Source organism: Gorilla gorilla, chromosome X, assembly GCF_029281585.2.
Source record: "Gorilla gorilla gorilla isolate KB3781 chromosome X, NHGRI_mGorGor1-v2.1_pri, whole genome shotgun sequence".
NCBI classification, from domain to species: domain Eukaryota; kingdom Metazoa; phylum Chordata; class Mammalia; order Primates; family Hominidae; genus Gorilla; species Gorilla gorilla.
Window position 1 is genome coordinate 55499574 of NC_073247.2, and position 144179 is coordinate 55643752.

A 144179-nucleotide genomic window follows, 5' to 3' on the forward strand; every position below is an offset into this window, starting at 1 on the left:
CCTATCACTAGTAAAATATAGCAATCTATATTAGCATTCACAAGTCACTGCTAATTAATGATAGTATTTCATTTTGTAATAACAGCACCTTGCATTTGTACCTCCATTTTCTGACACATTTGACACATACTCTCATTTAATCATATTGTTCTTTGTATGAATTTTCCAGGAAGCATTAGTGAAGAAGCATAGAGAATGCTGTAAATCAAGATTATATATATATATGGCTAAAGAGAGCTTATTCTATCTAGTGAAATGCCCTGCTGATTGCATTAATCACATACTCTTTCAGATTTAGAGTATGTTATCCTCTTAGAAACAGTTTGAAGGTTGAAAGCATGGAGATAATTTTTTTGATTAGTTAATTTGGTAAATATTGGCTATCTACTAGAAGTAATCATCTCATTTATAATTTAAGGAAAAAATGTCAAATCTATTTTAATTATGGAGCAAGAATGCTTGTCTAAATGCTATTCAGGACATTTAATCACTAATATTTTTAAGTGGTTTTCTTGTAAAATCTCCTATCCAAAGGTTATTGAGAACTCAAGACAAACATTTTTGCAAACAAAAATTGCAAGCCAACCATCAACCATCAAGAAGCAAAGATTATAAGAATGCTGAAGCACTACCTAAATGTTTCTTAACCTGTTCTAGTTTATCTTACTGGCACAATGTCTTATTTTCTATGATTTTAAGATAGTTTATTGCCAAGATTAATTTATCTGACATTTAAGAGAATAAGTTATCTGGCATTTAGATAAATTATCTGACATTTAAGAGAAATTTAGTATAATTCATATTTGGATTCTATGTCAAGAATAATAATTATTCAGGAACCCAGTCTTTGAATGGGTAGAGGATAGGGAGTAGAAATCAAAGACATCAACATTACTCTGAAATATAATTAGATAATTGAAATCCTATGTAAACTGCTTTTTTTTGTCTTCAGTTGAACATCCTTTATAATTGCATTTTTAAGGTTTTAGAAGACATAGAATAATTTTTTTTTCTTTTTACTATTTGTATAGGCAAGTCCCATTAAGGCACACTCTATCTAGGTGCCTTAATAATGAAACAAGTTTACATCCTAACACACACATTTTTAGAGAAAAAAGCTAATCACACAGTGCATAGAAAAAGTAGATGTGATCCAGAAAACGGGAGCTAAATCATACTCTTTTCCCATTGCCACCAGTTAAATAGGAACTCAAGAACTTAACCATCAGTATAGCAATTGAACTTAATAATCAGTGTAGCAATTGAACTTAATATGTTAAACCAGTTTAAAACGTTTGGCTTTTGTATTTTGTCTTTTGTCGGGGGAGGGGAGAGGGGAGAGGGTTGGGCAGGGTCTCCCCCAGGCTGGAGTGCACTGGCACAAACACAGCTCACTGCAGCCTCGACCTCCTTGGCTCAAGCCATTCTCCCACCTCAGCCTCCAGAGTAGCTGGGACCACAGATACACGCCGCCACACCTGGCTAATTTTTGTATTTTTTGTAGTGGTGGGGTTTCGTTATGTTGCCCAATCTGGTCTTGAACTCCTGAGCTCAAGTGTTCCTCTCGACCTCCCAAAGCGCTGGGATTACAGAGGCTTTTGTATTTTGAAATAAGGTCTAAGTAACTTTCCCAAAGTAGTAAATTGACAGGTTCTTCAAAATACTAGTAATTGGTCAAGTGAAATTTAAGGTCATATAATATTACGAGTTTAACTCAAATGAAGTGTCTGCTTCTCAAAGAGAACCTGGTTATGAATTTTAAGTTGTTGTATGGATTTATATATATAAATAGAGAGTCTCACTCTGTCACCAGGCTGGAGTGCAGTGGCGCAATCTCGGCTCACTGCAACCTCCACCTCCCAGGTTTAAGTAATTATCCTGCCCCAGCCTCCTGAGTAGCTGGGGCTACAGGCGCATGCCACCATGCTCAGCTAATTTTTGTATTTTTAGTAGAGATGGGGTTTCACCATGTTGCCCAGGATGGTCTCAATCTCTTGACCTCCTGATCTGCCCGCCTCGGCCTCCCAAAGTCCTAGGATTACAGGCATGAACCACCGTGCCTGGCCGTATGGATTTTTATTTAGCCAATATTAATTTAGCATCCCCTGGAAACCAAATATGAATAAGATATTATCCCTGCCTTCTCTCCGTACACACATCTAAGATGGAAGATTTATCTAAGTATGTTATGCAGAACCTGGAAGAGGTAAAAGATGGGTATTTTGGGGGTTTGCATTGCAGCAGGGGTTACATCATCACACCTTACAGAGCAAGATCTGGGAACTTCTAGTAGTTTGGCCCAAAGGGTGGTGTGTTAAAAGAAACTGGAAAGGTAGGAAGGACCCAAAGTTGGAAAGTTTCCTTGGCTGAGAGATGTTTAGACTTTACCCTGTAGTTAATATGGAACCAGCCACTGGATTTAAGCAAAAGAAGACCATTGAATTTGCAGTAGTCTTCCTACCTGTTTTAACAAGATTCCATCTATCCTCTACATTGCTACCAGGATAGTTCTAAAGCATAGAAATTCAGGGGAACAGATGATTTAGGCTTGAACTTCGGATATGGTGAAGATTAAGAGCACAAATTTGAAAGAAGTAAAGTCCACAAACTCATTAGATGTCTTTCACGTGTGAGGGTGCTTCTAACTGGAATAGGAAATAGAGAAGTGGAGTTCTGGAGGCAGAAGATAATGAACTTCCTGTAGGACATCTAATTTGCTTAGAGATTAGCAGTTGGATATGCTAGCCTGGAATTGGGATTGGCCTGGACCGGAAGTATGTATCTGGCTGTTCGTTGAGGTAGTGCTTAAAGCCAGTAAGATCATACAGGATCAAGTGAGGAGAAAAGTGAACCAAATACCTGCTAAGAAACAGCACATAGAGGGCAGACAGACTGCAAAGAAGGAAGCTTAAACGAGCCATGGTGGTGGTAGACAAGCTAGATCTTTTGAAAAAATAACCACAGCATGCTGCAATGAGGATTAAAGGGATTCCATTGAGTTTCCAACAGTTGGTGACATTTGCCAGAGTTCCTTCAGTGGAGCGACAACCTGATTGTCATGGATGGGAAAAGGTATTGAATTTGAGAGTGATGGGTCAATTTGGTCTTCCCAGGAGCCCAAGATATGAAATTATGTTGGCCTTTGGTGATCTCACCCATTTTAAACATTGTGTAGCATTATCCTAAAATGCTTTACAGAGTAATAGCTTTCTAAATACACCTTGAAGCAACCCATGTGATGTTTTACTTATGGTTGAACAGGAAAATGAAAATGAGAATGGCATTTTTTAGTGTGGCCTAAAGATACCTACCATTTACTGACAATTTGTGCAAAGCACAGTGCTAAGTATTTTATTACATTCTATTTAATCCTTACAATGTCTTAAGTACTGTTTTATTCCCATCATTACAGATTAAGTAAATTGAGGCGAAGAGAGATTGTGTAAATTGCTCAAGGTTTCATGGTTATTAAGTGGTGAAGCCAGGATTCTAACTCCAGCAATCCAACTCCAGAGCAAGTACTATTCTACCTCTGTAGAGGAATAGGAATTTCTGAGTGCTTACTCCACAGTCATGTTTGGAAGAACCTTTTCATTTTGAGTCTTTCTTTAGCAAAATTAAGATAATCTTTAAACTTGTATAATTAAGCTGACCATATCTTTTAGAGTCCAAACCAGGACCCCTTTGAGATTGAAAGGAGGCATTATTATTAATTGGCCTGGGCAACAGCTATAAAATGGGGCTGTCCTGGGCACATCATATGTGTAGCATAGTGTTTAAGTTATCTTCAGAAGCAGTATTTTGGGAGTCACATTTACCTCCTCCCAACATCATTATCCTAGATTTTTGCACTCTTTGAATGGAAAGGACACATGAGTTGACGTGCATTAGGACCCACAATAGTGGTTGAAACAGGTGGTCAATTATCAAGGTAAAGCTGTATACAATGAATTAGAAAATGGAAATGATAGAGAAGGGGAAATTTCTGTTTTTAAGTCTCAGTGATGTTTCTTGAGTTTTTCCCACCCTAAAATAAGTAATGGCAGGTGAAAAAAATTGTAACAAAAAAGTGAGCAAGAACAGGATATTCTCAGTGTAAAGATTTTATTAATATGCATTTTTCTAAACTCTTGGTCCAACGGCAATATACCAATCTAAGATGGGAATCTGATTTAACATATGCAAAATAAGATTTTTAAATGTGTCAATTTGAAAAAAATGTAGTCACTGTTTTCTCAGGATTTTAAAACCTTTCAGTGCCATGTAGTTTACTTCCAAGTGATTAAACGTGTTTTAATATGAACAAACAAAGATTTCTAATGAACATAAGGACTATGCTAATGGATTTAAATTATAACTGTGTGTGAGAGAAAGATGACTTCAAATAGATTCAAGGTATGATTAACACAAAGCAATACTCTGAACCACACCCTCTTTCAAAAATGCACAGATACAACATGAACTAAAGAGAATGGAGAAAAGAGGAATAAGTGAATACGCTGATTTTTGGAGGCTTATATAGTTTATTGTAGTTAAGCATTAACTTCAGCTCACTACTTTGTGGTAGAATAATACATTTGGCAGGGTGAAACTAGATAAGAATGTTATCTTTAGAAAACTAGATACAAGTGATTCAAATGCCATTATCCTATGAAATGTGGTCGTTGGATGCAACTTTTGAGATGACTGCACGTAGAGAGGAATCTGTTTAATAAATGGGAATCAGTACCCAAATCTATGATCAGCAAGATTTTCTGTGCTAAGGTACTTAAAACATTTGGGTGGGGGAGGGCAAGTTCAAAACTACATGAGATGCTGATGCATCAAATGTTTCAGGAAAAAAACTACCAAAGATTTGAAAATACAACTGCTGTGTACAAAACCTGTATAGTGTAAAAATATTGGTCAACCTGCAAGTTATATAGCATTCTAGATCAGATGGAGTTTGTAGTCCATGCGTTAGAATTTCTCTAAAACTGTCTCCATCTCCTTCAGAAAAGATCAGTCTGCTGAAAGTCTCATGAATAAGAGCCCATGGAAGAGCTGTGTGTCTAACAGTAGGTAATCTAGCTAACCTGGAAAGGCCACAAGATGCTAGCATTCTGAAACTTGCCTTTTAGGCTTACTTCCACTTCTCTCTGGCTCCCTTCTTCTCACTACTTTCATCTTCCCTTTTTATCCCCTCTTCCCTCCCAACTCAACTCTCCAGTTATTCCTATTAAATAATCATGACAATATTTAAATTTTTATTTGAGCTTTTTATCTTAATTTTTATAAACTATTGAAATATGACATGCATAAAGTGCACAAATCATAAGAGTACAGCTTGAGTTATTGCAAAGCCAACACCCATGTAACCAGCCATATAAAGAAATAGAACATTACCAGTGCCCCACGGGCCCCCTTATTTAACCTTCCTGTTACTATGCCTTCTACAAAGGTAATGCCAGCTTGGCTTCTAACACCATAAATTATTTTCACTGTTTTTGAACTTTACATACGATACGTATTCATTTGTTTCTGGCTTCTTTTATATTTGCTTTATCTTCACATTTTATAGATAAACACATTTTTATTATTATTTTTGCTTAACAATTTAAAAATTGGTTGCAGACTTCATGTTGCTTGCCCCTAAATATTCAACATGCATTTTGTAAAAACGCAGAAGCTAAAAATGTAATTACATATACAAGAGTAATTCCAATGTCAAATATTCAGTTCAAATGAAAAAAATCTCAATTGTCCCCAAAAATGTCTTTCTGTTTGGCTTTTTTGTTTATTTAGAGCTAAGATCCAATCAAGATAGATGCATTGTATTTTGTTTTTATTTCTGCTTAGTCTCTCTTAATCCACTGACCCTTTTTTTTTTTTTTTAAGACATTGACTTAAAAGTCCAGGACGTTGTCTTTTAGAGATTGTCCTGCATTCTGTATTTGTCTTATTGTTCCTCATGGTATCATTTAACTTAGGTGAGGGTTCATATAGATGATGTTGTATACCTGATATTTATGTCCCATCAGGAGGCACATTATGTCAGATTGTCTTACTCTTTGTGATGCTGTTTGATCATTTGGTTAAGGTACTGACTGCCAGGTATTTCCACCATACAGGTACATTTTTCATTTTCTGAATAGGTAATTATGAGGGTGATACTTTGGCACCAGGCAAATATCCTGTCCTCAACAAGATTTTACTTAGTATTTTAACCCATTAATCATTTTTGGCTGAATTGGGGATTGAAAATGCTTATTTTCTAATTACATTGTTCTAGCTATGTTAGCTAGTACTCTTCTCTAAAGAAGAGTATTATTTTTCTTCTCTGACTTATTCTCTATTACCATAAACTCATTGATTTTTCAAAGTTTTACCATCAATTACAGTCATTACACTTTTTTTGATGCTCAAATTGTCTCAAGCTGGTTTCTGTGTCAACAATTCTGACATACCCCTCATAAGTCTATCAGCTAGTTTTGCTGGAAAGCAAAACAAGGTGTCCCAGGCTTTCTCACCTTTTATTTTCCCTGCCTCAGCCCTGGGATCATTTTTCAAAGAATCTTGATTTGGTTTCTTTTTTTTTTCTTTTTCTTTTTTTTTCAGTGTAAAAAGATATTTAGAAACCAAGGTCTGGGTTCATCATTGTTTCTAATCCTTTTTTTTTTTCTAGACAGCTTTTATTTTTAAAAATTGAGGCTGGGCACAGTGGCTCATGCCTGTAATCCCAGCACTTTGGGAAGCCTAGGCAGACGGATCGCTTGAGCCCAGGAGTTCAAGACCAGCCTGAGAAACATGGTGAAACCTCATCTTTACAAAAAATTTAAAAAATAGAAAATTAGCTGGGCGTGGTGGTATGTGCCTGTAGTCCCAGCTACTCAGGGGGCTGAGGCAGGGGGATTGCTTGAGCCCAGGAGGCAGAGGTTGCAGTGAGCCGAAATGGTGTCACTGCACTCCAGCCTGGGTGACAGAGTGAGACCCTATCTCAAAAAAATAAAAAATAAAATTAATCGAGTTTATGTTGGTATTTTAAATTCACATTTAATATTACAGGATTTTTCTTTTGTATTTTTCCCTCTTATGTGCAAACTTATTCTATAATAAATATAAATTTTGAAATTACAATGCCTAATATTATTACCAACCATAAACCTACTGATACTTGAGATTTCTCTACAATTGTTTGGTTGTTAGAATATATACCACTAAGGATGAAACACTGTGTTCAAAAGTTACTTATAATTTTCTTTCGTCTATGTGGTTATGTTACTAATTTGATACAAAATTAGGTTTTAAATTTTTTTCTACCTTATGTTTTGCTTTTTTCTTTTAACTTTATTTTCAAAATGTGTAACATTTGCATGGTTCAAAATGCAAAACTATATTTAAAAGTACTTTTAGAGAAGACTTGCCCTTTCACCTTCAAATTGCCTCCACCTCCCATCTAGAGGTAACCATTTCCAACTCATTAGGAAAATTCCTTTCCATTTTCTTTTCCAAAAGTAAATTTGTACATATAATCTTATTTCTCCTTTTTTTACATAAGACGTAGCATGCTATATATGTTGACACCTTGATTTTTTTCATTGACTTTATCCTAAAAAGCCACATGACAATTCATTGGTGCTTCTTTGTTGTGTGCATGTACCATTTCCTAATGATGGACATTTGAGGTGTTTGCAATCTTTTGCTATTTCAAATAATGTTGCAATGACCGTATACCTACATTGTTTTGTATTTGTGGAGCTATATCTTCCAGGTAGAGTCCTAGAAGTTTGATTGGTAGGCCAAAAGGTAAGTGCAGATATAGTTTAGCTCAATATTGCCTTTCGTAGATGTATGATGTTGCACTCACTGCAGCAATGTGTGAACATGACTATTTTTCCCACAGCCTTGACAACAGACTGTATTATGAAACATCTGGATTTTTGCAAATGTGATAGGTGAAAATGGAATCTTAGGATAGTTTTAATTTGCATTTCTCTTATTACTAAGGTTGAACATCTTTCCATATATTTAAAGATCTGTTTTTTAAACTTCATCTTTTTTTAATGAGGTGTGGTGGTTACATACAGTAAACTGAACAGATCTTTTTTCTTTTTCTTTTTCTTTTTCTTTTTCTTTTTTTTTTTTTTTTTTGAGACGGAGTCTCGCTCTGTCGCCCTGGCTGGAGTGCAGTGGCGCGATCTCGGCTCACTGCAAGCTCCGCCTCCCTGGTTCACGCCATTCTCCTGCCTCAGCTTCCCGAGTAGCTGGTGTAGACTACAGGCGCCCGACACCACGCCTGGCTAACTTTTGTGGTATTTTTTAGTAGATACGGGGTTTCACCATGTTGGTCTGGCTGATCTGGATCTCCTGACCTTGTGATCTGCCCGCCTCGGCCTCCCAAAGTGCTGGGATTACAGGCGTGAGCCACCGTGCCCGGCAACTGAACAGATCTTAAGTGTACAGTTTGATGAGTTTTGACAAATGAATACATTTGTGTAATCTATATCCCAATCAAAAACAATGCATTGCCATCACCCTAGAAAATTCCCTTGTGTCTTTTTTATTCTGTCTCCTTCCTCCCCTGCCCCTGGAGGAAATCGCATTTTGATTTCTATACCTATGGATTAATTTTGCTATTCTTAAAGCATTAAAATGGCAGCATGGAAAATGTACTTTTTTGTGTTTGACTTCTTTCACCAAGCATAATGTTTTTGAAATTCATCATCTATGATGATGTGTGCCTATTGAGTTAATCTTTTCTTGCACATGCCGCCTGCCACAAATTTGGATATGATATCTTTTCATCTTCATTTATTTCATAATACTTTGTAATTTCTTCTTTGATTTCTTTTTTTACACATAAATTATTTAAAAGTGTGTTTTTTAGCTTACAAATGTTTAAGGACTTTCAAGATATTTTTCTTACTAGTTTCTAATTTAATTCGATTGTAGTCAGAGAATATATTTTGTGTCTTGAATCCTGTCTTTGATTTCACTAAACTCTGCTTCTACAGTGTCTAATTTGCTCTTAATCCTATTTTTTATATCTCAAGCGCCATAATTTTTATCTCTGTATGTTTGATTTGAATCATTTTAATACCTTCCATGTCTCCTCCTTTCCTCTCCTTTCTTGAACATATGCAATATAAGTTAATAACACTTTCAAAGTCCTTGTATACTCATTCTATCATCAGAATCATTTCTAGGCTTTTTTGAATGATTTTTCTTCTCATTATAGGTCGAATTTTCCTGTTTCTTTACATGCCTGATAACTTAATGACAAACAGTGCAAATTTTATCTTGTTCGGTTCTGGATATTGTTTTATTTCCATAAACATCCTTGGGCTTTTTTGTAGGATGCAGTTAAGTTTCTTGGAAACAGTGAACCTTACAGGTCTTGCTTTTAAGCTTTGTGAGGTAAGACCAGAGCAGTATTTAATCAAGTTCTAATTTTGTCCCACTACTGGAGTAGAATCATTCAGAGTACTCCACCAGATACCATGTGATTTATGAGGTTTTGCCAATTCAGTTGGGGGGAAGAGCAAATATTATTGGCTAAGTTAGCTCCAGGTATTCATCCCTCTAATTTTGTTGAGTGGCTCCCCTCTCCCTTACCCATCCTGGCCCCAAGTAATTTCTTCAAACCCATACTAATCCTTTTAGTTGAAGACTTGAAAGGAATCCTAGGCAAATCTCAAGAGCTACTGTTCTGTGTACCTCTATTTAGTACCCTGCCCTGTGAATTTGTAGCTGTCTTGTCCCCCTTGAGTTTTCAGGTCTGTCTCTTAAACTCAAGGGAACCACAGGGCTCTATTTAGGTTCTCTCTCCCTGGCTGCAGCCTAGAAACTCTATACGAACAATAACCTGGGGCTTACTTCATTCTTTTCCCATTTCTCAGTGATCACAGTCTTGTGATACCTGCTTTCCAATGTCTGAAAACCATTGCTTTATATATTTTGTCCAGTTTTTTACTTGTTTAAGGCAAGAAAGTAAGTCCTGCTACTCCATGTTTGCTGGAAGCAGAAGTCTGTTTTTAAATATGGAACTATCTGCCTCGATCTTTTTAAGTTTGTTGGATATTATTTTGTTTGTATAATTTAGTACCTCCATACAGTGCTAAATATTCACACTCTCATATTTCAAACATACTGTTAACAACTAACCTGAGCTTGCATCAGCTAGGTTTATTTTTTAGACTTCAGACTGATGTTTCCTTAGAGGGCAGTCATGGGGAGATGTTGCACAAAAGGTACAAAGTTTCAGTTAGGTAGGATGAATAAGTTCTGCAGGTCTAGTGTACAGCATGGTAACTATATTGTATATTCGAAATTTGCTAATAGTAGATCTTAAATGTTCTCATCTCCCTTTCACTCACACACACACAATGTGAGGTTGTAGATATGTTAATTAGCTTGATAGTGATAATCATTTCACGATGTACACATATATCAAAACATCTTCACAATAGCCAAGATTTGGAATCAGCCTTCTATTCTCTATCTCCAAGAGTTCAATTGTTTTGATTTTTAGATCCCACAAATAAGTGAGAACATGCAATGTTTGTCTTTCTGTGCCTGGCTTATTTCACTTAACATAATAACCTCCAGTTCCATCCATGTTGTTGCAAATGACAGGATCTGATTCTTTTTATGGCTGAATAGTACTTCAGGGTGTATATGTTCCAAATTTTCTTTATCCATTCATCTGTTGACAGATACTTAGGTTGCTTCCAAATCTTAGCTATTGTAAACAGTGCTGCAATAAACATGGGAATGCAGATATCTCTTTGATATACTGATTTCCTTTCTTTTGAGTATATACCAAGCAGTGGAATTGCTGGATCATGTGGTAGCTCTATTTTTAGCTTTTTGAGGAACCTCCAAACTGTTCTCCATAGTGGTTGTACAAGTTTACATTCCCACCTACAGTGTACAAGGGTTCATCTTTCTGCACATCCTCACCAGCATTTGTTATTGCTTGTCTTTTGGATATAAGCCATTTTAACTGAGGTGAGATGATACCTCCTTCTACTTTTGATTTGCTTTTCTCTGATGATCAGTGATGTTGAGCACCTTTTTACATACCTGTTTTCCATTTGTATGTCTTCTTTTGAGAAATGTCTGTTCAGATCTTTTGCCTGCTTTTTAATCTGATTATTATACTTTTTTGTATAGAGTTGTTTGAGCTCCTTATGTATTCCGGTTATTAATCCCTTGTCAGATGGATAGTTTACAAACATTTTCTCCCATTCTGTGAGTTGTCTCTTCACCTCGTTGATTATATCCTTTGCTATGCAGAAGTTTTTTTAATACAGATAGGGTCTTGCTATGTTGCCCAGGCTTGTCTTGAAATCCTGGCCTCGAGCGATCCCTCCATCTCAGCCTCCCAAAGTGCTGGAATTACAGGCGTGAGCCACCATGCCTAGCCCCAGTATGCAGAAGCTTTTTAATTTCATGTGATCCCATTTGTCCATTTCTGCTTTGATTGTCTGTGCTTGTGGGGTATTATGCAAGAAATCTTTGCTCAGTCTAATGTCCTGGAGAGTTTCTCCAATGTTTTCTTGTAATAGTTCCAGAGTTTGAGGTCTTAGATTTCAGACTTTAATCCATTTTGATTTGTTTTTTGCATATAGCAAGAGGCAGGGGTCTAGTTTCATTCTTCTGCATATGGATATCCTGTTTTCCCACCACCATTTATTAAATCCTTTTCCCAATATATATTCTTGGAACCTTTGTCAAAAAATGAGTTCACTGTAGATGTATGATTGATTTCTGTGTTCTCTATTCTGTTTCATTAGTCTGTGTGACTGTTTTTATGCCAATATCATGCTGTTTTGGTTGCTATAGCTCTGTAGTAAAATTTGAAGTCAGATAATGTGATTCCTTCAGTTTTGTTCTTTTTCCTTAGAATAGCTTTGGCTGTTCTGGGTCTTTTGTGGTTCTATATAAATTTAAGGATTTTTTTTTCTACTTCTGTGAAGAATACTACTGGTATTTTGATAGGGATTACAATGAATCTGTAGATTGGTTTAGGTAGTATGAACATTTTAACAATCTTGATTCTTCTAATCCATGAATACGGAATATCTTTTCATTTTTTGGTGTCCTCTTCAATTTCTTTCATCAGTGTTTTATAGTTTTCATTTTAGAGATCTTCGACTTCTTTGATTAATTTCTGGGTATTTTGTTTTATTTGTAGCTATTGTAAATGGGATTACTTTTTCAGATTGTCCACTGTCAGCATATAAAAATGCTACAGATTTTTCATTCTGCTATAAAGACACGTGCACACGTAGGTTTATTGCAGCACTGCTCACAGTAGCGAAGTCTTGGAACCAACCCAAATGTCCATCAATGATAGACTGGATAAAGAAAATGTGGCACATATACACCATGGAATACTATGCAGCCATAAAACAGGATGAGTTCATGTCCTTTGCAGAGACATGGATGAAACTGGAAACCATCATTCTCAGCAAAGTAACACAAGAAGAGAAAACCAAACACCACATGTTCTCACTCAAAAGTGGGAGTTGAACAATGAGAACACATGGACACAGGGAGGGGAACATCACACACTGGGGCCTGTCGGGGGGTGGGGGGCTGGGGGAGGGATAGCATTAGGAGAAATACCTAATGTAAATGATGAGTTGATGGGTGCAGTAAACCAACATGGCACATGTATACCTATGTAACAAAGCTGCATGTTGTGCACATGTACCCCAGAACTTAAAGTATAATTAAAAAAATGCTACTGATTTTTGTACGTTGATTTTTGTATTCTGCAACTTTACTGAATTTATCAGTTCTAATAGTTTTTTGGTGGAGTGTTTAGGTTTTCATAAATATAATATCATATCATCTGTAAACAAGGATAATTTGACTCTTTCCTTTCCAATTTGGATGCCCTTTACTTCTTTCTCTTGTCTGATTGTTCCAGTTAGGGCTTCCAGTAATGTGTTGAATTACAGTGGTGAAAGTGGGCAACCTTGTTGTGTTTCAGATCTTAGAGGAAAAGCTTTCAGTTTTTCTCCATTCAATATGATACTGGCTGTGGGTCTGTCATATGTGGCTTTTATTATGTTGAGGTATGTTCTTTCTATACCCAGTTTTTGAGAGTTTTTATCATGAACAGATGTTGAATTTTATCAAATGCTTTTTCAGCCTCAATTGAAATGATCATGTGGTTTTTGACTTTCATTCTGTTGATATGATGTATCTCATTGACAAATTTGCTTATCTTGAACCATCTTTGCATCACTGGGCTAAATCCCACTTGGCCATGATGAATGATCTTTCTAATGTGTTGTTGAATTTGGTTTGCTGGTATTTTCTTGAGGATTTTTGTATCAATATTCATCAGTGATATTGGCCTGTAGTTTTCTTTTGTTTGATGTGTCTTTGTCTGGTTTTGGTATCAGGGTGACACTGGCCTTGTACAATGAATTTGGAAGTATTCCCTCCTCCTCTATTTGTCAGAACAGTTTGAGTAGGATTGGTATTAGTTCTTTTTTAGATATTTGGTAGAATTCAGCAGTTAGGCCATTGGGTCTGAGCTTTTCCTTGCTGGAAGGCTTTTTATTATGGCTTCAATCTTATTACTTGCTATTGGTCTCTTCAAGTTTTGGATTTCTTCATGGTTCAATTTTGGTAGGTTGTATGGTCTATGAAATTTATCCAATTATTCTAGATTTTTCAATTTATTGTCATATAGTTGCTCATAGTATCCACTAATGATCCTTTAAATTTCTGTGGTATCAGTTGTAATGTCTCCTTTTCCATCTTTAATTTTATTTATTTGGGTCATCTCTTTTTGTTGTCTTAGTTAGCCTGGCTAAATTTTGTCACTTTTATTTTTTTCAAAAAAACAACTTTTTGTTTCATTGATCTTTTGTATTGTCTTCTTCATTTTAATTTATTTCTGCTCTGATCTTTATTATTTCTTACCTTCTACTCATTTTGGGTTTGCTTTGCTCTTGCCTTTCTAGTTTTTTAAGATTCAGTATTAGGTTGCTTATTTGAAGTTTTTTTTCTTTTTGATGTAGGCACTTATAGCTCTACTAATATTGCTTTTGCTGTATCCCTTAGGCTTTAGTATGTTGTGTTTGTATTATTATTTGTCTCAAAAAATTTTGCAATTTCCTTTTTAATTTCTTTGTTGACTCACTGGTCATTCAGTAGCATATTGTTTAATTTCTATGTGTTTGTATAATTTCCAAATTTCTACTCATTATTGTTTTCTAGTTTTACTTCACTGTGATAAGAGAAGATGCTTGATATTACTTCAAGTTTTTTGAAAGAACACCTGGGAAATTCATCACAAAAAGATCATCACCTAGGCACATCGTCATCAGGTTATCCAAAGTTAAGATGAAGGAAACAATCTTCAGAGCTGTGAGACAGAAGCACCAGGTAAACTATAAAGGAAAACCTATTATATTAACAGCAGATTTCTCAGCAGAAACCCTACATGCCAGAAGGGATTGGAGCCCTATCTTCAGCCTCCGTAAACAAAACAATTATCAGCCAAGAATTTTGTATCCAGCAAAACTAAACATCATATATGGTGCTTAGCTATTTATTTTGTTATCTATTGTTGTTGCTCAAACTGTTCAAGCTTTGGCCATTGGGAACTCTTTCACATTGGCTCTTGTGTACTTTTGGCATGCCCTCATCCACTTTGTTTGGAGCACTTCCTCTTTCTGGCACCACAGGATGCTCCAGGCTCATCTTGTGTTTTCTTCTCTGCATTGGCCCTAGACTTAGTCATTTCTCCTAGGAGCCCTGGTTCTTTTTTTTTTTTTTTTTTTTTTGATGAATGGCCTTAGAAACCAAGATCTTGGTGATGGGTGTCCTCATTGCTACTGTGATGACACTGCTTCTACACATTCTAAATGAACAGAACTAGGAAATATATGTATGTGTACTACCACATGTATATACATATCCATAATTATGTTCCTATATGCATATATATTAAACTAAACATTAGTTCACTGACATTAAAAATGTATGAGGATATTGATGTAAAAAATTAAAATCATGCCTTATCTTCCCAATCTTCCATAATTGTTTTATTTATAGCAAAAACAAATGTAATGTCATTATTAAAAAACAAAATAAATATAAGTTCATACTAATATTTCTAACTTGAATCCAGAACTGTAGAATTTATTCTAGCCTTCTGCCTCACCACTTTGCTTATTTGTAACTACTTACTCTGGTACCATGACTCTTATAATCTACAATTTATTTACTTATTTGTTCAATCCTAGAATACATGTAAAATAATTTCAGAATTGCTATCCTGTAGCTCCGTAAGAAAGAAAAACTTTACAAATTATAGTATTAATTCATGATTCTTTTTGTCTTTCGTCTTGGAATAGCTAATTAAAACACTGTTTTTCCAAATTACTTTGGTCAGCTCCTTTTTTCCTCACCCTCTTGAATGAAGTTATGTCATACATTTGTAATACAGTTAGATTCATTTGTCACAGTCTGCATTCCATTCTGGGATCTCCTGACACCTTTATTGATTTTTTAAAATGTACACAAAGTGTACTCTGTATGGGTAGAGTCATGTATCCACCATCCTAGTACCATATAGGACAGTTCAATCACCCTAAAAATTTCCCTTTGTCCCACCCCAAGGGCTATTTTTTTTTTCAAGATGGAGTTTCACTCTTGTTGCCAGGCTGGAGTGCAGTGGTGTGATCTTGACTCACTGCAACCTCTGCCTCCTGGGTTCAAGCGATTCTCCTGCCTCAGCCTCCCGAGTAGCTGGGATTACAGGCATGTGACACCACGCCTGGCTAATTTTTTTTGTATTTTTAGTTGAGATAGGGTTTCACCACATTGGCCAGGCTGAACTTGAACTCCTGACCTCAGGTGATCTGCCTGCCTCGGCCTCCCAAAGTACTGGGATTACAGGCATGAGCCACCAGGCTTGGCCCCAAGGGCCATTTTGAAAGACTGGTTTACAAGTATGTAGAAACCATAACCCTGACCTACTGAAACTGCTGAGATCAGAGACAGCTGGGAAACAACACAATAGAAGAATGTAATTTCTTCTTTCTGGCTGCTTTCTAGAGGCTGAATGAGAAACCTGCAATGATTTCCTGAAGAAGCAGAAGAGACAGTGAATCTAGGAGACCTGGGTAGTCTCTCAAATCTTCAGCTGGACGCTTATCTTTGTTATATACTGTATTTCACTTGTTTAAGTGGCAAATGGTTGGGATTGTACGTCTTCCTTCTGGGAAACCATAAAGATGAAAAGGCTATTCATATAGTCTGGTGGGGAAGAAATCTCTCAATATTAAGAACATGACCTCATGACCTAATCTTGAAGCAGCCCTGTGGGAGACCAGTGAGGAGACCTATGCCTATGAATAGAGACCTTGCAATTGGCAATTAATGAAGTATGTGAAGCATTTTTTCTTATATGACACTAAATTCAACCGAAAACATTTCATTTGGTATTTTTGCATCTCTAAGCTATTAGTGAGATTGGTTTATAGGTTTCTTTCTTTTTTTGCTATTATTGGCAGACTTTGGTATAACGATGTTGCTCCTTTTGAAAAATGCATTAACCAGGCGTGGTGGCTCACGTCTGAAATTTCAGCACTTTGGGAGGCCGAGGCGGGTGGATCACCTGAGGTCAGGAGTTTGAGACCTGCCTGGCCAACATGGCAAAGCCCCGTCTCTACTAAAAATACAAAAATTAGCTGGGCGTGGTGGCACGTGCCTGAAATCCCAGCTACTCGGAAGGCTGAGGTAGGAGAATTGCTTGAACCTGGGAGGCAGAAGTTGCAGTGAGCAGAGATTGCACCATTGCACTCCAGCCTGGGCAACAAGAATGAAACTCCATATCAGAAGAAGAAGGAAAAAAAAATGCATTAGTTAGAATTCTGTAAAGATGACAAACTGGATATGAGTAGCAATTAAAATCTGATCCACTTCTGGGACTGATAGTTGGGGGCAAATGAGGCTTTGACTTTCTTGGGAATCCTAGCAGGGAGAACTTGGGTGGAGCTTTCTCATGGATAGACTGGACAAACCTTGGAAACCAGAGTTAGAGAACCCCAGGGAGAGAATTAGAATGAGATAGATACTGAAAAAAGCTCAGGCTACCAAGACATGAATCTTAAGTGAGAGAGAGGTGAATGACATTAGATCCCTTCAGGTGGGTTTGATTGTCTGGGCTTCCAAGAGGCAAAAGGGAGCTGAAAGGGTGGACTGTGTCCTCTCTGTATATACCTTATACCTCTGGGTATAAGGAACTGTGAGGAGAGCGGGCGGCAGGACATTTTCTCCTGAGGCCTTAGTGGGGTACTGGTATCCTGCCTGCTGCTATGGTGAGCTCATGACGGGTGAGGCCACCATGTCTTCCACCACTTTGGGGCCTACTTCCCCCGTTCTTTAATAACTGGACCTCAGTAGTCCCAAGTAGAACTGACTCATCTAATGGGTCCCAGAAGCTAGAGAAAGAAGGTCAATCGAAACAAGTATAACACGTGTCCAATAAAGCTTGTTCAAGATAAGCACTTGAGTAAAAAGATATGAACACTTAGAAATATGTACTAGGGTACAAAATATTTTCTGAGTCAGCATAATCTTCCAACTATCCAATGCAGTAGCTGGTTAGAAGAAAAACGTGGTCATTACTAGGACAGAACTTGGTGGCCTGCAAACTCATATGAAAGAAATACTTTAAAGCATAAGCTTTAAAGTATTTAAAAGAGCAAAAAGACAAAGATGAAAACCATGAGGAGCGTGTACAAAGTATTGGGGTAAATGTATGTATGAGTTTCTGTAGTGTATACCCAAGAGTAGAACTACTGGGTCTTAGGGTGTGTGTGTCTTCAACTTTGCCTAATATCCTAAACCATTCTCCAGAGAGATGGTGCCAGTTTGCACACCCATCAGCAGTGTACAAGAGTTACCTTTGCTACACAACATCTCCAACATTGGGCATTATCAGTCTTTTAAGTATTTGCCAATATGATACGTGTCTAGTGGTATACCATGGCATTAATTTGTATTCCTTCTTTAACAATGAGGTTGAACAGTTTTTCATATGTTTATTACCTACTTAGATTTCCTTGTTTTTTTGAAATGCATATTTTAGTGTTTTGCCTGTTTTTCTATTGAGTTATCTTTACCTACATATCAATATGAGGGTAATTCTTTATATATTCTGGATATGAGTACTTGGTCAATAAGTGTGTGGCAAATATATTCTCTCTGTGACATGTCTGTCTTTTTCTTAATTTTTATTTTATTTTTAAATTTTTAAATTAAAAAAATTTTGTTGAGATGCGGTCTCACTCTGCTGCTCAGGCTGGATTGCAGTAGTGTGATCATGGCTCACTACAGTGTGGTGTGTCTCTTGATGAATGAGTCTTTTGATGAATAAAATTTCTTAATTTTAATGTAGTCAAAGGTATCAATCTTTTGCTTTATAGTTACTACTTTTTGTGTCATGAGAAAACTCTTCCTGGTCCCACATCATGAAGATACTTTTCTCTATTGTATTCTAAAAAGCTTTAAAGTGTTGCCCACATTTAGTTTTATAACCCACCAGAGTGTTTATGTAAGGTGTGAGGTAGGGATCAGGTTGTTAGCCTCTTTCAAGCAGACAAATCTCACATAAGCAGTGATCTTTTATTATTTCCCCTTACATCTAATCAAGGACCTCAACTGAGCACTCTCTTGCACTTCTCCCCACTTCTATATTCTCATTAAATCAACATAGTTCAGATCTTATCTTTTTCTCACTTGGGATGGAGATTTCTCTGCCTCACTCAAACACCCATCATACATAATACCTACACATAATATAATACTCATCACTTTCTAAAATTCAGAATTCATTGTATTATCCCTCTTGCCAACCTTACCTATGTTTCCCATGGCCTTAAGGATAGAATTTTAGCATACTAGTTTGTCATCAACTTCTAGGAAGGCTGTGGTCTTTCCACATTTCTTGCCTTATATTCTCCTCTGTCCCTTTATAAACACAGTGCTCTGGCCTTTCTATTTTATCCAATGGCTTTGATCTTTCTTCTCTCATATTTATTTTTGAAGTATTGGTGCTTAGCATTGAGTAGGCATTCAATATATTTCTGTTAAAATAACAATTGAGTCCAACCTACACAAAGCATATGTTCTGGTTAGTGGCACATCATAAATGCTTAATAAATGTTTGCTTGTTGAATGAATGAATGACCATCTCTGCACTTAGTATCTATATCACTTATTTTGCTTACTAACATACCAAAATAAAGTGTCCTTTCCTATAATTTACATATGTATTTGTGAGATCAAGTCCTTGGGGCAATGAAACAATAAGTTACCGACAGTCATAGATAACACAGCAAAATGTTTTGTAGAGACAGCAAGCAAGATAGCAAACATGGGGCTGATTGTATAATATGAATAGTAAATATACGAAGTGCTTAAAAAGAGAGAGTACTGAGAGGTAGTGGCTATAGAAAAGGACTCCAAAAGGAGGTAGGTTTCAGCTGAATTTTGAAGGATGATGAGGCCTAAGGAATCCTGAACAGGGAAAAGAGCAAATGTAGAAGTGGGCTTTGGCATGGGATCTGGTGGGACATTCAGGTTGGTGGCCATGGCCCCTGCAATCTGACCTTGTGGCTTGGCACAAGAAGATTTTCTGGGCTGTTCTGGGATGGAGCCAATCCTGGGAGTTGATGGTGTGACATGAGCATGAACAAAGGTCCTGATATCATTAAAGCAGTATAGCATGGTGGTTAGGCACATGGACTCTAGAGTCAGACCTAAGCTCAAATTCCAGGTCTACTGCTGCCTAGCTATGTGTCCACAGGCAAGTTACTTACTGCTATGGACTAAATCGTGTCACCCCAAAATTCATATGTTGAGGCCCTATCCCCTAATGTGATGATATTTGGAGATGGGGCCTTTGGGAGGCAATTAAGTTTGGATGAAGTCACAAGTGTGGGGCCCTCATAATTGAGATTAGTGCGCATATGTGAAGAGACACCAGAGATCTTGCTTCCTTTCTCTCTGTCTTTTCCATGTAAGGACACAGTGAGAAGGCAGCCCTCTGCAACCCAGGGAGATGGCCCTCACCAGAACCCAACCATGTTGGTATCCTGATCTTGGACTTCCAGTCTCCAGGTCTATGAGAAAATAAATTTCTGTTGTGTAAGTCAGCCAGTCTATGATATTTTGTTATAGCAGCCTGAGCAGACTAAGATATATACCTTCTCTAAGCCTCAGTTTCCTCACCCATGAAAAAAATATAATATTTACCTTCAAGGGCTTATGTGGGGAGTAAATACAGGCAAAAAACAAACAAGCAAATAAACAAAAGTCAGAATGGTTCCTGGCACACAGTAAATACTCAACAAATCTGCTATGAGAGGTTAGGTGAAATTACTGTTAGGGACTAGAAATAGGGGGCAGGGTGGATATCCAGGAATTATAGTGAATGCAGGGTACCCTCTTTAGCATCAGAAATTCTGCAAAGGAGACTAAATCAATCTCCTCGGTCTCCATGGCATGGGGAGTAATCGGTAGTTTTTATTCCATACCCATCATTAATGATCCCTTCTTGAGTGCCATAGGACAGCTAAGAGACAAATGGATAAGACAGGGTCATCCATGAAGACGTTCTGTCTTAGTCCCTTTGTGTTGTTATAAAGGAATGCCTGAGGCTGGGTAATTTATAAAGGAAAGAGGTCTATTTGGCTCACAGTTCCGTAGGCTGTACAAGAAGCATGGCACCAGCATCTGTATCTGGTGAGGGCCTCAGGAAGCTTCCACTCATGGTGGAAGGTGAAGGGGAACGAGAATCACATGGCAAAAGAGAGGGAGGAAGAAATGAGAGAAGAAGGGAGGAGGTGCCAGGCTCTTTTTAACAACCAGCTCTTATGAGAACTAATAGAGTGAGAATTCATTCATTACCACAAGGATGGTACCAAGGCTTTCCTGAGGGATCCACCCCTGTGACCCAAACACCTCCCACCAGGCCCTACCCCTAACACTAGTAATCAAATTTCAAGATTTGGAGGGGAAAAATATCCAAACTATATTAGGTTGGTTGAAACTCCACCCATGGTGTCCAAGTCATTGACACTAGACTTGTCAGGCTACAGGCTGAAGAAACTCAGCCAAGCACAAAATTTTAATTAAAAATTAAAAATTTGAGCCCAATCACAGCTCCCATTGCCATCGCGTTTTACTGCCACCAGACTCAGATGCCTTTCGACTGTTAGAAGAACTGGACAGCTTACTTGATTGGGACAAATCAGGACAGCTTCTTTGACGCTCTAAATTTATCTATGAGCTGGACCTCTGGACATGAGACCATGCCCCCAGTGTTCTGTTGCTCTTGATGGACTCAGACTTAACTGCCATGGTTTTCCCCCTGGAGAAATGGATTCTTCAGTAAAACAGCGGTGTGCATAAGTCACACAAAGACCTTTACAAGAACATTTGTAACAGCTCATTTTTTAAATTCTTTAAACAATTTTTTATTTTTAATTTTCATGGGTAGATGTATATATTTGTGGAGTTCATGAGATATTTTGATACAGGCATACAATGCATAATAATCACATCAGGGTAAATGGGGTACCCATCACCTCAAGCATTTATCCTTTCTTTGTGTTACAAACAATCCAATTATACCATTTTAGTTATTTTAAAATGTACAATAAATTATTGTTGACTATAGCTACCCTGTTGTGTTATCAAATAGTAGGTCTTATTCATTCTAACTATATTTTGTATCCATTAAACATCCTCACTTCCCCTCCCCAAACCACTACCCTTCTCCACCTCTGGTAACCATCCTTCTACTCTCTGTCTCCACGAGTTCAATTGTTTTAATTTTTAGATCCCACAACTAAGTGAGAATATGCGATGTTTGTCTTTCTGTGCCTGGCTTATTTGACCTAGCATAATGACCTCCAGTTCCACCCATGTTGTTGCAGATGACAGGATCTCATTCTTTTTGATGGCTGAATAGTACTCTGTTGTGTATATATGTACCACATTTTCTTTATCCATTTGTCTGTTGATTGATCAATAATAGGTCTAAACTGGGAACAACCCAAATGTTCTGGAATGGCTGAATAGATAAGCAATATCTGATATCTCCATACGACAGAATTCTACTCAGCAAGAAAAAGGAACAAAGTACAGATACTTTGTTTTGAGGATAAACCTCAAAAACATGCTAAGTGAAAGAAGCTAGATCCAAACGAGTACATACTGTATGATTCCATTTATGTGAAGTTCAAGAACAGGCAAAACTAATCCGTAGCACGAGAATCCAGAATTACTGTTACCTTTGTTGGAGATGAGACGGGACACAATATTGATTGGGAAGTTGCATGGAAGACATTTCTTGATGAATGGAAATGTTCTATATCTTAATTATGTGTGTGTGCATGTGTGTATATATATATATGTATATGTACGTGTGTGTGTATGAAAAATTCATCAGACTATATACTGAAGAAGTACACCTGTTATGGTGTCTAATTTATACCTCAATTAAAAGGAGAAGAAAAGAAAGAACAGGAGTAGGAAGTGGGAAATTAAGCCATCAATAAACCCAACAAAGCACAAAACAAGGCTAGCAGGATCTGCCATGCAGGCTTATCCTCTGCAGTGGGGAGAGAGGCAGCTGTAGTGTGGCGCTCCTGTGAATGGAGCCAGTGTTCTGGGCTCAGAGGCCTTGCTTGGCCGCTTCCTGCTGGGGCCTGTTGCAGAGTTCGCCCAAGGTTGGTGGGAGGTCGGCTTGACTTGATCTTGTGGCAGGATTGGCTCTAACAGGCCACAGGCTCCTCAGCCACCAGAAACGGTTATCAGACAGTCTTTCTGGGAAGACAGATAATTTTGTAAAAATTACAGGAGCTTTTGCCAACTGCATTTCGGCCTCTTAACTTTCTGGCAGCTGCTTCAGGAGCATCACAGAGCTGGCTGCAACAGTTTCCAGAGCACAACAGAGTGGGCATTAATCCCACAGATTTGCTGCCAAACAGGGAGGAAAAATGGCAACTTAAAAAAAGACAAAGAAATAGTAGTTGGAGGCTGAGATTGCTTTATGAAGGGCCAGAATATCTCCCAAAACCACAGCTGAGTTCTGTATTGGGTGCAGTGTCCTATTCTCAGAGGACTTGGCTCTTCTGATTTTCTAAACCATAGATGAGGAAGAAATTATTGTGAACACAGCTCTCGATTTTTCTCCCCTCCCCTTTCCTCTATCCTGCCACATTCCTAGCTCCCACTAACACTGTTATGTTGCTTGGTTGCTCCGTCTACAGTGAGCTACATGTTCAATGAGCAGACATCATTTGTTCCCTTTCATTCAGCCTAGAGTCGTCCCTGCTTCTGTTTGATTCCTCCTGTTGGTCCTGATGGTGTGACGGCAAGTCGGATTTCTCTTTCCCTCTGTTTTTTCCTCCTTCTCTCCCATTTCATGTATTCAACATGTATTTTTCATGCATCTATCCATGAAAAGCTCTATTGTGGACATCTGTGTGGACAATTACTCTTAATAGAACAGTAAGCAAAAGTTGTCCATATGCAACCTAAACAAAAATTACTTATATATTATATCAGTCTTGCCCCCTCCTCCTTTTCTATGAATACGCGAAGGTGATATAAACTCTAGTTCCCCATACAATTTGATATGGTTAGGCTGTGTCTCCACTCAAATTTCATCTTGAATTGTAGCTCCCATAATTTCCACGTGTTGTGGGAGGGACCTGGTGGGAGATAATTGAATCATGGGGGCGGTTTCCCCCATACTGTTCTCATGGTAGTGAATAAACCTCATGAGATCTGATGATTTTATAAGGCGTTTCCCCTTTCATTTGGCTCTCATTCTCTTGTCTGCCACCATGTAAGACATGCCTTTTGCCTTCAGCCGTGATTGTGAGGCCTCTCCAGCCACGTGGAACTGTGAGTCCATTAAACCTCTTTTTCTTTATAAATTACCCAGTCTCAGGTATGTCTTTATCAGCAGAGTGAAAATGGACTAATAATACATAAGTCATGACTCTAAGAAGCAGCACACTATCAAATGGAAATCCAGGAAAAGCAAGCTGCAGATTTAAGACTGAAGCAAGTAAAACAAAATGAATGATCAATGTGAAAATCATTTTTTCCAGCTTTCATTGTTAGTTACCCAGTTTCTGAAATTTTTCTGAAACTTTGTGTTGTTGAGTTTTTTTTTAGTTCCTGGGACTTGAAAATAAATGTCAAAACTGGTTCAGACTTTTTTTTTCATATTTGGCCATTATGAAGGCATGCACAACAATTCTATCAGGTTTTATCTCAGTTTGAAAAAAACAGTAATATTGCTGCCTTAGATGAAGTCTGTCTCAATGTCAAGGCTAAGGCCTTGGTCAAGTCTTCATTGGCCAAACTGTCGCGGGTATGGCTGCTTTTTTCTCACAATGGAGAAATTCCCACGCTTCAAAAATGTCTTTTTTTTTTCATAATAAAAGCAATACACCTGGATGATTTTCATTGTTTTCTTAGACCATGTTGATATTTTTATGTAATAAACACATTAATATTATTAATATATAATAAACAAAAAATATTTTTTGGCTGGGTGCGGTGGCTCATGTCTGTAATCCCAGAACTTTGGGAGGTTGCAGTGGGAGGATCATGTGAGTCCAGAAGTACAAGACCAGACCAGTCAACAAAGCAATACCTTGTCTCTTCTCTCTCTCTCTCTCTCTCTCTATATATATATATTTATATATATATTTGTATATATATTTATATATATTTGTATAGATATTTATATATATTTATATATTTGTATATATATTTATGTATATTTGTATATATATTTATATATTTATATATATTTGTATATATTTATATATATATTTATATATATTTATATATATTTATATATATTTATATATATTTATATATTTATATATATTTATATATATTTATATATATACATACACACACACACACATATATAATATGCTCCAAAAGAATACTTGTTAAAGACAGAAGAGTAAAAATAATTTTTAAAGAATCAAAAGCCACATGATCTAAATCCAACCACTGTTAATATTTTGGTATCTTTACTTCCAGTCTTATTTCTGTGCAAAACTATTTATTGAAAAAAAAGAAGCCAAATACAAGAAACAAAAACAAAAAGAGCTTGACATCTGTAGAACATTTTGTGACCTGTTGGTTTCATTTAGCATTTGATCATAAGCATTTTCTTATTGCATTATAACTTCTCTATAAGAAGTATTTTAATTTAGTTGTATATATAATTGTGTGGATACCACTATAATTACTTAGCCATTTCTCCACTCTTGGGTATGTAAATTTTATACAACTCTTTGTTATCTAAAATAATGATGTAATTATAATTTCAATGCATAGATCTCCTGTTTATTTTATTTGAAAAATTTTTAGTGTTGCATTTACAAACTTTTTTAGCAAAGTTATAGATAATATATAGTCTGGAGAGACATACAGATCTGCAGTGTTTGTTACAAAACCCAGCAATCTCTCATCTCTCCTTCACCATTTGCCTTGCCACACGGCATCTTTTAGCTAATTACGTTGCATACTTACTGCCACTTTTCTAAATAACGGGTTTGAATGGAAACTTCTCAATTTTTTTCCATTGTAGGCATTGTCTATTGAATCTCCCCGTGGAAGATGATTTGCTTTGCTTTATTTTTCTTCTTCCTGGCCCCCTCTTCCCACGCACATCCTTCCCATACTCCCAATATCAATATATCATTATTTGGTTAAATCCGTATTTTTTGTTTAAATAACTATAGTTATGTCAACACCATTCAAAGCTGGGCCATGAGGTCTACAAGGCCCACTTTTTCTTTCCTGCATATATTTTTGTTTCTCAGAAGTTCTTAATTGTGTTGTTAGTGCCTTACTTGGTTTTCTATGTATTTATCATGAGTTCAAATCCAAATTCTTCACTAGTTGTCTAAATCTTCTCTCAAAAAAGTCAGACATAGGTCAGGCATAGTTCATGCCTATAATCACAGCACTTTGGAAGGCTGATGTGGGAGGATTGCTTGAGGCCAGCCCGGGCAACAGAGCAAGACCGCATCTCTACGAAAAATTAAAAAATTAGTTGGGCCTGATGGTGTGTACCTGTGGTCCCAGCTACTCAGGAGGCTGAGGCGGGAGGATCCTTTGAGCCTAAGAGTTTGAGGTTACAGTGAGCTATGATCACACCACTGTACTTTAGCATGGGAGGTAGAGCTAGACTAGACCCTGTCTCTATAGCAAACAAAGAAACAAATAAACAAGCCTTCAGATATATTGGGTTTTTAACGGTTTCATCTTTCTGAAGGAATGGCTCTTGAAGCCTTCTGACCTGCTCCCCTGTGGATGGGGTGGTCCCATGCCTGGTACACAGCTGTCTCCTAGGATCCCATTCCCCTCTCTCCTGTGTTGGAGCCCTTGTTTCCTACAACTCAGGTCTCCTTTATCTTGGTCTACTGCACACTTTTTTTTTAAATTTTTTTTTATTTTGAGACAGAGTTTCACTCTTGTTGCCTATGCTGGGGTGTAATGGCGTGATCTCAGCTCACTGCAACCTCCCCCTCCCGAGTTCAAGTGATTGCCTTGCCTCAGCCTCCTGAGTAGGTGGGATTACAGGCATGCACCACCACGCCCAGCTAATTTTGTATTTTTCGTAGAGATGGGGTTTTCTCCATGTTGGTCAGGTTGGTGTCGAACTCCCAACCTCAGGTGATCCGCCTGCCTCGGCCTCCCAAAGTGTTGGGATTACAGGCATGAGTCACCTCACCTGGCCTACTGCACTCTTTGGATAAAGCATATCTTCCAATATCCTTAGCAATCCTTCCTAAGACAGGAGGCTTGAAAACAAAAATATTTGCGAACTTAGATGTCTGAAATTGATAGTTAGCATAGATATAAAATTGATTGATAGTTTGCTTGGAAAATAAATTCAAGGTTGAAAATAATTTTCCTTCAGAATTTTGAAGTCATTGTCTTCTGGCTTCTGGTGTTTTTGACACCCCTCCAGTCCCCGCCATATCTATTGTGATGGGCATTCCAAAAGTCCTTCCAATGGAAACACTAATGGCCTTTAATTATGGGAAATCAAATTTTCTTGTTGATTATTTCCTTCTGTGTGTGTGTCTGTACGTTTGTATCTCTGTGTTTATGTGTGTCTGTGCATGTCTTTGATGTTTATGTGTCTTTGTGTGTGTGCCTCTCACTTTGTGGTGTCTGTGTTCATGTACACATCTGTGTCTGTGTGTGTCACTGTGTTTGTGTTTGTCACTGTGTGAGTGTGTTTGGAGTTCCTACTATTTGGACTAATTCTGTAATTATTTTTTTTCCTCTTGCTTTTAGACTGACTTTTTGCTCTACTTTCTGGGAGTTTTCCCGCTGGTCAAACATGGGAAAATTTGGAGCATCGAAATAAATGGTAAGAATATATTATAATCCATCAAGTAAAATAAGAATCCGCTACTCCATACTTATATAAATGTATTAATAAATAACTAAGTAAGGGAAAGGAAAAGTTTTTTTTTAAAAAAAGAATGTCGACTAATAAATGTAGAAGGAGTAATAGAATTAGAAAAGCACCATTTTGCAACATCATAGTAATAATTGATTCAGGCAAGAATCATCAATGATGTTAAAATGAATGGGTAGAAGTTTGATGAATACAGGATATTTACAGAGTCTCAAAGTATTTTCTCTTCAGCTATGTATTAACTTTAAGTGGAGAAACCTAGCAGACCTCAGCTTAACCAAGTGAACATCACCAAAAACGGGACAAACTGACCTCAAATATCTTCTGTTAGGACTGAGAAACTATTCTAGATTAAAGAGAGAGAGACTAGAGAGACACAATAATTAAATGTAATATGTGATCCTGGATTGGATCCTGGGCCAGGAAAAAACAATTTCTATGAAAGACATTATTGGTGAAATTGCCAAAATTTAAATAAGGGCTTGTTAAATTAAGTTTAGTCTAAAGCTGCCTCCTTACGTAGTTTATGTTCGCTCTGTCGCCCAGGCTGGAGTGCAGTGGCACAATCTCGGCTCACTGCAACTTCCACCTCTAGGGATGAAGCCATCCTCCTGCCTCAGCCTCCCAAGTAGCTGGGACTACAGGCATGTGCCACCACACCCAGCTAATTTTTGTATTTTTAGTAGAGATGGGGTTTTGCCCTGCTGGCCAAGCTGGTCTCGAACTCCTGGCCTCAAGTGATCTGCCTGCCTTGGCCTCCCAAAGTACTGGGATTACAGGCATGAGCCACCACACCCAGCAATTTAGGTTTTGCCTAAAGGTTTCTCTCTACACAGTGAACTGTAACCTAACTGGATGTATAAACAGACTGTAAAGTACTCTTGTAACAAGTAGCCCGCGTTTCAACCAGTCACAGCAGCTGAGTTTCAGCCAATCACAGGTGGCCAACTGTTTAAGCCTATGCAAATAAGGAAAACACTGAGCTGTAACCAATCCAGTTGTTTCTGTATCTCACTTCTGTTTTCTCTACCACACTTTCCTTTTTCTGTCCATAAATGTTATCCAACCATATGGCAACCCTGGAGCTGCTCTGAACCTATTCTGGTTCTGGTGCTGCCTGATTCTCAAATTGTTGTTTGCTCAGTTAAACTCTATGAAATTTAATTTGTCTAAAATTTATCTTTCAACAGGCTGTAGTTAGATAATAGCATTGTATCGATATTCATCTCCTGATTCTGATAATCATACTGGTTAGGTAAGACTATATTTGGTTTTTAGGATATATACTCTGAAGTATTTAGGCGCACGTCTGTCACTTCTCTAAAATGGCTCAGAAAAAAATGGTGGGAGTTGGGCAGGGTGGTCGGGGGAGAGCATGAGGAGGAACATACATGGAGGGAGAGCGAGATGGAGGAGGGGAGGGAATGATAAAACAAACACAAGAAAGAAGCAAACAATTGAGAATATGGATTTGTATTTTTCCTTCAACTTTTCTAAAGGCCTGAAATTATTTCGAAATAATGTTAGAGCGGGGAAAAAACCCCAGAAAATAAAAGGAGTGGGAAATTAAAAAGATGACTGGGTGCTCTGGACAGCCAGTGGGGTTTGCTAGCTGTGACCTTCCCCGTGAGGACCTGGCTGGGTAGGAGGGGTGGTTGAGGGGCTTCTGATGACAGGTCTTTTGCTCTTTACCCTGGGAGCTCTCTCTTCCGTTCTCCTGCCTGGAGGTGAAGGCCCGGCTGCCAGTGCAGGTGAAGATGGGGAGCCCACAGCCAATGTGCACACAAGTCCTTGATCCCCTAGTTTTCAGTGTGACTTGCTACCCCGATATCTCCTTATTATCCCTGAAGACCTTTGATTGACTCTCTCTAGGAAAGGAGCCTCCAATCTTTTGTTGGTCTTGGAGGACCATTACCTGGCTAGGAGGAGTAGGGAGATCGAACCGGATCCAACTGCTTAGAACAGCCTTTTGAACTTCATCCATATCTCAGCTACCTCTTCCCCCTCATTTCCTGAGGGATCTAGTGCCATTAATTCCTTAACCTTTTGAGGGATTTTGTGGTATAAATCAGGTTGGTTCTCAGCATTCTTTGCTGCCAGTTTAGGATTTAGTTTTTTTTGGTCCTGCTAAGTTATTTGCTTTCCAGCTTTCAAAATTGTGTTTCTATTTTTCTCCTCTCTCATTTTCTCCTGTCTTGTAGTTTATGCCTATTAAAAATTCCACTTACTTTCATTTTAGTAGGGGTTACAAGTGTTCAATCCATGATTTTTAACAGCCAGTCTGTGCATAAATCTCTCTGCATTCTTGATGACTTCCTTTGGATAGCATCCCAGAAGTGGAATTACTGGGTAGAGTGTGCCATCCTTTTTGAGGCTCTTGATGAACTTTGCCAAATTGCTTTTCAATAGGATTATATTCTCACCAAGTTTCCATGACTTGCCTCTTTTCCTGAATTTTTGCCTGCCTTGCATAGGATCCCTTACACAAATGAAATATTAAAATATTTGTTATTTTGACAAGAGGAATATGAACTCAGCTTGGCACAAGTCTCTTTAAAGGATGATTTTTTTAGAGAGAAGCTCCAGGTATGGGCAGGAGGCAGAAAGTCGGATTCTGCTAAATGGGCCGAGGTGGGGTGTGGGGTGAGTTTCAACTCATTCTCGGTGTCCTGTCTACAAGAGGCACTGTGGTCTGTGTGTAGAAGGGAAGGAATTGGAAGTGAGCATGTGGAAGGCCCAGGTCTCTGTTGCTTTCCAGGGTGGTAGGGGTAGTCCTGGTTCTAGCATGGGCATATTCACTTGGGCAAATTAAATAAAAGAAAGGGAGAGAAAGAGCAATAACAGTGAAAACAAGGCAGTGATGAATCTACTCAAGGAGCATTACCCTAGAATAAGACCTAAATGGGAGCCTGGAATCTTCCGTTTAATCCTACTCAATTTCTATGTGTTGTCGGGACCATCTTGTCACACAGGTAATGCTTTAGTGTTTTGAGATATGCATTTGGTTTTATACAGCATGGCCCAGATATACAAGTCAACCTCTTCCGCTTCATACACTGATTTTTTTTTTAATTTTTATTTTGGAATAATTTTAGACTTACAAAAAAGTTCCAGAATAGTATACAGAGTTCCTTTATACCCTTCACTCAACTTCTCCTGTTTTTTTTTTTTTTTTTTTTTTTGATTCAAATAGAGATGGGGTTTTGTTATGCTGTCCAGGCTGGTCTTGAATTTCTGGGCTCAGGGGATCCTCCTGCCTCGGCCTCTCAAAATGTTGGGATTACAGGCATGAGCCACTGCTCCCGGCCAACTTCCCTTCATCTTAACACCTTACATAATCATAGTACAATGATTGAAACTAAGAAATTAACACTGATAAAATGCTATTTACTAATCTATAGACTTTATTCAAATTTCACCAGTTGTCCCACTGAGAAAGAGAAAAGCAGCTCATGCCAGCTGGGAACTGACTTGGCATTATCAGTTAGGCCTTACCCTCGGTGTCACTCAGAGCTGGCTTGGCCCTTCTAGCTTGGCCTTTGTGGTCTCTTTGAACATAAACAATTTCTCAGAACGCCATCAAACAAAGCTGCTCTGTGACCAAGATAGATCAAGACAAAACAAGGCCACTCTGTACTCTTGTCTGAACACAACAATGTGAACATTGTTCAAACAGAAATTACCGAAACATCCCCTTATCCTGGTTAGTATGAGAATAGGAGTGACTGCTGTGACTTTACTAATTAGAGCTTTAGCCATGCTTCACTTCCCCTGTCCTATAGATAAGATTTATTGATATATTCAAGCATAGAATTACCCACACTCCCTGACAGCATCCAATCCAGAGCATTACAAATGAGCAGATATATAAATGATTTATTTATTTATTTATTTATTTTTTGAGACGGGGTCTCACTGTCACCCAGGCTGGAGTGCAGTGGCATGATCTTGGCTCACTGCAACCTCTGCCTCCTGGGTTCAAACAATTCTCCTGCCTTAGCCTCCTGAGTAGCTGGGATTACAGGCTGGCGCCACCATGCCCGGGTACTTTTTGTATTTTTAGTAGAGATGGGGTTTCGTCTTATTGGGCAGCCTGGTCTTGAACTCCTAACCTCAAGTGATCCACCTGCCTCGGCCTCCCAAAGTGCTGGGATTAAAGGTGTGAGCCACTGTGCCTGGCCTAAATGATTTCTTATATCCCCTTCTTTTTTATATGAAAGGTAACATCCTGTAAATACGCTTTCGCGTTTTGCTTTTCTCCCCCTCACTTAGCACTGTATCCTGCAATTCATTCCCTATCAGGTCATAGAGCTTTTCCTCATTCATTTGTACAGCTGCACAGCCCTCCATTTTGTAGATGAACCGTAGTTTTTTCAACCACTCTCCTATGTACAGCCATATAGGTTGGTCTCAATATTTTGCAGTTACAATGAATAACTTTGCTTATTCATTGCAAATATTTGCTAATTCATTACTCAATTGAAATGAACACCATGGCAATAAACAACTTTGAAGCACTGACTTTTGAAGAGGGACTGGTGCGGGATCTGAAGGCACACATGTCTGCTTCCAGAGCCAATGCTCCCTCTGCAATGGCACACTCCCTCTAGAGTCATTGTCCAGGACTGACACTATTCCCTGGTCACTTGACTGGGACAGGAGTGTTCCTGTCTCCTTATTTGATTCTAAAAGAGCTGTAATGGGTGGGCCACTTGCACAGGCTGCCTAGCCTACCTTTGCTGGTCGGTTACTTTGTTACCTTTTTTTCATTTTTTATTTTTAGAGATAAGGTCTTGTTCTGTCACCCAGGCTCTAGGCTGGAGTGCAGTGGTGCAGTCACAGCTTATTGCAGTGTCAGCCTCCCAGGCTCAAGGGATCCTCCTGCTTCAGCCTCCCGAGGAGCTGGGATTTCAGGCACATGCACCACCACGCCTTGCTAATTTTTTTTTTTTTTTTTTGGTAGAGATAGGGTCTCACTATAGTACCCAGGCTGGTCTCAAACTCTGGGCTCAAGTGATTCCCCCGCCGTGGCCTCCCAAAGTGCTAGGATTATGGGTGTGAGCCACCATGCCTGGCCTAAGCTGCCTTTTTTTTTTTCTAAATTATACTTTAAGTTCTGGGATACATGTGCAGAATGTGCAGGTTTGTTACATAGGTATACATGTGCCGTGGTGGTTTGCTGCACCTAAGTTGCCTTTTTGAAGGGTCATTATATCTGCAAATGCCATGGCCCCTTCCTGTGTGTTGACCCTTCCACACAGCCCACGACCGTCTTTCAGCAATGTCATAAAGAGAGGCAGACATGGGCGGGTGCTATGGCTTACATCTGTAATTCCAATACTTAGGGAGACCAAGGCAAGAAGATTGCTTCAGCCAAAGAATTTGAGACCAGTCTGGGAAATAGAGTGAGACCCTGTTGCCTCTACAAAAAAATTAAAAAAAATTAGCCAGGCATGGTGCCACCACTGCACTCCAGCCTGGACAAAGCCCTGTCTCAAAAAAAAAAAAAAAAAAAAGAGTGTGGACAGAGCAGAGAGTATACTTGTGTGCATGTGAGCATGTGAGCTCATCTGTGCCAATACATGTGAGCAACAGGCCCCAAGGTGGGCAGAAAAGTCACATCATCATGAACTGGCAGTGAGGCTGTGGTTTTCAACGGGCCAAACTGCATTCCTCGTTTCTCTTCACGTACTGAGCATGGATGGACTTCTTCAGGCCCCCAACATTACCTGCTTAAAGAGGATCCCCTTCTGAGCCTGGCTGAGGGCTGGGCTGGGGAGCTAAGGTTAGTGGCTGCCGTTCATGATCCACCCAGAATTTGGCTGAGGGAGGGAAGAAAAATGGCCCCAGTCAGACTGTCTAGCAGCCTGAGGCTTCCTGGTGGCTCCTCTGAGCGGAAGTAGAGGCTTGGGGTGGGGACCAGAGTCCCTCTCAAGATGCTGCTGCGCTTGCCTTGGCTGGGCCAGGAACCCTTTCTGCCGGGGGAGACCCTCTGCTCTTTCCCTACATTTGCCTTCAAATATCGACCTCCCGTGTGTGCCGGGCTCTTGAGGGACATTATGTTATTTACACAGGATAATGACTCAGAAAGGATAAATCTTTTTCTCCACGTTTTATGGATGGGTAAATGGAGGCTCAGAAAGACTAAGTAACCTGCCCAAAATTACACAGTAACAAGCAGTCATGATTTGATACTAGGTCTGTCTGATTCCAGAGCTCTAGATCTTTCCAAAAAAGACCACACATCTAACAAAGTATTTATTTTAACTCCAGAAGAAATGTTCAGGCTCATGGAATCACTTATAGGCAGAAGTCAGATGCTACAGGGGAGGACTGGGAAAGCAGGAGACCTAAAAATTGTCATTTCGTGCAAATCACTGAAATCACTTTCCTTGTTTGAAAAGATCTTGCCTGCAGGGCTGTGGTTTGGCTCTCCTGATGGCTGCAGCTGGTGGAGTCTGTTTTCAAAGGTCAGTTCCTTTGCCCCATGGTGGTTGTTATTTTTATTTAATTTTAATTTTTTTTTTTTTTTGAGATGAAGTCTCACTCTGTCGCCCAGGCTGGAGTGCAGTGGCGCAATCTCACCGTAGCCTCCGCCTCCCGGGTTCAAGTGATTCTCATGTCTCAGCCTCCTGAGTAGCTGGGATTACAGGCAGGTGCCACCACGCCTGGCTAATTTTTGTATTTTTAGTAGAGGCAGGGCTTCACCATGTTGGCCAGCCTGGTCATGAACTCCGGACCTCAGGTGATCCTCCTGCCTCAGCCTCCCAAAATGCTGGGATTACAGGCGTGAGCCACCATGCTCGGCCTAAATATTTTATATATTGCTGCTAGTCCCACACCTACTCCCCTGGGATGTGGAGGTCAAATGAGACCCCAGCAAATGCTGAGAACACTCTATGCCAAGAGTAGGGAGAGTTAGTATTTACAGGCACCCAGGGTCAGCTTTGTGGACCTGCAACCAATGCAATCACAGGCGGCTTGAGCTTGGTTTAATGTTCTGCTGTCTTGTCTTGCGATTCTTAATAATTGTTGGACAAGGGACCTCACGCTTTCATTTTGCACCAGGTGCCACAAATTACGTAGCCTGTCCTGCAGGCTTAAAGACAATGGCTGACATAATTCAGAAAAATACCCTAACGCCTCGAATTAAATTCCAGGGGACTGAGAATACACAACACAAAATTTCGTTCTACCTGAAGTCACTGGAGTGTTGATTCTCCTGTCTCCTGGCTATTGAAGGGAAGGCACAGTTCCTGAGGAAGTGGTTCTATCCCATGTAAGGCCAGTATGGTGTATGAAGTACTCCAAGTGAAAACGGCTAAAGAACTCAGTCATTATCCTCAGCAAGAAATTTCCCAGCATCTGCTCTGGTTGCTATGGGGAACACTTGAGGCCAGGAGTTTGAGACCAGCCTGGCCAACATGTTGAAACCCCATCTCTACTTAAAACAAAAAACAAAAAACACAAAAACAAAAATTAGCCGGAAGTGGTGGCACATACCTGTAACCCCAGCTACTCAGGAGGCTGAGGCATGAGAATCGCTTGAACCTAGGAGGCAGAGGCTACTATGAGCCGAGATCGTGCCACTGCACTCCAGCCTTAGCAACAGAGTGAGACCCTGTCTCACAAAAAAAAAAAAAAGAAAAAGAAAAAAGAAAAGAAAGAAAAAAAGAATGCAGAGGAAGCAGGATGGGCAGAGGGACATTAAACTGTGAGGCAGGCTCATGAGTCTTGATCAGCTGGGTGGGGAGTTCTGGAAGGAGAATTGCCTATTAGAGTTGTTGCTCAATGGGCCAAAATTGCAGGGCCTTCGCACCTCTCCATGCCTAGTCACTGGGTCTAGATATGCCCTAGGAAGGGTGTGACCTCGAGTGAAGCCACTCTGTGTGGCTGAGGCAGAGCCCAAAGGACCTGATGGCTTAATGCTGTGTGCCAACCACGCCACGCTGGGAAGAGCATTGTTTCTTGAAAGGAGAGCTGGGTGGCTCAGCTCTGTGTCCACCACAGGGTGGGTGGGGGAGGGTTAGCCGGTGGGTGGGGGAGGGTTAGCCGGTGGGTGGGGGAGGGTTAGCCGGTGGGTGGGGGAGGGTTAGCAGGTGGCTGGGGGGAGGCGGGAAAATGTTCCCTGAAGGCAGCTGAGTGGGGCCTGTGGTCTTCAGGCATGTTGACAAGAACATCTGCTCTGTCGTGAAGGTGTATGAGAAAAGGACTCTGTGATCTCCTGAACCTAGGAAAAGCCACTAGCTGGGGAACTATTTCTAGGCCACTCCTAAGCATATGCAGGGCCTGCCTGACATCTGCCCTGCTCCTTAGCACTCAGCTTGTATTAGCCCATTTTGTATTATTATAAAGAAATACTTGAGGCTGGGTAATTGATAAAGAAAAGAGCTTTATTTTGGTTTATGGTTCTGCAGGCGGTACAGGAAGTGTGGGGCTGGCATCTGCTTCTGGTAAGGGCTTCAGGAAGCTTCCAATCATGGTGGAAGGCGAAGGGGGAGCAGGTGTGTCACATGGTGAGAGCAGGAGTGAGAGGGAGAGTTGGGGGAGGGACGTGCCACACTCTTTTAAACAACCACATCTTGAGTGAGCTCAGCAAGAACTCACTCATCACTTCCGGGAGGGCACCAAGTCATTCATGAGGCAACTTCCCCCATCACCCAATCACTTCCCACCAGGCCCCACCTCCAATGCTGGGGATCACATTTCAACATGAGATTTGGAGGGGACAAACATCCAAACCATATCACAGCTTACACTGTGGATGTGAACACAGCTGTACACATACACAAAATTTTATTGTAATTTATACTAAAAACCAATCTCCCTACAGCTCCTCGGGGGACAGCTCACCGGTTTTCTCATTTGCTCCGTTCTGGGACTCGGACAAACGGGGCACAAGGCCTCTTTCTGCTGATACAGGTGGGTCCCAAGTCTGCATTTCCTGTCTGGACTCAGCATCACCAAGGGTTACATGATGGTTTTGAAGGAATGTTGCTCAGAGTTTCAGGCGACTGGTCTGGAGGAGAGAAGGGGGCAAGTGCTCACCTTGAACCCGTGCAGGTGGACAGATGTGTGGTGGAGGCATTTGAGGGTTACCTCAGACCACATGCTGACCCACGCAGGGCCAAAGTCGCTCATTGTGTGGAGGCATTTTGTGGTGGAAACACACCTGGACGCAGGGAGAAGGGCTGGGGCCTGGCTCATGCATCAGAGGGTCTCTCTGGTAAGCCTTCTTCCTCCGTGGGACTGTGGAGGGTCTGGAGGCTGTGGCCTCTCTCCTGGTCTCTGGTCAGGTGGCCAGCTGGGAGGACAGCTGCAGTCAGGCCAGCAGGAGAGGGACTGTGACTGTGCAGGTGAGAAGGGTGGTCAGTCTTCACCCTCAAGACCAACTCAGAAGGCAGCCATTTCAAAGCGTCTCAGGCAGCCCAAGCTTGCTGGCCAGTCCACAAGCTTGGCCAGTCATCTTCACTGTCATGGTTGCCCTGGGGCAGTGCCCATAGCAGTCAAGAGACAAACCCAAAAGGGAACCAGGTACTCCACAAAATAAGGCTTTTCTGGGGTCCGTTTTTGAATGGGAGTGAAGGAACCAGAATTGGGTAGCACAGGTGAAAGTCAGAGGCTGAAGGGGAGGGCAATAGGAGCCTCCTAATAGCAATGGGGCTCCTCTGATGGCTGCCATTGCTTTGAGGTCACCCTGACAGTCTTGCTGAACCTTTCTTCGATTTTGAGCTTAGCAAGCTCCTACTGGACCTTCTCTCCTTCACTGGGGCTCAGCTTGCAGGGGTTCTGGAAATATCTCCACAGATCGCTCTTCCTCCCTGGGCCTCAGTTTCCTCATCTGCACAGTGAGGCCTATTAAGCCAGGTGTTCTGACTTTATTTTTATTTATTTATTTTGAGACGGAGTCTCGCTGTGTCATCCAGGCTGGAGTACAGTGGCGTGATCTTGGCTGACTGCAAACTCTGCCTCCTGGGTTCAAGTGATTCTCCTGCCTCAGCCTCCCGAGTAGCTGGGATTACAGGTGCCCGCCACCACACCTGGCTAATTTTTGTATTTTTAGTAAGGATGGGGTTTCACCATGTTGGCCAGGCTGGTCTTGAACTACTGATGTCAAGTGATCCACCCACCTCAGCCTCCCAAAGTGCTGGGATTACAGGCGTGAGCCACCGGGCCTGGCCTGTTCTGACTTTAAAGGTAGGGATTCAGAGGTAGAAAAGAGGAGGTAGACTGAGAGGTTCCTGGGGTTAAAGGCTGGTGGGGAAGCTGGGCAAATGTACAGAAGAGCCCCCTGCTTATGTTTCAGGGGCCAGGGCAAGAGTGTACATGGAAGCCTACATACCATGTGGCTAAATATTTAAAAAGCAAACTAATAAACTGTTGAATAAAATATGTTCTATTGGTTGACCTTGAAAAAAGTATTTTTCTGATGAGTGACCTGTAAGGCCAAGTTTGAATGAAAATTCCTAGACTCCTTAGAGTCCCAGCTCGGAGCACGCGGTGTGGAGAGAGCTGGTCCAGGGCCTCAGCTGTGGCTACAACAAGAATGTTCTCCCACTCAAGATCTCCTGCTCTAGGGAGCGGGGCTGACCAGGGACCCCTGCTGCTGTGCTCTGAAATCTATCTTTGCTGTTTCCGCCAACCACTGAGTGCAGCAGGGATGCTAACGGGGTCTATTTGTGGGAGACACGGGGCTCTTCTGATGGCTGCCTTTGCCTTGAGGACACCCTGACAGCCTTGCTGAACCTTCCTTTGATTTTGAGCTTAGCAAGCTCCTGCCAGACATTCTCTCCTTCACCGGGGCTCAGCTTGCAGCTCGACTTACTGGTCCTCCCAATCTTCTCCGGCTCCCTTCTTCTTTCCTTACACACAAGCATTTCCCCTAACAAATCTTTGTTCCATTCACTCTATCTTGACACATATTCTTGGAGGACGTGGGCTAACACATTGGTCCCCCGCCGGCCCCCCTTTATCTTCTTACGCCTGACTTCTTCCCACACCACGAGAAGCCCCATGCGCAGGTGTATGGAGCCTCAGGTACCAGGCTCTAGGTGGTGGCAGGCATGTCCCCTTGGCCTGCAGTCTCCTCATCCCGCGATGGTGTGGGGAGTGACGCAGGGCCATAGGGAGCAGGAAGGGGGCCCTTCTTGTCCGAGTCTAAAGTGGTAGTGGCAGGGAGCCTGTCCTTCCCCTGCCTTCCCTCCACTCCAGCCTCCTGACCTGAGCGGCTCTTTCTCATGCTGCCCGCCTCTGTGCTTTTCCAGAACACACTTTGTAACCACCTGGGATGGAGGTGGTGAGCATGTGTCCCAAGACCCATGCTTGGGATATACGCTCAATGGTGGCTCCATCTGTGTCTTCTTTCACCCTCAGGAGAGTCTGGTGGAGAATAGAGGAAACTGAGGCTCAAAGACATTGAGTGAGCGTCCACACCCAGGTCTTCTGATGCCCACCGCGGGCTTTGCCAGGACGTCCCAGCCAGCAGAGACAGCCACGTGGTATCTCACAACTCCCCTCTCAGTCCCTAAGAAATGAGTGTGCCTTTCCTCTCATCTTTAAAAAAGAGCTGCTTCTTTCTACCTTGCAGCAACCCGACTGGGAGAATGGAGAGCCAAGCGTGTTGTCCCCAAGGCCAGCTAGACACCAGCCCTTCAGAACTTATCGTTATATTTGCAATCTGGGTAACGATAGGCAAATCTGGAGTCACACGTTCTCAGGGGCCTCAAGATGTCTTTCAGCTGGCTGGCGGCCCCAAGGACTTCTGGGTCTGGGCGGATGCTGTCCCCACACTGAACAAGGATGGAGTCTATGTCGTCTTGCACTGGGGAGGGGAACCTCCCCTGGAGAAGTCGAGGCAGCAACTTCTGACACACCAGCACCAGGCTCTGCTTCTCAGAGATGCTTTCGCAGGAGGGCAGCTGGGCCTGGCAGCCGGAAACCAGGCAGCTAAAAATGTCTTTATTCTCTCCTGCCCTGTTGGCTTCTTGGCTGCCTAGAAAAGAAATGGGAACTATTACACACCCTGCCACCTGTGCTCCTTGAGGGAGGGCACCACTAATTAGAATTCCTGGGTGGGGCCGGGCGCGGTGGCTCACGCCTGTAATCCCAGCACTTTGGGAGGCTGAGGCGGGCAGATCACTTGAGCTCAGGAGTTCCAGACCAGCCTGGCCAATATGGTGAAACCATGTCTCTACTAAAAATACAAAAATTAGCCGGGTGTGGTGGCACGCATCTGTAGTCCCAGCTACTCAGGAGGCTGAGGCTGGAGAATCGCTTGAACCTGGGAGGCGGAGGTTGCAGGGAGCCAAGATTGCACCACTGCACTCCAGCCTGGGTGACAGAGCGAAACACCGTCTAAAAAAAAAAAATTACTGGGTGAACTAGTATAGTCTCCTAGCATTTCCCTGTCACCAGGAGATTTAGGACTCAGGGACACAGTGGCTCCTTTTGAGAACCACATGGAAAGAATCCACTCTGCTACAATAGAGTGAGGCCTGGGCATGGAAAACCCACTTACCCCTACCAGAAGTTAGGCTGATAATTGTAGAGATCACATTCATATTGTTAGACTCTCATTATTACTAAATTAGGGAACTCAGGAAATTATTGGGACTGGTTTCATTTGCGCCTTTAAAATGCAAAGTGAGGGCCGGACACAGCAGCTCACACCTGTAATCCCAGCCCTTTGGGAGGCTGAGATGGGTGGATCACCTGAGGTCAGGAGTTCGAGACCAGCCTGGCCAACATGGCGAAACCCCGTCTCTACTAAAAATACCAAAATTAGCTGGGTGTGGTGACAGGCGTCTGTAATTCCAGCTACTCAGGGGGCTGAGGCAGGAGAATCGCTTGAACCTGGGAGGCAGAGGTTGCAGTGAGCCAAGAATATACCACTGCACTCCAGCCTGGGCGACAGAGTGAGACTCTGTCTCAAAAACAAAAACAAAAATGAAAAACAAAATAAAATGCAAAGTTAGGAGAAAAAACAAGTAATCCCAAATATGTATTCAATTAGTTGTAGTGTGACTGACGTTTCATGATTTACATATCCAGAATATTCTGGAATCAGCCTCATTTCTTCTAATTTGATTCTTTTTAATAAAGGCAAATCAGGAAATAAATAAGTGTGGTTTAATTTGTCTATTTTTGTAGGCTTTTGCATACAAACAAAATCAGAAATTAGAAAATAAAATCCTTTGTCCTCTTATTGGGCTCAGAAAATTTGGTCAGCATTAGAGATTAGGGTGTTCGAAGGGTTCTAGATCACTGAATGAAACTTTACACATAGTGAGAAACACGATTCAGTCATCCACCTCATTCGGTTCCATGCTTTTTTACTTTGAAAACTTTATAAAGAGCAATTGTGCCAAAATGGATTGCAAAATATACCAGTGAATCAGCCTGATATTTAAGTTTTAGATAAAGGGTAAAAGCATCTGATGAGAAAGACTCTGAGTGGGAGATGGACCCAAAAGTTGTGTGTGTGTGTGTGTGTGTGTGTGTGTGTGTGTGTGTGTGTGTGACAGAGAGAGAGGAAAGAGAGAGAGAGAGAGTGAGAAAGAGAGAGAGAGAGAGAAAGGAGGGGCAAGGCATGTCCCTGGGGCACATAGACCCAACTGCGCAACAGCACTGCCCTTGGAGGGTGCGGCTGGGGCTGTGCCACTATGCACAATGCTTCTCATGGACAAGGCCAAATCCACTTCCCCTTTGGAGACGGAGTTAGAGTAGAAATTCAAATAGGAGTGAGGGACATTTTACACGAAATCTAACATTCTCCGAACTTGAGTGGCTCTCACTATGACATGCAGAGATGGGAAAGGCCCAATAGCGTGACCCCTGGCCACCCCTCCCTAGCTCCTGTCACCCTGACTTTCCCTCTGACAGCTGCTCAGCCAGGCCCATGCTGAGTACCTTCCTGCTTGTCGATGACGCCCACTGCACTGGCATCCCGGATGAACAGATGCCCGTTGTTAAAGACGCCGAACATGCCTGCATCAATGTGGGTGAAGTAGAAGAAATAGTTCAAATCGTTGCTCCTCAAAGACTCCAGGACACCCAGGAGCTGGTAGGCAAGGTCGGCTGCCTGATCTGGGGGTGCATCATAGAACTCCTGCAGCGGTCTGGTGCTGGCGCTGATGAGGAATCTGCCACAGGAGCCCAGGTACTTGGGCAGCGGCCATCCCTCAGCCCCAGGGAAGATCTGCCAAGCCAGAAGGAGGAGGATTAGAGAGAAAAATCTGGTGACAGCTCTCTATCTGTCTATTATCTCTATCTATCTCTCTATCTATCTATCTATCTATCTATCTATCTATCTATCTATCTATATCAATCATCTATATCTATCATCTATCTCTATCATCTATCTATCTCTATCTCTATCTGTCTCTATCTACCTATATCTATCTATCATCTATCATCTCTCTATCTCTGTCCCTCACTGCAAGTACAGAAAGATCAGCATCTCAAAACACATCAGCGAAGTGTCTCTCAAACTTTTTTATACCTCTTGGAACATGGCAATACCCCATCCCTCCCCTTCCCCATTTTTTAATTATATTACTGATGGGAAGATTCAGAAAAGGAGGCTGCTCTCATTTCTTTGTAGTAGAGTGCATTTCAACAGAGTTCCTCCAAGCAGGGTATGAGAATGTTAATGGACTTGCCACAATTTTAGATAGCATCGGGGATTCAGGGAAATATGTTTAAGAGTTGCATAGTTGAAACAAATAGGATTATTTGAGATTTCACAGATATCACTGCTTAGGAAGAGGCTATGGGAAAAATAATAGAGGATCAACTTAAGTCTGATTTAAAGCAAAACTTTTTTTTTTTAAGAGACAAGGTTTTGCTCTGCCGCCCAAGCTGGAGTGCAGTGGCATGATCATAGTTCACTGCAGCCTCAAACTCCTAGGCTCAAGCAATTCTCTCACCTCAGTCTCCTGAGCAGCTAGGACTTCAGGCACGTGCCACCATGCCTGGCTACTAAAGAAAAATATTTTAAAAAATAACAGTGGCTGGGTACAGTGGCTCACGCCTGTAATCCCAGCACTTTGGGAGGCCGACGCAGGTGGATCACTTGAGGACAGCAGTTTGAAGCCAGCCTGGCCAACATGGCATAACCTTGTCTCTACTAAAAGTGCAAAGATCAGCCAGGAGTGATGGCGCATGTCTGTAATCCCAGCTACTCTGGAGGCTGAGGCAGGAGAATCGCTTGAACCCAGGAGGTGGAGGCTGCAGTGAGCCGAGATCGTGCCACTGCATTCCAGCCTGGGCGACAGAGCGTGACTCTGTCTCAAAAAAAAAAAAAATATATATATATATATATATATTTATATTTATATAAAAATAAAACAGTACAGGTACCTTGTTCTCGGACAGGGCAAAAATCATAAGGGTGGTCTGTGGGTGACTGAAGTTTTGGGAACTACTGTACTGGCCTTAAGCCCCTCTCCTGCCAGCCGTGGGTGAATCTGTCTGGCTGGGGTAGCTATATACATCGTACAGATGTTCCCCAACTAACTGGAACCTTCCAGACAGCCTAAAACTGGCCTAGGGAAGCATGAAGCCCCGACCTGTCTCCTCTGCCTCCTTGTAAGAGGTCCAAACCTGTGGATTTGTAGATGAAAAGTGGGGAGGAATCCTGGCTAACCTTTTCTTGACTATTTCTTAAAGCAGCTATATCTAGAATGGCTATATCAGCACTTTATTCCTTGTTTTCCTTCTTTAAAAAATAAAGTCATCCCCATCTCTGATGGTTTTTTGCAGTCCTCTGCCCATTTTAACCCACATACTGCATTGTGAAGAACCCGTGCCCATTTGAGTTTCCCCTGCCTAAAGGGGACATCTTTTTTTTTTTTTTTTTTTAGACAGAGTCTTGCTCTCTTGCCCAGGCTGGAGTGCAGTGGTGTGATCTTGGCTCACTGCAACCTCCACCTCCCGGGTTCAAGCGATTCTCCTGCCTCAGCCTCCTGAGTAGCTGAGATTACAGTTGCGTCCCACTGTGCCTGGCTAATTTTTTTTTGTATTTTTTAGTAGAGACTGGGCTTCATCATGTTGGCCAGGCTGGTCTCGAACTCCTGACCTCAGGTGACCCGCCCACCTCAGCCTCCCAAAGTGTTGGGATTACAGGTGTGAGCCACAGCACCTGGCCCAGAGGGGACCTTTCTTACTGTGTACCGCAGAGGGAAGTCCTGGGCCTACTGTCGTTGTCTACAGGTGCGGCCACACAGCCATTCCCGGGTTCCATGCCTTGCCCTTCCTGGGCAGAGCCCAGGGCTGAGTCCCAGCCCCATGCTCTCGCAATTCCTTTTCCTCCTCTAGTATTTCAAAGGCCAATGTCGCCAGGCAGGTTTTAGTGGGAAGAGTGTGGCCTTTGAGGGCAGGCAGATGGCTCTGCATTTGGGTTCTATTGCTGACGTTGGCTAAAAGTGACTTGGGCCAAGTCACTTCACATCTCAGAACTCCACTGAATCTCATCTGGAAAAGGGGACAATAATAATATTCTCAGGGGGTGGCTGTGAGCATTAAATGAGATAATATCAAACCTTCAGCCAAATGCCTGGCACATAGCAGGTGCTCAGTGAATGAGAGCTGTTATTATGTATTCAATCATCATGCCTTTGGCCGGTGTTTATTAACTGTCTTTGCTGTGGCTTCTTCCTCCCCTACCTGCACCTTTTCCCCCTCCTATTCCTTCTCTTCTCCTCCTTCCTTTCCCTCTCCTCCTCTCCCGCCTTCCTTCCTCTTCCTTTTCTTAGTCCTCTTCTTCCTCCTTCTCCTCCTCGCCTTCCTCTTCTTCCCTCTTTCTCACTCTACTCCCCCTCCTTTTCCAGCTCCTCTCTCCCAATTTCTAGTTCCCTTTGTGTCCTTTATGTGACCCCTGTGTCCTTACCCTTGAGGTCAGGGGTCAGTCGGAGTGATTGGGCTCCACATATTTTATGGGTGTTTGTTTCCATGTTAAGTGTCTGTCTCTACCACTGGACTGGAAGCTGCATGAAGGCAGGAGACACCATACTTGTCTTGTTGACCAGTGTATCTCCAGGCCCTTAATGCATCTTCATTTATTTGACCATTCCCCTGTGTATGGACATTTAGGAGTTACTTCCTTTGTTTTCCTCTCCTTTCCAAGCACAGATGCAAGGTACCTCTCTGGGTGGGTCATTCTTTGGCTATTTCTCCACTTCCTGAGCTCGGCCCCATCTGACCAATCTTTGAGGCACAGGTCAAAGTCGGCCTCCTTCACAAAGCCCTTCAAGGCTACTCAGGCAGTGAAGGTGGCTACTGTTCCCTCCTATCCCCATCCCCCTCCCAGCTCTGGGCTCCCACACCTGTTTCCTCTACAGCAGCCACAGCACTTTCACACTGCAGAAGCCAACACATGCCAGAAAGGTCCTAACACGGGCTAGTGGCCCAAGACATGCAGTAAAAGGAGGGAGAGAGCTCAATCCAGGGCGGCTTCTGGGAGTCCAAGACTGACCCCCAACCTAGAGGGCTTGCCAGGTCGCTGCGTACCTGTAGGAGGATGGGATGCGAGTTGACAGCCAGCGTGTAGAGCAGGCGCAGCTTGTCACGATCGGTGAAGTGGTCCATGAAGATGCTGCCGGCGTCGGCCACCTCTGCATAGCGCCTGACCACGCGATCCAGGAGTCGCTGCGAAGGGCAGCGCAGGAGCGGGCTGGCCAGGCCCTACGCGCAGGTGGGAGAGAGGCGGGAGAAGACGGGGGCGGGGCGCTAAGCTCTTGTGGGGGGTTAGCAGGAGGGGGAAAGGGCAGATCCTGCTGTTGGGGGTGAGGGAGATCTTGAGGTTGGGGGGCCAGGTGGGGCGTGGGGAAAAGACCTGCAGGAGTGGGGATTGGGGGGTGGGAGGTGTTGGGTAGCTCTGCCCAGGCGGAGCAGGGGGCAGACCCCTGTGGCTGGGAAGAGGGGCCAGAGCACTTTTGGGGGGCGGGGTGGGAGGCCCCCTCCCCCACCACAGGCTACACTCGGGGCGGGGCCACAGAGACCCCGGGAACAGAGAAGGGAATGAGCTCTCTTGGGCAGCACGGCAGGAGGGCACTGGGCAGGCTGAGGGCAGGGCAGGGGAGAGGAAGAAGGGGAGAGAAGGCGGACTCCACCTTTCTCCACCCCTCAGCTGGCCATCTGAGTTTTGCATTACCTGTGTCTCTACCCACCATTGCACCCCCACCCTGCCCTTGGAAAGAAGGCTGATCCCAAGCTGAATTCATTCCCTGCCATGGGCTCTTTCGATTCCTTCTGCCATCTGACTTGGATATCACAACTATGAGGCTACACTTGAGCGTTTTTATATCCACCACTGTGTTCTTGGGATAAGACTTGGAGATACGAACCTAGGCTTTTTTTTTTCTCTCATGACTTTCTAGCCAGCCCCTACACCTTTTTCCCCATGCTGAACAAAGAAGAGAATGAACCTCCTGATAAAAAAAAATAGAGTTAAGAACAAGGCCCTGAGGCCAGCCTGCCAGAATTTTACCCGCTTCCACAACTACCAACTGTGTGACCTTGGACAAGTTACTTAGTCTCTCTGTACCTCCGGTTCCAGTTTAAAGTGAGGAGGACACTAAGAGGTCATGAGGATCAAGTAAATTAATAGATGTTAATTCACATTTGGTACCTCATTGAATCCTCTCAGACCCTCCACGAAGTAGGTGCTATTATGAACCTCATTGTGCAGCCAAGGAATTGGAATGCAGAGTGTAGGTAATGGTTGGAAAAATTGGATTCAGGATTTGAACCCAATGGGTTAGACTCTAATATCTGTGCCTTTTCCCCGTAATAGGCCCTGCCCTGCCCCCCTCTCCATAAACTACCCAGGTGGAGGCCATAGAAAATGATTTGAGGCTATGAGAAGGCCTCTGCTTCTGATCATCTTCTCCTACACAGCCTGAAATCCCACCATTAGAGATGATCATTGGGGAGCAGGGGGCGGGGGTGGGGATAAGTAATTTTTTCTCTTCTCCAAGAGCCAGTTCTTAAATGAAGGTATCTCTGGGAGAGATAGGACACTAATTGACCAGAGCAACAACAACAATAATACGTAATAATTATTGAGTGCTTACTACACAACAGGAGCTGCTCTAAGCCCTTCATAGGTAGTGTATTCTTTCATTTACTTCACAAGAACTTATTATTGCTCCACTTTTCAGATGGTAATACTGAGATGTAGAGAGATTAAGTCAGTCGCTCCAAGTCACATATACCTAGCATTAGAACCAAGACAGTACACCGGGTGAGAGGTAGGTAAGGATAGATAAAGGTAAATAAAGATAAGGGAGCCAGGCAGGACCTGCACCCTTATCTTTACTGGGAATAAGATCACATCATATAACCCTGCAGTTAGCACCAGGCTGTATTCAGACTGTATTTGTGGACACAAAGGGAACAAAACAGGACCTGCCCTCCGGGGTGTCTCTCAGCTGGGAGAGACCATCAGGTGCCCAGCAATTAAGATGTGGTGCAGGAAGGGCTACGACTGCAATGAGCTATTGGAGCCAACAGGAGGAGGGCCACATTACAACTTTCATGGGCCCTTTGTACCCTTGCTTTCACAGGCCCCTTCCTCCATGAAAAATATTACAAATTATATTTTACAACTGCATTGATATGAAGACAAATATATTAAAATTATACATTCAAACATTTTCTTGGAATTAAAAGTTTGCTTTTTTCTTCTGATTTTGAAAGAAATCAAAACATTTTTGTGGGACCCTGATATGGTTTGGATCTGTGTCCCTGCCCAAATCTCACGTGGAATTATAATCCCCAGTGTTGGAGGTGGGGCCTGGTGGGAGGTGATTGGATCATGGGAGCAGATTTCCCCCTTATTGTTCTTGTGATAAGGAGTGAGTTTTCATCCTTCCTCTTTGCCTTCTGCCATGATTGTAAGTTTCCTGAGGCCTCCCCAGCCATGCTTCCTGTACAACCTGAAGAACTGTGAGCCAATTAAACCTCTTTTCTTCATAAATTACCCAGTCTCAGGTAGATCTTTTTTTTTTATGAGACAAAGTTTCACTCTTGTCCCCCAGGCTGGAATGTAATGGTGCAATATCAGCTCACTGCAACCTCCGGCTCCCAGGTTCAAGCCATTCTCTTGGTTCAGCCTCCCAAGTAGCTGGGATTACAGGCATGCACCGCCATGCCTGGCTAATTTTTTTATATTTTTAGTAGAGACTGGATTTCACCATCTTGGCCAGACTGGTTTTGAACTCCTGACCTCAGGTGAACCACCCACCTCAGCCTCCCAAAGTGCTGGGATTACAGGCATGAGCCTCAGGTAGTTCTTTACAGCAGTTTGAGAATAGACTAATACAGACACTAAAAGATTTCTTGAAAGATAGTGAGGTTTAAGCTGAAGCCTGAACCTGCAAAGAGGGTGGAAGAGTATTTTATGCAGAGGGAACAGTATATACAAAAATCTTGACAGGAGAGAGAATGTGCTAGAAACTACAGGGGGTTAGGGCTTTTTGAAGCTAGAAGTGAGAGTGAACAGGAGGAATCCCAGAATGGAAGACAGATGAAGTCATTTTAAGGAATTTTGATTTTATCTAGAAGGGATAGGGGACAACTGAAGGCTTTAAGCAGATACGCATTTTATGCTCAGCTATACATTTTAGGAAAGTGATTCTGGGTTGTTATGTGGACAATAGATTCAGAGAAGTGTGGCCAATACTGCTAGTTATCAGCCCCTGTGTTTTAGGTAGGCATATGGCCTCCCCAAATAAAGATTTCATTCCCAGCTTCCTTTGCAGCTAGGTGTGATAATGTGACTAGGTACCAGTCAATGAGATATAAGTAAAAATTTCTGGGAAGAGTCCTTAAAGGGAGAGGATGTAGCTTTCTTCACTCTTTTCTTCCTGGCTGGAATATGGATGTGATGGGTGGTGCTCAGGCAGCCATCTTGGACCAGGGCACACTAAGGGCTGTGAAGCAGCAGAATAAAAGTAGCCTGGATCCCTGACAATCATGGAGCCACTATATTGGCCTTCGACAGCTATGTATCAGTTTCTTTTATGTTTTTTAAAAAGTGTATTTTGGCCAGGCACGGATGCCCATGCCTGTTATCCCAGCACTTTAGGAGGTCGAGGTAGGCAGATCCCTTGAGTACAGGAGTTCGAGACCAGCCTGGGTGACATGGCAAAAGCCCACCTCTACAGAAAATACAAAAACTAGCCAGACATGGCGGTGCATGCCTGTAGTCCCAGCTACTTAGGAGGCTGAGGTAGGAGGATCACTTGAGAACAGGAGGTGGAGGTTGCAGTGAGCCATGATCGTGGTACTGTACTGCAGCCTGGGCAACAGAGTGAGAACCTGTTGCAAAGAATAAAAGTGTATTTTGATCTTGTTTAAGCCACTGTTACTTGGATTTGTTGTCACATGCAACTGAACTTAATCCTAAATATCACAGGAAGAAAGAGTGGAGGCAGGAAGGCCAGTTAGGAAGACGCAGTGATTGACTGTGAGATGAGAGAATGCAAAGATTTGAAGATATTTGTTGGTAGCAGAATATACAAGTCTTGGTGATAAGCTGAATGGTTGGGGACTGTTGGTGAGAAGAAAGGAGGTGTCAGAGATAGTACTCAATGTGAGAGTGGACAACAGGAATATTGTTTGCTGAGGTGATTTTAAAACACGTTTGTAAACTCTTTGTCACTTCTGCCATCAAGGGATAGAGTCTCATTTCCCTCCCGTGGAATATGGACTGGCTTTGGTGACTCACTTTTGGTGGATAGGACGGTGCAGGAGTGAAGATGCAAAAACATTAAGCCTAGGTCTTAAAAGGTGATACAGCTTCTACTTAATTCTGTCTTTGGATGCTTGCTTTTGTACCTAACCACCATGCTGTAAGGAAGCCCAGGCCACATGGAGAGCCATACGTGGAGAAAAAAACCAAGATCCCCCACTCACCACAGCTGGGTTCCTGACAGCCAGCCCCAATTTGCCAGCCATGTGATTGAGCCATCTCGGAAGTGGAAACTCTATGCCCTATAGAACCACCCCAGCTGATGCCATGTGGAGCTTGGTGAGCCTTTCCCACCAAGCCCTGCTCAAGTTGCATATTCATAAGCAAAATAAATGATTGTTGTTTTAAGCCACTATGTGTTGAAATGGTTTAATACACAACAATAGATAACTGCTATATTTGCTGAGAAGGTTCTGAGCCACCTCTATAACTATAGCAGGAACAGGCTTAAGAGACCATTTGTACTAACCCCTCCCTTTATGATGGAGGCAGCTCCTCCCCAAGGTCCCACTTACAGAGTGAGACCTTTGTCTACTTCTGTTTGGCATGTGCTGGCCATGTGCAAACCCACAATTATATTGGCCAATGGCAAACAGAATTGGGAAACCAACCATTTCCGATAAAATAAGGTTTCATTTCAAACCAGATACACCCATTTTGGGGATTACCAATTGCTTTGGAGTTTCTAAATCACTTCTCCCATCTGCATACACGGGCAACAGGGCTAACTTACCACCTCCCAGTGAAAAATAAAAAGGTAACCAAACCCTGGACCTCTGTTGCCCCTCTCCCTCCTGTGCCTGGTTTCCTCATCCTTGCATTTCTTGTCTGGTGCTATCCCTTGGGAAGCCAGCCAACCAGTCAATGTCTCTATTGACTGGAATTTTGCTTGGCTATATTGTTACTTGATAGGGGCCTTTGGTTCAGGGTGATGCTGAGAGTGGCTGTCACAGTTCTCTACCACAATCCTTAACAGTCTGAAGACGGTTGATAAAATTTAGCAGACATGTTGCTGTGATGGTTAATTTTATGTGTCAACTTGGCTAGGCTGTATTTCCCAGTTATTCAATTGAATGCTAATCTAGGTGTTGCTGTGAAGACATTTCATAGATGTGATTAGCACCTACAATCAGTTTACTTTAAGTAAAAGAGATTATCTAGGTAATCCGGGTAGGCCTGATCCAATCATTCAAAGCCCTTAAGAACAAAACATTTTTTTAAGGAACAAGGAATTCTATCTGCAAATTACAGCATCAGCTCCTGCCCAAAGGTTTACAGATTGCAGGCCTACCATATGGATTTTGGACTTGCCAATCCCTACAATCATGTAAATCAATTCTTTGAAATAAATCTGGACATGTATATGTATCTCCTACTGGTTCTGTTTCTCTGGTAGAACCCTGCCTGATACACTAGCTAAAGGAAAAACACTCGTTCATTACAAAAATGGACAGCAACGAAGACCGAAATCTAGATTTGCTTTCATCTTGGAAGCTTTTAGTGAAATCTGAATAGAGGAGAAGTAACTTCCCCAAGGAGTCATTTGACCTGCGATTGGCTTTCATCCATACCCCCGAGTGTTTGCTCAGAAAACATCACCAGCAATCAGCAGTGTCCTCATTTAAAGGGTTCTTACCAGAATGGAAACATAAAAGATAAATAGTCTTGACAGGTGATTTCATGACTCTGATGGAGGTACTTAAAAAGTAAAAGAGGTATGCTTTTTTTTTCCCTCTAGAAGCTAGAGATAAGAGAGTTCATCCATCACTAGGGCAAGAACAGGTTTTCCTTCAGACCAGACCAAAATTTAGAAGTTATGTGGACCTTTGGTAATGTTGTCAGAATTGCCCTAGCTCCTTATCAGGTTCTATCTCATGGGGAAGACCTGTCCAGACTGAGAATCTTGCCAGAAGTAGATCACAGGGGGATCACATCTGGATTGGGGTGGGCTTAGCAACAGCCCCATCTAGGGGACCACAGTGAGGTGGAAAGAGCCGGGGCTTTGGAGTTGTCATCAGAGAATATTGTGCAAAGGTAGCCTGTTGCTGGTGGGCCTGTGTGTTGGTGAATTCTGGAGGGTGGCATGGGAGCTGCATGTGAAGGTTTGATGCAGAAGCCTCTTTAGTGATTACTATTTGAAAATGTGGTTGGTATAACACAGTTAGGAGAAGGCTAACACTTTCTGGAAGTTCTCAGTGCTGGGCCCCATGCCAGGCTTTTTCACTGGTGTTATCTCAGCATACACAGGAACTTTAGTTCTCTCTGGCCCTGGTGGCAGTCCTGAAAATTTAAAATGATTGATTAAAAAAAGGCTTCAAAAGATTTGTGGAAAATGTGACATTAATTTTCACAGCTCTGGCTGGTAAATGCAAATGACAGATAGCATTATCCAGTGATCTAGTGAAATACTCCCATGTTCCAGATGGGAATAAGGACCAGGAAGGAAGTGGCTTGTTAAAGATCATGCTCCTGGCCAGGTGTGGTGGCTCACATGGATGAAGCTGGAAACCATAATTCTCAGCAAACTAACACAAGAACAAAAAACCAAACACCGCATGTTCTCACTCATAAGTGGGAGGTGAACAATGAGAATACACGGACACAGGGAGGGGAATATCACGCACAAGGGCCAGGGGCCTGTCGGGGGTTGGGAGGCTAGGGGAGGGATAGCATTAGGAGAAATACCTAATGTAGGTGACAGGTTGATGGGTGCAGCAAACCAACATGGCACGTGTATACCTATGTAACAAAACTGCACTTTCTGCACATGTACCCCAGAACTAAAAGTATAATAATAACATTAAAAAAAATTAAAAGTTAGCTGGGTGTAGTGGCACATGCCTGTAGTCACAGCTACTCAGGAGACTGGGGCAGAAGGGTCACTTGAGCCCAGGAGTTCAAGACTGCAGTGAGCCACGGTCATTCCAATGCTCCTTATTGGTGTCCAAGCTTGCTTTCATACCCAGATTCCAGTAAGGTATTACACTGATTTAATAGGGAGAAAGATGGGGGGACAAGCCCTTGATTTCAGAATCGCACAGTGTGTCCCAAACTTGGCTGACAATCCTGGCCTTCAGAATGCTATAAACATACAGATTCCTAGGTCCCCACCTAGAAATTCTGGAAAGGTAGGTCTGATGGAGGCTTAGAACTCTGGATTTAGACAGATATCATGGGCTGTTCTTGTTATCAGCCAAGCCTAGGGAACAGAAGGGAAGCAAGGGACATAAGAAACTGAGATGCAATTCAGCATTTCCATCTCAGGAGCTTTGGGAGAAGTCCCTGGGCAGACTTCTTTCTTTAGTTTAGACACAAATAAAAATGACTGTGCATTCTTGATGGTAAAGACAGTTGGTAATGGCTTCCCCATCACTCCTCAGATGGCTATCATCTTTCCCCAGAAGGGTTTGGCTGGTAAAAGCCCAAAGTTAACCTTTAAAAAGGGGATATGCACACTGTAATAGGGGTGCTCCAGAAAACCAGACAATCTTCAAAACCGCTCGAATGAATCTCTCAGGAGGAAATCATAGCTGCTTGAAGGAGAGATGGGGTTACTGACTCCTCACATCACAACACATCTTGGAGCCCACTCCAAGGCGGGATTGAGCAGAAAGAAGAATCAGGAGTGGCAGGTGGCAGTTGGAAAGTAATTGACTGTCTAAGGGCCATGTACTGACTCCCACTGGCCACTAGCCCCATGCTGCAACTTGGGGTGACAAGAACCAAAGGAGAGCTGGCATCCTAGACACCTCCATTTTTAGACGTCCTATATTGGGTCAGTGAAGATACTGTCAAGCTATCCATTGTGTGACAATACATAGCTATTTACCATGCTAAAATAGTCCGTTTTAGCATGGTAAAAAGAACCAGAGACACTGCTGGAGTTCTCTACTGCTGCTTCTCCAGCTCTCTCTTTGGAATTTCTGCACAAACTCGGTTTACAAGCCTCACAGAACACGCATGCAAAAGCCTTGGCCTGGTGAGAGGCACGTCCTCTGCATTCAGTACATTAGTACGTATCATTGTCACTGCCATGTGCTAGACGTGCCTTCCATAAAGAGCCATGGTACTCTCCATGCCCTATGTCCCCTTATAGCTGAAGCTTCCCCTTCCACGGCCACTTGCTTAGGGCAGCAGGGCAAGGCCATCTTTGATGGATAGGGGGTACCTGGTGTGAAAGGCTCTACCTAATGAGCTGTTGGTAAAGAGTTAAGCCAATTATTCTGATTCCCTTTTGGGATTTTGATTTGGGATCTATCTGAGAAAGAGAGGATGGGGCAATGCTATGGAAAGAAGCAGAGATGCCATGAGTGAGGGTGATTGGGGGCCCATGAAACAGTGACCGAAGCACCAGATGCATGGTCGCTGGATGCCAGGGCTGCTTCGGGTCTTAAAAGCTTCCGTGCCAAGTTCTGGGCCAGGGATGGCCTTACCACAAACACCTTTTCCAGAGAGTGGGCTCATGGAGTCTTTGCTCTTTGTCTCCAGGAGAGCCAGGCAGCCCACCAACCCAGAGAAATGGGGTTTTATTGAGGCATGAGGGAAGGGCAGCGGGTTAGGATTGGAAGTCCTGGGCCTACTGAGACTCAATTTCCGCCTCTGTAAGAGGGGGGATGACAGTGTCTTTTCTGAAACCTCATGGGAATGGCATGGAAGATAATGTGCGTGAACCTTGTCATAGCATTCACCATCCTGTGCCCCGGTATAACCATATTATCCTCAAGCCCATCTTCCATCTTAATTGTCCAACTTGCTTCTGCCTGACTTCTGGCAGTTTCCAAAAGCAAGTGTTTCTCAAAAGACAAAGATTTGTCACTACTGAACATATTCGAATATTTGCTCAGATGGAAACAAGTGTGTGAAAAAAAGAACATGAACTCCTCTTAGAAAGAAAATCTAAGACCAGAAATGTGGCTTTTCCAAGATTAAAAGTCAGCCTGTCTCAGTAAGAAGGTTTTCCTTGCCAGCTACATTTGGAAGGCTGAGGGAAATCTTGAACAAATGAATTTTTACTTTGAGTGGACTTATTGTTCTCAAGCTCACCCAGGGAGAAGAAGAGAACGTGCTAATGCTAATAAACCTATGAGTTTCCTTTCTGGTTACACACCTGAACACCTTTCACATGATTTAGTTGTTAAATATGCATGTGAAATGGGACTTAGGTTAATCATGCATCATAAGTTAATCAATGCTTTATAATTAAAACAATGTTGATTCAATAACTGTCTCAGCTGTGGATAATTAAACCAAAAGTTACTGAACATTTCTCCAAGCCGTATTGTATTCAAAATAATGAAAACTCTTTTTTGGTTTGTGTCATTAAGAGAAACATCTTGGCTGGGTGCAGTGGCTCATGCCTATATTCCCAGCACTTTGGGAGGCCGAGGTGGGAGGATTGCATGAGCCTAGGAGTTCCAGACAAGTCTGGGCAACATAGGGAGACCATGTGTCTACAAAAAAATGAAAAATTAGCTGGGCATCGTGGTGCCACACCTGTAGTCCCAGCTATTGGGAGGCTGAGGTGAGAGGATCGCTTGAGCCTGGGAGGTTGAGGCTGCGCTGAGCTGTGATTATGCCATATGCATGGCACTCCAGCCTGGGCAACAAAACAAGACTGTCTCAAAAAAAAAAAAAAGAGGAGAAACATCTCACAATTGTTTTCCTACTACAGTACATGAATTTTTTTTCTTTTACTAAAGGTCTTTCTGATTATTTTTTCCACTGAAACCCAGACACAGCACAAAGCTTTTTGGTGTGTTAACTTTGGATTCTACAAGTGTCTGGCCACCAGAGTGATTCTTTTTTTTTTCTTTTTTTTGAGATGGAGTCTCACTCAGTCACCCAGGCTGGAGTGCAGTGGTGTGATCTCAGTTCACTGCAACCTCCGCCTCCTGGGTTCAAGTGATTCTCCTGCCTCAGCCTCCCGACTAGCTAGGATTACAGGCATGTGCCACCACGCCTGGCTAAGTTTTGTATTTTTAGTAGAGTCAGGGTTTTGCCACTTTGGCCAGGCTGGTCTTGAACTCCTGACCTCAGGTGATCTGCCTGCCTTGGCCTCCCAAACTGCTGGGATTATAGGCGTGAGCCACTGTGCCCGGCCCAGAGTGATTATTTTTGAGAAGCCACTTGGATGATTTAAAAAGTTGACACCTCATAACTCTCAGTCGTGTTTATAGGCAAAGCTTACCCTCTTAGCTCACTGTCCCAGGTACTGAAGGAGGGAGGAAAATCTGTTAAGTAGATAGCTCCCAAATTGTTTCAATGTTGCTTTGAAATCCCTAAGATATGGCAGGTTTATGATAGGTCACTTCCTCCTTTTAGGAAGTTTTTCTCTGTTACCGTTGGCTTAGGCTGATCAGTTCAGGTTCCCTGAAACTCAATCACTAAAGGAAGAAAGTCAGGTGCAAAGGGTAGAAGCAGAGACAGGAATGAGCCAAGAGTGGGCATCGAATTTGGAGTTTTCCTTGGATCATCAAAGAGTGAATAACATATCCAGGAGGGTTGAACAGATGTTAAAACCACATAAAACAGAGTTGGTGGGGTGGGGTCAGGGATATGAAATGTTTCCCTTGCAACAGAAAGCCTGTCTCGTAGGCCTACAGTTTCTATGGAAGACAGGTCTCCTAACTCCGGGTGACATCCTTTCCTTGGGCAGAGCTTCTTTTTGCTTAGATTCTTGGTATTCTGCAGAGGTTCTGGGTTGAGCCCTGATGGAATGTTCTCTCAGGAGCAGAAGGCTTGAGAGAAGTTCTGTTTCATTCCCTGGGGAGGGTTTCCAGGAGAGGAGTCCCATATGTGGCTTTATCCACTCTCTTGTTTCCCAGCGCCTCCCGCATGTCTTCTCCGTGTCTCCCCTCTTCAGGCCAACTGCCTGCGTCCCTTCATTCTATCTTGTATTCCCATCGGCCTGCAGAGGGGTCTCTGCTGGATGGATGGACAGCCTTCACCCCAAACTTCAAAGGTGAAAAATGAGATTCAACATCCCCTTTGGGAGGCAGTCCAATCAAGTAGTTAACAACCATGTCACTGAAAGTCAAGCTGCCTGGGTTCAAATCCCAGTTCTGTCACTTAACGATTGCATGACCTGAGGCAAGTTCTTTAATTTAGCTATGCCTCAGTTTCCTCACCTATAACTGACGGATAGGACTCATGTTCTGAGCCAGGGGACCCATTAAGGGGACCCATAGGACTCATGTTCTGAGCCAGGATATTTTTGAGAGTGAATGGGGCTGGTTTTAAGAATTAAATCAGGACAACAGGCATCCTGTGGGACTGTCTCAGGCAAACCTAAAAAGATGGTTATCCTCATAATTACGGTACCCACCTCATGAGGGCATTGAGAGGGTCAAGGTTGTGAGAACAGTGTCTGGTACATGGGAAGGCTCTAGAAGCATTTTCTATTATCATTTGTCCCAAACGCAACACCCTTTTCTAATTTTTCCATTTCTGTAAGTGACCCCACCATTCTCCCAGTCTTCCGGGTTAGAATATCTGAAGCTATTTTTGACTTCCTTATCTTATTGGCTGATCTCTTGGATCTTTGGTCCCCCGTATCAGTTTGCAGTGTCATCATTGTGACCTGTAACATATGCATTGTGTCATGTTCACTTGTGACCTTAGTCACCTCTCCTCCAGCTGGCCCAGGCTGGTTCCTTCCCTTCCTGAGCCCCTGTTCCCTCATCTCTCAGGTGGGGACGATGGTATTTGCCACCAAAGACACCCCAATTGCCAGGCTCTGGCATGGTCTCTGGACATCATAGACACTGTTACTTCCTTCCTGAATGCATGATAAACATGTCACTGTGCTTTACAGGCTGTGGAGTGCTTTGTAAACACAAAAGGTACTGTGGAGAGCCAAACGAACAACATCCACACCATGACTATAACTGACACAGGACAGTCTTGAAATGTGGGGAAAAATATTTGGGAAACCCTAGTCAGGAAATCATTTCAGGCAGAAGGGTTGGGGAGTGAGTGTTATCAACTTTTCAGCCATTTGAAGAGGCCAAATGGACACAAAGCATTAATCAGACTGAAAACCCAAGGGTCAGAAGTTGGCTTTGGGAGGCCGAGCGCAGTGGCTCACGTCTGTAATCCCAGAACTTTGGGAGGTTGAGGCGGGCAGATCACTTGAGGTCAGGAGTTTGAAACCAGCCTGGTCAACACGGCAAAACCCTGTCTCTACTAAAAATACAAAAATCAGCCAGGAGTGGTGGCAGGCACCTGTAATCCTAGCTACTCAGGAGGCTGAGGCAGGAGAATCACTTGAACCTGGGAGGCAGAGGTTGCAGTGAGCCAAGATTGCACCACTGCACTCCAGCCTGGGCAACAGAGCAAGACTCCGTCTCAAAAAAAAAAAAAAAAAAAAAAGGAAGTTGGCCTTGGGATCCGGAAAGAGGATGCCCCAGCCCATGGCCTCCAGCACTGTGGCCCAGGGACAGGTGGGCCAGGCCACTGGCACTCACCCACCGACTCCTGTCTTAGATCAGCACCCACTCACCAGCCTTCTGACTACTCAGAAGCTTGCCTTCGTGCAGAGAGAGGTGCATTCCACTCTATGGGAGGGTGATGCTTTGTAAATACCATTTCGATTGCTGGTTCTGTGACTTGGCCAGTGTGAATTGGCTTCTTTTAGAGTGTGCTGGTAAGACCACCAAATGTGAACTCCAAGAGAGCAGGAACTTTGTCTGTCTTGCTCACCTCTGTGTCCCTAGCATCTTGTAGAAAGTTCATACTCAATACAGTGTTGTTAAATCAGAGGAGGAACTATTGAAACCCCAACTCTGGACTGTGGTGAATTTACCAGGGTAAATGCCAGCCTGAGACACCCTTTGGGAGCCAAAAGAAAGGGTGGCTTTTCTAGTGACACACCCATGTGTTATTGCATAGTACAACCTTTGAAATGATGGCAATTGAAAACCAGTTGCTAACATTATTGCATGCTTGCCTGCTCTGTTTCAGGCCCGGTGCTCTGTGCATTGCATGTGGTACCTTGCTTAGTTCTCACACTTCCATGAGAGCAGGCACTGTGCTCGCCTGCAATGAGAATTCTGTGTGCCTGGAAGTTGAGCAACACTTCCAGGTCTTTGTACATAGGGGTGGAGCCAGGATTTGAACCCAGGTCTGCTTGAGTCCCAGGCCATACTGTCTTCTGGGGCGTTGAACCTGCAGCCTCCTTGTTAGGTCTTCTCTCTCTGGCACTGTCAGGTGGTCTGTGCCTCAAGTGCAGGAAGCAGATCTCATGTGCTGTCACCTTTCCAGGAACCCTGGACATCATCGGGCTTATGGCAGGTGTCACGAGTCTTGGATGTGCCCTCCCTTTCCCTCTTTCTCCAGTAGCCTGTGTGAGCGTGACCCTGCCCTACTTTTGCCATGAAGATTCAACACCATTTCCCTGACCCCACTCTGAACCCTTGCCGGTCCCTGCAAACCATGTTTAGACCCATTTCTGAAAAGATCCACTGTCTTTGAGTCATTTTTCTTTAGAAATGCAAATTCTCAGACCCTGCCCCAGACCTGCTGAATTAGAACCTCTAAGGCAAGTGTGCCAATAAGCCTTACTGGGGATTCTGGTGCCTGCTCAAGTTTGAGAACCACTGTCCTACAGCATGAAGTTTAGCTCCTCACCCCCAGCCCTCGCCCTACCCACTGCTCTCTGACACTCTAATGGAGGGCCGTGACACTTGCTCTACTTCCCACAGTCACGCCTTATTCTCACTTCCACGTCTTTGCCCTGCCTGTGGAAAATCCGTCATTGACATTTCCCTGTCCCATCCTTCCTCTCCCAGTTTAGGCCACACCCCCTCCAGGCAGCTTTCCTGGCCCTTCCAGCTCCCATTTTCTTCCTTCTTTTGCATTCTGTGCTATATAGGCCTTGTGCTATGCACATCGGGTCTCTCCTTAGCTGTTCGGTGCACAGGAACTTTGAATAATCATGCCTTGGTAATCATACCTCTGCCTCAGCAAATAATAGTGGGTGGGTACCTAAGAGATCCTTAATAAGCAAATCTTGTCCACACACTGATTGGTGTGCTGCAGTGGACTTACTTGGGGTGTGTACCCCAACCCACAATTCCTGAGAGGCTGACTTAGGCAGCTGGTGGTCAGTCCAGGAACAGTACATGAGGTAATGTTGGAGGAGCAGGGACCATGACTAACAGAGAGATCCAGTCTGCTGAGAGATAATGGAGCAGACACCCAAAAGGGAGCAGAGATGAGAAGCAAGGCAGGACTGGAGCCAGATAGGAACTTACAACTTCTTTCTTACCAGGAGGGCTGGATGGATGTACTTCTGGCACAATAAACCCCTTTTTCACTTTAATTTCTGAGGAGGTTTCTGATCCTTGCAACTACTGCTCCCTGATTAAGATACAAGCAAATGGTTGCTTTGGGGGACTTGTGTTGTCTTGGTTAAGTAAGTGACCATCTTAGCTGAATACCACACAGTGTCATGCATGGTATCTACGTAGCAGTAGCCCTGGTCAAGGCTACTTCCCTTGCCTACCTGTGCCCCTTGCTGTCAAACCTTTGGCAGCCAGAGGCTCACTTAGTAGTGATTATGGCCTCCTCTTCCATTGGGTAGCCCACACCTTGGATGACCCCTCTGGTGGAGGTGGTAGCTAACTTTCCCTTCCTATTAAAGACTCTTTCTTTCCTCTCGCCTCCCACTTTGTCCACCATCTTCCTCCATTCCAGGGCCCCTGGAACTTTGTCACTGAAGCATTTGTGGGTTGCTCAAAGATTTTCACTGTGGCGGATGAAATAATCATTCTGGCAGGCAATTCAGCCAATAGTTGGGGCGAGCAGGGCAGCTGACGCAGAGTAAAACACATTATTTCATGGTCTGTCATTTCGATTCAGGTGTGCTAAAGCTCGTCATAATTCTCCACTGGGCCATTTCTTTTTATATGGACTGTTGGTTTTCTTTTTTCTTCTTCTTTCTTAAATCAGAAGACAGGAAACCAAGTGCTTCTGACAACTCATTCGTGCATCCAAGCTTGCAGAAGTATCCATAGGAGGTCAGTGGCTTCTGCTGTGCAAAGCTCCTGTTGGCCCAGGAGGCTCAGGCAGAATTCTGATTGTCAGGAAAACCCTCATACTTGCCTGAGAGCAGGCACTGCCAGGCTTCTAGTTCCCCCTAGCCCTTCTGTTGAGATTGCATCACCTGTATGAGTCAGGGTTCAATCAGAGGCAGAAGCACCAGAAGATTGTTTCCGTTTTATAGGGTTTTGACTTTATACAGTCGTGGGAGCTGGCTAAGCAGTCTCTGTAGGGCTGCTTGACACATTACAAAGCTGTCACATCACCTTTGGCTTTCTTTGCATATCCCTTGGTGACTTTTTCTTCAACTAGACTGAGCTAGCTCACTGGAGCCTAACTGCCCTGAGTCTATATTTGGGGTATGGAGGTTTACTGTCCTGAGAAAAGGCTGGATAGAGGAGCAGGCTTGGGTAGGCAGCTTCTGGGCCAGGTATTGGGTGAGGAGCTCTCCAGCAGATGGACATAGTGCAGACAGAGTTCATGGAGGAGCCGGTGATGCATTCTCTGGGTACCTGAGAGAAGCTCCTGGTACACTGAACATTCTTTTTCTTTCTTTCCTTCTTTCTTTCTTTCTTTCTTTTTCTTCCTTCCTTTCTTTCTTCTTTCTTTGTTTTTTCTTTCTTCTTTCATTCTTTCTTTCTTTCTTTTTCTCTTTCTTTTTTTTTTTGGTGGAGGGGAGACAGGGTCTCATCATCTTGTCACGTGGGCTGGAGTGCAGTGGTGTGGGCTCAAATGATCCTCTCCCTCAGCCTTCTCTAAGTAGCTGGGACTACAGGCATACACTACCACACCCAGCTAAATTTTTGAATTTTTGTAGAGACAGGGTCTTGCTATGTTGCCCAGGCTGATCTCGAACTCCTGAGCTCAAGCGATCCTCCTGCCTTGGCCTCCCAAAGTGCTGGGATAACAGGTGTGAGCCACTGTGCTGGGCCTGAACCTCCTTTCTATCTCCCATCCCAACCCCTATTTCCCCCTCTTCATTGCCCTCATTCCTCTGCACCCTGGGTGCCTTCATGAGGTACTGTCTACCAGGTCCTTTCTGCAGTAGAAGGAAGAGTCTGGGGAGAAAGAAAAGCAGGCAACTTCCTAGAGGCTGGGTGTGAGAAAGTAGCCACAGAGGCCCTAGAGAGAGAGGCTGCAAAGCCCGAAAGGGCCTGAGCTGAGAAGGAGGTGCTGGCAGTTCCAACCCAGGTCTGTCGCTAGGCTCAATGGTCCTTCGGGACTGCATTGCAGGGAGACACAAAAAGAATTTGGGGACTCTTCCGTCAAACCAAATATACTGCTGTAACCATGCATGTGTGTTAGGAAACTTGGAACCGCTCCTGTCTGAGGTTGTTGTAAGTGATTTATTCAACAAAAGTTTACAGTGCTCTACTTTGTATAAGGTGTTGGACCTTATATAAAGTAGGACCTACTGAGGTCACAAAGATAAATAAGAGAAGGCCCCTACACCGAAGAAACTGGTACCCTCGTAGGGCAGAGTGACATATATACCACAAAGTTCAATGCGGGGCAGAATATGACAAATGCTATAAGAGATGTAAACAAGGTGCTATGGGAATACAGAAGAGAAAGCAGTAGGGAAATCCAGGTAGGCTTCACAGAAGAGGTGGTATGAGCATGGCCTTGAAGAATGAGTAGGATTTTGGCAGGTGGAGATCTAATATCAATGCATTTTAACTGAAGGATCAGAATTGAGCAAAGGCAAGGAGCAGAGTTAAAGGCCACGTCTGGTCTATGGGATACAGACATGGGTTCATCAGGGGAGAAGATTGGAAAAGTAGGTTGGGAGAAAACTGTGGGGCTCTTGAACACCACATGTAGGAATTTAGATTTTATTCTATAGATAATACGCATAATGTTGTAGGCAAAGATGATTGTTCATGAAGATGCCATGTGTATCCCCCCAAAAAACTCTTTGGAGGGAGTTAAATTCAATACGGCAATATGTATTCAAAAGTGTAAAAACATTTATACCCCTTGACCCAGTGGTTTCACTACAGGGAAGTAGAGAAGCCACAAAGCATAGTATTTAAGGGTGTGACTTCTGCATTCAGGAGACAGGCCTGTGTTCAAATCTCAGTTCCAAAATTTACTAGCTGGGTAACCTTGGGCAACGTATATAAATCTCTCTAAGCCTCAGATTCCCCATCTGTAAAATGGGAACAAGAATATCTTAGAGGGTTTGAAGATTAACTGTGACAAATGTATGTGAAGCATGCCGGGTCCATAGAAAGTAGCAGGTATGTGGCAGTTTTTACAAGGAAATTTGTCTCAAAGACCTAACATGAAATTCAGACAAAGACTCTGCAAAAAGATGTTCATCAAAGCATTATTTATCATAATAAAAATTAAAAAAGTAAACAGTCAACAATAGTGAATAAAACTATGGTCCATACATGTGAGGAAATGATGTATGTGAAGAGTTTTAATGATATGGAGGCTATTATGAGATATAATATTAAGCCATAGAAGAATATGCAATATTACATATTCAATTTACTTTTAACCGTGTTAAATATGACTAGAAAAAAGACTAGAAGAAAAAACACCAATGTGTTAACAGTGGTTGCCTCTGTGGCAACCCAGTGGTGAGTTATATGTGATTTTTCCCACCTATTTTTTGTGTTTAAATATATATACGTATATATGTGTTTAAATATATACATATACGTTTAAATATATATATACACACATATGTATATATGTATGTGTGTATATATACACATATATACTTAAAGTGATATGGACTCGTAAAAACGTATAACGTATACATACATATATGTGTGTGTATGTATACGTTATACGTTTTTACAATGAGTCCATATCACTTTAATAATAACAAATAAAAGTAAAAAAGAAGAAAAGAAAGTTTTTGAACTGGAAAGGGAAACGATCCATTTTTTGGGACGGTAGCAGGTGGCCAGGTTAAGCATGCATTTGAGAAATGAAAGGTGAGAAGCAAGGAAATGGGTCACATTGCTCTTTGAAGCAGGCCTGAAGTGGTGCTTTTCCACCTCACAATGAATGGGGTGATTCTGAGGGTGCTGTAGGGGAGGAGCACTTTGTTGGAAGAATTCTCTGTACATAGCCAGGAGGTCTATGCAGAAGGAAGGGGGTCTGTAATGGGGACCTCTTGCAGGAAAATATGCTTAGATAATCTGATGGCCCCCTGAGCTGTGAGAGGTTGAAGTATTAAGGTAAAACAGACAACAAAAAGGTAGGGGGCATAATTTTTTCACCACTGGGCTATGGACAGGACCTCAGGAAGCCAGAGAGATCAGATGGATCAAAGAACAATGAACGTCAAGAATGAAGTGAGCCTCATGAGTTTCCACACATTACTGCAGCCCTCCTGGCCATATAGAGAATTCTTTAGATCCAGAACCCTGAGGAAAGGACTATAGTTTTAGGATGAAAAGAAAGCATCAATCTCAATATGCTATAAGGTAGTTATATTTGTTGGTTAATTAGAGAGTCATTTATATTCTACAGTCCCTTCCCCAACCCTGGCATACATAGTGTCCACTGTCTTGTCCCTAGAATTGGCAAGTGCCACAGGTAAATGACTACCTGCTGAATCTAAAAACATGATGGTATGAAGAAAGTCTCCACCACAGTTAGCACATGTTGGGGCTCTAGGTGCAGGGTAAGCCTTCCAAGAAGGTTATTGGTGGGGAGACAGTTTTGATCCTAGAGAAACAATGTTGGAAGGGAAATCGGTATTTGCCCCTTGCCTTTCCTTTTGGTGTCTTACCTTGCATTTGAAGCACAATCCTTAGAAGCACTTGGGCCAGCTTACTAGGCAACCCCCTGGAGAAATCACCGTTTGTTCTCCTGAGCAAGAGGCTCCCCATCAACTTCATCTCCTGCCCTTGGTCAAAATACCTCAGTTGTCTCTTCTCCAAGATAACTATGGAGAGATCAGTCTCTGAAGAATGCTAATGGATCATTGTGCCACCAACCCTTCTTGCCCAAATTGGGTAGACATTTCTGGTATCAAGAGTCATATTCCACGGAGTATGAACTGTGGGACTGATATGGTTTGGATATCTGTCCCTCCAAATCTCATGTTGAAATGTGATCCCTGCCAGGTGCAGTAATCCCAGCATTTTGGGAGGCCGAGGTGGGAGGATTGCTTGATCTCAGGAGTTCGAGATGAGCCTGGGCAACATGACGAGACCCTGTCTCTACAAAATGTACAAAAATTTGCCAGGCATGGTGATGCACACCTGTAGTCCCAGCTACTTGGGAGGCTGAGGTGCTGAGGTGGGAGTATCTCTTGAGTCTAGGAGGTCAAGGCTGCAGTGAGCTGTGATTGTGCCACTGCACTTCATCTTGGGTGACAGAGCAAGACTCTGTCTCAAACAAAAAAAGAAAAAAGGAAAAGAAATGCAGTTTCTCCTGTTGGAGGTGGGGCCTTATGGGAGGTGTTTGGGTCATGGAGGTGGATCCTTCATGAATAGATTAATGCTCTCCCTCAGCAGTGAGTGAATTCTCACTCTATTAGTTCCCACGAGAGCTGGTTATTAAAAAGAGCCTGCCACCTCCTCCCTCCCTCTCTCTTGCTCCCTCTCTCACCATGTGATCCCTGCTACTGCTTCCCCTTCCACCATGAGTGGAAGCTTCCTGAGGCCCCACCAGAAGCAGATGCTGGCACCATGCTTCTACAGCTTGCAGAACTGTGAACCAAAATAAACCTCTTTTCTTTATAAAGTACCCAGCCTCAGGCATTCCTTCGTAGCAATGCAAGACGGACTAATACAGGGGTTTTCTGCTTGTTAATGCCTAAGATAAGCCAGTAAAAATTCTCACTTGGGGAAAGACAAAAATTTCAGGGACTCTAAAATCAGAAGGTGTCCAGTGAAACTGTATAGAGTTGGCTCTATCAGGAGTTAGAACAGGTATGGATCAAGGGTCACCTTTAAGTTATGAACAGTGAATAGTGAATGATGTCATATCCATTCCTTTATTCTTTTCTTTATTTCCCAAACATTTATGAAGTGTTTACTTTATGTCAGACATGTGTGAGAAAAGACACTGATAAAAGATCCAATCCCTGCCCTCAAGGAGCTGCCTATATGATTGGAAAGGCAAAAACAGAAAGAAAGCCATCATGTACTCTATATAAAGTGCTTTTCTCATCTGCTGTAAGTGTGTTATTTAAGTCAGATTCTCCTCTGGATCCCATGCCCAGCTGGGTCTTGGCCAAAGCAAGGAAGGCCTCAGTTCCCTTGGTATATGCTGGGCTGAAAAACCACAGGAGTTCCTCACACATTCTTCAGCCTTGAAATAGTATCCAAAATGCCAAAGCATTTTAGAATAAAGCCGGATTCTCAAAATTAAGAAAGATGGCTTTAATAGCTATATTTAGGATTTTGATATGTGCATGCAGTAGCATTTTTTTTTCTTTCTTTCCTGGAGAGTAGATAATTCTGGGATTTTTGGTTCTGGCCATGACAGAATATACCTGGTATCAGACTTACCCTTCTGCTGTAAATAGCTCTAAAATCTGGGCAAAATATAAAACAACTCTTTGCAGGTATTGAACCATAACCAACATAGCACAATGATCCTTGTGAGAAAGGATACACACGAGGTAAGCCCCATATTCACACTATCTTTTTCCCTGAGAGCATTTTCCAAGCTGCAGTGCAGGTTTGTGCTAGGTAAAGGAAACACAGATCAGCATTTGGGGCTGCCAAAATGGCTGGGATTTGGGAGACATAGTCCTGTAAAAGGGAAATTCACAGAGAAGGAGCCCCATAACTTTGTAAAAATTTCCCTCAGGTCCTTGACCAGCTCCTAAGCAGCATGTGAGTAGGGTAGGCCTCTAGAGACCTATCAGAGAACCACATTAAAAGAATGTATTGCTGAGCAGATATTTCAGAGGCTGCATGGTGCTGGAGAGATGAAGGCTGAAGTTTGGCTAGACATCTTAGTGAATATCCTGGGCTTTCAATTGGACCTCAGAAAGTCCACATTCTAGTAGTAAGGATCATGCCTTATCAGCAGGGACCATGTCTTAGGAGTAAGGGTGAGACCAAGAAAACTACACAAACAAAGCCTAAAATCCATTCTCAACAGAATTAAGGCAGTGGCTCTCAACTGGAAGAAATTTTTCTCCCCAGGGGATATTTTTGACAACACCTGGAAACATTTTCAGTTGTCACAACTGGGGGGTTGTGGGTAGAGGCCAGGGAGGCTGCTAAACATTCTACAAGGTATAAGCCAGCCTCCTTCCCCCAACAAAGAATGATCCAGCTCAAAATGTCAATAGTCTTGAGATTGCAAAATCCAGGCTTTAAGTGATTTGAGAGCAATTTAGTTGGCTACTAGAACAAAACTCAACAATTTTTACAGGAAGATGACATAATTCAGAAACTTTATAAGGCATTACAGTTAAAATTTGGCATACAATAAAAAATTACCCAATTAAAAATTACCCCTAAAGTGTGAAGAAGCAAAAAAATGGAAAACTATCAACACAAACAGAAGCGGAAGCAGAGATAATCCAGATATTATAGTAGAAACAAGGAATTAAAAGTAAGTCTGGTTAAGATTTTAAGAAAATAGAGGAAAAGAGACAAAACGAATGAAAAAGGGAGAATTTCAAGAAAGTTGGAATCTATAAAACATTAAATAGACATTCTAGAAATGCAAAATGCAATATCTGAAATTAAGAACTTCTTTACTGGGTTTAACAGAAAACTGGGCACAGCAGAACATATTAGTGAGCTAAAAGAAGGCAAAACAAAACAAATCTAACAACAGAGAATGTCCAAACTAAGAACATAGAGAAAAAAATAATTGAAAAAATACTAGAATTCAAGGTTGGTTTAATATTTGGAAATAAATCAATGCAATTTACCACATTAATAGAATAAAGGAGAGAAAATACATGATCATCTTAATACATGCAGAAAAAGCATTTTATAAAATTTACGAAAAAAATTCTCAATAAACTAGAGTAGAAGGAAACATCTTTAATCATACTGAGGGTATATTAAAAAACTTATAGCTAACATTCCTGTGATACCTGTGAATTTAATCACAATGCTTGTTCATTGCCCAGAAAGAGTGTGTGAGCAAGTCCCCACACAGCTCATCTTTTTCCTTTAAATGATGGAATAACTCAGTGTTGGAACCTCTGGAACATCACCTCATCAGCATTTGTGTTAAGGGGGTTGTTTTGAATGGGACAAAGAATAACCTATCAATTTCCAGGTCTTCATCATATTATAAGATTATTTAAAAAGGGGGGAACAACAAATCATTTGGTTTGTCTGCTAAAATAGATACCTAATTATAATTCATAGATCTCATTAATGAAAAGGATTCCAGAAAAGGCTCACCCAGCCTTGAAGCAGATAAGTTGAGAATAAAAGATGAAGGCAAAAGAGGACTAGGGGATACTAGACATGAGATAGGTCACCAGTGGATTCTTTCTTGATGAGTCTCAAATACAGAATTCTTTTTCTCTAAAGTTTGGAACAAAATGATTATGCTACTATCACCACTCTTATTTGTCAATGTATTGGAAGCCCTAGCCAGTACAATAAGGCAAGAAATAGAACGTATCTTAAAGTGAGAAAAAAAGAAAACTAAAATTATTTGAAGATGGAATGATATAATGGTATACATGGAAAAATTCAAAAAAAATCTATAGCAAGCTATTAGAAATAATAGGTAAATTTAACAAGATTGTTGGATATAGGATAAATACACAAAAATCATTTGTACAGTAGTTCCCTCTTATCCATGGGGCATACGTTGCAAGACCTCCAGTGGATGCCTGAAGCCACAGATAAGTACCAGGCCCTATATATACTATGTTTTTTTCCTATTCATACATACTTATGATAAAGTTTAATTTAAAAATTAAGCACAGTAGGTGATTAACAATAGTAACTAATAATGAAACAAAGCAATTATAACAATATACTGTAATAAAAGTTATGTGAATGTGGTCTCTTTCTCTCAAAATGTCTTATTGTATTATACTCACCTGTTTTCAGACTACAGTTGACCATGGGTGACTGAAACTGTGAAAAGCAAAACCAGGGATAGAGGGACTACTATATTTCTATATGTTAGCAACAGAGACTAGGAGAATACAATTTGAAGCCATGCAAATTATAGTAACAGCAAAAATATCAAATATCCAGTGTACCTAACAATATCATTTACAGTAACATCAAAAAACATCAAATGTCCAAGATAGCTAGCAAAACATGTGCAAAATAGCTATGCTGAAAACCATGAAACAGTGAGATAAATTAAAGAAGACCTAAGGAAATAAAGACCTAGTCCATGTTCATGGATTGGGAGTCTCAATAATGTTAAGGTGTCACTTTTCTTCAAATTGCTCTATATATTTAATGAATCAAAATTACAGCAGGTTTTGTGGAAACTGACTAAATGGCACTAAAATTTATTTGGAAATGCTAGAATTCTAATGCAATATTGAAGAAGGATAAATCTGAGAGGCGTACACTACAGGACATCAAGGCTCACTATACATCTACAGTAATTAATACAGTTTCATATTGGCACAAAGCTAGATAATACACCAATGGAATGCAACAGAGATTCCAGAAACAGATTCACTCATATATAGTCATCTGATTTCTCACAAACATTCTACTGAAATTCAGTGAGGAAAGAATGATTTTTCTAAAATATGCTTGGTCAATTGGATATTCATATGGGGAAAAAACCCTTAACACCTACTGTACATCACTCATAAAAAATAATTTGGGATGTTTATAGATCTCTATATGAGAGATAAAATATTAAAGCTTCTAGAAGTAAACAAGAGAATATCTTCATGATCACAGGATAAACAGAACATTAAAAGTGCTAACCATAAAATAAAATATTTAAAAACTGGGCTTCATTAAAATTAAGAATTCCAATTCATCAAAAGAAACAATTATGGCAGCCTGGACAATACAGTGAGACCCTGTCTCTACAAAAAAATAAAAGTAGCTGAGCACGGTGTACACCTGTAGTCCCAGCTACTTGGGAGGCTGAAGGCAGGAGGACTGCTTGACCCCAGGAGTGTGAGGTTATAGTGAGCTATGATCATGCCACTGCACTCCAGCTTGGTGACAGAGACACCCTGTCTCAAAAAAAAAAAAAAAAATACCATTAAGAGGGTGAAAAGGCAAGCCTTAGCCTGGATGAAGATATTTGTAATACACAGCTCACAAAGAGCTTGTATCCAGAATATAAATATAACTTGTATAACTTGTACTAATTAATAAGAAAGACAATCCAGTAAAAATGGACAAACTAAACCCAGTACTTTACCAAAGATGATATCAAAAAAGCCAGTAAATATATGAAAAAGAATTCTATATCATTAGTTATTAGAAAAATGCAAATTCAAACCATACAATGATATACTGCCAAATTCCCACCAAAATGACTAAAATTAAAAACTAACAATAGTAAGTGTTGATGAAGATATGAAACAATGGAACTCTTTCTCCCAATGCTAATAGGAGGAAATCAGCACAACTACTTTGGAAAACTACTTAGCAGAATCAACTAAATCTTTCCATATGTACATGCTATGACTCAACAATTCCACTTTTGTGTGCTTATATTCACCAATAGATATGTACAATAATGTCTGTAGCAACTTTAATTCACAATAGTGCAAACTAAATACAGCCCAAATGTTCATCAACAGCAGAATGCATGCAGTGTGAAACCATCACAGAGCGGTGTTGTTTCACACACTGCAGTGAAAAAGAACACCAACCACGGATTCACGCAACAACATGGATAAATAGCATGATGTGTTGTGTACATATTGTACGATTCCATTTAAATGAAGTTCAAAAACAGGTAAAACTAATCCATGGTGAGTTAAGTCAGAATAGCCGCTACCTTTGGGAAGGGTCAGGGTAACCAACTGTTCAGGCTGTCCTGCAACTGAGAGGTTTCAGTGTGAAAGCTGGGATAGTCCCAAGCAAACTGGGATAGTTGGTCACCCTAGAATGTGGTCTTTTTTGGGAAGGCACATGAAGGAGCCTTTTGAGGGGCCAGAAATGTTCAGTATCTTGATATGGATGGTGACCACGAGTAAATACACGAGTGAAAATTTATCCAGCTATGCACTTAAGATATATGTGTTTATGTATGCAGTTTATACTTTAATTGAAAATCTTTAAAAATAGCTATATGTTACAAAGCACAGAGTATGAAGAAAGCAAAGACAATAGGGCCATTAGAATTTTGGTGGATAACAAAATGAAGGCCCGATTTTCATTTCTAATGTTTGCTTGTTTTCTCTTTCAGGTGTTGGGACTTTGATGGGAAAAAGGTGAAGCAAAATATGGTAAACAGGAATGAAAAGCCAGAATGAATAAAGGAAGCTTTCATTGTTCTGAGTGAGTTTCCCAGCCTGAGAGATTCACAGAGACCTGGCAAATGATATTGCTGAACCATGGGCAGTGAATGCAGAGAACAGAAAAGGCATGAAAATCCATTTCTGATATTTAAAAGGAGCAAGAGGGTAGATTTCACAAATTAGTGATTAGTGGGCTGATCCTGGATCACAGGAAATATTCTAAAACAGGTTATTCATAGGATAATTTGTGAGCCTCCAGATGGGGAAATGATGATCTTAAGGAGTCACTGAGGATTCTTTTAATCAAATCATTCCAGACTAACAACTTTTTTTTTCTTTGACCTGGTAATTTGATTTTTAATCAGAGAAATTCAATAGACAGAATGTATGAACTTTAGTGAAGCATTCAACACTGATTCTCATGAGACCCCTATAAAAGAAAAGGGGAAACAAGATTTGGGCTACATAGAAAAATTAAGATGATTAGTAATTGGTTAACTGAGTTTACCTAACAACTAATGGATTAACCCCTATAGAGAAAGAGAGCTTTTTATTTGGCCCTGTTCTGTTTAACATTTTTATAGAGGACTAAGACATAGATAAAAATTGTGTTCATCAAAACTGAGAATAATATGTACTTGGGGTGATATTGGGTATGATAAGTATCAGAATCAAGTTGACAGGCTAGAATAATGGATTTAGTATAAGAAGATCATATATAACAGGATAAACAAAAGGTTCTGTCCTTGTGAACTAAAATCTAGCTACAGAAGGGGTTTCAGTTGACATAACATTTAAGAAGCTTCAATATGAGAGGAATGCCGAGATGAAAAAGAGAACTGGGGATGTTTACAATGGGGAAGCCAGGATTTAGGAGCTGCGTGTATGGGAGGGCATATGTCATGTATAATCTGTATGACTCCAGGGCGTAGAAATACTTTACACAAGTGAGAGCTACAAGAAGACAGATTTGAGATGAACTTTCCAAGTATCTGTTCTGTCCAAAGAAGGCATAAGCTGAAGGTAATGAGTTTCCTGTCACTGTATGATACAGTAGATGACCCTTTGCCTTACAGAAAGGATGCAAATATGTTAGAGTTCAAATTGCTGAGCTTTCAAATTTATTTCAACCCCAAGAATCTATGACATATGTGTAATTCAGTAAGTAGAAATAGATTTTGATCTTTAACAAATTGATATATCGCTCTGTGGTTTGCTCTCATATAGAAACCAGGAATAAATATATTTATTCCCTGCTTAACCCACACAAAAGGTTTACAAATTATGCCTTCCACAGACCTCTTGATAATCCTAAGAGAGAAGCGCTAACACAATTGTAAAAATTATTACTGCCATAAGTGGCCTTGAGTTAGAAACAAATTAATACGCATTTTTAATATCTTTTTGTATTATTTCTCCACATTAATGACCGAACTTGTGTCGACAGCAGCCTAACAGAACCCTGGATTGATTTTCAATTTTCCTCTGAGCAGTGATTTGGCAAAGGCTAAATCATAGATTGGGGAAATATAGAGTTTTCATCATTGTTATTATCCTGATATTATTACAATTTCAATTATTTGCTCTGTGGCTCAAAAGATAGTGTTTTTACATTTCTGCTTTGGTAGTTTTTTTTTCCTATTATAGTTAATGTCTGATGTGATTCCCTTTTGATTAGATAAAATGATCTTTAATATTTCTACTTTAAAAAATATATTGAGGGGTTTTGTGGCTTAATACACAGAACACAATCACGATAGCACAATCAATTGATATAGTGATTAAGTTCTGCTTATTAGGCCACAAATATTGTGTTAGAACACAATCACTATATTAACTGATGTCTTCCAAGTGACTTTCTTTATAGATAAATACTATATATTATATAGTTTAACCTTTGATTACTTCATAGCATGTGGATATGCATAGAGGGACAGCCAATCCAGAGGCCTCTGGGCCAAGTCACACTTAACGGCAAAAGCATTTTTTTCTGAGTACATCAGAACAGGGGTAATGAGATATCAAAGGAAGAATTGTATAGAACAAAGGATGCCTTGATTTTTTAAAAAAGGGGCTTGATTGGTAACATCTAAGTTTAGGGAAAGCTTAAAGCCCTGTAAAAGCAAAGCTTGCTTTGTATTGTCTGTTCTGATGATTATTCAGGCTTCGGTTACGTTTTGGCTGGGGGCTGCCTGTATTCTGTATTTGAGCATCATCTGGAAGGAGCCACTGGTGACTTGTCTCATGTCTATCCTTCCCCTAGTCTTCTCTTGCCTCCTTTTTCTTTCTCAACTTGTCTGTCAGGACTGGGGAAGCCTTTCACTGTCTCATTTTCTTTCTTTTCTTTTCTTTTTCTTTTTTTTTTTTTTTGAGATGGAGTCTCGCTCTGTTGCCCAGGCTGGAGTGCAGTGGCGCAGTCTCGGCTCACTGCAACCTCCGCCTCCTGGGTTCACACCATTCTCCTGCCTCAGCCTCCCGAGTAGCTGAGACTACAGGTGCCTGCCACCACGCCTGGCTAATTTTTTGTATTTTTAGTAGAGACAGAGTTTCACCATGTTAGCCAGGATGGTCTCGATCTTCTGACCTCGTGATCCGCCCGCCTCGGCCTCCCAAAGTGCTGGGATTACAGGCGTGAGCCACCGCGCCCGGCCGACTGTCTCATTTTCATTCGTGAGCTCCATCAAGAATAATTTAGGGGTAATTTGAGTGGGCACACTGGGTGATTATTGGTCCCTTTTCTATGAGACTGTGACACAATGGAATTTGGAAATGAGCAGGTTAGTCTCTGACCCATTCCAAATAATCTCTTTGCCACAAATGTTGAGATAGCAAAGTTTTCATGGTTGTAATCTTAAATAAATTAGATGATTCAAAATCTTAGTTGTTTCAACTCTGAACATTTCCAATTCCATGACTGGAAGGAGAAAATGGGCTGAGAGGGGACTTATCTATTCCATAATGTCTCTCCAGTTGGTTCCCCAAACTCCCACGGGCAACAAACACAGCACTCTGAATACCTCCCAAGGGTCACAGGAACGGGGTCTCATGATTTCAGTGTTGATGTACCTCTGAAGGGGCTCTGTTCCTCCAAGACCATTCAGCCAGAGGATGTGCGCTGATATCCAGGGAATATTGCCTTGTGTGATACTGTGGAGGCATTCTTAGCTGCTTAAATTTCCTTCTCCACTAATAGTCATTTCATCTTTGACTCCAATGTTAGATGTGTGTGAAAATAATACAGCCACCAGTCAGCCTATTTTTTCTTTTTCAGCACCAATATAGTCATGTTCTTTGTTAAAACAAACAAACAAACAAGCAAATGGAACTTTTTTGAAGTATCCTTGACCTAGTAGCCTGTGAGGCATTAAAATATTTACAGTCTGAAAACCAGCTGTGAATCCAATATAAAATTTTCGTTTTCATTAAAACACTTTATCACAGGGTGTCTTGTATCAGAACGAATCGAATATGGTCTATCTCCCTCACTGGGGTGTCATCTCCCAGAGTGCAAAGACCTTGTCTTGATACCCTTATGCCCTCCTAGCGCCTAGCACAGGTCCTATAACCATCCCTTACATATTTTTGAGTTACATTTAAACAAAAGTGAATTTCACTTGTTTACTAGTTCATCGGAACCCACATTTAGATTATATAATGAACATGCATTTTGGTTAATTTGCTGATTTCCCTTATTCTATGCATTTTAAAAAATAATGGAGACACAGGAAGTAAAATAGCCAATCATCCTCGTTTAAACAAAGCTGACTGAACACTCTGTACTGCCATCTAGTGGGTGGAAAGGCTCTGCGGCCATCTAGTGTATTCCCATTTGGAGGAACACACTGCTTAGAACAATGTCAGATCGGATCGTAGTTGAGGGGATGGGAGCGGGACACAGTGGAGGATATGTGTTTTCCCCTGATTAGCCTCGAGCTGCCTAGGGTGGTTGCCTCTTTGCCCTTGGCATAAAAGCAGAGGAAGTCTTCTTTGTGGTTTTGTGAACAAGCACCTTATCATAAACTCTGAGCGGTGTTCTTGGCTGTGTTTCTGTTTGTGGGCTAGTAATTTAGGCTGTGGGATATTCCCATCAGAACAATGCAGCTTTTAGAGGAGAAAAGTCACGATGTTATTAGCATAAGTGCTACACATGCTCGAGCGCGCGCGCGCACACACACACACACACACACACACACACTGCATCGTTTCACTTTCTTCCTAATTCTTGGTCCTGTCGTCTTCCTTAGCAGCCCTGCCGTAGCTGTACTGCACTGTGGCTCAAGATGCAGTGTCCTTAAATACAAAGCTGCATTTGGCCCTGCAGGAGGGGAGCCCGGGACTCCCTGGCTCAGCCTCTGATGATGACTGCTGGGGCTTTTCATCCAACTTGACTTTATTTATTCATAAGCAGGGCTGACAGTCAAAGTTCTGAGGCCCCTGAACCGGCCAGATACCTCCTCCCTTTCGTTTACTTTTATTTCTTTGATTTTTTTTCTCCTCTCACCTCTGCCTTGTCAGTTCTCTGAGCAGAGCCCTTGAGCTCCTTGTGGCATCTTTTTCTTCCCCTAAACACACAGCAACACACACACAAGCAGATATGCACAATTGAAGGCTCTGGCTTAGATCCCAGTTGGAAAACGGCTCTTGAGGAAATCAGAGAAAAGCCACTTCAGTCACACACAGAGAGAATCCCAGGATACTGGCCTGACAGGTAGGCTGAGCCGACACTGGGCCATTTGGTGTGAGTTGAAGGATGAGGCAAATCTCCCAATCACGCATCCTATAATAGCTCCCCAGTTGGCTCTTGAAACTCCCATATAAATACAGAAAGATCATGATTTCCAAACAAGAAATTAGGACTCATGTCTGATGGGTTATCAGAAAAACGGGGTGGAGCTGTTTGGCCAAATCTGGGATGAATGATCACTCAGAGATTTCATCTCTTATTCCAGCTGAGATCAAAGACAGAGGCTGCTAACTTAGAACACTATTGAGAAGAATTCTGGGGCCACATCTGGGTTTAGTAGGGGAAGAATGCAAGAATATATTAGGAAGACCTGAGATAGTCATGCATGAACTAGTGAAAGCATCGCAATATTGGCTTTACATGCAAATGGCTTCTTAGAGGGCTAACAGTGAAATGCCATTAGCTGCTAACTTCCCGGCACAAATTAAATTATGACATTAGCTGCCCATCACAAGGCTCTAAGTGAATGGGTCACAGAATAGGGGAAGTTGTTTCTATGGCTTATTCTTCCTTTTTAAAATTGAAGTAAAATTCATATAACATAAAATTAACCATTTAAACCATTTTAAATTATACAATTCGGTGGCTTTTCATACATTCAGAAGACTGTGCAACCATCACCACTATCTAATTCCAGAATCATTTCATCACCCCAGAAAGAAATCCTGTACCCATTAAACAGTCACTCCCAATTCTCCCCTCCCCTCAGCCCTTGGCAACCACTGATTTCCTCTCTGTCTCTATGGATTTGCCTATTCTGGACATTGCCTATAAATTGAATCATATAATATGTGACTTTTTGTGTTTGGCTTTTTTTTTCACTGAGCACAATGTTTTCAAGGTTTACCCATGTTGTAGTATGTATCAGCACTTAATTCCTTTTTATGGCTGAATAATATTCCACTGTATGGATAGAATATATTTTGTTTATCCATTCATTGGTTGACGAACAACATTTGGGTTGTTTCTACCTTTTGGCTATTATGAATAGTGCTGCTATGAGCATTCATATACAAGTTTTTTTTAAAAAAATAGATTTTGTCTTACCATGGTCCCCAGGCTCGTCTTGAACCCCTGGCCTCAAGCAATCCTCCTGCCTCAGCCTCCCAAAGTGCTTGGATTATGGGCGTGAGCCACTATGTCCAGCCCACATAGAAGTTTTTGTTTGAACACTTGTTTTCAATTCTCTTGGGTGAATAGGCGAGGGTATTTTTTGGCCACCTTTGGTGAAGACAGATCCATTTGAAACTGATAGGTGAGTTTTGCTACAAAGAAAAGAGCAGGTGTGGCTGGGCACGGTGGCTCACGCATGTAATCCCAGCACTTTGGGAGGCCGAGGTGGGCGGATCACCTGAGGTCAGGAGTTTGAGACCAGCCTGGCCAATATGGTGAAACCCTGTCTCTACTAAAAATACAAAAATTACCTGGGCGTGGTGGCAGCACCTGTAATCCCAGCTACTCAGGAGGCTGAGACAGAAGAATCACTTGAACCTGGGAGGCAGAGGTTGAACTGAGCCGAGATGGCGCCACTGCACTCCAGCCTGGGTGACAAGAGTGAAACTCTGTCTCAACAAACAAACAAACAAACAAAGCAGGTGCTTGGGTGCAGCCTGGATGAGGCATGAAAGTGGGAAAGAGTGTGGCAGAACACCCTGGGCCTGCTGTGGAATCCTAAGGGCAAAGGGTCTCTGGAAAGGAGGTGAGGAGAGATAGAGAAGATGGTGCCAAAATAAGATAGTAATGACCTTGAGCTTAATGGCTAGGAGAATAATGGGTTGGTGCAGAATTTACAAAATGGCTGCTAATATTTCCTTTTTTATAAGGAAGGGAAAAATCTATGTTGGAGATGAAAAGGTGGGTTAGGGGAGGGCCAAAGTAAAGTAAAAATTTTTCTGGTTTTGGCTGTGTCTTACCAGCATGTTGTTAATAGATGCTGTTTTGGCAGAAAGAAGAAAAGCTTGTTTAGCTGCATGTAATGCAAGATGACAAAATTGGTAGAGAAAATTTTAGCATAACAAATTGAAGAAAGGGATTCACTTATTACGAGAATACTGCTGTGCATTTCTATAGTGATGGACTTCTAAAGCATATTCTTGTCTATAAGCTCATTAGGATAAATGAATCAGATAGAGCAGGTACTATTTTCTGTCATTTGAGAAATAAGAAAATGAAGGCACCCAGCACCGCTCCTGATGAGTAGTAGGTATTCAGTCAGTATTTGCTAAATAAATGAAGTAGAGTCATATCAAGTTAAAGAATATCAGAGCTTGGAGGGTCTTTGAGATCATCCGGAAGCCCTCTTCCCACCTCAGTTTTGGAGAAGGAATGTCAGAGCAGATTGGGGAAATTTGGGGCTTAAATCCAAAGTCAATTGGTCAGGGAGTGAAGGACACAAGTCAGTAGTGTGTCCTTTGTCTCAGTACAGAGTGTCAGCATATCAACTATAATGCCGGGTGGTGATTTGTGCTCTTGTCTGTCTCTACCACTGAGCCACACGCTTCTGGGGGCAGAGCTTGTGTCTGATTCATCTTCGAATACCCAGGATGTTGTAGCACAGTTGATGAAACTTGTATGGATGAATAGGAATGGAAGCTCTGTGTTATTACTGTGTCTCTGCTCCTTCTTCTCACTTTGCCATAGCTTTTAGTGGCAGATACAAAACTCAACCATAATTTCCAGGCTCCAGGAATCTTTTCCCTATACCCTAGTGTCTACATTCATCAAAGTAGGTGACACAAGATGTACTCATAGAGTGCAGACTGCAAAAGATGTACCTGGCAGGTTGCTTTGGACTTGTTAGGCCCCCTGGGATAATCTCTACTGTACTGTTATTACAGAAGTATCTAGAAGATGAGAGAAAGAGGACATTTTCCTTAGTTCAAAGCCCAATGCCAATCTAGCTACCTTAGGCAGAATCTCAAGTGTATCTTGCACACCAGAAAATTCCTTCCTGGCCGGGCATGGTGGCTCACACCTCAGTCCTCTGAGGTGGCATCTTCTGCACAAAGGGGCTCAGCTAGATGTGTGTGGAGGGCCATGGCGGTGCTGGTTCGAATGAAGAAGGATTATACTTGAGATGATAGTACAGGAGGGAACCAATGCAGACTATGATGATGGCACCAGCAAGGTGCTGAAGTTCCCAGCTCAGCATACCCATGGGAGTGGGTGGGAGGCTCTCAGGTGGGAAGAGGATGCGGTATTGTCAAAGTTGGCTTCTGTAATGGCTGAGGTTTGGTTATTCTTTACAGTGGGAGATAGAAGAGGAACTTGGCTTTCAAAGTTGTCTCCCTGTATTTTGAAACAGGATATATATGGGAGCTTCTAAGAGAGAATACTCAGCTAGCCTGGCGGCTGGCAAAGAGCTGTCAGAGAATGATGCAGGTGAGTTGAGCCCTGGCAGGGGGGTGGACTGGCAAGGGTCATCCTGTCAGATCTTCAGGCCAGAGGTCGCAGCTAGGAGCTTTCTCGAATCGTCACTGAGGATCACATCAGAGAGAATGAGAAATGACAGTGGGATGGAACCTTATAAGTAAACCTTGTTTAGTTCCTGTCTTACCGTAAGCCACTGTTTTATGACAGTGTTTTGTCACACTTCAGACAGACCACAGCTTCTCCTTTTTCTCAAACTGAGATATGAGATGGGAATGAATCTCTCTCTCTCTCTCTCTCTTTCTCATCATCCCCTTCACACCCCCTTCCCATGGCCTTCACACTCACCTGCACCAGGTCTGGCGTGAGGCGCTTGGCCTGCAGCCATTTCTGGAACCTCTCTGTTTTCCGCAGGACACGCTCAATGCTGCAGGTCTTTGGGGCTGATGCAGAGGCACAGATTCTCCTGTCTGAGATCTCGTTTTGATATTTGCTGACCAGTCTAAAGATCTCCACAGGGCGCCAGATTTTGGAATCATCTGAGTAATTTGCAGGATAAGAAAGCAAGAAATCGGGAGGCAGTCCAAGGTGGGAAGCCAGCCAGTTGTCAGACCTGTTGGAAGAATAGCCCTTTGAGGATTGGCCTGTGTGCTGGAGGCTCACAGAGCCCAGGGACAGGGAGACAGGGGACAATAGCCCAACTGATCCATTTCTCCTACTTAGACTGAGGTGCTCGAAATTCTTTTTGTGAGAGGACTATTTTTGCTTCTTCAAACTTATGGTAGTGTATATGTCATATCAGAAAAGGTGAGGGAGGTGTGAGTCACGCACAAACATTATCCTCTTCATACAACTGGCACAGAAAGACTAGCCACAGCTCTCTGAACTTTTACTCCCTGTAAAGATAGCAGCTTTACATACACTGACATTTTTGATTCCCATTATCCCCAATTTCCACTTTACAAGGGTGGCAACTCAGGCTTATAGAGCTTAAGTACCTTGGCCAAGGTCAGACAATATGTTGCCAATCAGAGGTGCGGACCCCGGGCTGTCAGTCAGCAAACCCCAGTATCTCTCCCTTTCCCTACACTGATTCCCCAAACTGCTTACCCTCTGACCAATGGCTGGGTCTTGGAACCACAGAGGTTCTTGAAGAGGCTCTTGGGTCTGCACTAGGGAGACCACTCTACCGCCATACCCAACCCCAAGCAGCCCCATTAGTCTAAAAATTTAAGTCTTCAGCACCAACAAAGTCTCAGGCAGGAGTGACTACTAAATGGTCATCAACTTGGAAGCTACCTGGGCTCCAGGAGGTGTGTGATTCTACATGATGGCCTGGCCAGTCTTAATCCTCCTGGGGGAGAGGCATTGGCTTATTTATTTATCTATTTTTGAGATGGAGACTCACTCTGTTGCCCAGGCTGGAGTGCTATGGCTCAATCTCAGCTCACTGGAATCTCTGTCTCCTGGATTCAAGCGATTCTCCTGCCTCAGCCTCCCCAGTAGCTGGGATTAGAGGAGTGCGCCACCACGCGCAGCTAATTTTTGTATTTTTAGTAGAGACAACGTTTTACCATGTTGGCCAGGCTGGTCTTGAACTCCTGGCCTCAGGTGATCCGCCCGCCTCTGCCTCCCAAAGTGTTGGGATTACAGGCATGAGCCACTGTGCCTGGCAGGCATTGGCCTATTATCACCTGCCAATTTCCTAGGCCCCACAGTTATGTTTTCTCCATAGTCATTTATCCAGCTGTGTGCTGATATTTCCGTTAGGGAAGAATGTTAAATCTCTTTTTGATTTGTGTATGAAAAATTACTCAGAAAAAGTTTACCTTCATTATTATTAACAATTGAAGGTCATACTGCAAATGAAAATCAGGCAGCATACGACATGTTATATATTTAATTTAAATAAGAATATTTAAATTCTTATTATTGGGCATTATTGGGCCACCCCATGATAATGAGTTTTGGATAATGCGTTTTGGAAGAATTAGCATTTTGATTAGACCCAAACCGTAGATTGTGTTGCTTTTTTTCTCTTACCTGACACAACTTTACCCTAAGAGACTGCAAGCTTTTCCTACTGTTTTGATGGCAAAGAAAGTCACACAAAAAAATTACAAGGGCAAAGAGGTCAAGGGACCTGTCCAGGAAACTGGACAGCCCAGGCCTCTGAATCCTTGAGTTATGCACTAGAGCTCCAGCCTCTCACATCTAGGAAGGTGCTCCAGTGGAAACTGTCAGAGAGCAACTTCTGCAATGCAGGACAATGCAAATTGCAATGGAAGTAGGCACAAAGGATTCTGTACAAGAACACAGGCATCAATGTATTTAAAAAGATGAAACAGTGTAACCTTGTAATGAGTCCATTTTACTGGAAGTTTCAGGACAACTATGGGAAGAGATCCTCCCCTCTAGGTGGATAAGGAAGGGCCCAGGACCCAGAGACTGGCCTGTCTGCCTATATCCTGCAGCTGCTCCTGCTCATGGAGTTTCAAACCGACCCCTACTCCCCACCCCCACCCCCCGGCCACTAAAGGGACTGGAGCTGGAAAGTTATCACTAGGTGGCTCTTTTAGATAACGATAAGAGTAACACGCATTTGTGAAACACTTAAGTGTGCCAGTCACTTTACTAAACACTTTATATGCACAGATTCGTTTAATTGCTTCAATAAACCTATGAGGCTGATACTATTGTTAACATACAGATGAGGAAACTGAGGCACAGAGTGATTATGTCATTTGCCCAAGGTCACATGACCAAGAATTGGAGGAAGTGGCATTCAAGGCTCCAGGGCTTGCAGTGGAGACACCACTGGACCTCCATACCCAACCCCAAGGAACCCCATTAATTTTTTTTTTTGAGGCAGAGTCTTGCTCTGTCACCCAGACTAGAGTGCAGTGGCGCAGTCTTGGTTCACTGCAACCTCCACCTCCTGGGTTTAAGCGATTCTTCTGCCTCAGCCTCCTGAGTAGCTGGGATTACAGGCACACGCCACCACGGATGGCTAATTTTTGTATTTTTAGTAGAGACGGGGTTTCACCATGTTGGCCAGGCTGGACTCAAACTCCTGTCTTCAAGTGATCCACCCGCCTCAGCCTCCCAAAGTGCTGGGAATACAGGAGTGAGCCACCGCACTTGGCCCCATTAATCTTAATTTTGTTTCCTTCACCACTTTGTGGTTGCTTATTCCTTTATCACCCATTTTATGAATTAGCTCATAGAAACAGATTGGTAACATTATTAGGGGTTATAGGTGGCAGGATCCTTGAAGATTATTTTGTCCCTTCCCCATCTTGTTTTGAGGATGAGAAAATTGAAAAGAGAATTGAAAAGGATGAGAAAATTGAAAAGATAAAATTGAAAGCAGAATATATATGTGACCTTTCTGAAGACTCACAGACAATTAGTGGTAGAGGAGGGCAGGTCTCAGGGCTCCTGTTCTCCCAATTGGTGGGGGTGGTGTGGGAAGAGATTTCTTGCCCTGTGAGACAAGTTCATTGTCCTTTTTTTCTGTCCCCACCTCCTAAGGAGGCTCCGCTGAGACAACAGCACTGCCTTGGCAGATGACTTGTAATGAGTGCCTGGGCAGGTTCAGTGATGGCTTGAGGCATTCCATAAGGACTAACTGAGACAAACAAGATTGCAGGCTGCACTTCTCCCCTTATTCAAAATGGTAATAAATTTATTGCATTGAATGGGAAAAATGTAAATTCTTACAGTGTTGACTACCTACTTTATTGAATAGAAGAATGTCAGTGAGAAAATGTCAGTGATTTTTATTCACTAAAATGTTACTATCCTGGAATTTGGACAACCACAAAACAGAGACAGCATTCTCATCTTCCTTCTAAACTGAGATCATGGGCCTGACTGAAGTGAGGCTGGCCAAGTTCCTGATTGTGTTGAAAGATGGACAAGCAGAATTACAGTTTCTCAGAGCTGGAAAAAAGCAACAAGGCCATGTGGTCCAATCCCCCCAAGTCCCTCAACATAGGGTGGGGGTGTAGGGGAGAGCAACAGCTTTGGAATTAGAATAAAATGCCCTCTTCTCGTGCATTCTTCTCATGCTTGCATCTGGTCAAACATAAAGCCTGTAGATATGCCTTTCTAAATAGTTTTTCCTCCCTTCCCTCTTCTTCATCCCATAGCTCTGCACTGAACCCTTAACCCATTTAGTACCTTTCCAAAGCTCTCAGGCTACAGTTTATGCTCCTTAATTTAACTTAGAGCTTAAACTTAGTTAAGCTTAAAGCTCCTTAGTTTAACTTAGAGCTTAAACTTAGTTAAGCTTAGAGCTTGGTTCACAATGCTCTGCCTGCTGCATTGCCTGCTGCATTGCCTGCTGCTCTTCTTACAAGTTTGCTTTGGTCTCACCAAACCACTGACTATCCTTGGATAAGCCACATTCTTTCAGGCCTCTGAGGTTCCAATCACCTGTCATATGCTGACACCTTTGTCTGAGACAGTTTCTTCCTCTTTCTTGTCTGGAAAATCCCAATGTAGCCCTTTAAAATCCAGATGGATATCACTTCTTTGGAACTCACTCCCTTATCCCCCAGTTGGGACCTTCCCACACACTCCCATGATACCCTGTGTAAGACATTTAAAAATATTTCTTATACTCTATTTTAACCACTGATTTACTTCTTTGTCTTCCTAATAGAAAGTAAACTCCTTCAGAGCAAAGATTTGACCTCTTTTAACTTTGTAACTCAGTGTTCAGCAGAGTACCAAGTTAGTGCTCAATACTTTACAGGTGGATGGATGGATGGGTATTTAGATGTATAGATAGATAAGTGAGTAGAGAGATGCATGGAGGGCTGGATGGTGGGATGCACAGTGTGATGGTTGGGTGGAAGAATGCATGGAGGGCCACCTGGATGAATGGGTGGATGGATGGTGGATGGATGGGTGCATGGATTCACATAAGGCTGACTGAACGTGTAGATGGATGCTTTTGTCATAAGCTCTTGAGCCCTGTATTTCCCAAGGCCCCTGAGTTGATGTGAAGAAGTGAGTTAAGACAGTAATTATTGTCAACTTCTGAGGGCAAGGAGACAGACAAGAGACAAGGGAGAAGGGAAGGCAAAATCAGGCCTGACGATTTAGTTATTTTACTGTGAGCCCTCCACTGCTCAGTTGGAAGTGTTTAAACATTTTTTTTTAGACTTTGATAGTGGAGGTGGTACATAAGACCAAGTGTGTCTAGTAAGGAAGGTGAGATTAAAGCATTAGCCCTGGTAAGAGCCTAGGAACTCCTAGGAATTATTGTGATTAGAGGTACTGCCACTATTTACTCCCCTCCCCCACACCCTGCACGCACAATACTGACCAACCAGATCATAGGAGAATCTTACCAATTGATGTGACTTCTCAGGGTTTCGTATATAGGTATATTGTCAGTAAGAAGAGTATGGCAATCAGACTTACTCATTTCCCTAGCTTCCCTTAACTTTTTCATTCAGGATTTAAAAGTCAACTTGGAATGCATGGGAAAATTAGTAATGAAAACATTCATAATTTTAAAGGTCAGTGGTTGAGTATGGGCAGTATGTGATTCATCCTTAGCATTCTCGCCAAAGGAAAGATAAAGGAAAAAAGGAGAGGTGATGTCCATCTGCTAATCATGTGTGTTCAGCATATCCAGCCAGCCTGGGAAACCCATCTACGATTTGTTGCTGAACAGATGCAAGCATTGTCCAGTCCTTAGTGAGGACTAGGACCTGGCTGTAGCATTTCAGCCAAACAACTGAGAGTTTTGGATGGGCTTTCCCCTAAGATGTCATAGTAATCACTTTTTTTTTTTTTTGAGACAGAGTCTTTCTCCTAAGGTGTCATGGTAATCACTTTTTTTTATTTGAGACAGAATCTTGCTCTTTCACCCAGGCTGGAGTACAGTGGCGTGATCTCGACTCACTGCAGCCTCCGCCTCCCGGGTTCAAGCAATTCTCCTGCCTCAGCTTCCTGAGTAGCTGGGACTATAGGCATGCGCCGCCATTGTCCGGCTAATTTTTGTATTTTTAGTAGAGACGGGGTTTCACATTGTTGGCCAGGATGGTCTTGATCTCCTGACCTCATGATTTGCCCGCCTCAGCCTCCCAAAGTGCTGGGATTACAGGTGTGAGCCACCTCGCCCGGCCGGTAATCACTTTTTTAAAGTGGGAAAATGTTTGGAGATCAAAAAGAAGACAATGAACAAATACACCATTAGAAAGAGAGGCAAAGGATGTGAACCTGTAGACAGTTTAGCAAAGAAGAAATACAAATGGTCAGTAAATCTGAAAAAGGGTTCAACTCAGAAGAAATTCAAACTAAAAAAACAGTACTAAATATTTGTAAGTGTGCAAGAAGTGAGCTTTATAAGTAGAAGCCTCCATTTAGATATATATATATCTCCTTCAATTTTGTCTTTTTGACCCAGAAATTTCACTTTTAGGAGTTTGTCATAAGGAATTCATCACTCATGTGCACAAAACATAGCTACAGGGATGTTTGACATATAACTGTTTATAATACCAAAAAATGAAATAAAAAACTCTAGTTTCACAGTGGTGGTTTTAATAAATTATAGTTAAATAATTAAATAAGTTATGCTTAAATAGTTAAATAAATTATGGTTGATTGATGCAATTGAATACCATGAACCTGTTAAAAATCAAAGTGTGTGGAAGATCATTTAATAATGTGGAAAGATGTTCCTGATATATTGTTAAATAATAGTTTCCAAAAAGTATACATAGCATGTTCACATTTTTGTTAAAAAATTTCTTAATTCACACTTAGGAAAAGGGTGGCAAGGAAATGCAACAAAATGTTGACTAAGGGGTGATCTCTTGGTGGAAGAATTATATGTGATTTTATTTTGTGCTTTCTTTAATCAACCTTTCCTGAAAATACTAAAATAAACAGGCACGACTTTGATAATAAGAGAAAAGGTATTTATATTTTAGAGAAAAGGACTCTAAACAGGACCACCTCCCCAGACCCACTGACTGCCTCTCTCTGCCTCTTTTTGCTGAGGATGACCATTCTCAATGTGCAGAGCTATAAACCCCAATCTGCCCTGCCTGGTGTTTTCCTGCTTGTATCTGCACACTTCCCTTTCACAGGCACATGGAACATGAATTCTAAGGGATATGAAGTAATATCCTGGACTCTAATGGAATGCAAACCTATTTAGGGAAATGCTTTCTGATTTTGGCTAGCATCTGCCAAATGCTAGTAAGAAAAACTTCATTTATTGCCCTTTGGTGAATATGCAGTCATCCTAGAGCTCTTCCTCAGTTGAATCCTTAAATTTCTCTCCCTCCTTTTAAAAAATATGTCTGTCTTCTTATTGCCTCTCTCCAAGGAATCAGCACCGCTTCACCTGTGTTCTCGGTCCTCTTTATCTCATTTCCTAGGCGGAAAACCTTGAGTTCACATCCAACATCTGCATATTTATTTCCTCTCGCATGGTGTTGGTCAACAGAATGACTCTATAGGTGAACTGACCTGTATCCTTCCTGTTCTACTTTGTTCCCAGTGACTTGTGTCCTGGACTATGGCAACTGGTCTCACAGCCCCTGCCAACACCACCAGTCCGTCCTGTCCACTTTGCACGAGCTCTTCCCAAATCACAGGTCTCACATTGCCCCTCCCCAGCCTAACACTCTCACCATGGCCTGCAGTAGAGATTCCTCAATCAGTGGTCTTTCAAAAATGCCTTTAAAAACGCTTAATATGCCTTTAAAAAGGCTTAATAGGAAAAGTCCACACCAACTCCATAAAATACCTCACAAAAGAAGTTTAACATTTTTGATTGGTATTTTCTATCTATTATTTCTATTTAGTAATTTGGTTGAGTAAGCAAAGATGTCTTTGATTAATACAGATTGCAAATAAAATCATTGTTAATTAATGCCTTTTGTTTGGTCACCAAATCTTAAAAGCGTAAGTTAGGTCCTTTGAGGAAGATGGAGGAGAAAGGGCATATATATGACAAAGGGTCTTTGGTACTAAAAAGACTGGAAACCACTGGTCCACAGGATTAAGGCCCCAATTCCTTGGCATGGCAATTAAAGACCCCCTGCCCCATATATCGCTTCAACCTCCTCCTCTGTCATGCCTCCACATACACCCCATCCTCTAGCTAAGCACCTCTCACTTCTTCCCACACCTTTGCTTAAGATGTTACTTCCACCTTAAGCCCTTCACTTCCCGTTACTTTTCAGTTCATCCTTTAAAAGGCTTTGCTCAGAATACCTTCTCCTGGGGAAGCCCTTCCCCAGTTCCCATTTGGAATTAATGGAGCTCCTGGAGGTCCTTTACACTGCGCTGCATCAGACAAAGCCTTATTATTATTATTTATAACATGACCCCCTTGTCCTGACCTCCAGGAAGGCAATGACCAGAGTTATAGTTGCTGTCACCCCAGTACCTGCTAGAGTTTGGCTGTGGTAAAGGCTCATGGACTGTGTGTTGATAGGCTTAAATTCCAAGTGTGATGCCATTCTTTGCTGAGAGCCATGCGCATTGCAATTTACTAAACTCCAGTTTTCCTCTGATCAAGGCAATCTCTCACAACAGAAAGCTGGCTCAGAAACTTTGGAGCAAACCGTCCTGGTTTGAATTCCACATCTGCTACTTATTCGGTGGTGACCTTGTGCAAGTTACTTAATCTTTTTTAAAAAATAAATTTTATTGTGTATATTTAAAGTATACAACACGATGTTGTAAGATACATATATATAGTGAAATGGGTCCCATCATCTCACAGAGTTACCCATTTCCCCCCCACTGAAGTCACTTTATCTGGCTATGTCTCAGCTTACCACCTCAATAATGGGGGAATACCATTAACTCTCACAATGATTTAAAATAGGTGTCACATTGTAGGCTTTCTATAAATTTTATTTCCCACCCACTGTGAGAAATGAACTTGATAAACTCAACAGTCCCAGGCTACTCCATTCATAGGAAAGAAAACTTCAAGCTTTCAGTTCAAAAGGAAATGTTGGATTTAACATTTAGGGCTGGAATTTGGCTTCACATCTTGCCCTCCTACCCACCTCAACTTCAGACCATTACCACTCTGATTAAATGGATTTGTTTCAGCTCCCACCCATATTACATCCTGATTCCTTTTCAACAAATTCCTGGACATCTTCACAAGAAGGGAACAGAATTTTGTGATTCAGAGTTATTTGATTGATATTCTGACCTTATTTCTTCTTTAAAGAACTTCTTGCAAATAGATGTCCCGATGCAGGCATTGCATTTATCAAGACCGAGGAAAGTCCTTCCAAAATTGTGGCTGGTTCTGACTTGGGGCACCAGAGAAGAAAGGGAAGAAGCTGGCAAGGAGAAAGAACAGCTCAGGGCTGAGACCCACAGCAGCAGGGCCAGCCAGCCAGGGCGGAGGGCGGCAGCCTCAGGCCCCAGCTGGGGCTCCATCTTGGGCTCTGGGCTCCAGCTGCAGCCTCTGGCTGCCCACTCGAGGCTGTACAGAGGCAGGGCTTGGCCAAAGAGGAAGCTGTCAGAGGGGGCTGGCTTCTGGGTGCTGACCCCATCCCAGCCTCCCAGGTTTCTCTTTGAGGATGCTGAGGAGCTTGGGGCTAATGAGGCTGGGGAGGAGGTGAGGAAGTCAGTGGAGGATGCTGATAACGCTGTTTCCAGAGTTACTCTTCCTTTGCCGGGGGCGGCTGCTTCAGGCTGGGGAGGGGCTCGCTGGCAGATTTCGGGAAGGACAATTGTCAGGGCTTCCCTGTGTGGTCCTTTTGACAAACACAGGATATCCCGGCAGGGCAGGAAAGGTCCATGCAGGATGTGTGTCCAACCTGCGTTCCACCTGGGAGTTTCAAAGGATCCTGAAAGCCTCCACCCTCCACTGTTTTAATTCCAGGTTTATCTGTCCCTATGGATTACACGTGCACCCCAATTTTTGACCCCTCTGTGCTAGGTCATTTGTCCTGCCCCTTAATCAGCCCTCCTTCCCCCACTTTTACCATATTTGCCTGTGAAATAACTAGAGGTTAGCTTGCTTGCCATTAACTGGCACATTTAGCACTGATTTGAAAGCTTTTTGCTGCTTAGGGAAGAGAAAACCTCAGGTTAGTCCATCTTCTCTTGCTGGTCTGAGAACAAGAGACCAGAAAGAACCCGGTGGCCTCTGTGGCATGATGAGGGGAGCACCAGAAAGAGCCCTCTGACAGCACACAGCTGTGTCTATCCCTCTCCCACAGACCTGAAAGCTTCTCTTCCTTTACCAACTTGCTTCACTTCTCGGTGGCTTGGCCGGATTTGGTAGGATTTAACTGCCCCAGGATTGCCTTCCTCAGGATACCAAGATAAGGTCCACAGCATGGAGTAGATGGAAGTGCTAATTTGGGAGTAGAGAGAACCTCTGAGAACCAAATCAGGGAAGTCAGGCTGCCTCACATTCTGTGAGAGGGTGGAGGTGGGGAGCGGGGCACGGTTTGAAAATATGAGAAAATGCGTAGGAAGATGGGGCTGGGGGTGAGGAAAAGGGAAGTAAGAGGGAGTGGGGATTGCCTCTGGACAATTGACAAGTTTTGCTAAAGACTGGTGGGAAGAGCAGGTAAAAGCAATTTTCTGATGATGAAGCACGTGCTTATTAGCATTTGTATCGCTTCCTCAGTAAAATGTCTGGTCATGTTTGCTTTTTATTGGTGAGTTTTGACACTTGTTTATATATTCTAGATCCGAGTCCTCTGTTGGGTATGTGGCTTGCAAATATTTTCTCCCCAGGGCTAACTTGTCTTTTATTCTTTTAACAGAGTCTTCTGCAGAGTGAAAGTTTTGATTTTGAAGTCCAATTTGTTAATTTTTTCTTTTTGAATCATGCTTTTGGTGTCAGGTGTGATAAAAGAAAAACTTAAGCACATTTAAATTTTAAAGAGTTTATTTGAATATTCAGCAATTCATGAATCAGTGCAGTATCAGACTGCAAACATTCTGCTGGGAGGGGCAAGAAAGGAAACTTTTATAGTGTTTGCAGAAGCAGGACAAAGAAAACAATTTTTATTGGTTAGAGTGGAAAGTCCCTAGTTAGAGATTAATTGGTGATTTTTTTGATTGGTACATTTTCTAGTTTAAATTTACTATTTACATTAGGCTTTGGTTTGTTCACACAGGAATTTAAAGTGCCAGAGCCACCTCAGTCTAATGGCCTTCCAATTAGAATTTTAAAACATAATTCATCCTTTTTGATCAGCCTCTCATTTAAGAGATATTGACTAAAACTTGGGCATAAGCTCCACTCTCTGTGACCATCATGGCTAAGTTGTCCTTGTCTCAGTGTGAAACTCATAAGTCACAACATCAAGCTCATTGAGGAAAGATTCCTTTTGTTGTTCATCTCATTTTTGTTGCTCTAATTACAGTGAGATCATCTGGCATACCGTTGATGACTGTGAACACACATTTAAGACCCTCAAGGGAATGTAGTTCACCAGGGAGATTATGATGACTACCAGGAGGATAATACTGAAAGACTGCAGTATGTTCCTTAGCCAAGGTCCTCACAAACCAACTCAACTAACATTTCTAGAGAAACAAAAGAAAACCAAAGGTCAATGACTAGAGCAAACTATAAATTCAGTCTGAGTCCAGAGGAAATTTAGTTAACAAGATTGCTAGATTTGAGCTTGAAACATATTTTTCTGGTTTGCAGTTTGAATGTCTCTGGTTATGGTACTGAGGGTTTCGATGATCTCCCTGAGTGGTCCGCATATCAGGCATAAGGGTTGTCCTCAGAAGTCACATCAAGTTGTCTATAACTGCCTGGCAGGGTTTCGGGGACAGAGCACATCTTGTTCTGAGTGATTTCAAGTCTGAAAAATGGGAAAAAATTGGATTGGAGGAATAAAGATGAATTCAGAATTCAGTCCAGTCTACAAATAGACAATAAAACTCAAAAACAACAAATATGGCTACAATCTACTATCAAAAATTATGCACAGATCTTTTCAGACATTACAGGGGTCCTCTGGGATGTCCCAAAGTTAGTTCTAGGTCAAAAAGACTTAATTTAGAAGCTTATTTTGGGAAGTTTGTAAAAAATATCAAAAAGTCTAAAACACTTGATTAAATAGGATCATTGGTCATTATGAAACAATGAGAGGCAAATACAGAAAGGTTATACAGCTGTTAAAAAAACTTAGCTCTTTTAATGTTGAGAATACTCATTTTTATATATATGTATATAAACAAAGACCTAGTAAAAGACAACACGAAGCACAAGAAATTATCCTGATAAAACACAAATCTTTGTAAGGTAGATCACTTAAAAGATAAGAAAAACCTTTCACCAAGAAAACTTTGTTCTTTCAACAGAAAAAAAGCCAGTGTCTAGCTTTGTATCAATGTACTTTTGATATTAAAGCTAATTTTTAAAAACCCTTCTAATAAATTTCATTCAGTTTTAGCGAGCTTGACAACACATGAAATTCCTTTTTCAAATTTTAAACTGTCTATACCTTTCTTATATCAATTTAGTTTGTCCTATACTCTTCCTCTCTCCCATTGTGGAACAATTAATCACTCTAATTTAGGACAGAAATTATTCTTTTTTTTCTCTTAACAAAAATACACCCTTAAACTTCCTTGATAAAACATGCCTTACTTCCTTCACATATACAGTTGTTGCCCTTATTATTTCTAGAAGTTTTAATTACATATATTAATTAGAATTTTAAATTCTTAGTAACCTTAATTTCTAGTGAAAACTAGTAAGCATTATAAACAGTTTCATATCAGCATTTTGTAAATAAACATCATGTCATATATAATATTTCATGTTTATTAGCAGACCCAAATATATTTAGCTTCTCTATACTGTATAAAAACAAGACGCCAAAGTATATATACTTTAATCTTATGTTCAGCAATTAATGTTTTAATGTTTTAACTTACTCAGAAATGGCTTCAATATTTATTGAATATTTATTACTTAATTGAACATAGCATAACTTTAAGATTTCAAGTTACCGGCTGGGTGTGGTGGCTCATGCCTGTAATCTCAGCACTTTGGGAAGCCAAGGCAGGTGGATCACCTGAGGTCAGGAGTTTGAGACCAGCCCATTATGGTGAAACCCCATCTCTACTAAAAATACAAAAATTAGCCAGGCATGGTGGCATGCACCTGTAGTCCCATCTACTTAGGAGGCTGAGATGGGAGAATTGCTTGAACCCCGGAGGCGGTGGAGGTTGCAGTGAGCTGAGGTCACGCCACTGCACTCCAGCCTGGGAGACAGAGCAAGACTCCATCTCAAAATAAAAAAAAATAAAAAATAAAAAAAAGATTTCAAGTTACAAAAAAATATTTTTGGGACAATTTTTAGTAGACATATTTTATAAAACATAATTATTTTTGAAGTTTATAGACTTTTATTTCATTTACATTTACCCAATTCATTGTTTTTTTTAATTTTTAATTTTTGTGGGCACATAGTAGGTATATATATTTATGGGGTATATGGGATATTTTGATACAGGCATATAATGTGTAATAATCATATAAGGGTGAATGGGGTATCCATCCCTTCAAGCATGTATTCTTTGTGTTACAATCTAATTATACTTTTTCAGTTATTTAAAAATATGCAATTACATTATTATTGACTGTAGTCACCCTGTTGTGCTACCAAATACTAGATCTTATTCATTCTTTGTAACTATTTTTTGTACCCATTAACCATCCCCACTTCCCCTCCCCCAACACCCTCACTACCCTTTCCATCCTTCTACTTTCCATCCTTCCTTTCCATACTTCTACCCTTTCCATCTGGTAACCATCCTTCTACTCTCTATCTCCATGAATTCAACTGATTTTATTTTTAGATTCCCACAAATAAGTGAGAACAAGTGAATTTTGTCTTTCTATGCCTGGCTTATTTCACTTAACATAATGATCTCCAGTTCCATCTGTGTTGATGCAAATGACAGGATCTCATTATTTTTAATGGCTGAATAGTATTCCACTGTGTGCATGTACCACATTTTCTTTATCCATTTGTCTGCTGATGGACACTTAGGTTGCTTCCAAATCTTGGCTATTGTGAATAGTGCTACAGTAAACCTGAGAGTACAGATACCGCTCTGATATACTGATTTCCTTTCTTTTGAGTATATACCCTGTTAGCGTATATAGTGCAATTGCTGAACCACATGGTAACTCAATTTTTAGTTTTTTGAGGAACCTCCAAACTGTTCTCCATAGTGGTTGTACTAATTTACCTTCCCACCAACAGTGTATGTGGGTTCCCTTTTCTCCACATTTTCTCTAGCATTTGTTATTGCCTGACTTTTGGATAAAAGCCATTTTAACTGGGGTAAGATAATATCTCACTGTAGTTGAGCACCTTTTCATAAACCTGTTTTCCATCTCTACATTTTTTTTTGAGAGATGTCTGCTCAAATCTTTTGCCCGTTTAAACAATCAGATTATTAGAATTTTTTCCTATAGAGTTATTTGAACTCTTTATATATTCTGATTATTAATTCTTTGTCAGATAAATAGTTTGCAAATATTTTCTCCCATTCTGTGGGTTGTCTCTTCACTTTGTTAATAGTTTCGTTTGCTGTGCAAAAGCTTTTTAACTTGATGTGATTCCATTTGCCCATTTTTTGCTTTGGTTGCCTGTGCTTGTGGGGTATTATACAAGAAATCTTTGCCCAGTCCAATGTCCTGGAGATTTTCCCCAATGTTTTCTTGTAGTAGCTTCATGGTTTGAGGTCTTAGATTTAAGTCTTTAATCCATTTTTGATTTGATTTTGACATACAGCAAGAGATAGGGGTCTAGTTTCATTCTTCTGCATATGGATATCCAATTTTCACAGCACCATTTATTGAAGAGATTGTCCTTTCTCCAATGTATGTTTTTGGCACCTTTGTCTAAAGTGAGTTTACTGTAGATGTACGGATTTGTTTCTGCATTCTCTATTGTGTTCCATTGTTCTATGTGTCTGTTTTTCTGCCGGTACCATGCTGTTTTGGTTACTATAGCTCTGTAGTATAATTTGAAGTCAGGTAATATGATTCCTCCGGTTTTATTCTTTTTGCCCAGGATAGCTTTGGCTATTATTTGCTTTCTATATCTGGGTGCTCTAGTGTTGGGTGCACATATATTTAAAATTGCTAAATTGACCCCTTTATCATTATATAATGACCTTCTTTGTCTTTTCTCATTGTGTTTGTCCTGAAATCTATTTTGTCTGATATAAGTATAGGTACTCTTGCTCTTGTTTGTTTTCCATTTGCATGGAATATCTGTTTCCATCCCTTTATTTTCAGTCTATGTGTGTCTTCATAGGTGAAGTGTGCTTCTTGTGGGCAATAGATCATTGGGTCTTGTTTTTCTATTCATTCACCTGCTCTATAACTTTTGACTGGAGAATTTACACTATTTACATTCAGTGTTATTATCGATAAGTAAGGACTTACTCCTGTCATTTTATTAATTTTTTTCTGATTGTTTTGTGGCCTTCTCTTCCTTCTTTCTTTCCTCCCTGTCTTCCTTTTAGTGAAGGTAATTTTCTCTGGTGGTATGTTTTAATTTCTTGCTTTTTATTTTTTGTGTATTTGTTGTATGTTTTTTGGTTTGGGGTTACCATGAGGGTTGCAAAGAATATCTTATAACCCATTATTTTAAACCAGTGACAACTTAACACTGATAGCATAAACAAACAAACAAAAACAAAACTAATAAAAACTCTATACAACTCTGTCTCCCTGCTTTTTAACTTTTTGTTGTTTCAATTTATATCTTATTGTACTACATCTTGAAAAATTGTTGTAGTTATTATTTTTGATCAGTTTATGTTTTTGCCTTTCTACTTAAAATATGAATAGTTTACACACCACAATTACAGTGTTATAATATTCTGTGTTTTTCTATGTACTTATTATTACCAGTGAGTTTCATACCTTCAGATGATTTCTTATTGCTCATTAATGTTCTTTTCTTTTGCTTGAAGAACTCCCTTTAGCATTTCTTGTAGGATAGGCTTGGTGTTGATGAAATCTTTTAGCTTTTGTTTGTCTGGGAAAATCTTTATTTCTCCTTTATGTCTGAAGGACATTTTCACCAGATATTACTATTCTAGGATAAAAGTTTTTTCCTTCAGCACTTTAAATATGTCATGCCACTCCCTTCTGGCCTGCAAGGTTTCCACTGAAAAGTCTGCTTCCAGATGTATTGGAGTTCCATTGTATGTCATTTGTTGCTTTTCCCTTGCTGCTTTTAGGATCCTTTCTTTATCCTTGACCTTTGAGAGTTTAATTATTGAATGACTTGAGGTAGTCTTCTTTGTATTAAAATTTCTTGGTGTTCTATAAGCTTCTTGTATTTGAATATTGATGTATTTCTCTAGGTTTGGGAAGTTCTCTGTTATTATCTGTTTGAATAAACTTTCTATTTCCATCTTTCTCTCTACTTCCTCTTTAAGGGCAGTATCTCTTGGGTGTGCTCTTTTGAGGCTAATTTCTATATTTGTAGTCATGCTTTTTTTAAATTCTTTTTTTCTGTTGTCTCCTCTGACTGTGTATCTTCAAATAGCCTGACTTCAGGCTCACTAATTCTTTGTTCTGCTTGATCAAGTCTGCTGTTGAGAGACTCTGATGCATTCTTCAGCATGTCAATTTCACTTTTCAACTCTAGAATATCTGCGTGATTCTTTTTTAATTATTTCAGTTTTTTTGTTGAGTTTATCTGATAGGATTCTGATTTCCTTCCCTAAAAAGAAATGGTCCCTCCCCCAAGGACACAGATTCTCTCTCCACATGATGTGGCTGCTGCCATGGGGATAGGGGTGGTGGTGTCAGCAATTCAAGGCTGATTTTCCTACCCCCTTCAGTGCCTCTTTCAGCAATGTGAAGTTAAAACCAGGTGCTTTGAAAAGAAATGTTCAAGAATGTTATCTTGAATTTCTTTGAGTTTTCTCAACACAGCTATTTTGAATTCTTTGTCTAAAATGTCACATACCTCTGTCTCTCCCAAATTGGCCCCTGGCGCCTAATTTAGTTCACTTGATGAGGTAATGTTTTCCTGAATGGTACTGGTGCTTATAGATGTTCTTTGGCATCTGGGAATTGAAGAGTTAGGTATTTATTGTAGTCTTCACAGTCTGGGCTTATTTTTACCTGAAGTTCTTGGGAAGGTTTTCCAGGTTTTTGAAGGGACTTGGGTGTTGTGATTTAAGTTTTTGGTCACTGCAGCCATATCTGCATTAGGGGGCACCCCAAGCCCAGTAATGCTGTAGTTCTTGTGGACTCATAGAGTTACTGCCTTGGTGGTCTTGGATAAGATCTGGATGAATTCTCTAGATTACCAGAGACTCTTGTCCTTTTTCCTTACTTTCTCCCAAACAGAGTTTCTCTCTCCGTGCTGAGTTGCCTGGAGCTGAGGGATGTGTAACACAAGCACTCCTGTGACTATACAACTGGGACTGTGCCGGGTCAGACCTGAAGCCAGCTCAGCACTGGGTCTTGCCCAAGGCCCGCTATAACCACTACCTAGTTACCATCTATATTTGCTCAAGGTCCTAGGTCTCTACAATCAGCAGTTCATGAAGCCATTCAGTCTTGTGTCCTTTCCTTCACGGTGGCAAGTTTCCCAGGGCCCTAGGAAGATCCAGAGATGCTGGAGTCAGAGTCAGAAACCTTAAAAATCTACCTGGCGCTCTACTATACTGCACCTAAACTGGCACCAAAAACCACAAGATGAAGTCCTTCCTACTCTTTCTTCCCCTTTCCTAAGGCAGAGGAGTCTATCCCTATGTCCACCACTATCACAGGCCCACAGAAAGTACTGCCAGGGTACCACTGATATTCAGTTAAGGCCAAGGGCTCTTCAATCAGCTTGTGCTGAATGCTGCCTGGCCTGGGACTCACTCTTCAGGGCAGTGGGCTTCTCTCTTGTCCAGGGTCAGTCCAGACATACCATCTAAGAGCCAAGACCTGGATTAGTGACCCTAAAAAGCCTGCTTGGTGCTCTACTTCTCTGTGGCTGAGCTGGTTCCTAAGATGCAAGACAAAGTCTCCTTACTCTTCTCTCCACTTTTCTCAAACAGAAGGAGTTTTGCCCCTTAACCACCTCAGATGAGAATGTGCTAAGTCTCACCTGAAGCCAGCACATCTGAGTCTCACCCAAGGGCCACGGCGTATACTACCTGGTTACCACTACTACCACTACCACTCGGTTATTCCGAGCCCAAGGGCTCTTTAGTCATATGGTGATGAATCTTGCCTGGACTGGGTTCTTCCTTTCAAGGCAGTGGGTTCCTTTCTGGCCCAGGGTGTGTACAGAAATACCTGGGAGCTAGGGTCTGGAATGAGTCTCACAGCTCTGCTTGGTGCTCTATTCTACTGTGGCTGAGGTGGTATCCAAGTTGCAAAGCAAAGTCTCATTTACTCTTCCCTATTTTCTCCTCAAGTGGAAGGAAGGGGTCTCTTTTGGAACTACAAGCTGCACTGCCTTGAGGTGGAGGAGGGGTGACGAAAGCACTCCCTTAGCCACCTCAACCTGTGTCTCATCAGGTTGCATGCCCCCCACATTCACTGGCTTCGAGCCCAGCACAGCACTAGGATTCGCTTATGAGTCGCAGTTCTTGTGGCCTAGATAGCATTTCAGGTTTATTTAGGATCCCATAGCACATTAGCCCACGGTGGTGAGGCTTGCCAAAATTCATATTTTGAACACTAGGATGGGTGGTTCCCCTCTGCATAGAGCTGATCTAAATGTTTCCTCTGTGGGCATTGGCTGAGTTCTGCCTGATGTTGGCAGGACTGAGTTCCAATGCAAAGTCCCACAGTCACTGATTTTCCCTCCCCTAAGCACACAGATTCTCTCTCCACACCATGTGGCTGCTGCCACGGGGATGGGGGTGTTGGTGTCAGCAATTCAAGACGGGTTTTCCTACCCCCTTCAGTGCCTCTTTCAGCAATATGAAGTTAAAACCAGGTACTTTGATCATACACGTGATTTTTTGCTCTTATGAAGGTACTTTTTTGTGTACATAGTTGTCAGATTTGGTGTTACTGTGGGGAGGATGATTGATGGAGGCTTCTATTTGGCCACCTTGCTCCACCTCCTCCTTATCACTTGTTCTTAAAAATTATGCTTGAATTGCTCATGAAAAATTTCATGAGACATTAAACAAAGCTAGCCACTGAAGGACTTCAAAGAAGGCCACTGCGAAATATGCCACTTTGGTATATAATCACTTCAGGCTGAAGGTACTTAAAAAATAGCAAATGCAGGGAGAGCTTTTCTCTGGATTCCCCTTATCTGCCTAAATAGAGATCCACCAACCAGAGAAGACCAACTCCTATCAAAGGAGAGAAAACTAGAAGTTGACACTATATCCAGACAAACTATCACAAACCGTCATCTATTCCTCTTGGGGCCTATTTATCTTTCCCTCAAATCATTTAATCTCCCCTAAATTGTCTACATTCTCCCTCCTCTCCTCCCTGTGAAGAGGACATACAAGCTCCTAAATTTCACTGCTTTTTGGTGCGGGGTGGGTGGATTTGTTTTCTTTCCTGTGATAACTGCCACCCCCATCCCAATAAATCTGTATACCTTTTCTTCTGTTAATTTGTCTGCTCTCAGTTATCAAAGCCTCAGAGGAAAAAGTCTTCTCTCCTCTACACTATCATCTTATTTATTATATTTTTGTCGACAAATCAGGCAAATATGAAAAATATCACAGAAGCAAAGAAACTTAAAAAGTTAAACATCACTGTTCCCTTTTTAAAATTTTTTATGTCTGTGATTGATATGCATTCATTTTTACTGCATGTTTTGCTCTTAGTTTGGATTTATGGTTTTGCGGTCTTAAACATCTAGCAGACACAAACCTGTCTGACCAGCAACCCAGGAAAAACAAACAATTTTGAAAACATTCCTATTTTTATTTTATCAACAATTTTAAAACAAGCTTTATTTACCAATGATCTACCTAAATCATGTGAACTTAGAAAAAAATACATTTAGGTTAGTTTTATATTTCTGAGATTTTTGAAATAGTTAACTTACATGAGCCCTCATTTATGCCCCAGCCAATTTGAATGGAACACCCTTAAAAGATTTTATAAAATGGTTTAGTAATACCATAAAATAGAACATATATGTAATGTTCAGATGTACATACATTCATACAAAAACATATATAAACATATGAATATAAGCAGATAAGCAGCCAATTTAAAAGTCGCTTATTAGGATAAGTCTAAAGGTCATTCTAGGCTGCTGGTTGACCTGGAGTTGTTATTGTTATTGCAAGGCAATTAATTTGAAAGCCTTTTGTTTCATATCTTTTCTTTGAAATGTTCAGCTAATTTAGCTAAACCTGTAGCTTCCTTCTCTATTATTTGTCGTTGTTGTTTTTGTAGGCAAAGCATTTTCTATGTTGAATAGGGATACGTTTCATTATTGTTCTGAGCTTAAGATTCTGTCCAAGGCATAAGAGTGGTTAAAAAGCATATCTGGTTGTTCTAACTTTTGTAAGTGCTTATCTAGGTTTTTTTTTTTTTTTTTATGAAGGATGTGTAGGTAACCAAGTAAAAAAGTCAGAGGATTCAGAGTACACAGAGGAGAACAGAGAGAAAGACACCTTAGAAACCTCTATGTGCCAATTCAAAATACATCCAGTTGTTTCTGAAGTATTCAGGATCTCTCCCCCTTTTTTTGTGCCCAGTAGATAAGCAATTTTGTTTAGGTTAAAACTTCCACACTGCAGCCATCAAAATTCTAAATTATTTTTGATAATATTCACCCATTTCTCTAGAAAGGCACAGGTTCTGAGATGAAGTCTCAGACTCTCCGTATTTAAATAAATTCATTATTTTCTGTCTTCTTGGAACCTTTCCTACCAGAGTCCTTTACTAAACCCAATTCAGTTTCTGTTTGACCCAGTCAGACACCTGAAGCCTCTCTACAGGACACAGTCTAGTTTCTATCATGACTTCTGAAACCAATCTGGATTAAAAAAATGCTCAAATAAACTCTGTGAACTTGACACAAGTTGTAGAGCTAGTGCATCTGAGAGGTCTTACTGGTGATGACTTCCAACTACAAAGCAAGAGGCAATGAGCACCAGGAGTTCAGTGGGGTACCTATATCTGTTTGCTTTTTCCTCCTAGAGATCATCATCAGGCAGTCTCCCTGGGATCCAACTTCCGACACCAGATCTAATAAAAGAAAAACTTTGGTACATTTCCATTTTAAAGAGTTTATTTGAGCATTCAGTGATTCATGAATTGGAGCAGCATCAGACTGCAAACAGCTAGCACTCTGCCAGGAGGGGCAAGAGGGGAAACGTCTATAAAGTTTGAGAATAGAGAGGAAGATAGATACCTTAGAAGCCTCTATTGGCACATAGGTTATACAGTTTGAGAACAGAAAGCTAGATCTTTCTATTCCCCTCTGTATACTCTGATTCTCTGACTTTTTTACCTGCTTGTTTGCAGAAGCAAGACAAATAAACGATTTTGATTGGTTAGAGTGAAAATCCCTAGTTAGAGGTTAGTTGGTGATTTCTGATTGGTACAATTTCTAGTTTTAATTTACTGTGTACCTTGGGCCTTGGTTTGTTCATGTAAAAATTTAAAGTGCCAAAGCCGTAGTCTAATGGTCTCCTAATTAGACCCAGTCTAATTGTCTCCCAATTAGAAATATTTAACAAGTGTAAGAACTCTTCACCTAACCCTAGATCCGAAAGATTTTCTCCTATGATTTCTTATGAAATTTTTATAGTTTAAAGTTTTATATTTAAATCTATGATCCATTTTGAGTCAATTTTTGTATCAGGTATAAAGTTAAGTCAAGGTTTATATATTTGCCGATAGATGTCTAATTGTTCCAGCACCATTTTTTGAAAAGGGTATTCATCCATTGAAATGCTTTTGCATCTTTGTCAAAAATTACTTATCTGTACTTGTATGTTGCTATGTCTGGGTTCTCTAGGTTCTCTACTCTGTTCCATTGATCTATGTGTCTACTCCTCTGTCAATACCACACAATCTTGATTACAGTAGCTATATGAAATCTTAAAATTGGGTAGAGTGATTTCTTTCACTTTATTCTTCTTTTTCAAGATTATATTAGCTCTTCTAGTTTATTTGACTTTCCATATATACATTTTAGAATAATCTTGTATATATCTGTAGAAAATCTTCTGGAATTTTTACAGGAATTTAGATAAATCTGTGTATCAGTTTGGGGAGAATTGACATCTTTACTTTGTTGAGTCTTCAAATCCATCAACACCTTTTGTCTCTCATCTTATATCTTCTTTTATTTTTTTTCCATCAATTATTTGTAGCTTTCAGCATCCAAATCCCATAAATAATTGTACTGAAAAAAATTATTTGGTGGGACTGGCCAAGATGGCTGACTAGAAATAGCTAGGGTGCCTGGCTGTCATGGAGAGGAGTGAAAGGGGTCAGTAAATACAACACCTTTGACTGAAACATCCAGGTACTCACACTGGGACTAATAAAGGAAAAACTTGACCCATAGAGAATGGAGAAAAGTCAGGCAATACAACAACCCACTCAGGAGCAACATGGAGCCAAGGGAACCCCTCCCACCCAGGGAAGCAGTGAGTGAATGTGCAACCTTGGGAAACCACACTTTCCCCATGGATCTTTGTAATCCTTAGGTCAAGAGATCCCCTTGTAAACCCACTCCACCAGGGCCGTCAGTCTGACACACAGAGCTACATAGAGTCTTGGCAGAGCAGCCACTCAGGCACACACAGAGACCCAGGAGCTTTTCATACTCCAGCTCTGGGCTTCCCAGCAAAAGTAACTGCAACTCCAATGGAGCAGAAGGTTAGACCTCCACACATACCCCCTAGGAAATAAGGTGAATCCAAAGGGCTGAGCAGTGATGGTCTATGGGCCTCACTTCCATGGCACCTCACAGGATAAGACCCACTGGCTTGCAATTCCAGCCAGCTACCAGCAACAGTGTTGTGCCTACCTGGGATGGAGTTTCCAGAGGGGAGGGGAAGGCCACCATCTTTGCTGCTTGGATGACTCAGCCATTCCAGCCTGTGGGCTTTGGAGAGTCCAAACAGACTGAAGGCAGAAGGGGTCTCCCAGCATAGCACGGTTGCTCTACCAAAATATGGCCAGACTGCTTTGGTAAGTGGGTGCCCAATCTGTTCCTCCCATCTGGGGCCTCCAGTCACCCCCACTGGTGTTTTTTGGCTGACAGAGATTTGAAAACTTCCTGGGACAGAGCTCCCAGAGGGAGGGGCAGCCCACCATCTTTGCTATTTGAGTGACTTAGCTGTTTCAACCTCCAGGCTTTAGAAAGCCCAAGCCAACTTGGGGTGGAAGTGGTGCCCAAGCACAGCAGAGCTGCTCAACAAAAGTGTGGCCAGATTACTTATTTATTTATTTATTTATTTATTTATTTATTTATTTATTTATTTATTTATTTTGGAAGCAGAGTTTCACTCTTGTCACCCAGGCTGGAGTGCAATGGTGTGATCTTGGCTTACTGCAAACTCCACCTCCTGGGTTCAAGTGATTCTCCTGCCTCAGCCTCCCGAGTAGCTGGGATTAGAGGCATGTCCCACCATGCCTGGCTAATTTTTGTGTTAGTAGAGATGGGGTTTCACCATGTTGGCCAGGCTGGTCTCAAACTCCTGACCTCAGGTGATCCACCTGCCTTGGCCTCCCAAAGTGTGGGCATGACCCACCGCACCCAGCCCAGATTGGTTCTTTAAGCAGATGCCTGATCCTGTTCCTCCTGCTGGATGAGAACTCTCAATTGGGGTCTCCAGCCACCTCCTACAGGTGCATTCAGGCCACCAACAGTTCCTTACCTTCCTGGGACAGAGCTCCCAGAGGAAGGGGCAGGCTACCATCTTTGCTGTTTTGAAGTCTTTACTGGTGGTACCTCCAGGTACTGGAAAATCTGAGGTGACTAGGGACTGGAGTGGACCCCCAGCAAACTACAGCAGCCCTGTGGAAAAGTGATGAGACTTAAAAAAAAAAAAAAAACCATCCAAAGCAACCTTGAAGATTGAAGGTAGATAAGACCACAAAGATGAGAAAGAATCAGCATAAGAACACTGAAAACTCAAAAAGCTAGAGTGCACTCTTTCCTCCAAATGACCACATCACCTCTCCAGCAAGGATTTGGAACTGGGCTGAAGCTGAGATGGCTGAAATGACAGAAGTAGAATTTAGCATATAGATAAAAACAAACTTCACTGAGCTAAAGGAGCACATTATAACCCAATGCAAGGAAGCTAAAAATCTTGATAAAACATTACAAGAGCTGACAGACAAAATAGCCAGTATAGAGAAGAATGTAACCAACCTGATAGAGCTGAAAAACACACTACAAGTATTGCATAATGCAATCACAAGTATTAATAGCAGAATAGACCAAGTGGAGGAAAGAATCTGAGATCTTGAAGACAAGCAGACAAGAATAGAGAAGAAATATTGAAAAGGAATGAACAAAACCTCTGAGAAATGTGGGATTATGTAAAGAGACTGTCTATGACTGATTGGTGTGCCTGAAAGAGACGGGGAGGATGGAACCAATTTTAAAAACATATTTCAGGATATCATCCATGAGAACTTCCCCAACATAGCTAGACAGGCCAACATTCAAATTCAGGAAATGCAGAGAACCTCAGTAAGATACTCCATGAGAATATCATTCCCAAGACACATAATCATCAGTTTCACCAAGGTTGAAATGAAAGAAAAAATTTTAAGGGTAGCTAGAGAGAAAGGCCAGGTCACCTACAAAGGGAAACCCATTAGACTAACAGTAGACCTCTCAGTGGAAACCCTAAAAGCCAGAAGAGATTGAGGGCCAATATTCAACATTCTTAAAGAGAAGAAATTCCAACCCAGAATTTCATATCTGGCCAAACTAAGCTTCATAAGTGAAGGAGAAATAAGATCCTTTTTAGACAAGCAAATGCTGAGGGAATTCATTACCATCAGACCTGCCTTGCAAGAGCTCCTGAAAGAAGCACTAAATATGGAAAGACTGTTACCAGCCACTACAAAAACACACTGAAGTACACAGATAAGTGACACTATAAAGCAACCACATGTAGAAGTCTGCAAAATAGCCAGCTAACATCATGATGACAGGATCAAATCCACACATATCAATACTAACCTTAAATGTAAATGGGCTAAAGGCCCCAATTAAAAGACACAGAGTGGAAAGCTGGATAAAGAACCAAGACCTATTGGTATGCTGTCTTAAGAGACCCATCTCACACACAATGACACACATAAGCTAGAAATAAAGGGGTGGAGGAAAATCTTCCAAGCACTAGAAAACAGAAAAAAAAACAGGGGTTGCAATTATAGGCTCTGAAAAAATAGACTTTAAATCAACAAAGGTCAAAAAAGACAAGGACATTTTTACATAATGGTAAAGGGGTTCAATTCAACAAGAAGATCTAACTATCCTAAATATATATGCACTCAACACAGGAGCACCCAGATTCATAAAGCAAGTTCTTAGAGACCTTCAAAAAGACTTAGACCCCACACAGTAGTAGCTGGAGACTTTAAAACCCCACTGACAATATTAGACAGATCATTGAGACAGAAAATTAACAAAGATATTCAGGATTTGAACTCAGCACTGTATCAAATGTATTGATAGCTACAAAACTTTCCACTCCAAAACAACAGAATATACATTCTTCTCATCACCACATGGCACTTATTCTAAAATTGATCACATAATTGGAAGTAAAACACTCCTCAGAAAATGCAAAAGAACTGAAATCATAACAAACAGTCTCTTGGACCACAGCACGATCAAATTAGAAATCAAGACTAAAAAATTCACTCAAAACCATACAATTACATGAAAATTGAATAACCTGCTCCTGAATGACTTTTGGGTAAATAATGAAATTAAGGCAGAAATCAAGAAGTTCTTTGAAACTAATGAGAACAAACATACAATATACCAGAATCTCTGGAACACAGCTAAGGTATTGTTAGGAGGGAAATTTATAGCACTAAATGCCCACATCAAAAACTTAGAAAGACCTCAAGTTAACAACTTAACATCACAACTGAAAGAACTAGAGAACCAAGAACAAACAAATCCCAAAGCTAGCAGAAGACAAAAAATAACCAAAATCAGAGCTGAAATGAAGGAGATAGAGACACAAAAAAACATTCAAAAGATCAACAAATCCAGAAGCAGTTTTTTTTTTGAAAAATAAAACCAATAAAATAGACCACGAGCTAGACTAATAAGGAAGAAAAAAGAGAAGATTCAAGTAAACACAATCAGAAACAATATGGGAGAGTTTACCACTGACCTTACAGAAATACAAACAACCATCAGAGAATACTATAAACATCTCTATGCACATAAACTAGAAAATCTAGAAGAAATGGAAAGATTCCTAGACACATACGCCCTCCCAAGACTGAACCAGGAAGAAATTAAATCCCTGAATAGACCAATAATGAGTCCTGAAATTGAGGCAGTAACAAATAGCCTACAAAGCAAAAAAAGTTCAGGACCAGACAGATTCACAGCTGAATTCTACCAGATGGACAAAGAAGAGTTGGTACCATTCCTACCGAAACTACTCCAAAAAATTGAAAGGGAGAGACTCCTCCCTAACTCATTCTATGAGGCCAGCATCATCCTGATACCAAAACCTGGTAGAGATACAACAAATAAAGAAAACTTCAGACCAATATCCTTGATGAACATGGATACAAAAATCCTCAAGGAAATACTGGCAAACCGAATCCAGTAGCACATCCAAAAGCTTATCCACTACAGTCAAGTAGGCTTCATCCTCAGGATGCAAGTTTGGTTCAACATATGCAAATCAATAAATGTGATTCATCACATAAACAGAACTAAAGACAAAAATCACATGATTATCTCAATAGATGCAGAAAAGGCTTTCAATAAAATTCAACACCCTTTTATGTTAAAAACTTTCAATAAACTAGGTATTAAAGGAACATACCCCAAAATAATAGAAACCAAATATGACAAACCCACAGCCAACATCATACTGAATGGGCAAAAGCTGGAAGCATTTTCCTTGAAATACGGGCACAAGAGAAGTGTGTTCTGTCTCACCACTGCTATTCAACACAGTATTGGAAGTTCTGGCCAGGACAATCAGGCAAGAGAAAGAAACAAAGTGCATTCAAATAGGAAGAGAGGAAGTCAAGCTATGCACATGACATAATACTGTATCTAGGAAAACCCATAGTCTCAGCCCAAAAACTTTTTAAGCTGATAAGCAACTTCAGCAAAGTCTCAGGATACGAAATCAATGTGCAAAAATCACTAGCATTCCTATACATCAACAACAGTCAAGCCAAGAGCCAAATTGTGAATGAACTCCCATTCACAATTGTCACAAAAAGAATAAAACACCTGGAAATACAACTAACTAGGGAGGTGAAAGATTTCTACAAGGAGAACTGCAAAACACTGCTTAAAGAAATCAGAGAGGACACGAGTAAATGGAAAAACATTCCATGCTCATGGACACGAAGAATCAACATCATTAAAATGGCCATACAGCCCAAAGCAATTTATAGATTCAATGCTATTCTCACTAAACTACCATTGACATTCTTCACAGAATTAGAAAAAATTATTTTAAAATTCATATGGAAGCAAAAAGAGCCTGAATAGCCAAGGCAATCCTAAGCAAAAAGAACAAAGCTGGAGGCATCACCCTATTCGACTTCAAGCTGTACTACAAGGCTGCAGTAACCAAAGCATGGTATTGGTACAAGAACAGACATATAGACTAATGGAATAGAATAGGGAACCCAGAAATAAGACTGCACACCTACAACAATCTGATCTTCAATAAACCTGATAAAAACAAGTAATGGGGAAAGGATCCCCTATTCAATAAATGGTGCTGGGATAACTGGCTAGCCATATGATTGAAACTGGACCCTTTCCTTATACCATATACAAAAATTAACTTAAGATGGATTAAAGACTTAAATGTGAAACCCAAAAGTATAAAAACTCTGGAAGACAACCCAGGCAATACCATTCAGGATTCTGGCACAGGCAAAGATTTCATGATGAAGATGCTGAAAGCAATTGCAACAAAAGCAAAAATTGACAAATGGGATCTACTTAAACTTAAGAGCTTCTGCACAGCAAAAGAAACTATCAACAGAATAAACAGACAACCTACAGAATGTGAGAACATTTTTACAAATTATGCATCCAACAAAGGTCTAATATTCAGCATCTATAAGGAACTTAAACAAATTTACAAGAAAAAACATCCCCATTAAAAAGTGGGCAAAAGACATGAACACTTTTCAAAAGCAGACACATGTGGCCAACAAGCATATGAAAAAAAAGCTTAACATCATTGATTACTAGAGAAATGCAAATCAAAACCACAATGAGATACCATCTAACACCAGTCAGGAATGGCTACTATTAAGAAGTAAAAAAAAAACCAGATGCTGGCAAGATTATGGAAAAAAAGAAACGTTTATACACTGTTGGTGGGAGTGTAAATTAGTTCAGCCATTGTGGGAGGACAGTGTGATGATTCCTCAAAGACCTAAAGACAGAAATATGATTTGACCCAGCAATTCCATTACTGGGAGGAATAGAAATCATTCTGTTATAAAGACACATGCACGTGTATGTTCATTGCAGCACTATTCACAATAGCAAAGACATAGAATTAACCTAAATGTCCATCAATGATAGATCAGATAAAGAAAATGTGATATATATGTCCACCACAGAATACTATGCAACCATAAGAAAGAATGAGATCATGTCCTTTGCGGGAACATGGATGGAGCTAGAGGCCATTTTCCTTAGCAAACTAACAGAAGAACAGAAAACCAAATACCACATGTTCTCACTTATAAGTGGGAGCTAGATGATGAGAACACACGGATGCAAAGAGGGGAACAAGACACACTGGTGCCTTTCAGAGGGTGGAGTGTGGGAGGAGGGAGAGGATCAGGAAAAACATCTAATGGGTACTAGGCTTAATACCTGAGTGACGAAATGATCTGTACAACAAAGCTCCATGACACAAGCTTACCTGTGTAACAAACCTGCACTTGTACCCCTAAACTTAAAATAAAAGTTAAAAAAACTATTTACCTATTTAAATTGACAAAATTATACATATTTATCACACAAAACATGATGTTTTGAAATATGTATACATTGTGAAATGGCTAAATAAAGCTAATTGTTATATGCATTATCTCATATGCTTATCATTTTTGTGGTGAGAACACTTAAAATCTCTCTTAGCAATTTTCAAGAATACGTTTTTATTAACAATAGTTACTGTGTTGTGCAATAGATTCCTTGAACTTGTTCCTTTTATTTAACTGAAATTTTTTATTCTTTATCTCTCCATACCCTCACCACCACCCACAACCCCTGGTAACTACCATTTTACTCTGCTTTTATGAGTTCAACTTTTTTAGATTCCACATATAAGTGAGATAATGTAGTATTTGTCTTTCTGTGCCTGGTTTATTTAAGTTAGCAGTGACATCTAGTTTCATCCATGTTGATGCAAATGACAGAATTTCCTTCTTTTTAAAGGCTATGTAGTATTTCCTTGTGTATATATACTAACTTTTGTTTATCCATGCATCCGTTGACGGACAATTAGATTGCCACATGGGAGGGCAGATATCTTTTTGACATATTGATTTCATTTCCTTTGCACATATACCCAGAAGTGGAATTACTGCCTCAAACAGTAATTCTCCTTTTAGATTTTTGAAGAACCACTATATGGTTTTTGAAATGGCCATTCCAATCTACATTCCCACCAGCAGTGTACCAGGGTTCCATTTTCTCTACATTCTCACCAATACTTGTTATCTTTAGTTTTTTTGATAATAGCCATTCTAACAGGTGCAAGCTATTATCTCATCATAGGTTTTTTTTAATTTTAATTTTTACTTTTTCTGGGTACATAGTAGGTGTATATATTTATGGTTTACATAAGATGTATCGGAGTTGCACTAAATGTTATTTGTTTTTTTTTTTTTACTGCTTTTAGGATCCTTTCTTTATCCATGACTTTTGGGAGATTGATTATTGAATGCCTTGAGGTAGTCTTTTTAGTGTTAAATCTGCTTGGTATTCTGTAATTTTTTTTGGTATTTTAATATTGATATATTTCTCTAGGCTTGGGAAGTTCTCCGTTATTATCTCTTTGAATAATTTTTCTATCCCCATCTCTTTCTGTACTTTCTCTTTAAGGACAATATCTCTTAGATTTGCCCTTTGGAGGCTATTTTCTAGATTTGTAGGCTTAAAAAAATCTTTTTTTTTCTGTTGTCTCCTCTGACTGTGTATTTTCAAATAACCTGTCTTCAAGATCACTAGTTCTTTGTTCTGCTAGATCACTTATGCTGTTGAGAGACTCTGATGCATTCTTCAATATGCCAATTGCATTTTTCAGCTCCAGAATTTCTGCTTGATTTTAAAAAATTATTTCAGTCTTTTTGTTGAATTTATCTGATAGAATTCTGACTTCCTTTTCCGTGTTCTCTTGAACTTCTTTGAGTTTCCTCAACACAGCTATTTTGAAATCGCTGCCTGAAAGGTCACATATCTCTCTTTCTCCAGGATGGGTCTCTGGTGCTTTATTTATTTAGTTTGTTGAAGTCGTGTTTTCCTGGATGGCGTTGGTGCTTGTAGATGTTCTTCGGTGTCTGGGCAGTGAAAATTTAAGTATTTATTGTAGTCTTCTCAGTCTGGGCTTGTCTGTACCTGTTCTTCTTGTGAAGGCTTTCCAGATATCCAAAAGGACTTGGATGTTGTGATCTAAGGTGTGTTTGCTTGAAGTTACTACCATGTATTATGAGTGTTCATGTGATTTTTGGTTCTTATAAAGGTGCTTTTTTGTGTAGATACTTGTTAAATTGGAGTCCTTTTGAGGGGGATGATCAGAGGAGTCTTCTATTGCTCCATCTTGCTCTGCCCCAAATCTTCATCATAGTTTAATTTACATTTCCCCCAATGATTAGAGATGTTGAACATTTCAACATATACCTGTTGGCTACTCATATGCCTTCTTTTAAGAAATGTTTTTTCAGGTCCTTTGCCCACTTGTTAATTGAGTTATTTGATTTCTTGCTCTTGTTGTTTGAGTTTCTTATGTATTTTGGATATTACCCCTTATCAGATGTATGGTTGCAAATATATTCTCCCATACCATAGATTGTCTCTTTACTTTGCTGTGCAGAGGCTTTTTAGTTTGATGCAATCCCATTTGTCTATTTTTGCGCTCGTTGCCTGTGCTTTTGGGGTCATATTAAAAAAATATTGACCAGACCAATGTCATAGAGTTTTTCCCAATGTTTTCCTCCAGTAGTTTTATAGTTTCGGGTCTTACATTTAAGTCTCATTCTTCTGCATGTGGATATCAACACCATTGTTGCCTCAATACCATTTATTGAAGACACTGTCCTTTCTTGATTGTGTGCTCTTAGCACCTTTGTCAAAAATCAATTGACCATAAATGTGCTAATTTATTTCAGGACTCTCTATTGAGTTCCACTGATCTATGTATCTGTTTTTATGCCAGGAGGGCTGAAGTCTGTATAACAAGGGCCAGATTGGAGGCTGAGTCCATGAGTGGTGGCCTAATGACTAGAGCTGTGGGGACCAGCCTAGTTTTGGGGTAGGCCTGAAGCGTCAGGGCCATTGGTGTTAGCTTGGTGGTGGAGTGAGCTGGTGGCTCAGTCTGTGGGTACTGGCATAGAGTGTGGGACTACTGGGGCCTGCCCAACACTGGGCTTTATTGAGGCAGACCCAGTGCTGGGGTCCAAGGCAAAGTCCAGTGCTGACTTCCCTCTCCTTTTTTCCAAGTGAAGGGTATCCTTTTCTACCATTCCCCTGCAGTATCAGTGGAGGTCACCGACACTGCAAGGGGATGGTGATCTTGTTACTACTGGGCAGTAATGAAAGTTCTGACTCTTCACTAAGCCTACTCTGATACAACCCTAGCAGGGAGATAGAGTGAGCACTCCATTACCACTGGGTGGAGGCTGAAGTCCAGGCTCCCTACACGGACTCCACTAATGATGCGGGAAGAATGGTATTCCTTGCTATTGCCTTCGGGGCAAAGAAGATCTTAGCTTCCCAGTAACCTCTCTGACACCACCCCAGTGGGTGGGGGGTTGCGGGGAGGTTGGGGTGCCTCGTTATGGCCTGGCAAAAATGGAAATCTGGGCCCTCCTCTTGGCCTTGCTGGTGTGAGTAAGGCCACAGTTTTTTCTGTCCTTCTAGGCTATCCCCTTTCCTAGTCCTTTGGCAAGAGAGATATGGCCTTTGTTGTGATTTAAAAAAAATCTCCATCCATTGGCATTTCCAAGTTGCCAGCTTCTCCAGCACTTATTCAAGACTCTCCAAGTCTTGGATATATGAAACAAAAAGAAAACAAGGAACTCACAATCATGTCATTCCTTGGATCCCAAGGTCCCTAGCCCATCTGTCCTATTTTCACTTTTCAGTGTCTTCCTTTTTTAAAAAAAAATTATTGATACATAATATTTGTACATATTTATGGGGAACATGTGATATTTTATTACAATGATCAAATCAGGGTATTCAGGGTGTCCATTGCCTTGAGTATTTATCATTTTTATGTGTTGGGACCATTTTAAGTCCCCCCTTTTTAAAATTTGAGATAGAGTGTCACTCTATTGCCCAGGTTAAAGTGCAATGGCGTGATTATAGCTCACTGCAGCCTCGAATTCCTGGGCTTATGTGATCCTCTCACCTCAGCCTCCTGAGTAACTGGGACTATAGGCATGCTCCACCACTTCTGGCTATTTTTTTAATTTTTGTAGAGATGGGGGTCTCACCATGTTGCCCAGGCTGGTCTTGAACTCCTGGACTCAAGCAATCTGCCTGCCTCAGCCTCCTAAAGGGATGGGATTATAGGCATGAGCCACCATGCCTAGCCTTCAAGTCCTTTCTTCTAACTATTTTGACATATGCAATATATTGTTAACTGTAGTCACCCCACTCTACTATTGAACATTAGAACTCATTCCTTCTATTTAACTGTATATTTGTACCCACTAATCAACCTCCAGTATCTTCTTATGTTTGGTTTACATATACAGTCATCCCTCCATATCCATGAGTTCTGTATCCTTGGATTCAACCAACCTCAGATCAAAAACATTTGGAAAAAAAATTAGGGGTGAGTAAGAGGAATACAAAAATTAAAAAATTAAACAAAGGAAATAAACTAAGAACAATACAAAATAAAAAATAATACAAATAAAAAATACAGTATAATAACCATTTACATAGCATTTACATTATATTAGGTATTATAAATAATCTAGAGATAACTTAAGACATACTGCAGGATGTCTGTAGGTTTCATGCAAATACTATGACATTTTATTTAGGGAACTTTAGCATCTGCATATTTTGGTACCTGTGGGGGTCCTAGTAGATCCTGAGGGTTGACTGTAATGTCCAGGATTTTTAGTTGTACTTAGCAGAAAGAATAGGAAAAAGTACTTCTACTTCATCTTTAAAGTACTTCTACTTCATCTTTCTGCAAGAAGAAGTCCCTCACAGTCTTTTACAGCCCAATCTTAGTAGCAACATCCCATCACTTTTGTTGCATTTTATTTGCTAGAAGCAAGTCAATAGGTCCAACTCACACACAAGAGAACAGGGTTGTATAAGGGCATGAATACCAGGAGGTGAGAATCACTGGGAGCCATTTTAGAAATATGCCTACCACACCAGAGCTACTCAAATTGTGACCCCTGGTTCAGCAGCATCAGCATCACTTGAAACTTGTTAGAAATGCAAATCCTTGGGTCTCACTTGAGACCCACGGAATCAGAAACTCTGGGGCTAGGACCGGCACTATGTATTTTTAACAAGCCCTCCAGGGAATTCAAATGCACACTAAAGTTTGAGAATCACATCTCTAAGCAATTTACTAAGCCTTTTTTTCTAGCTTGTGTTTGATTACTTCAGGTGACAGGAAAAACCCACCTATCCTGCAAGGCAGCCCGTTCCATTTTTTTGCTCTCAGTATTTTATTGTATAAATAATCTATATTTATTTTAGTAAAATCAGATAGTACAGAAAAAATCTGCCTTACCATTACCACCAAAAGATAACCACCACTGAACTTCTGGTATATATTATGATTCTAGATTTCTAAAAAATATAGCCTTTTCTTTTCTTTTTTTTTTTTTTAAGAGTTGAGTCTCTCTCTGTCACCCAGGCTGGAGTGTAGTGGTGTGATCATGGCTCACTGCAGCCTCAAACTCCTAGGCTCAAGCGATCCTTCTGCTTCAACCTCCTGAGTATCTAGGACTACAGGCACACACCATCACACCTGGTTAATTAAAATAATTTTTTTTTGTAGGGATGGGATCTCCTTATGTTGCTCAGGCTGGTTTCAGACTCCTGGCTTCAAGCAATCCTCCTGCCTCAGCCTCCCAAAGTGCTGAGATTACAGGTGTGAACCACCATACTCGGCCAACATATCCTTTTAAAAAAGGGATTACACCATAAATACAAGTTTATAATTGATTTTTTTACATAACCTATTCTGTTTTTGAGTGGTTTTAACAGAAAGTGTGTCCTTATACTGAGTTCAATTTTGCCTCATTGTAATTTCCAATCATTGGCTTTAATTTTGCCTCTAGCACTACAAAACCCATTTGTTTTGCCACAAAAGTCTTCAAATATGAGTGTGAAGTTACCATGTAATTCTTATTCAAGATAAATATATACAGATCTTTTAAAATTTCCTCCTGTCACGGCTTCTAGAACATTCACCATTGTATGGTGTTTTTTCTGCAACATTCTTAGTGGTTCTCAAAGTGTGGTCCCCGGGCTATTTTCATCTGAGAACTTGTTAGAAATACACATTCCTGGGCCTCACCCCGATCTACTGAATCAGAAACTGGTGGGGCCCAGCAATCTGTGATTTAACAAGTCTTCTGGATGATTATGATGCATAATGAGAACCAAAGACATAACTCATTGATTCCTATCTTAAGGAGTAAATGTGGATTTTACTCCTAATTCAGGCACTATATTTCTACTGATGTACTGAAAGATTGTATTTCCTTTTCTGGACAGCTGCAGATCATCTTGTTTCATATGAGCTTTCAGCAATTAAAATCCCAGGTTATTTTCCATATGAATGGCTTCATCAGGTGTCCTTAGCCTATACATGTATTATTGATTTTTTTAAGAAAGCCTTAACTTGTGATCTTGATATTTTCCCCTGTTTAATAATATCTTGTGTTTGGCTTTAGTTTCAACTGTTGGAGATATTTTGGACTTTTGAGTCTGTTAATTCTAATTTCTGGCATCTGTGACTCTTACAGGCATGTCTTTTTTTTGAGTCATTGATAAAAAGAACAAAAGTACCGAAAAGGTACAGGCCCAAGTTCAGAGCCCCAGGCAAAGTGCTGGAAATGGTGCTCCAGGTTCAATGTGGTGTAATAAAATATGTATTGGTACTTACTATGACTTTAAGTCTTTGTTTTAGGCCCTGAAGTTCGACTCTGCAGCAGAGGAGCCAAGGGCTCAGGGAAAGCAGCAAGGACTGACTCAGTATATGATACATTGGACAGGGCACCAGCTAGGATGAATAACAGTCCCAATTTGCCCAGGACTATTCATGTTTTAGCCTTGAAGATCTTGCATCCCAGGAAAACCTGAATGGTTGATCACTCTAGCATTGGTGGACCTTCTGTATGAAGTGTATGAGATGGGACCTCAGGTGTGCCATTTGGTGATTAGATGAACGAACAATCTTTGAGGTTAGACAGCTTGGGAGACACCTTGGAGGCAGATCTGTAGATTACACACATGCACGTTTACACATACACACACACACAACACACACACGTTTTCTTTCAAATTTAGTTAACTTTAGCATTTTCTTATGTCATTAAACATTGTTCTATAGGTCCATTTGTAAGTACTATACTCCATTATATAGATGTAGCACAATTTATTTAATAGATCCCTTATTGCTGAACATTTTGGTTGCTGATGGGTAAGATTTTGACAGCTGAAAGTCCTGAAAATGATGAAAACCAGCATTTTTACTCAGTTCTAAAATGCTACCAATTGTAAGATGCACCATTAATTTAAATAAAAGCTTTTAAGGAGAAAGTATAAGAAACTCTGTATCAAATATACATTTAAAAGTGACAGCATAAATTTATTCATATGATTTTAAATAGACTGCTTTCCCTTTTAGAATCATGACCAAATTTTGAATTTTTTTCATAGACTCTTAATATTTTCCTGAATTGCTTTTCTCCTCAAACATTCCAAGTGACTTGCTGCTTTCCATAACGTTCTCATTGTTACAGGATCTTCGGGGTGTCACTTTTCTGGCTGGAAACCTGTGGCAGTGGCACCTTTGCCCAAGTTTTGCTTGGGCCCACTGGGCTTGTTCTGCCCACTCAGCCTGGCAGCTTGCACTCAGCTCATGCTACTGGCATAGATCCCATGCCTCCACAAGAGACTGTGATTCAGGCGTGGAGTGGCAAGGGGTGTGTGAGTGAGCATGGGGTCTGGCCACTGTGCAGTCAGACACAACAGCTGTTGCAGCAGGGTGGGCAGCTCCAAATACCGGCATGGGTGCCAGCTCTCTGCAAGGCTGTGTGGGTGGACCAGGCGCACTGCAAGCAGCTTCCCTGGCTGGCACCAGGGAATGCAGTGGTGCCTGGAAGCTTGGAGATACTGGAAACTGGAGGGCCCCAAAGAGGAAGTCACAGCCCTGGCTCGGGGAGCTCCCAGGTCTGGGCTCCCCGAAGGGCCACAGCTCTTCTCTCCTTCTCTTTACCTGCAACATGTCAAGCAAGGGGCATGTTTCAGCCCTGTTTGTGTTACAGTTCTTTTAGCCTCATCATTTGGCAGGTCCTGAGTTCTTGTCCTGTGACCGTGAAGAATGAGGTATGCAGACAAGTGAAGGGTGAGCAAGATGAAGTGGAGCTTTATTGAGTGATAGAACAGCTCAGTCTCCCACAGGGGGCAGCTCATTTCTGCAACCAGGGTGTCCCATTGAGTGTTCAGCTCCTAGCAGAGAGGGTAGCTCCTCTCTACAGCTTGTCACCCCATCATCTGTTCCAGCTCTCAGCCAGAGGGTAGCTCCTCTCTGCAGCTGGTTGCCCCATCTGTTCAGCTCCGGCTGAGCCCGGGGCTTTTATGGGGCCTTAGAGGAGAGGAAGCATGTGTGCCAATTGGCTCATGGGCAGCCACTGGGGGGCCTGAAAAAGGCTCCACAAGTTCCCACTTTGTCCATGGGACCAGCAGCTCCAACCCGCAGCCTTCAGACCCTCTCTGACTTGAGGCTGGGGCCTCACTGGGGACCCACCCACTTCCACCCAGAAGCCTGTCTGCCTTCCACTGCCGTTCATGGCACCCAGGATGTTTGTGCCAAGGGGTGCCTTCAGGTCAGCACCAAGCTGCCCTCAACACCCTCTTGGCTTCCCTCCCATGCTCATCAGTGCCCAAAGTCCAGAAGGGGCCAAGGTGGCAGGGACCTGGCATGTCAGCACTGCCTTGAGCCTGCACACAGCTGGCCAGGCTGTGGCAGCACCTGGGATCACTCCAACCAAGATTAGAGTGGGTTCCAGGAGCGGGAAGGGGCCAGGCAGTGGGAGTGGACACCTCTGAGCCTGTGGGGTCAGAGAGAGCCATCCCGGGTCCCCGAGAGTGCAGATGCCTCTGTGGCTTGGGTGGCCGTAGCTGCACCCAGGAGGGCTGGGCTCCTGCCTGCTCCATGGAGCAGGAGGCCCACGTCTGCAGCCGTGACTTGGGTGGTTGCAGCTGCACTCAGGAGTGTGGGGATCCTGCCTGCTCCCACTACCCCAAAAGCACAGGGAGGCCTGGGTCCCAGCCATGACTTTGGGCAGCTGTAACTGCACCTGGTAGGGCAGGGCTCCTGCCTGCTCTGTGGAGTGGGAGGCACAGATCTGCAACCACGACTTGGGTGGCTGCAACTCTGTGCAGGAGGGCAAGGCTCCTTAGTGGAGCAGGGGCCCAGGTTCTCAGCTGTGACTTGGGTGGCTGCAGCTGTGCCTGGGAGGGCCAGACTCCCACACTCCCAGCCCACGAGCACAGGGATGCCCAGGTCCACAGCTGTGGTTTGGGTGGCTGCAGTGGCACTCTGGGAGCTCCCACCTCAACTTGGAAGGGGCAGGTTGTCCCTAGCTCCCACCAGCTCCATGGAGCATGCGGCCCTGGAAGGGCCTTCCTGCTGCAGCCGGCGTGATGGCAGAAGCCACTCCAGATGGCCTGCTGCTGCCATACTCATGATTCTTGACCTCTTTGACGACTTTAATTTCATGACATGGCAAATATAGCAGATTTTCAGTGTACAAGTTCAGATGTGTAAGACATATAACTTTACAGTTTATAACTTAATTTCCATTTTAAGCCTCCTATTTTGGATTGGTCTGCAATACTAGCATGGCTTTTTCTTGAGTTCCTTCTCTGAAGGAATTTTATTGAGGTTCTGGGGGGATTTACTCAAGGTGCAGCCACTGGGTGGGGCTGTTTGATATCTGAGTCCTTGCTGCATAAAGGTGCTCAGGGAGGAAACCCTACTGTGCCCCTTCCACGTGCCCTGTCATGTCCAGTTTCAAGTTACTCCTAAATCCCTTTGAGCTCCACTTGGGACACGGGCTTTGGCTTTCCATGTCTTTAGATGTACCTAAGTACCTTTTCTTTTCTGGGGGGTCCTGCCACTTCCTTCCCCCTGTGTTCCTCTTATGGCCAAGACATAGGGCCTAGATCCCCTCTCTCTAAGGTTATAGCTGTTTTCTGACTTGCCACATTCTTCCCTGGAGGAAGTGAGAAAGGGAACAACTCTTTGCTTGAATTGGTGGTGGGGTATGGGGTGGCAGAAAGAAGAAGTACAGAAGTAACTAATGCACAGGTTATTGTCTCCAAATGTTTTTCTGCCACACAAAGTATAACAGGTTTTATCTGCATGTCTATATGGTTGGAACCAGAGTTTCATTTTTTCCCCCTTATTGAATTACTTGTCACTAGAAGTTAAAGAGTTTCTCTTAACAGTCAACCAGATCCTGTGACAGATAGATTTTTCAGAACCTGGCAACGGTTCTTCATGATATATACTCCACCAGGGCAAGGATTTATGTCTGCTTTGCTTCAAGTATCCAGAGCAGTTTCTAGCATATGCTGCCTCATTTTAAGTAAAAATTAAGGATCCAAAGTTAATATACAGCTTTAACGGCAATTAGATGAACTGATTCCTTCCAAACATTACAACATTTTTATAGTCACAGATAGCAAGGACCCTTTTATAACTTCTTCTTCAGTCCTGAGACTAACAGTTTTCTTCTGACCTTGATCATAAAGTACTTCCTAATTTCAGAAACGTTGGAAGATTCTAAAAATATGTGTCTCAGCATGGAGGAAATCTGCAGTGCAGCCAACAGACAGGAAGAGGCACAGTGAGGGCAGCAGTTTGATTTGTCTGATCCCAGGGGTGGAGCATCTGGGCAAGTGGCGGTTGGGGTGCATAAATGGAGGGCCCCATTGTGGGGCCATTGGCTAGCATGCTGATTATTTGGAGAGGCAGAGAAGACCAATGTGAACAGAGCGTGGGATAGACTAATGTATTAAGAGCATTTGACAGACCATGCATGGGGTCAGTTTGGAAGAATGGTGCCTAGGGCCAGAGACATGGCAGTGGGAATAAAAGTGAAGGAATGAACATGAGAAGTTAATAAGAAGCCTACTATGCCTGACTCAAGCCAACAAAGGGAATAAAGGAGAAACAAGAATCCATGAACCTTAGAGCTTTCAAATCTAGATGTCTAGGAAAATATAGTACCATTGCCTGAAGCTAAAATGAGGAAGAGGAGCTTGTAGGGGGAGAAGACTTTAGCTACTAATATAGATCTTATTAATTAGTCTTCATAAATATGATTGCCCAAGAATATAAAACTTTTCCCAATTAACTGTTACCCGGCTCCAATGTTTTCATCTTGATGATAACGATTTTGATAAATATCTTACTGAAATCCAATTATACTGTATCATCTGCCTTTTTTTGGCGTGCCAATTGGTAATGCTAAAAACAGGAAGTGAGATGAGCCATCATGGCATTTTCTTGGTGAACCCTTCCTAGTCCCTGGTGATCTTCAGTGCCTGTTGTAAGAGCTCACAAGCAGTCCATTCAATAATCCAGTTTAGACTTTCTAGAGGCCACTTGAAAAAATCCACAGTATGTCTGAACATCTTCAGACTCCTGGCACCTCCCTTATTCCACATTGTGGCAGTCATGGAGGTGCACTCTATGCAGGTCAAGAAAGGACCGCAGGTCAACCATGAGAAGTACAGTTAGCTGATGGTCTCCAACTGTTAGCACTTCAGAATCCATCTTGGCTTTTGAGCTGAGAACACACTCTTCCTGGGCATTTCCCAGCCAATGACTGAGCATGATGGCGGTGTTAAGGTTTGGCCATCTCTCCCCAACATGGGATTCCTTTAATGGGTAATCTTTGCTTCACAGCTGCCTGGGTTGGCTGAGGCTTTGTCAGATCTGCATGTGGTTTGACACTGTCCCTGCCCCAGACTGCTTCCTTCCCCTTTATCTTTCATAAGCATCTCCTACCAATAAACCTCCTGCACTTTTAACTGCATCACGGTGTCTGCTTCCTGGAAGACCCAACAAACACAAGCATTATTCTTTTACGCTCTCCTGACATTGGTCTCGGGATCAAATGTCTAAGTTTTTTCAGGGACTCAAAAATAATTTGTTAAGCATGGAATCCCAAGGCAGAGGTCTCATATAGCTCTCTCAGATTGCTTGGGCTTTAATTCTTTCCCAACAATATTGGTCCTACTCTTTAATATTTGAAAATTATTCTCCTTGATGTAAAAGATGGCAATCCAATAGGATTCAACTTTCTCCCTGCCAGCACCATCTACTCCAAGAGGTTCTGGTGGAATTTGAATTCCCAGATGTGCAGAAGTGACATTAGGCTCTCAGAAGGCTTTCCACATATTCTGGCAACACATCCAAGAAGATAGCATACTTCTGAATTGGCCACATAAGGCTGACCTGTGGCCTCTCTACTCTACCTAGCAGAGATCACTGTATGAGCTACTGGTGCCTACAAAGACTTCTATATTGCCGTGTGTCAGAAACTTCAAATGTCCAGTCTCACCCTTCAGAGGCAGCCAGAGATCTGGCTTCTTGGTACTATTTCTCCTTCTTCTTTTTAACTGTGGATTGTTTTTTTCCATTCAACCCTCACGACCTTGGTTTTAATTGCTCTCTACTCCCTGATTCTGGCTTTACTTTTGGATATTTTTCTTCCATCCTACAAAAAAATCTCTACTTTCTTTCCAGTAAGTTAGCTCACGTAAGATTCCTCAACCCCTGCCACCTCTCCTGATGCCAGGAGACCAGCTTGTATCTACAGCATCCCCAATGGTGAGTGTCTTGGGCAGGAAGACAAACATAGATATGTACGTTAGGTTGTTGGAAACCTTCTCACATTGTCCATAACTCTTGAGTAGCAAGATAAATGGCTATCTTAATAATTCTGCCCTGAATATTTGTCCCACTCAAATCTCATGTTGAATTGTAATCCCCAGTGTTAGAGGTGGGAACTGCTGGGAGGTGACTGGGTCATGGGAGTGGATCCGTCATCACTTGGTGCTGTCTTCCTGATAGTGAGTGAGTTCTCACAAGATCTGGTCATTTAAAAGTGGTGTGATACCCCTACCCGCTGACCACCTCTTGTTCCTGTTTCTACCATGTGGGACACTTGCCCCTCCTTTGCCTTCCACCATGATTGTAAGCTTTCTGAGGCCTCCCCAGAAGCAGATGCAGGTGTTACACTTCCTGTACAGCCCGCAGAACCATGAGCCATTTAAACCACGTTTCTTATAAACTGCCCACTCTCAGTTATTTCTTTATGGCAATGCAAGAATGGCCTAACACAATGAGTCACTTTTTCCTCTAAGACGGCTTCCCTAGGCACAAGTTAGTAGCTGCAGTTCTGGGCATTATATTGAGACATGTCAACTTCCAGTGGAAGAATAGGGGGTGTCTCTGTCTTTGTGTTTCTTATTTTGGAGCAAGGAACTATTTCCCAGAATTCTCCCTTCAGGTTTCATTGGCTAGAATTGGATCAAATCCTACCCAATCACTGGGAAGAGGACTAAGATTAGTGTGGTTGGCTTGGCTCTGCCCTTAGAGTTAGGGATACAATTATATATTTTTTGCAGGGTGGGTAGCTAAACCAGAACAAGGTGTGGATGCAGAGGAAGAAAGTGAGGAGGGTCAGGTGGAGGAATGAATACTGGCTAGTATGTTGGTTTGGGTTCCCTAGAAACAAAATCTGAAACAAGAATTTGAGTGCAAGTAGATTATTTGGGCAATGATCCCAGAAATACTGGTAGGGGAGAGGACAGCTGAGATAGGGTAGTAAAATAAACCAATAAAGATGCATTATCCAGCCAACTACCACTGCAGACAACTAGGGTTCTATCCTTCTGGGGAATTTTTGGAGACAGTGTGGAGCACACACCTCAGAGTTATCCTGACTGAGGAGTAAAGAGCTGGGGTATTTAAAGACCAACTCTCACCAGTCATTGGTTGAGGGCAGTACTAAAGAATATGAACTCTGGGGAAGTTCCAGGCTGCTCCACCTAGGCTGAGTGAGCTCTGACGGTCAGAAGAAGACTTCAGACAAAGTGTTGCAGTGTCTGAAGTTGGAAGCCATCAGTTAGGTGGAAAGTATGGGAATGAAGGAAGTGCCAGGGGTATGTGGGTGGGCATCCACAGTGCCTACTTAGGTGAGAAGCCGACAGTGTGTACTACAGTCGGCTCCTGGGAAGTCCTCTAATGTCATGTTGAATACCAAGGACTAGTTAATGCAACAGGAGGAATCACAGAACTTTAGAGCTGGAAATCATATCAATAATTATCTAGCCTAGTTTAATCTATGCCATTTTAACTGAGGCCAAAAAAAGTGAATTGATAAGCTTGGGGTCAATGAATAGCAGATGCTGGGATAGAAATAATGGCAATATTAGTAACCCAACACAGACTAAACATGTGCTTAGGGCACCAGCAAAGCAGGTGTATTAAAGTTTTGAAAATAATTTGATATTTAAATGTTGAAGCTGTCATTATGGAACCATTCAGAATTCTGTTAAGCTTGCTTATATTTATTTTACAAATTAGAGTTGAATTTATTTGGAATTATTTTATATATATATGTATATGTGTATATATGTGAGTATATGAGCGTATATATGTGAGTATATGAGCATATATATGTATATGTATGTGTGTGTGTGTGTGTGTGTATATATATATATATATATATATATATATGGTGGAACTTTTAATGTTTTTAGGGCTTTGGGCTTCTTGTGAAATTCCTGATCTGGACCTAGTGAGCACTGCACGACATCAGGCTGACTCTTCCCAGGGAAGAACTTTCATTACTCTCCTCATGGCTGGTGTCAACACCAGGCTCATATGAGTGGACCTGGAGCGACCTTGCTCTTTTGGGAGTATTGCCCTCCAGATTGACTCAGCATCTAGATCTGCGCTATTTAGTGGGAAGATACATGTAGCGGAGTTTCAGTATTTCTTAAAGTGTGTTCTATGGAAAAACAAATCTGTAAGAATGTGCATAGGTCTTACAATAAAGCCTTTCATGGTTGCATAAGTACGGTTTTTGTTATTGTGTGTAACTGATGAGCTTTTTAGAATCCTTGGAAAGTCGAAATGTTCTACCAAATTCCAAGAAGGGGAGTAGTATGCAGTATTTTCCACAATTTTTTGAACAAGGAACACTTTCTAGCAGAAACTCCCACAGGCTAGTATTCCTCATACCACCTCACCCCTTACAAATGTTAATGTGGTCTTTACCTGACCAGTTCTCACGGTCTGAATATGTCCTCCAAAACTCATATGCCAAAACTTAATGCCCAGTATGACAGTATTAAGAGGCAGGGACTTTAAGAGGTGATTATGTTATCAGGAGGGCTTTGCCCTCATGGATGGGATTAGGACTCTTATAAAAGGGCTCAAGGGATTGGATTTTCCCTCTTCCGTACTTCGGTCATGTGAGGACACAGCATTCATGCCCTCCATAGGATGCAGCAGTAGGGTACCATCTTGAAGCAGACAGCAGCCCTCACCAGACACCGTACCTGCCAGCCCCTTCATAGTGGACTTCTCAGCCTCAAGAACTATAATACATTTCTGTTGTTTATAAATTACCCAGTCTTGAGTATTTTGTTATAGCAGCACAATGGACTAAGACAACAGTCTTCCTGTGAACATTTTAGGTTGCCTGATTTCATCTTGTAATAGAAAAAGCCCTGAATAAGGAATTGAGGCTTGGGTTATGCCATCTTTCCCATAGGGGCATAATATTATTGATGCTATCATAGAGAATGTTTTTGCTTAGTTTTCCAGGAATGGTTGAGGGTATGTGGCAATCCAGTTATACTCACTTATTCTTCTTACCTTGTGACCAAAACCAGTTGACTTGAACCAGGCAAAATGTGCAATCAGATGAGCTACAGAGGTTGTGCTTGAACCAGTAAAATAAATGTCAATAGCCCCTGAGATCTGAATACTGGGGACGACTCTTCTGGCTTCTTTTTAGTTATGTTTCCTAAGTGTCTTCCCTTAGAAAAGGCTTCTGTGGTCTACGTGAGATCGATCAATTAATCCCTTCTATTTGCAAGGCTCTTTGCTGGCCATAGATGAGAGCCAACAGGCACACTCCCTGCAGAGTTGCCAAGGATGGTTGAAATGTGGTCCTTCGTGGCAGGTTGTCAGACTCAGATGAACACCCTCAGTGCTTTCTTTAGAAGTCTTCTCATTCCCAAAGCATTTTTTAAACTGCAGTTTCCTTTCCTTGCTTGCGAAGTAGTCAAGGGAGGCACCTTTTTGTTGTGGAGGAGCAAAGCTGGCTTCTGTGCCTTGACCCTTTGTTGGAAGAGGAAGAGTTGAGTGAATTAGGCCGTCTCAGCCAGCTCCTCACAGGCCCAAACTATGAGATACACAAACAACGTGAGGGTCTCCTGGCAAATGGTCACAAGTACACATTCCCAATATGGCCTATTATCACCTGTAAATTTGACCAATATTGTAATTGGAAAAACTTTTACACCTTACGGCATTTCCATTAGTCATGGTCCATGAACTTGGCAAAGATTCTACTGTGTGAGAGAAAGAAACGCAGCATTTCACAAGGCAGCCATTAGTTCTTGACGTAAAACATCAGATCCCATTGGTAACAAGCCCAAGTTCAGACATCCTTGGCTCACATTAAATCAACGCAGGATGAAGAAGGAGAACCAAATGGTTTTTTGAAAAGGAAGTACTTTGGGGGCCAGGAATGAACAGGCTCTTAAAGTTTTCCCCAAAGCAACTGTGGTCAATGAGAGGGGAATATGTGTGTCTTTAGGAAGAAATAAGATACACTTCACACACCTGCAGAATTAAAATGCAGGTAGATTTCATCAAGGAGTAGTAATTTTTCAGATGTAGAATTGTCTAGAGACTCATTGACTTGACCGATGAGGCTTTGGAGGATAAACAGCAGTGATTTCAATGGCACCTGGAGATGGTCTATGTTTTTTGTCTCTCTGACTCCTCTACCTACCTTTTAAAGGCATTTATAAAACAGGATGAGTCCCAGACAACCTCCAATAGTCCTTTGAAAGTGTGTTTTTTTCTAATAAGTGGATTAAATGCAAATGTTTTATGCTGGTGAGAACCTAATGAAAAGCATACCAACTAAAACAGAGTGTGGGATTGGCAGCAAATGAGAAAAGCAAGTAAAAATCCCTTCTGTCTTGTCCCTCTGGACATTATTGGAACTTTTAACCAAAATTCTCCAAACTCAGCTGGTGAGTTTTAAGCAGACTCCTTCTGGGTGCAGTGGGGTGGGGGAATAGGGGTCTTCAGAGGCCCTATGAGAACATTTAATAAGCGGGCAATACATTTTCCTAAGTTCCTGTGTTCTCCTCCACTCCCAATCCAGTCAGCTCAGATTCTCCCTGAGGAGGTTTTATTCCCTCTCTTGGGGATCCTCTTGGACAGGATTTAAATGATTCCAGGTCAATTGTATCTCCAACACCATCCTCTGTTCCCACAAACTCTGGGAGTGTGGACTACCCCAACACAGCAAGCTCTTCCAGCTAGCAAATTTCTCTCCTATGAAAATTCTTTGGAATGAATTGGACACTGGACCATTGTTTTCTCCCCCAGGTTCCAGGGAACATACTCCAAGTGGACATATTAAAAGCCTTTCATAGGCTTGACGTGAGAAACAGAAAACCTTACCATCTCTTTTGGGGGCAGGGTTCGGGGAGGGGCTATGCAGAACACAGTTATCTCTAGAATAATTCTGTATAAATTACTTCTTCTCTTAGTCTCCAACAACCCAACTGTTTTATGCACTCACTCAATGAAGGTGAGTCATCTAATTGGTTTTCAGAATCTATCTTGAAATCTCACAATTCACTTTGAGTGTGATATCTATCACCTTATGGTCTTCGAAGACATTTCCATTTAACATCCTGCTCTGGTAGATTATTTTGAACTTGGGGGAAATATTTTCTTCTCCAAAACTGTTGCAATTTGCTTTCTCCAGGAAGCAGATGCTGAGACAGAGGTAGGAGTCAAGAGGTTCCATTGAGGAGTAGCAGCTGTGCCAGGAAAAGAGAGGAAACAGAACGGGGCAGGGGGAGCCATCAGATTGTGACCAGACCTCTACCAGTTCAGGGGGGAACTCTGGGGCAGAGATTGCACACTCAAGGAGTCCTGCATTGTGTGGAGATGGCCAAGCCCTTTTAGCACTGCTTTGCTCAGTCTGTTTCTGGAAGCTGCCCCAAGAAGAGTGTCCTCAGCTATCACCTCCTTACTCAGTCATTGGCCAGGCACAATGACTGTCATACCTTGAGAAAGATATGACCTCAGCTTGAAAGCTGAGTGAACCCTGCAAAGCTAATAGGTGGAAGCTGCCACTTAACCATACTCCTCATAGTTGGATAGCAAGTTCTTTCTAGAGGGAGGGTCTGAGAGTCACATTCCTGTATCTGACACATAACCCAATATATTTACTCTAAGAATGAATAGCGATCTTTTGGCTTTCTCTCTCTCTCTCTCTCCATGTGCTAGGATGCTTTCCTATGACCCTTACATGGCTCCCTCCCTCACTTCATTCAGATTTCTCTCAAAGTCACCTCCTCAGAGAAGCTTCCTCTCACCATTCTGTTTTAAATATTACCCCTTCCTTACTCTATTTCCCCTTTGTTTTTTTTTACATTGGCATTTGATAACTTACAATTATACTATATATTAATTTCATCATTGTCTCTCCCTTCTACTGCAATGTAGGGCAGGGACCTTGTCTGTTTTGTTTCTTAAACATCCTGATAACCGAGTACACTGTGTTACACATGACAGGTGTTCAATAAATATTTTTGACAAAACAAATACATGACTCTGGATCACTTGAACCCCTTCCTTTCTCATTTCCTTGCTGTGGCACATAGTGGGGAGGGGGCTTGGGTTATGTGGTTGAGTGTGCTGCTCTGGCAGTCCTGCCTCTGCCTACTATGGCTGTCAGCTCTTCCAAGGGAGGATCTCTTTGTCCAACTGCGCTGGTCCAAGCACTAGCTCTTCAACATGGTCTCCTTTATAATCTGCTACTTTTCCTCTACTCAGAGTCAGCAAAAGGGTGAATGTGGTAAAAATCACACTTTTTTTGCTTTTCTTTTCTTCTTTTTTTTTTTTTTGAGACAGAATCTCACTCTGTCACTGAGGCTGAAGTGCAGTGACATGATCTTGGCTCACTGCAACCTCTGCCTCTTGAGTTCAAGCGATTCTCCTGCCTCAGCCTCCTGCATGGCTGGGATTACAGGCGTGCACCACTACACCTGGCTAATTAATTGTATTTTTAGTAGAGATGAGGTTTCATCATGTTAGCCAGGCTGGTCTCAAACTCCTGACCTCAGGTGATCCGCCCACCTCGGCCTTCCAAGATGCTGGGATTACAGGCGTGAACCACCGTGCCCAGCCCACAGTTCTTTTTCAACAATACCAATGTTAATTACACTTTTCTGAAGGCTCAGGGGTAAAGAAGAAAAATAAGAACAGAAATATTTCAAGTATCTGTCCTTTCGCTTCAAAGAAAAATACATTAACTCTTTCGTTACGGGCTGAATTTTGTCCCTTCAAAATTCATATATTGAAGCCGTAACCCTCAGTATCTGAGAATGTGACTGTATTTGGAGATAGGGCCTTTACAGAGGCTATTAAGGTAAAATGAGGTCATTATTGAGGGGTCCTAATTCAGTATGACTAGTGTCCATATGAGAAGAAGAGGTGAGGACACAGACAGGCACAGAGGGAAGACCACATGAGCACACACGGAGAATATGGCCATCTACAAACCAAGGAGAGAGGCCTCAGACAAAACCCTGTTGACACCTGGATCTCAAATTTCTGGCCTTCAGAACTGTGAGAAAATATATTTCTGTGTTGAAGCTGCTCAGTCTGTGGTATTTTGTTATGGCAGCTTTAGCAGATTAATATACCTTTCAAGTGGGGAGATACCCTGATTCCTGGCCTTGTACCCTCAGGGGCATATTCCACTTCCTGACCATGCTTCCCTATTCTTAGATCTGCCCTTCTGAAAGGAAAGCTTTTTTTCAGAAGTACACTATGAATCTTCATCTCCTTCACAGAGGCCCTGCCAGAAGTTGATCTGGTCTTTAGATTCATCCTCTGGCGCCATCATGTGCTCTCTAGGACATGGTAGTATGCAATGGTACGTTTCTTTAAGTCAAGAAGTATTCTCAATACAACAATTTGGAACATTGCGGGGTGCTCCAAATCCTATTTCCATTGGGACCTCACAGTTTGTATGAGACACACAGTGAGGATTCTTCCAGGTCATCCGGAAGGATACTATGGAGTCAGTCACGTTTACCCATACCTGTGACAAAAGGAATATCCAATGCAAAGACCCTGAGGGAGCAATAATCTTGATGCATTCAAGAAACAGCAAGAAAGCCAGTGTGGTTGGAGCATAGTGACCTTGGGTAGGGAGTTATATAGAAGATGAACTCAGAGAGTTATCAGTGGTCAGAGGAGTTTGGGTTTTGTAAGAAATGTAGGAAGTCATAGGTCTACTCTGGCCTCAGAGTACATACATGTTTCTGAGATCACTCTGTTTGCTGGAGGAGGGAAGACTGTAGGAGGGCTAGAGTAGAAATTGGGAGATAGAAAGAAGACAGTCATACCAGTCCAGATAAGAAATGATCATGGCCTGGATCAGGATGCAATGGAGAATTCAAAGGAAAGAAATATAGCAAGAATGTATGCAAAAGAGAGAACTCAGGTTATCCTAAGCAGCTGGGTGAATGGCGATGCCATGTACTAAGATGGGAAAGCCTTGGGGAGGACTGGGCTTTGGAGGGAAATTAAGGCTTTGGCTCTGGACGTGTTAACACATTGCACTATCAATTTGATATCCAATTGGTTATGTCAAATAAGCAGTTGGATATCCTAGTCAAGGTCAGGAAGGGAGTCCAGGCTGGTGACTGGTGATGGTATTTAAAGCCAAGATTATTTATGAGATCAACTAGGGAACAGATGTAGAATGACTGCTAGGACACTCCAAAATGTAAAGACCAGGAAGAGGAGGAGAATCCAGCAATTAAGAGGAGCAGCTAGTGAGGTAAGAGGAAGGACAGGAGGTGGGCTATCTAGAGTTAAATGGGGAAAATATTTCCAGAAAGAGGGAGTGATTGGTTGTGTCAAATGCTGCAACAGATGGTTTTCATTTTTCACTATTTCAAACATTGGTGCAGTGAACATTCTCATTTCTCTGTTTTCATGCACATGTGTGACAGTTTCTCTAGTGTAGATATCTAGAAGAGAAATTATTGGTGATGGGGTAGGAGCATCTTCAGTTTTAATAGGCAATGCCAGACTGTTTTCCAAAGTGATTGGTCCAATTTACCCTACCACCAGTACTGTGTTCTCCCTTCCTTGAAATCCTCACAACCCTTGGTGTTATCAGGGATTGATTTTTCCAATCTGATGAGTGCAAAACGCTGTCTCCTTATTCTTTTTAACTTTCATTGTCTTCAAGACTATTGTCTTGGGAATCTTTTAAAATGTTTTTTGGCCATTTGACCTTCTTCTTCTTGGAGTTCTGTACTTATAGCCTGCGCCCATTTTTCTATTTGACTGGTTGGTTGGTTTAGGAGTTCTTTATATATATTCTGGGTACCAATCCTTTGTTAGATATGTGGGCTGCAAATATCTTCTACCGAACTGGGGCTTATATTTTCGCTGTATTTATGGTGACTTTTATAATTTTTTTTTCTTTCTGGTTTCTCCTTTTTACATTATTATTAAGAATGCCTTCCTTGCTCCAAAGTTATAAATATATTCTCTTCTAAAAGTTAAAAGATTCATTTTTCATATTTAGGTATTTAATCTATTAGGAATTAATGTTTGTATTGGCATCTATTTCTGTCTTTTATAAGAATAACAGATTATCCCGGTATCGTTTATTGAATCCTTGCTCCATACACCTATATGACCCTAAACCCTATCAAAATACAGAATATTATACCTCCAGAAAGCTTTCTCATGTCTCTTCCCAGTTAATCCCCACTCTCCAAAACCTCTTCTGATTGTTTTCTTTATGAATTAGTTTTTTCTATTTTAGACTTCATTTACATGGAATCAAGCAGTATATATTCTTTCGTGTAAAATTTAATTTTATTTAGCATGATGTTTTTAATACAATTACTTTAACTGTTTATCATCTTTTGTAAATTAAAAAACCATAAGAAGATAGCAAGAGGAGAGATATAAAATTATTAACAAAAATTTCTGGGCCAAGATTAATGAAATTAAGATATACACTTCGGGTTTTGCATATTGTTATTTATTTAGTTTAATTGTTAATACATGTTCTTTATTAAACTTAACTTTTATTTTAAGTTCAGGGGTACTTGTGCAGGTTTGTTTTATAGGTAAACTCGTGTCATGGGGGTTTTTTGTACAGCTTATTTCATCACCCTTATATTAAGCCTCATACCCATCAGTTATTTTTTCTGATCCTCTCCTTCCTCCCATCCTCCATCCTCCAGTAGGCCTCAGTGTGTGTTGTTTCCCTCTATGTGTCCACGAGTTCTCATTATTTAGCTGCCACGTGTGTGAAGAGGCGGTATTTGGTTTTCTGTTCCGGTATTATCTTGCTAAGGATAATAGCCTCCAGTTCCATCCATGTTCCTGTAAAGGACATGCTCTATTTTTTATGGCTAGCATGATGTTTTTGAGATTCATCCATAACATTGTGTGCATCAGTTCATTCTGTTTTATTACTGAGTAGTATTCCATTATATGGATATACCACAGTTTTTTTTAATGATTTCCAAGTGTTTTTTAGAACCTTTTAATTTTTTAATTTAATTTAATCTTACTTTAAGTTCTGGGATACATGTACAGAACGTGCAGGTTTGTTACATAGGTATACATGTGCCATGGTGGTTTGCTGCACCTATCAACCCATCATGTAGATTTTAAGCCCCTCATGCATTAGGTATTTGTCCTAATGCTCTTCCACCCCTTGCCTCACACCACCCCCAGCAGTCCCTGGTGTGTGTTGTACTCCTCCCTGTGTCCATGTTAGAACTGGTTTTTAAAAAAAATTTTGTGGGTACATAGTAGGTGTATTTATTTATGGGGTACATGTAATGTTTTGATACAGGCATGCAATGAATAATAATCACATCATGAAGAATGGAGTATCCATTCCATCAAGCATTTATCCTTTGAGTTGTGAACAATCCAATTACCTTCGTTAAGTTATTTTAAAATGTACAGTTAAATTACTATTGACCATGGTCTCCCTATTGTGATATCAAATAGTAGGTCTTATTTATTCTTTCTATTATTTTTGTACCCATTAACCATCCCCACTTCCTCCCAGCCCCCCACCACCCTTCCCAGCTTCTGGTAAACATCATTCTACTTTCTATCTCCATGAGTTCAACTGTTTTATTTTTTAGATCCCACAAATAAGTGAGAAAATGCAATGTTTGTTTTTGTGTGCCTGGCTTATTTCACTTAACATAATGATCTCCATTTCCATTCATGTTGCTGCAAATGACTGGATCTCTTTCTTTTTAATGGCTGAATAGTACTCCATTGTGTGCATGTACCACATTTTCTTTATCCATTCATGTGTTGTTAGACACGTAGTTAGCTTCCAAATCTTAGCTATTGTAAACAGTGCTGCAACAAACATAGGAGTGCAGATATCTATTTCATATACTGATTTCCTTTCTATTGGGTATATACCCTGCAATGGGATTGCTGGATAATATGGTAGCTCTATTTTTAATTTTTGAGGAATCTTCAAACTGTTCTCCATAGTGATCGTACTAATTTACTTTCCTACCAACAGTGTACAAGTGTTCCCTTTTCTCCACATCCCCGCCAGGATTTATTGTCTGTCTTTTGGATATAAGCCATTTTAACTGGGGTCAGATGATATCTCATTGTAGTTTTTGCATTTCTGCATTTCTCTGATGATCAATGATGTTGAGCACCTTTTCATATGCTTGTTTGCCATTTGTGTGTCTTCTTTTGAGAAATGTCTATTCAAATCTTTTGCCCATCTTTTTATTGGATTATTAGAGTTTTTCCTATAGAGTTGTTTGAGCTCTTTATATATTCTGGTTATTAATCCCTTGTCAGATAAGTAGCTTGCAAATATTTATCCCATTCTGTGGGTTGTCATTTTACTTTGTTGATTGTATCCTTTGCTGTGCAGAAGCTTTTTAACCTGATGTGATCCCCTTTATCCATTTCTGCTTTGCCTGTGCTTGTAGGGTATTACTCAAGAAATTTTCGCTCAGACCAATGTCCTGGAGATTTTCTCCAATGTTTTCTTGTCGTAGTTTCATGGTTTGAGGTCTTAGATTTAAGTATTTAATCCATTTTGATTTGGTTTTTGTATATGATGAGAGATAGAGGTCTGGTTCCATTCTTCTGCATATGGATATCCAGTTTTCCCAGCATCTACTGAAGAGACTGTCTTTTCCCCAGTGTATGTTCTTGGCACCTTTGTCTAAAATGAGTTCACTGTAGATATGTGGATTTGTTTCTGGATTGTCTATTTTGTTCCATTGGTCTATGTGTCTGTTTTTATGCCAGTACCATGCTGTTTTGGTTACGATAGCTGTGTGGCATTATTTTCAGTCAGGTAATGTGATTCCTCTAGTTTTGTTCCTTTTGCTTGGGATAGCTTTGGCTATTCTGGGTCTTTTCTGGTTCCATATAAATTTTATGATTTTTTTTATTTCTGTGAAGAATGTCATTGGTATTTTGGTAGGGATTATAATGAATCTGTAGATTGCTTTGAGCAGTATGGACATTTTCACAATATTGATTCTTCCAATGCACAAACATAGAATATTCTTCCATTTTATGATGTCCTCTTCAATTTTGTTCATCAGTGTTTTACAGTTTTCACTACAGAGCTCTTTCGCTTCTCTGGTTAATTCCTAGGTATTTAGTTTTATGTGTGGCTGTTGTAAATGGGCTTACTTTTTTATTATTTTTTCACATTGTTCACTATTGGCATATAGAAATGCTACTGATTTTGTATGTTGATTTTGTCCTATGATATTACTGAATTTGTTGATCAGTTCTGATAGTTTTCTGGTGGATACGTTAGGTTTTTCCAAATATAAGATCATATAATCTACAAACAAGGATAATTTGACTTATTTCTTTTCATTTGGATGCCCTTTATATCTTTCTCTTACCTGATTGCTTTAGCTAGAACTTCCATTACTATGTGGAATAACTGTAGTGACAGTGGGCATCCTTGTCATCTTCCAGATCTTACAGAAAAGTCTTTCAGTTTTTCCCCACTCAGTATGATACTAGCTGTGGGTCTGTCATATACGGCTTTTATTATGTTGAGGTATGTTCCTTCAATATCCAGTTTTTTGGGGGTTTTTATCATGAAGTGATGTTGAATTTTATCAAATGCTTTTTCAGCACCAATTGAAATGACCACATGGTTTCTGGCCTGTTGACATGATGAATCACACTGATTGATTTGAATATCTTGAACCATCCTTGCATTCCAGGGATAAATCTGACCTGGCCACGATGAGTGGTCTTTCTAATGTATTATTGAATTCGGTTTGCTAGTATTTTGTTAAGGGTTTTTGCATCAGTATTCATTAGAGACGTTGGTCTGTAGTTTTCTTTTTTTGATGTGCCTTTTTCTGGTTTTGGTATCAGGGTAATACTGGCCTTGTAGAAAGAATTTGGAAGTATTTCCTTTTCCTCTATTTTTTGGAATAGTTTGAGTAAATGGTGTTAGTTCGTTTTAACCATTTGGTAGAATTCAGCAGTGAAGCCGTCAAGTCCTGGGCTTTTCTTTACTGGGAGACTTTTTATTACAGCTTTGATCTTGTTACTTATTATTGGTCTGTTCAGGTTTTGGATCTCTTCTTGGTTCAATCTTGGTAGGTTGGATGTATCTAGGAATTTGTCCATTTCTTCTAGATTTTCCAATTTATTGGCATATTATTGCTCATAGTAGCCACTACTGATCCTTTTAATTTCTGCAGTATCAGTTGTAATGTCTCCTTTATTTCTGATTTTTAAAATTTGGATCTTCTTTCCTTTTGTCTTAGTCTGGCTGAAGGTTTGTTTGTTTCATTTAACTTTTCAAAAAACCAACTTTTTGTTTCATTGATATTTTGTAATTTTGTATTTAAATTTCATTTATTTCTGCTCTGATCTTTATTATTTATTTTATTTTACTAATATTGGATTTGGTTTGCTCTTGCTTTCCTAGTTCTTTAAGATGCATCATTAGATTGTTCATTTGAAATTGTTCTTCTTTTTTGTTGTAGGCACTTATAGCTATAAACTTCCCTCTTAGTACTACCTTTGCTGCCTTATTTAGATCATTTGGTGAAGTCATGTTTTCCCGGATGGTGCTGATATTAGTAGATGTTCTTCAGTGTCTGGGCATTGAAGAGTCAGGTATTTATTGTAGTCTTCACTGACCGGGCTTATTTGTAGCCATCCTTCTTGGGAAGACTTTTCAGATATTTTAAAGGATTCGGGTGTTGTATTCTAAGCTATTTCTGCTTTAGAGGGCACTCCAAGCCCAGTAATGCTGTGGCTCTTGTAGACTCTTAGAGGTACCACCTTGATGGTCTTGGAGAAGATACAGGAGAATTCTTTGGATTACCAGGCAGAGACTGTTGTTCTCTTCCCTTACTTTCTTTCAAACATACAGAGACTCTCTCTCTATTCTGAGCCACCTAAAGCTGAGGCTGGAGTGACAAAAGCACTCCTGTGGCCACCACCATTATGACTGCACTGTGTCCGACCTGGAGCCAGCACAGTAGTGAGTCTCGCCTAAGGCTTGATGTAACCACTCCCTGGCTACTGCTGTGTTCGCTCAACCTTCTGGGGCTCTGCAATCAGAAGGTGGCAAAGTTAGCCAGGCCAATGTCCTTCCTATCAGGACAGTGAGGTTCTCTAGGTCCTGAGTGGTTCCAGAAGTGCCATCTGGGAATCAGGAACTAGAGTTAAAAACCTTAGAAAGTCTACCTTGTATTCTATTGTATTGTGACTGAGCTGGCACTCAAACCACAAGATGCATTCCTTCCCACTCTTCCTTCCCCTTTCCAAAGGCAGAGAAGCCTCATCTCATAGCCACCACCACCCCTGGCCATGAGTAGTACTGCCAGAGTACCACTGATGTTCCCTTAAGGGACAAGGTCTCTTAAGTCAACTTATGGTGAATGCTCTCTGGCCTGGGACTAACCCTTCAGGGCAGTGGGCTCCTCTTTGGCCTAGGGCAGGTCCAGAAATGCCATTCAAGAGTCAAGTCCTGGGATCAGGACCCTAAGAGCCCACTGGGTGCTCTACCCTTTTGTGACAGTGTTGGTACCTAAGGTGCAAGACAACGTCCCCTTTACTTTTCCCTCTGCTTTTCTCAATTATTATAAAAGGAGTGTTGCCCCATAGCCACCTCAGCTGGTAATGTGCTGAGTCTCACCTGAAGCCAGCAAGTCTCAGAGGCTCACCAAGGCCCTTGACATAGTACCTGGGTATTGCTGCTTGTAGGACTCTTCAGTTAACAGGTGATGAATGCTGGCAGGCCTGGGTCCTTTCCTTCAAGGCAGCAGGTTCCCTCCTGGCCCAGGTTGTGTCTAGAAATGTCATCTAGGAGCTAGGGCCTGGAATGGCAGCCTCAATATTCTGACTGGTGCCCTATCCTGCTGTGGCTAAGCTGGTGTCCAAGATCCAAGACAACGTCCTCCCCACTCTTCCCTCTCCTTTCCTCAAGCAGAAAAAAAGGGTCTCTTTTGGAGCCATGAGCTGTGCAGCCTGGGGTTAGAGGAGGGGCGATGCCAGCAATCCCCTGGTTTCCCCAGCTGGTGTCTCAGTATGTCATGTGGTGCCCCCCCAACCCAGTCCACTATCTCTGGGCCTAGTTCAGCCCTAAGACTCTCCTAAGAGTTGCAGTCCTTGTGGCCTAGACTGCCTTTCAAGCTTACTTAAAGACCTAGGGCACTTTGGCCCTCAGTGACGAGTTTTTTAGACACTCGAGTTTGGACTACTGGGATTGCAGATTCCCCTCTGGCTAGGGCTGCTTTAAATTCTCCCTCTGCGGACAGGCATCAGCTGAATTTGGTCTGTTTTTCCTTTCTGCTCTAACGGGACAGCACTGAGTTCAGTGCCTCACAATTGCTGTGTTCTGCCTCCCCTAGCACCCAGAGATACTCCCTCCACCACGCCACCACTGCCAGGGACGGGAAAGGGATGGCATCAGCGATTCATGACTGTTTTTTCTATCTCTTCAGTGCCTCTTTCAGCAATATGAAGTTAAAACTGGTACTATGAGGGCTCATCCGATTTTTGGTTCTTATGGAAGTATTTTTGTGTGTGTGTGTTTATAGGAAATTGTTAACTTGGTGTCTTTATTGGGGTGAGGGGATGATTGGTGGAGCTTTTTTTTCCCCCACCATCTTGCTCTACCTGCTCTATTTAGAACATTTTTACATATTTTAAATTAATTATAGGTTCACAAGAAGTTACAAAGGGGGTATAGAGAGGTCCTGTGTACCCTTCACCCAGTTTCCCACAATAATTACATTTTACATAACTACAGTACAATATCAAAACCAGGAAATTGGCATGGCACAAGCTATGTGTAGAAATCTATGTGATTTCATTATATGTGTAGATTTGTGTTACTACTACCATCATAATCAAGATACAGAACTGTCCCATCACCAAAAAGATCTCCCTCTTCCTACCCTTTTATAGTTACACCACCATCCTTAAACCCTAGTAACTACTTATTTGTTTCTCTAGAAGTCTTTCATTTTGAGAATGTAATATAAGTGAAATCATACAGTATGGGACTTGTTGAGACTGAATTTTTTCACACTCAGCACAAAGCTCTGATATCTAGCCAAGTTGTTGTGTGTATCAATAGTTTGTTCCTTTTTATTGCTGAGTAGTGTTCCATGGTGTAGATGTACTACAGTTTGTTTAACCACTCCCTGTTGAAGGATATTTGGGTTTTGTTTAACCACTCCCTGTTGAAGGATATTTGGGTTATTTACAGTTTTTGGCTTTGTGAATAAAATGGCTGTAAACCTTTGTGTACAGGTTTTTGTGTGAATACAATTTTCATTTCATTCATCTCTAGGATAAATGCCCTTGAGTGCAATTCCTGGGTTATACTGTAATTGCATATCAGGATTTTTGTTTGTTTTAAGAAATTGCCAAACTGTTTTCCAAAGAGGCTGTACCATTTTGCATTCCCATTAGCAATGTGTGAGAGATTCAGTTTCTCTATATTCTTGCCATTATTTGGTATTTTCATTATTTATTATTTTAGATGTTCTAATTGTTATGTAGTAACATCTCATTTTGGTATAAATTTGCATTTAGCAAATGGATAGTAATGTTGAACACCTTTTCACGTGCCTATTTACCATCTGTATATGCTCTTCAGTGAACTTTCCCTTCATGCCTTCTGCCCATTTTAAATAAGATTTATTTTTCTTTTTGAGAGCTTTGAGAATTCCTTATATATTCTAGACGTGAGTTCTTTGTCAGATATGTGGTTTGCAAATATTTCCTTAGAGGCTGTATCTTGTCTTTTAATCTTCTTAACAAGGTCTTTCAAAGAGCAAACATATTTAATTTTAATGAAATCTAACATCAATTTTTTTTCTTTTATGAATCATACTCTTGGTGTTATGTCTAAAAATTCTTCATCAAGTTTCAGGTTCTGAAGATTTTCTCTTATGTTGTCTTTTAAAAATTTTATAGTTTATGGTTTACATTTAATGAGTTTACTTTTGTATAAAATGTGAGGTTTAGGAAATGTATGTGTTTTTGCTTGTGAATATCCAATTGCTCCAGCATTATTTGTTGACAGGACTATCCTTCCTTCATTGAATTGCTTTTGCATCTCTGTCAAAAATCAGTTGTCTGTATTTGTATTTGGCTGATTTCTCTCTTTTGTTCCATTGATCTATATGTCGATCCCTCTGCCAATACCACACAAGCCTTTACTGTAGCTCTATAATATGTATGACAATTACGTAGAGTAATTCCTTCCATTTTATTCTTCTTTTTCAAAGCTGTCTTAAGCTATTCTATATCCTATGTATTTCCATATAAATTTTAGACTATTATCTATATGTATAAAACCTTGTTGGGATTTTGACAGAAATTACATTAAATCTGCATATTAATTTGGGGGAGAATTGACCTTTTTATTATGTAATGTCTTCCAATCCATAAACACAGTTTGTCTTTCCATTTATTTTATCTTTGATTTATTTCAAAAGCATTTTGTAGTTTTCGGCAACCAAGTCCTGTACATGTTTTGTTAGATTTATACTGTCTTAGTGTGTTTAATGCTGCTATAAAGGAATACCTGAAGCTGAGTAGTTTATAAAAAAAAAAAGAGGTTTATTTGGTTCATGGTTCTGCAGGCTGTACAAGAAGCATGCTGCCAGCATCTGCTTCTGATGAGGGCTTCAGGCTGCTTCCACTCATGGTGGAAAGTGAAAGGGAGATTGTCTGCAGAGATAACATGGTGATAGAGGAAGTGAGAGAGAGAGAGGAAGCAAAAGAAAGACAGAGAGGGAAAGAGAGAAATCCAGAGAGAGGGGAGAGGTGCCAGGCTGTTTTTAACAACCAGGTTTCATGGGAACTGATAAAGTGATAATTCACTCCCTCCCTCCCCACTCAAGCATTAATCTATTTATGAGGGATCTGCTCCCGATGTCCCAAACACCTCCCATTAGGCTCCACCTCCAACACTGGGGATAAAATTACAACATGAAATTTGGAGTGGACAAGCATCCAAGCTATAACGTTCTGTCCATGGCCCCTGAATCTTGTGTTTTTCCCACATTGCAAAATACAATCATCCCTTCTCAATAGTCCCTAAAAGTCCTAACTTGTTCTAGCATCAATTCAAATGTCCAAAGTCCAAAGTCTCATCTGAGACTCAAAGCAAGTTCCTTGCAGCAATGATTCTGTAAAATAAAAAACAAGTTATTTACTTTCAAGGCACAATGGTTGTATGGGCATTTGGTAAACATTTCCATTCCAAAAGGGAGAAATTGGCCCAAAGAAAGGGGTAAGAGGCCCCATGCAAGCCTAAAACACGGCAGGAATGACATTAAATTTTAAAGCTCCAAAGTAATCTCCCTTGACTCCATGTCCAACATCCTGGGCACAGTGGTGCAAGGGATGGGCTCTTGAGGTCTCAGGCAACCCTGCCCTCAGGTGTGGCTGGGTGAAGCCCATGTGACTGCTCTCACGAGTTGGAATCTGATGCCTGCAGCTTTTCCAGACTGAGATGCATGTTGCCAGTGGCTCTATGATTCTGGGATCTGGAGGGAAGTGGTCCTGCTCCCACAGCTCCACTGGATACTTCCCTAGTAGAGGTTGTCTGTGGTGACTCAACTCTTGTGGCAAGCTTCTGCCTGGGCATGTAAAGTTTCCCATATTCTCTGAAATTTAAATGGAAGCTGCCAAACTTCCACTATTTTTGAGTTCTCAATGCCTACAGACTTAACACTACATGGAAGTCACCAAGGCTTATTTCTTGAAGTCTCTGGAGTGGGGGCCTGAGCAGTACCTGAGGCTGTTTGAGCCATGAATGGAGACTGAACAACCAGAATGTGAGGAGCAGCATCTCCAGGAGTCTCAAGATAGTGGTGCCCTGGGCCAGTCCCTCAAGTCATTCTGTAATCCTAGGCCTCTGAGCCTGTGATGGGAGGGGTGCCCTCAAAGATATCTAAAATGCCTTTGGGGACATTTTCCCATTGGCTTGGCTATTAGCACCTGGCTTCCTTTTGGTCTTGCTAATCTCTTTAGCAAGTGGTTTCTCTATAGCACCCCTAGATTCCTCTCCTGAAAATGCCCTTTCCTCCTCTGCTACATGGTCAGCCTGCAAATTTTCTGAGTTTTTATGCTCTGCTTCCCTTTTGATTATAAATTCCAGCTTTATATCATTCCTTTGCCACTGTATCTGATTGTAAGCTGTTAAAAACAGCCAAGACGATAAAACTTCTCTTATCAAATGCTTTGTTGTCTAGAAATTTCTTCTGCCAGATACCCTAGGTTATTAAGTTTGGCCTTCCACAAAACCCTAGGGCATGGACACTATGCAGCCAAGTTCTTTGCCATGGGATACCAAGGGGGAGGGCAGTGCCAGTGGGTGGAGACTGCCTGAACTACTTACACCTCAGCCCCAGAGGTGTGCATTTCTCAGGCCTTGGCCCCATAAGCAGCAGCCAGTGCTTCTCTTGTGCTTCAGCCTCAGTGCTGCTGGGCCCCAGGACAGTGCATTTTCTTTTGGGGGTGGGTCTCTAAAATGGTACCTTTCTGAACCTGTTTAGTTCTCAGGGAGCATGTGGGACCAAGCATGAGCTCCCTCCTTGTGTGACAGAGTAGTGCTGGTACACAGTCTCTTGTGGCACCTCCGTTTGTTAGTCTCTGGCCCTGCAAGGGTCGAGAAGCTCTCCTGTCGTTAGGATTACAAGAGGCCACAGTGGAAATGTGGACCATTGGGGGTCTCTCACTTCCATTTTTCTCCACATTGGGAAGTCTCTCTTGGATCTCAGCCAATCCTGGCTGAGCAGGCTGCTTCACTTCCCTCTCCTTTGCTTTAGGTGTTTCCTGTCACTTTTCTGTTGCATTCTCATGTTCTTTCTTGGGTGATCTATTCAAAGTGTGATGATCTATTCACTATTTTGGTTCTTCTTAGTGGAGGAGGTGAGTATGAAATGCATCTATTCAGCCATCTTGAACTTCTTTCTAAAATGTATGTCATGTCCAGGGTTTTCAGTTTACATAGCAGGAAAATAGGGAAAAGGGTGTCCACTTCATTGTCCTGAACATGGAAGTGCCTCTGGTTTTAAAGGTAATAATAAAAGTCTTTAATGTATATAAAATGTATTTGGACTTGCATTGGAGTTAGACCAACATGGATTTGAAACTTCACTTGACCATTGACTAGAGGTGTAACTTAGTCTAATATCTTAACCTCTATGTGCCTCAATTTCATAAACAATAAAATGAGAATAACAGTATCTACTTGATAAGAATTTTGTAAGGGTTAAGTCATAAATGTATGTAAAATACTTATCACAGGGCCTAGCGCAGTGTAAGCATTCCATAAGTGGTAACAAAATTGTGATTATTTCAAAATAACTAGATAATTTGTTGCGTTCTTCAATAAATAGTCCCTTCCTCACTGATATGTGATCCTACCCTCATCATGGATCTTTTTTTTTTTTTTTCTTGAGACAGAATCTGGCCCTGTTATTTAGGCTGGAGTGCAGTGGCACAATCTCAGCTCATGCAACCTATGCCTCCAGGGTTCAAGCGATTCTCCTGCCTCAGCCTCCTGAGTAGCTGGGATGACAGGCAATCACTACCATGCCTGGCTAATTTCTGTATTTTTAGTAGAGATGAGGTTTCACCATGTTGCCCAGGCTGGTCTCGAACTCCTGATCTCAAGTGATCCACCTGCCTTGCCCCCTGCAAAGTGCTAGGATTACAGGTGTGAACCACTGTGCCCAGCTGCATCATGGATTTTATACTAGGAAGTTTTTGGATCAGCTATATATTTTTGGTGATAAGCATGTCTATACTTGCATCACTATAACACTGTTCTAATTATTAGAGTTTTATAATATGTTTTAATATCTGGAAGTGTAAGTAACCCATCATTACTTTTCTCTATGTTTTTTATTTGCTTTTTAAAGTCTTTTTTACATTTTCCCCAATGGTTTTTATATATTTTTCTTGGTGTTTATTCTCTTAGATGTTCTTTAATAATCTTTTGGAAAAATTTGAAAGTAAATCCCATTGGGACTTTAATTGGAATATTTTTTGACCTTTGAAATAATTGGGATAAAATTGTTATCTATATTCTACAAAAGTATTGTTGTATAAGAAAATAGTATGTTTTCAAACACCACATGTTCTCACTCATAAGTGGGAGTTGAACAATGAGAACACATGGACACAGGGAGGGGAACATCAAACACTGGGGCCTGTTGTGGGGTGGGGGGCAAGGGGAGGGAGAGCATTAGGACAAATACCTAATGCATGTGGGGCTTAAAACCTAGATGATGGGTTAATAGGTGCAGCAAACCACCATGGCACACGTATACCTATGTAACAAACCTGCACGTTCTGCACATGTATCCCAGAACTTAAAGTAAAATTAAAAAAAAAAGAATTTTGGAGATAGGAACATATTGAAGGAGTAAAATGGAGTAATAAATTTGTATTATGTTTCAAAATATCCAATCAAATTTTTTCTAAAAAAAAAAAAAAGAAAATGGTATGTTTTTCTGGCCATAAAAATACTATTTCAGCAATGTTTTGAAATTTTTCATAGAATTTTATGGCTTTATGTTGTTTATTCCTAATTATTTTAAGTTTTAATGATTATTTTTGGATTTCCCATTGTACTATGAAATTTATAACTGTATATATATTTTTTTGTAATGAGCTATGCTGCATAATTTGTTGATTAGTTTGAACAGTATATTTTATTGATTTCTTAGCATTTCCAGCTATACCACCATATTGTGATAAATTGATCTACTGCTTTCTAGTAGTTATAGCTCTTTTTTTTTTTTTTTTAGTTGAGACAGGGTCTCACTCTGTTGCCCAGGCTGGAGTGCAGTGGTGCAATCCTAGCTCACCATAACCTTGAACCCCTGGGCTCAAGTGATGCTCCTGCCTTAGCCTCTCAAGTAGCTGGGACTACAAAAGCTTTTTTCTTTTTAAAAATTATTTACTTATTTATTTTTGTAGAGACAAGATCTTGCTATGTTGCCCAGGCTGGTCTTGAACTCCTGGCCTCAAGCAATCCTCCTGCCTCAGCCTTCAAGTTGCCGGGATTATAGGCATGAGCCACCACACCTGGCTATAGCTCTTATTTCTGTTTTACATATTATTGCCTTGGTCAGAACTTCTACAGTCATGTTAAAGTTAACAATAGACAGGGACTATCATTGTCTTATTTCTCCTATTTATAGGAATGCTTCCTATTTTTTCAGTTGAGTATAAAGTTAATTAGGTTAAGGTAAAGAGCATTTATCCTATAGAGTAAAGGCTATTAGATTTTTTGGATGATAGACTCCTTTGAGAATCTGATGATAGTTTTGTTCATTTTATTTCTAGAAAACACTTGCTGACACACATACTCAATTTTTCATATAATTTCATGGGATCACAGCCCCCCTAACTATTATCCATGGACTCCTAAAACCCTTAGTTAATAACTTTTAATATCAAGGAAATATCCTTTTATTCTTAAAAGAGTTTTGATATTTTAAATCATGAGTTAGGTTTGAATTTAATTAAAATGCTCTTAAAGCATTCTTAGTGGTGATGAGTTTTTTATTTAATCTATTGATGTGACATATGCTATTTATAGATTTCCTACTATAAATTAAATCTTGCAAGACTTGGAATCAACTCCGATTAGGTGTGGATGTGGTAGGTTATTATTGTACTGTTCTGTTGCATTTGATTTTATGTGTTTTTAATGCATTCTAGCTATTTTATTTTATAAGCACTAATGGTCTATGTCTATAGAATTTTAGCTGTACTTTTCAGATTTAGTGTCAAACTTATTTTAGTTAAATATGACAAACTTAGTAGGTTTCTGGTTTTTTTTTTTTTTTCTGGAGCAATTTATGGAACATTAGAAATTAGCTTACTGAAAGTTTGCAAAGACTCACTGGTAAGACTATTTGGTCCTCCAGCCTTCCTTTGAAGGTACTTCTTTGCAAATGCTTTTCTTTTTTTATTGTTATTGATCTGTTTGAGTTTTCTCCTTCTTCATTATATTTTCCAGAAAATTCTTTATGTTATCAAGATGGTCAAACCCACACATCTGTTTGTTCTCTTTTACCCATTGTGTCTATTTATTTGTGTTTTTTTCTCTCTTTAAAATTGTATTTGACAAAATTCAATTTTTAAAGAAAAATTTTATTTTCCTTTTTAAAATTTATTTATGATTTTCCATTATTTCTATCATCCTGATTTTCCCTGAGTTGTTTTATTATCTTCTGATACGTGTCTTGAATAGACTCTTTAATTAATATTTTAAAATTTATGTTTTAAAACAATAAAATCTATTAAAGCTATGGCTTTTTATCTGAGAGTAATTTTGACCCCATTTTGTAAAATCAAAGATACAGTTTTGTTGTTTTTACTCTTTTAAAATATCCACATATCAGGGGTGTATTTTCTCTTGACCCAATAAATACCTAGGAAGGATTATATGCTAATGGTTGATAAAGATTGGATAATCTATTTCTTTCCACTATAGGGTTTCTCAGAGATAGTAATATGGTAATGTGCATTGTGAATATCTACGACGGTAATGCATATGCAGCATTTGCTATATTTATTCCCTGTGGAACCCTTTCTCTGTGGAACACTTAATCACATTTTGCATGATATTAGGGGCAGAGGTAGGGGAGCATTACTCCAGAAGACTGTATTTCAAATGATAGAAAGTGACCCATTAATTGAGTATTGTGAAATCAGTTTAGGCTGTGATCAGCTTAAAAGAAAAAACTAGTCTGAAAACAGGCTCAACAGTGTTCTAGCTATACATGTATCCTTGTTTCTTCATGATCTAGGCTGTCGAGCTTCATCAAAAACATTTTCTTCCAAGTTTTGTTTTTTATACTATTTATTGGGGAGT

General features: G+C 41.3%; 1 protein-coding gene across 3 annotated transcripts; it reads right to left on the reverse strand.

Moving 5' to 3' along the window:
- Positions 1–35871: 35871 nt before the first annotated feature.
- Positions 35872–88343, reverse strand: DIPK2B (divergent protein kinase domain 2B). Of its 3 annotated transcripts, XM_019019849.3 has the most exons (5): positions 87978–88343; positions 79118–79382; positions 45008–45181; positions 41408–41696; positions 35872–39491 (listed from the first exon to the last, which is right to left on the reverse strand). In XM_019019849.3, the coding sequence occupies exons 1-5, from the start codon at positions 88208–88210 to the stop codon at positions 39151–39153; spliced, it is 1302 nt and encodes a 433-aa protein (XP_018875394.1). In that variant the 5' UTR covers positions 88211–88343; the 3' UTR covers positions 35872–39150. The 3 variants fall into 3 exon arrangements, with proteins under 3 accessions (XP_018875394.1, XP_055232752.1, XP_063559366.1); XM_055376777.2 differs by lacking the exon at positions 45008–45181 and having other exon boundaries at positions 35873–39491; positions 87978–88291; XM_063703296.1 differs by lacking the exons at positions 35872–39491; positions 41408–41696; positions 45008–45181 and adding an exon at positions 48795–51533 and having other exon boundaries at positions 87978–88297.
- Positions 88344–144179: the final 55836 nt, after the last annotated feature.

What these genes read in the sequence shown, in the direction of transcription:
- DIPK2B (XM_019019849.3), bottom strand. Translation starts at nt 88,210, where the DNA reads ATGGAGCCCCAGCTGGGGCCTGAGGCTGCCGCCCTCCGCCCTGGCTGG. An exon ending in CGCATCCCATCCTCCTACAG is followed by an intron (nt 41,697 to 45,007) that starts GTACGCAGCGAC and finishes CTGGCTTGGCAG; the next exon opens with ATCTTCCCTGGGGCTGAGGG. An exon ending in CGTCATCGACAAGCAGGAAG is followed by an intron (nt 39,492 to 41,407) that starts GTACTCAGCATG and finishes TTTCTTTTCTAG; the next exon opens with GCAGCCAAGAAGCCAACAGG.